Source organism: Hyperoodon ampullatus (assembly GCF_949752795.1).
Source record: "Hyperoodon ampullatus genome assembly, chromosome: X".
In the NCBI taxonomy this organism is placed as follows: domain Eukaryota; kingdom Metazoa; phylum Chordata; class Mammalia; order Artiodactyla; family Ziphiidae; genus Hyperoodon; species Hyperoodon ampullatus.
Window position 1 is genome coordinate 87,152,222 of NC_136913.1, and position 123,210 is coordinate 87,275,431.

Genomic DNA, 123,210 nt, shown 5'->3' on the forward strand with positions numbered 1-123,210 from the left:
ATTGCTCTTTCAAGACTGCATCCTTGAAAATGGCTCCTAGTGTTGGAACAGTGAATAGAATGTACATTCCAAGGACAGGGGAAGAGGTGAGTAGCCTCTGATTGCCCAGGTCCAGCCATGGGTCAACCAGTGGTCACGTCCTCTCAATGACCTCCATCAACAATAATTCTAGTTATTTTAAAAATGATGTTACAGAAATAACCAAATTCCCTTGTCAATTGCACTACAATGAACTCTCATCAGATCTTTAACCATGGCCATTTTAAAGTCTTTTGTCATTTACAGACAGTTATTTTTTTACTCTGATGCTTTTGCAAAAGTATTCCTGCAAAAGTGCTTCATATTCAAGGAGATTCACGGAAAAGACTGACATATACAGGCTTCTGATAAAGAAGATTATACCACTGAACTGAGTAAGAATTCACAGAACTCTAAGGAAAAAAAGGATGAATTTATAAAACTGCTAACCAAAGATCAAGATCAACAAGAATTAATTATATTGGACTAAATGAACTGATGAGGATGATTATAATTTTTACGCGTTTTTGTTTGAAACATTGTTCGTTCTTTTATGCTTTGTTTTTCCGTATTTAAGACAATCTTTATCTCTTTTCTCAAGTTATTAGCAATTTGCTAACATATACCTTTGTAAACAAAGATGAAACGTTTATCTTTTTCTCCCTACCTGATCCCTCCAGGATTCAGAAACTCTTGGTGAGTAATCTTATTTTATGGCAACATACTTATTTGCATAAGTTCAATAAGAATCTGTTTTCAATGAAACAGGACACAATTGGAAACTTGGTTATATTACCAAGGCTTTGATTGGAATGTCATATTTTAAAATGTGCATAGAATCAGATATGACCAGACAGCTTTAATGAACAGCATATTATGGTAAGAACTTCCCTTCCCATGAAGAGTTGGGTTGAGAATATGTTCTATCGACTCACCTCTGTTATTGCTCAAACTCCTATTTTGACTAAGTTGCACGCCTGTATGCAGCAGAGGAGCACCCTGTCCATCAGCCCACTGTCTCTGGAAATGCAGGTGCTACTAGGCCTGTGGAACATGTAGATCCTTCAAATGCCTCTGCCCTTATTCCTTTGGCGGTCCCTGGGTCCTGTGGAGAGGTAATAGAAGAAATTCCCACTAATGCCTGGTGTACAGATGGATCTAGTCAGGGCAACCTGCCACATGCATTTCAGTGGCTATTCAGCCCAAACTGACACCATCTGGATGGAAACAAGAATGAACCATAGCAGCCTATGTGCTGAACTCAACAATGTGGCTGGTGATCACTCATGAGTCCTGGCTATTAGCCCTTTGTACTGACAGTTGGGCTGTTCCAAAGGGTTTAACCTTATGTCTTGGACAATGGGAAACCAAGGGATGAATAATCAAAAATAAGCCCTCATGGAGTCAGGATATGTAGAAAGACATTTAAGTTCATCTGCAAGAGACTGAAGCAGTACTCACTGTCTTCCACAGCAGACAGGGTGCCTAGAAAGAGTGGCCACTGTAGCACTCAGATGTGATGGCATATTACCAAGAATGCCAGATTGCCCTTGGAATACAGTGACTTGGCTAATGCAGCAACAACATGTCCTGTTTGTTCTAAACAACAGCCAGGGCAACTGCCAAAGGAGTCTGGGGCCATCCACAAGAGTTCCCAATCGGTGAGGCATTGGCACATTGATTATATTAGCTTCCTCTATCTCACTTAAGGTGCTAAATACACTTTGGTTTGTGTGGACACTGAAGCTGGCCTAACCCAAGCTTTCCATTGTTGCCATGCAAACTAGGCTGCCACCATTAGGAGACTAGAGAAGCTGAGTACCATGTAGATACCTTCATAGAATAGACAGTAACTGGGGGTTCACATTTCAAATGTCATGGTATGCAAGACTGGCAAAAGTACATGACATTCAGTGGAGGTTCCATCTTCCCTATAGCCCACAAGTAGCAGTGTTGGTAGAAAGGAAAAATGGAATATTAAACAGCAGATTAAATTACTAACAGGTAAAATGACCTTGGCTGAATGGACTAAAATATGGTCCCAGGTTTTTTTACATTTGAAAGATCAAACAGTAGGACCTGTTTCCCCATATGCCAGACTGGCTGATACATCCAACACCGTGAAGGTATAAAAAGGTATGGAAGTCATGGAAGACAACTATTGTTCGAATCTCATCATGGATCAACATGCTATGCTGCTGAGAACATCAAGCCCCATCACGCCTAGGGAAAGTGTTATCTACTGAAATTTGCAATGTTGCAAATCCCAGTCATCCCACCAGGATGGGTGAGTTACTTTGCACCTCTGGATGAAGGAGAACTACTCAATCTCCACTGGGATCCCACTGCCCTACTGCAAGTCAGACCTACTGAAGCACAACATACCTGGAATGGAACATGCACCATTGAAAGAGAGAAGGTAGAAGTCCTGGTCAGCATATCCCACCCCCTGTCTATCTCCTCATGCCTGACAGTGCTGCCTCCCCTGGCAACAAGTATGGTATGCACAACCAGGTCAGATTCCTAAAGCTGCAGTCATGTTAACATCTACATATCAGACAACAAGTGTTATTCTTATATGAGAAGACTTCCCCATACAAGTTCCTGCTAAATATCTGTCTTTCCAACCTTAGACTTCTGCTGTCCCTGTCCTGTGGTGTCCAGTCACTGGATGGGCACAGTTTCTACTGACAGGGTCATTTGGCCATTGTCTTTATTCCTAACATTAGCCTAGAGGACATTATAGCACACATAGAATCCCTTACTAGATTCACCAAACAAGACTTAAACGATAGCCAGCAAAGCCCTTCTTTACTGAACACTGACAAGTATCTAAAGAGAAAAACCATCCTCTAAAATAGGATGGCCTTGGACAGTATTACTGCCTCACAAGGAGGCACCTATGCCATTACCCAAACAGAATGTTCTATGTTCATACCTGATGAGTCTACTAATGTATCATCTTTATTAAATCACATGAGGACACAAGTGAATGCCCTGAGTGATCTCACTAGGGGATTTAGTAAATCAATGTTTTGGATAATGGGGTTCTTGGTGGGAAAAAAATTGTTACTTATATTGAGAATCATTATCTTTATCTGTGTTTTCTCTTGCATGTGCTTATACTGTTGCTGAGGCGTCTACTTCCAATGTAGCCAGAGAGCTACCAATCGAGCCACATCAATGGTATTAAAACTCTTTGCTGATTACTTAGAGACACTGCAGAAGAGGGGGATGTACAAGATTGTAAGAGCTGGTCACCAGGGATGGAGTATTAGAGGAGGTTATTGAGAGGACTTGACCTCCAGTTGACCTGCAAGCTGGACCTGGGCTATCGATGGCTGCTTACCCATTCCTGTCCTTGGAATGTACATTCTGCCCACCATTCCCACACTACGAGCTGTTTCAAGGATGCAGCCTTGAGAGAATAATGTATCGTTGAGACAATCTGGACTGTGCACGTGACTAAACTTTCAAGATGCTGGCTGGTGGGTGCAGAGATCCACTTGTCTTATGACTACCCAAGATAAACCTCATATGTAAGTTCCCTTGCTTATTAAAACTGCCACCTACCAATCTGGAGTGGTCCCTTTCTTGGGTCTCTCCTTGTACTCCAAGTATGGGGGCCAGTTTCAAATTTCACCCAGGGACTCCCAAGGTTGCAAACCAACATGAGCCCATATCAGTAAATTTGGCCTGATCCAACTTAATGTTCCTTCCACCATTATCCTACATTCTTAGTATACATTCGTACAATTTCCCCATATTTCTGCTTATATAAATTAGAAAACTCAATTAGTTCATTTGGAGTGCAGTGCACTCCCTCATGGATTACAATTTGTACCGCATCTTTAGAGGCCTGCTGGGACCTGAGTATAGTTATAGGTCTAGAAGCAGAGAATGGTGATGGGAGTGGACCCTGAGGGGTCTCACCATGATGTTGTATGGCAACTGCCTAAAGGGAGGCAATTACCATTTCCTCAAGCAATGCTATCTTAATCCCCATAGACAGGTGGAGAGGACCATACCACTGTGGGAGGGGAAACTGGGAGTGGAGATGCTGCTGCCGGTAGGGGTAAGGAGGTCACTTTTTCTATAGTTGGGAAAGACACTTTTCCTGGGGCTGAGGATATCAGCTCAGCTAGGGGTAAGGAGGTCAATTCCACTGAAGATGGGGAGGCCACTTCCACTGGGGGTGGGAAGACCTCTTCCACTGGCAAAGAAGATTTATCAGTATTTAAGGGCTCAATGTCTCCGGCTTCATCAGTGTCTTCCCACACATTTCCATCCCAATTTGCAGGATCCCATTATTTCCTAATCAATGCCTTCACTTTAACAGTAGGCACTCTGCAAGGCTGAGATAAATTTGTGTTGTAACTCAGCCAATTACAAGGTGAAGTGCTGTGTTTGATTTTCAGCAATTTTAGCTCTGCTTCTACAGGAGATAAGACTCTTCTTCAAGGCACACAGAGAAGCTCTTAGGTCATTTATGACACTCGAGCTAGGTATTCAAATCCCTGAGCTTATCCTTTTCTTACACCACTTTGTCCAGCAACATTAGAAGCAACCAACCACATCATTTAATTCATTAACCTTCAAAAAACGTTGAAAAGTATTATTCACTGAGTCACTTAGCCTCTTGCTTCTTATAAGTGGTTGGTTAGGAGTATATATTTTGTGTATCTCTATAAACAGTTCCCATCATGGACTATTAATGTTCTCTTTATTACTGGAAATAGAGTCATCAGTGTCTTTAAATCTGATCACATTAGAAAGCCAATTCCAGAAACAACAGAACCAAATTATTTAGTTCTATTATCCATTTTGAGTTAATTTTTGTGAAGGGTATAAGTTCTGTGTCTACATTCATTATTTTGATAATTCTCTTCAGTGGTATGTGTTCCTTTCTTTTTAGTTTTTGTGTATCTATTGTAGGTTTTTAATTTGTGGTTACCATGGGGTTCATATATATTGAATACTACTACATATACTTATTTAAAACTGGTAGTCATTTAAGTTCAAACACATTCTAAAAGATCTACATTTTTTACTCTCCTCCCCATTTTATTTTTGATGTCATATTTTATATCTTCATGCTTATCCCTTTACTGTTTATTGTAGTTATAGTTGCTTTTACAGCTTTTTGTCTTTTAATCTACATGCTGCCTTCTTTAAATGATCTTCAATTCTTACTATATATTTGCTTTCCCTAGTGGGATTTTCCTTTTCCTATAGATTCTTTTCCATTTAGAGAAGACCCTTCAACATTTCTTTTAGGGTATGCTTAGTATTGCTGAATTCTTTTAGCTTTTGCTTGTTTGAGAAGTTCTTCTATTCTAAACAATGAGCTTGCTGAGTAGAGTATCCTAGGTTGCAGGTTTTTTCCCTCAGTGCTTTGAATATATCATGCCACTTCCTTCTGGCCTGCAAAGTTTCTGCAGAGATATTAACTGATAGCTTTATGGGGATTCCCTTGTATATGACTCTTTTTCTCTTGCTGCCTTTAAAATTCTCTCTTTTGCCATTTAATTTATTTAATTTATTTATTTTTGGCTACATTGGGTCTTCATTTCTGTGCGAGGGCTTTCTCTAGTTGCAGCAAGTGGGGGCCACTCTTCATTGCGGTGCGTAGGCCTCTCACTGTCACGGCCTCTCTTGTTGCGGAGCACAAGCTCCAGACGCGCAGGCTCAGTAGTTGTGGCTCATGGGCCTAGTTGCTCCGCAGCATGTGGGATCTTCCCAGACCAGGGCTCAAACCCGTGTCCCCTGCATTGGCAGGCAGACTCTCAACCCGTGCCACCAGGGAAGCCCCTCTCTTGCCATTTTAATTGTGGTGTGTCTTAGTGTGGGATTTGTTTGGGTTCATCTTGTTTGGGACCCTCTGTGCTTGCTATACCTCAATATCTATTTCTGTCTTCAGGTTTGGGAAGTTTTTAGTGATAAATTTCCTCAAATATATTTTCGATCCCCTTCTTCCTCTCTCTTCTCCTTCCGGGACCCCAATAATGTGTTTGTATGCTTAATGTTATCTCAAAAGATCTCTTAAACTGTTCTCATTTTTTAACTTGTTTTTCTGTTTGACGTTCTTCTGGGATGATTTCCATTATTCTAACGTCCAGATCACTTATGTGCTCTTCTGCTTCATTTAGTCTGCTATTCATTCCTTCTAGGGTGTTTTTTGTTATTGAATTCCTCATTTCTGATTGTGTCTTTTTTATACATTCTAGTTCCTTGTTAAAATTCTGTGTTCATCTTTCTCCTAATTCAATTAACATTCTTACTACAATTGCTATAAATTCTTTACCTGGTAAATTGTTTTTCATTATTCGCTTTTTCAGAGTTTTCTCTTGCTTTTTCAGTTGAAACGAGTTCCTCTGCCTTTTCCTTTTGCTTAACTTTCTCTGCCTCTATGAGTTTAGGTGAAACAGTTACCTATTGTGGTCTTAAAGGGGTGTCCTTACGTGGGAGCATCCTTATGCAGGCTACGTGTGCCCAATGCCTTTGGTGGGAGAGCTGGATTTGACATGGATGCAAGTCACGTCTTTCCTCAGGGTGTGCTGGCATCTATCGCCTTGGTAGGAGGTGGGGCTGGAGATGGAGGTGCTAGTGCTGGAGCCAGGTGTGAGGTAGGGTTTCCCCTCTGCTCAGTGGCCATCACTGTCCTATCAGGGACAGGGTCTGCTCCCCAGTTGCTGGAGCAGATGTCCTGAGGGTCAGGCCCAAGCTGGCTCTGTTCCCCTAAGTGTGTGCTTTCCCCTCTCCCAGCATTGGGACCCTTGACCCAGAGGAGGAGGAGTGCTGAAGCAAGGGGGGCCCCCTAGTGCTTTCAGCGCACATCATCCACAAACAATGGTCCAAGCTATCTCTGATGCATCACCTGTGCAGGTATCCACATTGTTTCCCTCACTCTGCTCACATGGTGTATTGGGTCCAAGTCCCCTTTGTCTCTCACAGCCAATCACTCCCCCTAGCCTTTGCCACCCCTGCCCTATTGTGGAGCCACACCACAGGGTAGGGGGTCCCATTTGGACTCTCAGCATGTATCTGGGGGTGAGCTGTGGTGGACTGGTCACTGTCAGAATTCTGGGCTGCTTCTGATGTGCTGCTTGAGTAAGCACCAACAATGGCCACTGCCGTCCCACCCAAACATGGCCCTGGGACTGAGTCACTTCTGCATCCTTCTGAGCTTTCTCCCAGACCATGGCAGTCCTAAATCCAGTCCCGTTCTGCAATGTGGAGTAAGGGGGTCTGGAGCATTCACATGGCTCAGGCTGGGGCACTTGCTGAGGCAGTCGCAGGAAACTGGCAGCCACTTGAAGAGTCCTTACTCTGGCCTCTCCGCCCTGCCTCAGGGGCAAGCCAGCACATATGCATGCCTCAGGAGTGGAGTCCAGGCTTCCCTAGCCTTCTGGTTAGTTCCAATGGTCCCAATCAGTCAAGGGTGATCATCTCCCCTGCGTAGGACCCCAGGACTGGGGCATCCAATCTGTGACTTGACCCACTCACTTCCCAGGGTGAATCTCCACCCATGGAGTCTCCCTTTTCCTCTGAGTCCCCTCCCAGGGACACTGGTCCTGACCTGACCACTTCTCTTCCCTTCCTACCTGATTATGTGTGGATCTTTCTTACAGCCCTGGTTGTACATTAGTCTTTCTAGCAGTTTCTAGTTTTCAGTGAGAATTGTTCCACATGTAAATGTATTTTTGATGTGTTTGTGTGGGGAGGCGAGCTCCATGTTCTCCTGCTCTGTCATCTTGATCAATCCCTCAATGTTTTTTTTTTAATTTTATTTATTTACTTTTGGCTGTGTTGGGTCTTTGTTGCTGCGCACAGGCTTTCTTTAGTTGTGGCGAGCAGGGGCTACTCTTCCTTGCGGTGCGCAGGCTTCACATTGTGGTGGCTTCTCTTGTTGTGGAGCACGGGCTCTAGGCACGCAGGCTTCAGTAGTTGTGGTGACTGGGCCCAGTTGTTCCGCAGCATGTGGGATCTTCCCAGACCAGGGCTTGAACCTGAGTCCCCTTTGTTGACAGGCGGACTCCCAACCACTGTGCCACCAGGGAAGCCCTCTCAATGTGGTCTTGATTTGCATTTCTTTAGGGACTGTTTATATTGACCATCTTTCCATATCCTTATTGGTCATTTGCAAATCTCCTTTGGTGAATATTCAATCTTTGCCCATTTTCAAATGGACTGTCTTTTAATTATTGAGTTGCAAGAATCTTATTTATTTTTTATTTTATTTTTTCGCGGTACGCGGGCCTCTCACTGCTGTGGCCTCTCCCATTGCGGAGCACAGGCTCTGGATGCGCAGGCTCAGCGGCCATGGCTCACAGGCCCAGCCGCTCCATGGCATGTGGGATCTTCCCGGACCGGGGCACAAACCCATGTCCCCTGCATCGGCAGGCAGACTCTCAACCACTGTGCCACCAGGGAAGCCCAAGAATTTTATTTTTGATATAAAGCCCTCATCAGATATATGATTTAAATATATTTTCTCCTATTTTGTGGGTTGTCTTTTCACCTTATTCATAGTGTCCTTTGAATCCCAAAAGTTTTTAATTTTGAGAAGTCCAATTTATGTATTCTATTCTTTTGTCATTTATGCTTTTGGTGTCATGTGTAGGAAACCATTGCCTAATCCAGTCATGAAGACTTCTTTATACTTTTCATCCCTTATATTAAGGTCTATGATCCATTCTGAGTTAACATTTGTGCATTATCTGATGTAAGGATCCCAATTCATTCTTTTGTATGTGGATATACAGTAACTCCAGCACCATTAGTTGGAAAAACTGCTCCTTCCCCACTGAATTGTCTTGGCACTATTGATGAATTTCAATAGATCATAAATGTTAAGGGTTATTTTTCTGGACTCTCATTGAATTCCACTGATGTGTATGTCTATCCTTATATAAATACTGCAGTACCATACTCTCTTGATTACCGTAGTTTTACAGTAAATTTTGAAATTGGAAAGTGTGAATTCTCCAACTTTGTTCTTCTTCAAGATTGTTGGTTATTCTGGGTTCTTTGTATTTCCATATGAATTTTAACATTTGCTTTCCAGTTTATGCCATAAAACAGATGGGATTTTTATAGGAATTCCATTGAATCTATAGATGAATTTGGGGAGCACAGCCATTTAAAAATCTTAAATATTCCAATCTATGTACATGGGATGTCATTCATTGATGTAGATATTACCTAACTTCTTTCAAGTATGTCTTATACTTTTTAATAGACTTTATTTTTCAAATCAGTTTTAGGTTCAAGTAAAATTGAGTAGACGATACAGAGACTTCCTATATACCCCTTGCCCCCATGCATGAATAGCCTTCCCAAATAAAAACATCCTCCATGAGAGTGGTACATCTGTTACAACTGATGAACCTACATGGACAAATTATTATCAACCAGAGTCCATAGTTTACATTAGAGTTCAATTCTGATGTACGTTCCATGGGTTTAGACAAATGTATAATGTCATGTACCTACCATTATGGAATCATACAGAGTTGTTTCAATGCACTAAAAATCCTCTGTACTCTGCCCATTCAGCCCTCTTCCTCCCTAATCCCTGACAACAACTGATCTTTTTACTGTTTTCATAGTTTTGCCTTTTCCAGAATGTCACAAAGTTGGAATCATATAGTATGTAACCTTTTCAGATGGACTTCATTCACATAGTAATACACATTTAAGTTTCCTCCATGACTTTTCATGGCTTGATAGCTCTTCTTTTTTTTAGCACATTTCAGGAATATTTAGTGATATTCCATTGTCTGGAGGTACCACATTTTATTTATCCATTCTCCTACAGAAGGACATCTTTGTTGTTTCCAAGTTTGGGCAATTAAGAATAAACCTGATATACAGCCAAGACATGGAAGTGACCTAAATGTCCATCGACAGATGAATGGATAAAGAAGATATGGTGTGTATGTATGTGTGTGTGTATATATATATATATATATATATATACACACACACACACACAGAGACACACACACACACACACACACACGATAGTATATTACTCAGCCATAAAAGAGAATAAAATAATGCCATTTGCAGCAATATGGATGGACCTAGAGATTAACATTTTAAGTGAAGTCAGACAGAGAAAGGCAAATATCATATGATATCACTTATATGTGGAACCTTAAAAAAATATACAAATGAACTTATTTACAAAACAGAAATAGATTCTTGGACATAGAAACCAACTTATGGTTACCAAGGGGGAAAGGATGGGGGAGGGACAAATTAGGAGTTTGGGATTAACAGATTAACACTACTATACATAAAACAGATAAACAACAAGGATCTACTGTATGGCACAGGGAGCTAAAATGAGTATCTTTTAATAACCTATAATGGAAAGGAAACTGAAAAGAATACATATGTATGTGTGTATATATATATATATATGAATCACTTTGCTGAACACCTAATACTACATTTTAAATCAACTACCCTTCAATAAAAAGTTTTTGTTTTGAAAAAAAAGAATAAAGCTTATATAATCATCCAAGTGCAAGTTTTTGTGTGGACATAAGCTTTCAACTCCTTTAGATAAATACCAAGGAGCATGATTGCTGGATCATATGGTAAGAGTATGTTTACTTTTGTAAGAAACTGCCAAATTGTCTTCTAAAGTGGCTGTACCACTTTGCATTCCCACCAGCAATGAATGAGAGTTTTTGTTCCTCCACATCCCTGCTAGCATTTGGTGTTGTCAGTGTCCTGGATTTTGGTCATTCTAATAGGTGTATAGTGGTATCTCATTTTTGTTTCAGTTTTCATTTCCCTTATGATATACGATGTGGAATACTTTTTTATACGCTTAATTTCTACCTATATATCTTCTCTGGTAGGGGTCTGCTAAGGCCTCTTGGCCATGTTTTAATTGTCTTATTTTCTTATTGTTGAGTTTTAAGAGTTCTTTGCATATTTTGATAACAGTCCCTTTATTAGGCATGTCTTCTACAAATATTATCTCCCAGGCAGTGGTTTGTCTTTTCATTTTCTTGACAGTCTTTTGTAGAGCAGAAAATTTTAAGTTTAATTAAGTTCAGTTTATCAATCCATTTTTTCATAGACTGTGCCTTTGGTGTTGCATCTAAAAAACCACTGCCAAACCCAAAGTCATCTAGATTTTCTCCGATGTTATATTCTCAAAGTTTTACACTTTTTTACATTTAGGTCTCTAACCTATTTTGAGTTGTTTTTGTGAAGGGTATAAAGTCTGCATCTAGATTCTTTTTTTTTTTTTTTTTTTTGCATATGGATGCTCAGTGATTTCAACACCATTTGTTGAAAAAACTATTTTTGGTCCATTTGTGCTGTCTTTGCTCTTTTGTTAAACTGCATGGTACTGGCATAAAAATAGACACATAGACCAATGGAACAGAATAGAGAGCTCATAATTAAACCCTTGCATATACAGTCAATTAATATTTGATAAGGAAGCCAGAAACATTCAGTAGGGAAAGGATAGTCCCTTCAACAAATGCTGTCAGGAAAACTGGATAACCACATGAAGAAAAATGAAATTGGACCCCTATCTTACGCCACTTACAAAAATTAACTTGAAATGGATCAAAGACTTAAACGTAAGACCTAAAACCATAAGCGTCCTAGAAGAAAACACAGGGAAGAAGCTCCCTGACATTGGTCTTGGCAATGTTTTTTTTGATGTGGCACCAAAACCACAAGCAACAAAAGTGAAAATCAACAAGTGGGACTACGTTAAACTAAAAAGCTTCTGCACAGCAAAAGAAACGATCAACAAAATGAAAAGGCAACTTACAGAATGGGAAAAAATATTTGCAAACCATGTATCAGATAAGGGAGTAATATCAAAAAAATATAAAGAACTTATACAATACATACAACTCAATGATTAAAAAAATCCATAAATGGGCATGAGAACTAAATAGACATTTTTTCAAAAAAGAAACCCAAATGGCCAACAGGCACATGAAAAGGTGCTCAACATCACTAAGCATCAGAGAAAAGTAAGTCAAAGCTACAATGAGATATCACCTCACACCTGTAAGACTAGAAGTCATCAAGAAGACAAGATATAACAAGTGTTGGCAAGGATGTGGAGAAAAGGGAACCCTTGTGCAATGCTGGTGGGATGTGTAAGCTGGTTCAGCCACTATGGAGAAAAGTATGGAGATTCCTCAGAAAATTAAAAATAGAACTAACATATTATCCAGCAATTCCACTTCTCAGTATATATCCAAAGGAATGAAAGCAGGTTAACAAGAGATATATGAACTCCTATGTTTACTGCATCATTATTTACAACAGCCAAGATATGGAAACAAACTGACTGTCCATTAATGGATGAAAGGCTAAAGAAGATGTGATATGTATAGATGTAATGGAATACTACTCAGCCATGAAAAAAGGAAATTCTGCTCTTTGCAACAACATGGATGGACCTTAAGGACATCATGCTAAGTGAGATAAGTCAAACAGAGGAAGACAAATAATCTATGATATCTCTTATATGTGGAATCTAAAAAACCCAAACTCATAGTAGCAGAAAATAAAATGGTCTTTACCAGGTGTTGGGGGATGGGAGAATGGGACAGATGTCATTTAAGAGTAAATACTTTCAAATAGATAAATAATTCCTAGAGACCTATACACAGTACAGTGATTATAGACAACAAAACTGTATTAAACATTAAATTTGCTAGGGAACTAATCTTAATTGTTCCCAATATTAGAAGAAATGATAACTATGTGATGCAATAGAGGTGTTAATGGTACAATGGCAATCATACTGCAAAATAAATGTATCAAATCAATATAATGTACACCTTAAACTTACACAGTGTTATATGTCAAATACAACTCAATAAAAAAAATTAAAAATAGAAAGTCATCAAACCACAAAAGAAAAGATAAAGAGAGCAAGAAAGGAATAAATGAACTACAAATAGCCAGAAACCAATTAACAATGTGATAAGACCATACATATCAATAATTACTCTAAATGTAAACTAAACTCTCCAATCAGAAGACCATGAGTGGCTGCACAAATTTAAAAAACAAACAAACCAAGACCCAACTATATGATGCCTGCAAGAGACTGACTTCAACTTTAAGGACATATATCGATTAAAGAGAGGGCCTGGAATAAGATATTCCATTCAAATGGAAACCAAAAGCAAGCAAAGATAGCTATACAGTAGTCCCCCCTTACCCATGGAGGATATGTTCCAAGATCCCCAGTGGATGTCTGAAACTGCACAGTATAGAAGCATATATATATATACACTATGTTTTTTCCTATGTATACATACCTGTGATAAAATTTAATTCATAAATTAGACATAATAAGACATTAACAACAACTCATAATAAAATGGAACAATTCTAACAATATACTGTAATAAAAATTATATGAATGTGCTTTCTCTCTCTCTCAAAATATCTTACTGTACTGTGCTCACCCTTCTTCTTGTGATGATGTGAAGTAATATAATACCCACATGATGAGATGAAGAGAGGTCTGTGGTTTTGTGTCAGGAACAGACTATGTCAACGATTGGGGATTCCAGGTGGGACAGAGTGGAATGGTGTGAGATTTCATCATTCAATTTAAAATTTATGAAATAAAAAGGATCATAAAAGACAACTATGAACAACTATGCCAATAAATTGGACAACCCAGAAGAAATGGATAAATTCCTAGATACAACCTATGACAACTGAACCATGAAGAAACAGAAAATGTGAATAGACTGATTACAAGGTAAGGAGATTAAATCAGATTCAAAAACCTTCCAACAAACAAAAGTCCAGGACCAGATGGCTTCACTGGTGAATGGTACCAAACATTTAAAGTAAAATTAACACCAATCCTTCCAAACTCTTCCAAAGAAAAACAGAAAAGAAGGAAACACTTTCAAACTCATTTTACGAGGCCAGTATTATCCTCATAACAAAACCAGGCAAGGACACCACTAAAAGAAAATGACAGGTCAATATCCCTGATGAACACAGATGCAAAAATCCTCAACAAAATATTAGCAAAATGAAATCAACCCTATAAAAGAATCACAGACCATGATCAAGTGGAATTTATTCCAGGGAAACAAGGATGGTTCAACATCTGCAAATTAATCAATGTGATATACCACATTAACAAAATGAAGGGTAAAAATCATATGAACATCTCAACAGATGAAGAAAAAGCATATAACAAAATTCAACATCCATTTATGATTTTAAAAAATCTCAACAAAGTGTACATAGAGGGAACATACCTTAACATAATAGAGGCCATATATGAAAAGCCCAAGCTAACACCACATTCAATGGAGAAAAACTGAAACCTTCTTCTAAGACTAGGAACAAGACAAGGATGCCCACTCTCATCACTTTTATTCAACATAGTATTTGGAAGTCCTAGCCACAGCAATTAGGCAAGAAAAAGAAATAAAAGGCATTCCAATCAGAAATGAAATAGTAAAACTGTTGCTATTTGCAGATGACATATTATATATGGAAAACCCTAAAGACTCCATCAATAAATTCTTAGAACTAATGAACAAATTCAGTAAAGTTGCAGGATACAAAATCAGAAAATGTTGCATTTCTATACATTAATAATGAACTACCATAAAGAGAAAATAAGAAAACAATCCCTTTTATGACTGCATCAAAAAAAATTCTTAAGAATAAATTTAACCAAGAAGGTGAAAGACCTGTACACTGAAAATTAGAAGACATTTATGAAAGAAGAACAACTAAATGGAAAGACATTCCTTATTCATGGACTAGAAGAATTAATGTTGTTAAAACGTCCAAACCACCCAAAGCAATCTACAGATTCAGTGCAATCCCTATCAAAATTACAATGGTACTTTCCAAAGAAATACAAAAATAATCTTAAAATTTCTTTGGAACCACAAAATACCCCAAGTAGTCAAAGCAATCTTGAGAAAGAAGAACAAAGCTGGAGGCATCACACTTCCTGATTTCAAACTATATTACTAAGTCATAGTAATCAAAACAGTATGGTATTGGCATAAAAACAGACACATAGATCAATGGAACACAGTAGAGAGCCCAGAAACAAATCCATGCATATATGGTCAATTTATGACAAAGGAGCTAAGATACACAATTCGGAAAGGGCAGTCTCTTCAGTAAATGGTACTGGGAAAACTGGACAGTCACATGCAAAAGAATGAAACTTGACAACTACCTTACACCATACACAAAAATTAACTCAAAATGACTTAAAAACATGAACGTAAACCTGAAATCATTAAAAAGAACTCCTAGAAGAAAACACAGGCAGTAATCTCCTTGATATTGATACTGGTAAGAATTTTTTGGATTTGACACCAAAAGCAAAAGCAACAAAAGCAAAAATAACAAGTGGGACTACATCAAACCAAAAAGCTTCTGCACAGTAAAGGAAACCATCACCAAAATTAAAAGGCAACCTACCAAATGGGAGAAAATATTTACAAATCATATATCTGATAAGGGGCTAATATCCAAAATGTATAAAGATCTCATACAACTCAACAGCCAAAAAATCCAATTGAAAAATGGGCAGAGTATTGAAGTCCTAGCCACAACAATCAGATGAAAAAAAGGAATCCAAATTGGAAAAGAAGTAAAACTGTCACTGTTTGCAGATGGCACAATACTATATAGAAAAAAATCCTAAAGACATCACCAAAAAACTACTAGAGCTCATCAATGAATTCAGTAAAGGTGCAGGATACAAAATTAACATACAGAAATCTGTTGCATTTCTGTACACTAACAATGAAGTATCAGAAAGAGAAATTAAGGAAACAATCCCATTTACTATCGCATCAAAAAGAATAAAATACCTAGTAATAAACCTACCTAAGGAGGTAAAAGACCTGTACCCAGAAAACTGTAAGACACTGATGAAAGAAACTGAAGACAACACAAACAGATGGAAAGCTACACCGTGTTCATGGATTTGAAGAATCAGTATTGTTAAAATGACCATATTACCCAAGGCAATCTACAGATTCAATGCAATCCCTATCAAAATGCCAATAGCATTTTTCACAGAACTAGAACAAATAATTCTAAAATGTGTATGGATACACAAAAGACCTCGAATAGCCAAAACAATCTTGAGAAACAAAAACAGAGCTGGAGGTACCATGCTCTCTGGCTTCAGACTATAGTACAAAGATAAAGTAATCAAAACAGCATGGTATTGTCACAAAAACACATATAGATCAATGGAACAGGATAGAAAGCCCAGAAATAAACCCACACATCTATGGTCAATTAATCTATGACAAAGGAGGCAAGAATATACAATGGAGAAAAGACAGTCTCTTCAATAAGTAGTGTTGAGAAAACTGGACAGCTACATGTAAAAGAAGGAAATTAGAATATTTTCTTATACCATATACAAAAATAAACTCAAAATAGATTAAAGACCTAAATGTAAGACCAGAAACCATAAAACTCCTAAAAGAAAACATAGGCAGAACGCTGTGACATAAACTACAGCAATATTTTTTTGGATCTATCTCTTAAGGTAAAGGAAACAAAAGCAAAAATAAATAAATGGGACCTAATTAAATTTAAAAGCTTTTGCACAGCAAAGGAAACCATCAGCAAAACAAAAAGACAACCTACTGAATTAGACAAAATATTTGCAAATGATATGACCGATAAGGGATTAATATCCAAAATGTATGAACAGCTCATACAACTCAACATCAAAAAAACAAACACACTCAATTAAAAAGTGGGCAGAGGGCTTCCCTGGTGGCACAGTGGTTGAGAGTCCGCCTGCCAATGCAGGGGACACGGGTTCGTGCCCCGGTCCAGGAAGATCCCACGTGCCATGGAGCAGCTGGGCCCATGAGCCATGGCCACTGAGCCTGCGCGTCCGGAGCCTGTGCTCCGCAACGGGAGAGGCCACAACAGTGAGAGGCCCACGTACCGCAAAAGAAAAAAAAAAAAAGTGGGCAGAACACCTGAATAGACATTTTTCCAAAGAAGACATATAGATGGCCAACAGGCACAAGTAAAGATGCTCAACATTGTTAATCATCAGAGAAAGGCAAATCAAAACCATTAGATATCACCTCATGCCTGTCAGATGGCTATCATAAAAAAAAAAACCCACAAATAAGAAATGTTGGAGAAGATGTGGAGAAAAGGGAACCCTTTTGGTATACCGTTGGTGAGAATGTATACTGATGCAGCCACTGTGGAAAACAGTAGGGAGGTTCCTCAAAAAACTAAAAATAGAATACCATATGATCCAGCAATTCCACTCCTGGGCATATATCCAACAAAAACAAAAACATTAATTCGAAAAGATACATGCACCCCAATATTCATAGCAGCAGTATTTACAATAGCCAAGATGTGAAAGCAACCTAAATGTCTTTCAACAGACAAATGGAAAATGAAGATGTGGTATATATATACCATGGAATACAACTCAGCTATAAAAAAGAATGAAATTTTGCCAATTATAACCAAATGGATGGACTTGGAATACATTATTCTAAGTGAAATAAATCAGACAAAGACAAATACTGTATGATATCATTTGTATGTGGAATCTAAAACATAAAACAAACTAGTGAATATAACAAAAAAAAGGAGCAGACTCACAGATATAGAGAACAAACTAGTGGTTACCAGTGGAGAGAGGGAAGTGGGGAGGGGAAATATAGGGGTAGAGGATTAAGAGGTACAAACTACTATGTATGAAATAAATAAGCTACAAGGATATATTGCACAGCACAGGGAATATAGTCAATATTTTATAATAACTATAAATGAAGTATAACCTTTAAAAGTTGTGAATCACTATGTTGTACACCTGAAACTTATATATACTGTAAATCAACAATACCTTAATAAAAAATCATGTTAAAAGAGCCAATGCTTTTGTAACTGAGCTCTATCTAATTATTAAAGAATGAAGAATTAAAATAAAAACAATAAGAGAATAAGTACCTCGACTTAAAAATGGGCCTGGGCTTCCCTGGTGGCACAGTGGTTGAGAGTCCACCTGCTGATGCAGGGGACATGGGTTCATGCCCCGGTCCAGGAAGATCCCACGTGCCGTGGAGCGGCTGGGCCCGTGAGCCATGGCCGCTGAGCCTGCGCAGCCGGAGCCTGTGCTCTGCAACGGGAGAGGCCACAATAGTGAGAGGCCCGCGTACCGCAAAAATAAATAAATAAATAAATAAATAAATGGGCCTTACACCTTAACAGACACCTCACTGAAGAAGATATACAGATGGCAAATAAGCATATGAAAAGAAGCTCCACACCACATGTCATCAGGGAATTGAAAATTAAATAACAAGGAGATATCACTATACACCTACTAAAATGCCCTAAATCCAGAACACTGACAACACTAAATAGTGGCAAAGATGTTGAAGAGCAGAACTCTCATTCATTGCTAGTAGAAATATAAACTCGTACAGCCACTTTCAAAGACAGCTTGGTGGTTTCTTACAAAACTAAACATATTCTTCCAATATAATCCAGCAATCACATTCCTTGATATTTACCTACAGGAAGTGAAAACTTATGTCCACATGAAAATGTGCACACAAGTATGTATAGTAGCTTTATTCACAATTGCCAAAACTTTTGAAAGCAAACAAGATGTCCTTCAGTAGGTAAATGGATAAATAAACTGTGGTATATCTAGTCAGGGCTAAAAAGAAATGCGCTATCAAGCCATGAAAAGACACAGAAGAACCTTAAATGCTTATTACTCAAAGAACACAAACTGAAAAGGCTACATACTGTATCATTCCAACTATATAACATTCTGGAAAAGGCAAAACTGTAGAAACAGTAAAAAAGATCAGTGGTATCCAGGGGTTGTGGGGCAAGTGGTGATACTGAGTACACAGGATTTTTTAAGGCAGTGGAAATATTCTGTACATTACAATGACTGACATAAGTCATTATACATTTGCCCAAACCCACAGAATGTACAGCATCAAGAGTGAACACTAAGATAAACTATGAACTTTGGGTAATTATGATGTGTTGATACAGATTCATCAATTGTAATAAAAGTACCACTCTGGTGGGGTATGTTGAAAATGGGGGAGGCTATGTATGTATAGAGGCAGGAGGTACATGGGAAATCTCTGTACCTTTCTCTTGAATTTTCTATGAACCTATAAACTGCTCCACACACACAAAAAAATTAAGTCTTAAAAACACCCCCACAGAATGGAGGGAAATATATGCAAATCAGGCATCTAATAAGGTTCTAATATCTTGAATATATAAAGAGCTCTTACAATTCAACAACATATTGACAGCCCAATTAAAAAGTGGACAAAAGACTTGAATAGACATTTTCCAAGGAAGTTATACAAATGGCCAGCAAGCAAATGAAAAAATGTTCAACAGCATTATTAGAGAAATGCAAAACAAAACCACAAGGAGATACCACTTCACACCCACTAGGCTGGTCATAAGCAAAAAAAACAAAGTAACAAGTGTTGATAAGGATGTGGAGGAAATGGAAACTTTGTACATTGCTTGTGGGACTATAAAATGGTACAGCCACTCTGGAAAGCTTGGCACTTTCTCAAAAAGTTAAACACAGAATTACCATATGACCTAGCAGTTCCACTCCTAGGTACATGCCCCAAAAGAACTGAAAACAGGTGTTCTAAATTTATCTAAAATGACTGATATTTGCATACCTCTGTGATTATACTAAATACCACTGAATTGTTCACTTTAAATGTGTGAATTGTATGTTATATGAATAATGTCTCAATATAGCTGTTATGTGCGTGCATGCACGTGCACACACACACACTCTCTCACATACATATGGAATGAAGTACAAATATGTGCTACTACATGAACGAACCTTAAAACATTATGCTAAGTAAAAGGAGCCAGTCACAAAGGACCACATATTATATGATTCTATTCATATGAAATGTCCAGAATAGGCAAACAGAGACAAAATATACATTAGTGGTTGCCCAGGGCTTGAGGGAATAGGGGATTGGCGTGCTTATAGCTAAAGGTTATATGGTTTCTTTTGAGGTGACAAAAATATTCTAAAATTGACTGCGGTAATGGTTCCAGAACTCTGTGAGTATACTAAAAACCACTGAATTGTATACTTTAAGTGTGAATTATAGTTCAATAAAGCTTTTTCTTAAAAAAAAATTAAAACATATCACTATGAGACAAGGGGATTACAACTTGAGTTGAACTAATAAATTAAGGGAATCAACTATGAAAGCTTACTCACAGATGGAACCCTTGTGCCCCTGGATTCACCTCCTCTAGTCAATTAGAGGACAGAGGTGGCAGTTCATATCCAGAACTCTGTGATCCACATGGGCACCACAGGATTTTACTAGCTGAATATGCAAGATCTGTGTCTTCCACAGTTTACTGTGCTCTTGTTGGTAGAGAATGGCAACATGAGTTTCTACAGCTTGAGCCCACCTTTGCCACTGTGGTTCGGTGACTACCACCAGCATTTCCCTCACAGACACTCTAGTAGCTTTATATTTCCACTTGTCATTGATAATTTGCTGAGGATACTAACAGTGCTGCTTCTCTTCTATGTCCCTGCTTCCAGGAATCTAGATTCTTCTGCAGGAAAGGTTCCACATTTCGGTGGACAGGCAAAATGCCTCCAGTGTCCTAGTGTAACATTTGTCAGGCAATGGACCAGCCTTATTCAGAGCTAAGGACCAGCCCAAGAACTACTCTGTCAGCAACGTGCAACAGTTTCAGCTACAAGAGGTGTAAAGAAAATGAAATGAGGAACAGCAGTACTTTCAAATAGGACATAGCCATAGCACAGCAAGAGGGAAAATGACTATGAAGATTTTCCAAATTCTCTTTTCCACTTGTGTATTTTGAAAAGACGAAAAACAAAGAAACAAATGCTTCTCCACTTTATTTTGTAGGAAATAAGGAAGACTCATTTTTCATGAGTTTTCACTCCAACTTAACATTTCTCCCATCGTTTTCCTCTCCAATTTCTTTTAGAGCAGGCAATCCACATCTTTTAAACAGCATTAAAAATCTAAAGTCCCATAGTTTTACTTCAACCATTTTATTATCTTTCTGTACTAGTTCCAGACCCTGGATGCTTACCAATCTCCTCCTTTACCCAATTACATGCAACTAACTATCTACATGTATCACTCAAATTCTATGAGTGAATTCATTCAATATAGGAACAGTACTTTGTATAGTGAGATGATGAAGGTAAACAACACAGTTGGTCTTACTTTGGATATTTTCTGAAAGTCACTGCCTGGTAGTATATGTGGAAAGTCACTCAAAAGATATATTTCCCCTGCACTCACCTTTCCATTATCCTCAAAGTATATTTGGCACCGATATGCTACTCCATTTATCTCTAGATTTTTTTCTCAGAGCAGGTACAGCATGAGGATTCCAATCACAGGCATGGATGAAGGCAGCATCAGCATAAACTAGGAATGGTAATGTAAAATAGTCAATCACTACAGGAAGATTAGACACTGGTTGAGATTATGGGTCCCAAGTGGCCAACCATAAATATAGGTTCCAAGCTCTAAGACTCAGAAATAGCAATCTCCTTGAAGGAACTCCCAGCTGTGGACTGAGCTGGGAGTTAATTTCCTATAATCACAGCCAAGGGACTTAAGAAGGCAGAGACACTGACTACCTCAGATGTAAGAAGTCCCCTTATTCAAATTTGTCGATGACTATACTCTAGATCTATCTTTATCTTCCTCCTCATTATCAATAAGCAGATACTTAGTACTATATTGACTGGGGTACTTACATACGTGTTCTTTAGGGAGAAGACAACATCAATACAAATATTTAGAAGATACATAGAAACACAACCAAACGTTGAATACTTTCAGTATTTATACCATACACATACCAAAGGCCAGTGCATTCTAGGTAATAACTGAACAGTAGTGTTCAAAAGACAGTAGATACGGAGGTATTAGCACTCTTTACATTACTCTGGGCAGAGTTTAAAAAGTTATTTGAATGACAGTCTAGTGAAGGAAATTATGAGAAAACATGTCAGGTATGGGAGTCATGGGAGAAGGTTCACAGGTATAAAAAATGTGCCAATCTAATAGGGGGTGCTGACATCCAGGAGGAGAACTTTAGACTTCATCCACAGTGAAACAGGAAGAGCCTTTAGGAGGAGAATCGCATGATCAAAAGGAAGATAATTTCTTCTTACATTTTAAAGAGCTCACCTGACAAGGGGACATTAAATTTGCCGGGAAGGTGATAAAGAAATTTTATTCTATTAACAAAAACAGATTTGGAGTTCACTGCACTTTAATATGAATATACCATATTTGAACAATACAATTTTCTCATGGCCTTGAAGAAAAATACTGATTCAAGAGTTTCAAGAGTGGACTGGACCTGAATAGGGGCCTGGAGAATAGGCTGCTACTTCAAGCCCATGGTCCCTAGAATCACCACCTGCATAGAGACCCCCCCCACACCAGTGCTTCTCCAGTACAGGGCAATGACATCACTCACAGCTTCTCGGTGATATCTCAAATGAGAAGATGTACTGGGTCCCACCAAAATCATTCCTAGGGAAAGAAATATAACAAGAAGGAAGTTGAATAACAAAGACATCAAATTTAAAAAGTGAGAGCTCACAGTTGTTTGTGACATTACAGTAGCTAGTTCAGACAAGAACTGAAACTAAGAATAATAGCTAAGATGTGAATGCTTACCATGTGCAAGGCACTGTGCAAAAGCTTGTGTTCTAAATCATTTAATCATCAGGACTTCCCTGGCGGTCCAGTGGTTAAGATTCTGTGCTTCCACTGCAGGGGGCACAGGTTCGATCCCTGGTCAGGGAACTAAAATCCCACATGCCGCAGACTGTGGTAAGTACATAAATACATAAATAAATAAATCACTTCATCATCATCCCAACAACCTCATGAGGTTATTATATCCACATTACAGATGAGGAAACTGAGGTTCACAGACACACAGCTAGAAGGTGACAGAGCTGGCATCTGAACCCAAGGTATCTCTTAGTTTGTGCTCTTAAATTGCCTCCAAATGGATAGTAAACTATCATTCAAGAGAATTGGATTATGCCCCTTCCCAGATTTCCCTTTTTCTTCTGCTCCTGTTAACCACCTCCTACACACACATACCCCTCCAAATGGGTTTCCCTTGGTTCTATTACAGTCATCTAGATCTTTCATATTCTGGAAGACATTCTGATTTACTAAAAGGAACCAGGTCTCCTTGGAGAAATGGGTGGTTCTCCCATGGCTGTGGCAGGGAATATACAAAATGAGCAACCTGTAGTGCCAGAAAGTAAGGAAGTGCTCAAAGAATAAAACAAAGGGGACATGCCAAAGGGATATAGGGTCCAATGTGAAAGAGTTTCTAATGAACAAAGCTGGAACAATTTGAGAAACAAAATAAATAATTCTTCCTTATAGAAGAATGTTAAATAATTTATGTAGATTCTCACCCTCCAGGAAGTGGAGCTTAATCTTCCCCAACCCTTCTTGAAAGTGGGCTGGACTTAGTGACTAACTTCCAAAGAATAGAATATAGAAAGTGGGGAAAATAACTTTATGGAGGAAAAAGCTGGCAAAGGCTGGTCAGCTCATCAAAGCCTTGATATATGATGAGAATGGTATTTTACCTTTGTGGTCTTCCTCCCAAACACCCATAACCCCATTCTCAACATGAGGAAAATAATCAGACAAATCCCAATTGAGGCACAATCTACAAAATACCAGAATAGTACTCCTCAATACTGTCAAGGTCATCAAAACAAAGAAATACTGAGAAACTGTCACAATCAACAGGAACCAAAGGAGACATGAGAACAATCTAATGTGGTGTCCTGGATTGGATCCTAGAACAGAAAAAGACATTAAGTAAAAACTAAGGAGATCCAAAAAAAGTATGGACTTTAGTTCATCAGTATGGGTTCACCGATCGTAGCAAATGTACCATACTAATGTAACATGTTGATAAAAGGGGTAACTGTGTGCAGGGCAGGGAGTGGGTGGATATGGGAACTCTCTGTACTATTTTTGCAACTTTCTGGTAAATCTAAAACTATCCTAAAATACAGTTTATTTATTTATTTATTTTTAATCTTTATTGGAGTATAATTGCTTTACAATGATGTGTTAGTTTCTGCTTTATAACAAAGTGAATCAGTTATACATATACATATGTTCCCATATCTCTTTCCTCTTGTGTCTCCCTCCTTCCCACCCTCCCTATCCCACCCCTCCAGGCGGTCACAAAGCACCGAGCTGATCTCCCTGTGCTATGTGGCTGCTTCCCACTAGCTATCTATTTTACGTTTGGTAGTGTATATATGTCCATGCCACTCTCTCACTTTGTCACAGCTTACCCTTCCCCATCCCCATATCCTCAAGTCCATTCTCTAGTAGGTCTGTGTCTTTATTCCTGTCTTTCCCCTAGGTTCTTCATGACATTTTTTTTTCTTAGATTCCATATATATGTGTTAGCATACAGTATTTGTCTTTCTCTTTCTGACTTACTTCACTCTGTATGACAGACTCAAAGTTTATTTTTAAAAAAATCACAAAACTTGGAAAAAGAAATAGAATCAAAGCCCAGCTTTTGTCCTCATTAATTGTGAACCCTGTATAAGTCACTATCTAAACACTGGTATCTCTGTTTATAAAACAGACAGAATACTGTTTATTTCAGTGATATCTGTAAGTTGGTAAACTAGGAAACTCCAGGCTCTCCTTCCCCCACCCACATTAACATTTTTAAAAAACCAACTAGAAATTAGCAAAATATAACTTTACAGGAGATCTGGAAAACAGTCTATAGCAACCAAGCAAAAGCTTAATCAAGAAAAAGCCACATATGGGCTTCCCTGGTGGCAGAGTGGTTGAGAGTCCGCCTGCCGATGCAGGGGACACGGGTTCGTGCCCCGGTCCGGGAAGATTCCACATGCCACGGAGCGGCTAGGCCCGTGAGCCATGGCTGCTGAACCTGTGCATCCAGAGCCTGTGCTCCACAACGGGAGAGGCCACAGCAGTGAGAGGCCCGTGTACCGCAAAAAAAAAAAAAAAAAAAAAAAAAAAAAAGAAAAAGCCACACAGGAAATGGAAGGAAAAAGCCACATATGAAATGGAAGGAAATTCCATGGTATTTTTACTTACTTGTACCCCACCTCTCCTTCCCCTGTAGTGCACGGAAGCACAGTCTGGGAGATGCAGTGGCCTGGCTGTCAATTCCCTCCCTCTAACTGGAAAGAAGAGGAAGGCGGACCTTTTTCTGCAATGTTCTAATCTGTCTAGGGGCTGCCTGAGGTACTGGTGTCTTAGAGTTCAGAAAGAGAAAAGCGGTATAGCTCGGATCTCAGGCTAGGAAAAGACAGGAAATGGTGGACACCGCTCGAGAAAGCTGCAGAGGGACTATAGTCTCACAACATCTGGGGCAAGAGATTAGAGGTAGAGGAGCACAACAGAACATCAATGGCCCCCAGAAGAAGCAGTGGTGAGTCTTTTGGAAATTAAGACACTTAAAAACAGATGTGTGTTTAAGGGAATTGAAAAAGCACACACAGTAGCCCAGGCAAGATGTACACCTAGAAAAGGTCCAAGAAGACTTTAAGCCTTCACATGAGGCTGATTCCAAGGCCCAGAGCAAGCCTTGCTAATTAGTAAATGTCTTCCCCAGCACACAGCCTACCTGCAAGGCTGTTTTTTTCAAATACCCAATTTTCAATCTAAAAAATCACAAAGCATACAAAGAAATAGGAAAATATGCCACATTCAAAGGAAGAAAATAAAGTGGCAGAAACTGTCCCTGAAAAAGCACAGGCACCAGAAGTACCAGACAAAGACTAAAACAATTATCTTAAATATGCTCAGAGAACTAAAGGAAAACACAAAGAACCAAAGGAATGAGGAAAGGAATATATTTTTTAAATGAGAATACCAAAAAAGAAACAAAAATTATAAAAAGGAACAAAAAAGAAATTCTAGAGCTGAAAATATAGTACCTCAACTAAAATATTCACTAGAGGGGTTCAACAATAGACTGAAACAAGAAGAAACAATCAGTGAAGCTGAAGTTATCATTTGAAATTATCAAGTCTGAGGAGCAAAAAAGAATGAAGTGGACAGAGATTAAAAGACTAATGGGACATAATCAAGCAACATATGCATTATCAGAGTCCCAGAGGTTGAAAGAAAGAAAAGAAGAGCAGAGAGGTTATTTGAAGAAATAATGGCTGAAAACTTCTCAAATTTGAGGAAAAACATGGATTCACAAGTCCAAGAATCTCAATGAACTCTAAGTAAGATAAACTGAAAGAAGCCTATGCCAAGATACATTATAATCAAACTGTCAACAGCTACAGTGAGAATCTTGAAAGGAGAATGAGAAAGCTACTCGTACGTGCAAGGGATCCTCAATAAGATGATCAGCAAATTTCTCAGTGGAAACCTCAGAGACCAGAAGAAGTGAGATAATATATTTATAGGGCTGAAAGAATAAATGTCAACTGAGAATTCTGTATATGGAAAAACTGTCCTTCAGAAATGAGAGAGAAATTAAGACACTCTCAGATGAATAATATTCAACATCGAAAAGGAAGTTTTAGCCATAGAAATTAGGCAAGAAAATTAAATAAAAGGCATCCCAATTGGAAAGGAAGAACTAAAATTACCTGTTTGCAGATGACATGATCTCATATGGAGAAGAGCCTAAATATTCCTCCCCCTGAAAAAACTCATTAGAACTAATAAATGAACTCAGCAAACTTGCAGAGTACAAAATAACAAAAGTAAACAAATGGGACCTAATTAAACTTAAAAGTTTTTGCACACAAATGAAACCATAAACAAAACAAAAAGAAAACCCTCAGAATGGGAGAAAATATTTGCAAATGAAGCAACCGACAAGGTATTAGTCTCCAAAATATACAAACAACTCATGAAGCTCAATATCAAAAAAACAGACAATCCAATCAAAAAATGGGCAGAGGATCTAAACAGACATTTCCCCAAAGAAGACATACAGATGGTTAAAAAGCACATGAAAAGATGCTCAACTTCACTAATTATTAGAGAAATGTAAATCAAAACTACAATGAGGTATTACTTCACACCGGTCAGAATGGCCATCATCAAAAAACCTACAAACAATAAATGCTGGAGAGGGTGTGGAGAAAAGGGAACCCTCCTACACTGTTGGTGGGAATGCAAACTGGTACATCCACTATGGAGAACGGTATACGTTCCTTAAGAAACTAAAAACAGAGCTATCATTTGATCCAGCAATCCCACTCCTGGGCATATATCCAGAGAAAACCATAATATGAAAAGTTACTTGCACCACAATATTCATTGCAGCACTACTCACAATAGCCAGGACATGGAAGCAACCTAAATGTCCATCAAAAGAGAAATGGGTAAAGAAGATATGGTATATATATACAGTAGAATATTACTCAGCCATAAAAAAGAACAAAATAATGCCACTTGCAGCAACATGGATGGACCTAGAGATTCTCATACTGAGTGAAGTAACTCAGACAGAGAGAGACAAATATCATATGATATTGCTTATATGTGGAATCTAAAAAAAGGCTACACAATTATACTCCAATAAAAACGTTAAAAAATAAATTAATTAAAATTAAAATTTAAAAAGCCTACAAATTAACTTATATACAAAACCAAAATAGAGTTACAGATGTAGAAAATAAACTTATGGTTACCGGGGGGTATGGGGGGAGAAGAGAGAAATTGTAAGATTGGGATTGACACATACACACTATATATATATATATATATATATATATATATATATAAAAGGTAACTAATGAGCATCTACTGTACAGCACAGGGATCTCTACTCAACACTCTGTAATGGCCTGTATGGGAAAAGAATCTTAAAAAGCGTGGATATATGTATTTGTATAACAGATTCATTTTGCTATACACCTGAAACTAACACAACATTGTAAATCAATTATACCCCAATAAAAATTAAAAACAAAAACAAAAAAAACCCAAAAACACCCCAAAATACTGGAATTCTAAATTTCATCAGAATCACTAAAATATATTTATACTTTCCCAAATATTAAAATCATATTGAAGGACCCACTTACAAACAATAACTCAATTCATTTCTGAACTTAGGTAATGTTTCTGTAGTAATGTTTTTACATATTTTTAATTAAAAATATATATATATTTAAGGTGTAAAAAATAACATACAGGGCTTCCCTGGTGGCTCAGTGGTTGAGAGTCTGCCTGCCGATGCAGGGGACACGGGTTCGTGCCCCGGTGAGGGAAGATCCCACATGCCGCTGAGCAGCTGGGCCCGTGAGCCATGGCCACTGAGCCTGCGCGTCTGGAGCCTGTGCTCCGTGGTGGGAGAGGCCACAGCAGTGAGAGGCCCGCGTACTGCAAAAAAAAATAAAATAAAATAACATACAAAAGCCAGTTGCATTTCTATACACTAAGAATGAACAATCTGTATAGGAAATTAAGAAAAGAATTCCATTTATAATAGCATCAAAAAGAGTAAGTAAAGGAACAAAACCAAAAATAAACAAGTGGGACTACATCAAACCAAAAAGCTTCTGTACAGCAAAGGAAATCGTCAACAAAATGAAAAGGTAACCTACCACATGGGAGAAAACATTTGCAGATCATATACCTGATAAGGGGTTAATATCCAAAATATATAAAGAACTCATAACACTCAAAAGGGAAAAAAGCAAACAATCCGATTAAAAATGGGCAGAGGATCTGAACGGACTTTTTTCCAAAGAAGACATACACATGGTCAACATACATGAAAAGGTGCTCAACACAACTAGTCTTCTGGGAAATGCAAATCAAAAACCACAATGAGATATCACCTCACATCTGTCGGAATGGCTATTATCAAAAAGACAAGAGATAACATTTTTTTTTTTTTTTTTAGTTTCTGCTTTATAACAAGTGTCGGTGAGGGTGTGGAGAAAAGGGAACTGCTGTGCACTGTTGAAGGAAATGCAAATTGGTACAGCCACTATGGAAAACAGTATGGAGTTTCCTCAAAAAATTAAAAATAGAACTACTACATGATCTAGCAATTCCACTTTTGGGTATTTATCTGAAGAAAACAAAAACACTAACTTGAAAAAATATATGCACCCCAATATTCACTGCAGCATTATTTACAATAGCCAAGAAATGGAAGCAACCTAAGTGTCCATGGATGGATGAATGGATAAAGAAAATGTAGTATACATATACAATGGAACATTATACAGCCATAAAAAGAAGTAAATCTTGCCATCTGTGACAACACGGATGGACCTTGAGGGCACTACGCTAAGTGACACGAGAAATACCATATGAGCTCTCTTACATGTGGAGTCCTAAAAGAAAATAATAAAAAAACACCTCATAGTTAGAACAGACTGGTGGTTGCCAGAGGGTGAAGGTGGTCAAAAGATACAAACTTCCAGTTATAAAATAAATATGACCTGGGATGTAATGTAAAGTATGGTGAATATAGTTAGTAATACTGCATTGTGTACCTGAAAGTTGTTAAGAGAGCAGATATTAAAAGTTCTCGGGCTTCCCTGGTGGCGCAGTGGTTGAGAGTCCGCCTGCCGATGCAGGGGACGCGGGTTTGTGCCCTGGTCTGGGAGGATCCCACGTGCCGCGGAGCGGCTGGGCCCGTGAGCCATGGCCGCTGGGCCTGCACGTCCGGAGCCTGTGCTCCGCAACGGGAGAGGCCACAACAGTGAGAGGCCCACATATTGCAAGAAAAAAAAAAAAAAAAAAGTTCTCATCACAAGACAAGAAAGTTGTAATTATGTGTGGTGATGACTGTTAACTAGACTTACTGTGGTGATCATTTTGCAATATATACAAATATTGAATCATTATGTTGTACACCTGAAAATAATATGTTATATGTCAAATATATATACATATATGTATATATCAAACAATAAAATACTCAGGATTAAACTTAACCAAGAAGGTGAAAGACTTTTATGCTGAAAATTACAAAACGTTACTGAAAGAAATTAAGGAATACACAAATAAATAGAAAGACATCCATGTTCATGAGTTGGAAGATTCAATATTGTTATGATGTCAATACCACCAAAAGGAATCTACAAATTCAAAGCAATCCCTATTAAAATCCCCATGACATTTTGGAAGAATTTTTTTTTAAATCTATCCTAGAATTCACATGGAATCCCAAGGGATTGTGAAGTTACAACAATCTTGAAAAAGAACAAAGTTGGAGGTCTCACACTTCCTGATTTCAAAACTTACTACAAATCTATTGTACGATAATCAAAACAGTGTGGCACTGGCATAAGACAGACATATAGATCAATGGAATAGAATAGGGACTCCAGAAATAAATGCTCACATATATGGTCAATGGTCAAATGATTTTCAACAAGGGTGTCAAGACCATTCAATGGGGAAAGGGCAGTCTTTTGAACAAATGGCACTGGGAATACTGGATATCCACATGCTAAAGGATGAAGTTGGACCTTTACCTTAAACCATATACAAAAATTAACTCAAACTGGACCAAAGATCTAAATGTAAGAGTTAAACCTATAAAACTCTCAGAAGAAAACATAGGAGAAAAGTTTCATGACACTGGTTTTGGCAAAGATTTCTTGGAAATGATACCAAATGCACAGGCAACAAATAAAAAAATAGGTAAGTTGAACTCCATCAAAATTTAAAACCTTTGTGTATCCAAAGGACACTACCAACAGAGTAAAAAGACAATCCACAGAATGGGAAAAATATTTGGAAATCATATATCTGATATGGGATTAGGATCCAGAATATATTTTTAAAAACTCCTACAACTCAACAACAACAACAAAACCAAACAACCAGATTAAAAAATGGGGAAAGGACTTAAATAGATATTTCTCCAAAGAAGATCTACAAATGGCCAATAAGCACATGAAAAGACATTCAACCTCATTAATCCTTAGGTGTCAGATAACAGAAAATATATATATTTGGTTATGTCCCCGGTTCCTGGCACAGAGCTCCTAAAACCTTTTCCTAAGAGCACTAGGAGCATCTCTTGTTCTAATATTTGACCTTTGACCCCATCCCTTACACAGGACTCCTAAAAGCCTCATAAATTCCTAAATGATAAGAGCACTAGCGGCATCTTTTGTTCTAATGAGGCAACTCTGGGTGAGCTCCTGGATGGGGGCTGGTCACCAGAATAACCAAGCCATGATCAGAAGCTTGGAATTTTTGGCTCTGCCCCTCCCCCCTCCTCCAGAGAGGGGGGAGAAGCTGGAAATGGAGTAATAATTGATCATGCCTATGTGACAAAGCCTTCATAAAAATCCCCAAAGTAGGGGGTTCAAAGAGCTTCCAGGTGGATGAACACATCCACATACCAGGAGAATGATGCACCCACAACTCTTCAGAGACAGAAGCTCCTGCACTTGGGACCCTTGAAGAACTCCCCCTATCTATCTCTTCAAATGGCTGTTCAGCTGTATCCTTTGTCATATCCTTTAGTAAACTGATAAAAGTAACTGTTCTCCCGAGTTCTATGAGCCACTCTAGCAAATTAACGGAACTCGAGGAGGGAGTCGTTGGAACCTCTGATTTATAGCCAATTGGTCAAAAACACAGGTGATAACCTGGGCTTGCGACTGGCATAAGTGGGGGTGGAGAGCAGTCTTGTGGGACTGAGCCCTTAACCTGTGAATTTGATGCTATCTCCAGGTAGATAGTGTCAGAATTGAGTTAAACTGTACGACACCCAGCTGGTGTTGCAGAGAATTGCTTGTTGTGGGGAAAATCCCCCACCACACATTTGGTGACCAGAAGTGTCAAAAGTAAAGTGTTCTATGTGAAAGTAAAGGAGACACACAGGAGAGGAGAACAGTAGGTTTTTCCAATATAGTACAGAAATGCAAATCAAAACCACAATGTAATACCACTTCATACTTTTTAGGGTGGTTATTATCAAAAAAACAAACAAACCAGAAAATAACAAATGTTCGTGAGGATGAAATGGGAACCCCTGTGCATTCCTGGTGGGAATGTAAAATGGTGCAGCCACTGTGGAAAACAGTATGATGGTTTCTCAAAAAATTAAACATAGAATTACCACACGATCTAGCAATTCCACTTGAGTATATATCCAAAAGAATTAAAAGCAGGGACTCAAACAGATATTTGTACACCCATGTTCATAGCAGCATTATTCACAACAGTCAAAAGGTGGAAGCAACCCAAGTGTTCATCAATGCATGAATGGATAAACAAAATGTGGTATATACACACAATGGAATATTATTCAGCCTTAAAAAGGAAGGAAATTCTGATACATGCTACAACATAAATGAACCTTGAAGGCATCATGCTAAGTGAAATAAACAAATCACAAAAAGAAAAACAGTGTTACGATTCCACTTATATGAGGTATGTAGCATAGTCAAATTCATAGAGACAAAGTAGAATGGTGATTGCCAGGGGCTGGGGGGGAGGAGAGAATGGGGAATTAGTGTTTGATGGGTATGGAGTTTCAGTTTGTGAAAATACGAAAGTTCTGGAGATGGAGAGTGATGATAGTTGCACAATGTGAATATTCTTAATGCCACCGAACTATGCACTTAAATATGGTTAAAACTGTAAATTTTGTTATGTTTATTTTACCACAATAAAAAAGATAACATACTAAAACCATCTCCCAGGTTTTGTGAGAATCAAGTGAGATCTATGTAAAAAAGCTTTGTAATCTATATGGCCCTTCACAAATATTAGCTCTTTTTAATCACCACCCTGTTTACCCCAGCCTGATGCCATTATCCACATGCTCAACTGAGCCATGCTCACCTAGCAGCATACTGTTGGAGTTTAAGTGCTACCCAGTGATATCCACCTTCATCTTGCTAGGCCCTGAATTCCACGTGCCAAGGCAATGGTCTCCCAGAGTTCTGGTTCTGGAACAGAACAAGCCCCCAAACAGACAAAAGTTTCAGACCAGCCTGGTGGTTCCTAGAGAAAAAAACTCAAAAGACTTCTTCCCCTCTTACTCAGTTTTCCCCAATGCTTGGTTTGGAAACAGTCCTCATTCAGCAACAAGAGGTCAGCATGCCACTGCCAAGAACAAAGGAAATCCTCCAATTCAACTGACCACCCAACTCCCCGGCCTGCTACCAAGCAACATATTTAATGAGGCAGCCTTTGAGCAGGTGAACAATCCTGAACCTCCTTTGAAGCAACAGGATTCTGGGAAAGGAATACAGAAAATATATTCACTGAGCATGAATTGAGAACAGAAGTAGTTACATAAGAAATAAAAAATGAAAATGCTAAAGCTGAAAGACCAGAATAACCAGCTTTGATGGGTTAGACAATTATCTGTAGAGTAGCCTCAAAGCTGAACCCTCAAACATTCTCAGAAAGTATAAACATTGGTGCAGAACCAGTGTGATAATGCAGTAGTGCAAAACCTAGGAATGATGTTTCTTTCTAGAAAGCTAGCCAATTGGTACCTATAGTCAGATACTGACCAGGATCTGTGTCAACATTCACGTGCTCTCTGAGGGCCCCAAGTTACCTTATGTCTTGCAGGCACCACTGAGGATTCCTCCTAACTCGGGTAATGCTACAGTTCTATTTGGAATCTTTTTTGTGAAATGTTGTCTATCCATAGGTTTCTGCCTTCCAGAGGGAGATTTCATTCCATGACTGTCTGAGGAAATTTAAATGTGGACCAAACATAAGCAGCACTTACTCCAGCCTTGGAAGTATGACCTTTCATGGCCAGGAGAAATAACCCAAGTCTCTGTGCCCTCACAATCTTGAATGTCTTTGCTTGCTTCACTGGTACCTTATCCAATATTCTTAGTGCCATTAACAAAATTGGATAAGAACTCAGGACTTTACCACAAAACTTTCTGCCAATGCCCCACAAATCTTGCCTGTGGTTTCCCAAATTCTTTGGTTCTCCACTACATACCCTTTCTCTTCTGCTCAAAGCCCCCAAATAACACTTAGTCCCATTTGTGTAGAAATGCATCTTTCCTAGTTTTTCCCCTACCTCTTCATACAGCACCTATTTCCTTGTGTTAACTGAGGTTCAGTCATAATACCTACAACAGCATCAGACAACACATTCTGTCTTCATTTTGCTACAACCTGGAGGCAAAAGAAATGTGTCACTCTGGGAGCGTAGCAATGAAGGGAAAAGGCCCTCATGGACAACAGCAATGAGGCATGGGGTCACAGGCACATGGTCTATAACTGAAACACAAATATAAAAACAAAAGCTTAGGAAATACCCCTTGTACACATGTCTTCTTTTTTTTTTTTTTTTTTTTTTTTTTTTGTGGTACGCGGGCCTCTCACTGTTGTGGCCTCTCCCGTTGCGGAGCACAGGCTCTGGATGCACAGGCTCAGCAGCCATGGCTCACGGGCCCAGCCGCTCCGCGGCATATGGGATCCTCCCAGACCGGGGCACGAACCCGTATCCCCTGCATCGGCAGGCGGACTCTCAACCACTGCGCCACCAGGGAGGCCCCACATGTCTTCTTTTATAACCAGTAGGGGTGGTTGATGAAGTGATAGAACCAACAGTCCATTCTCCACAAATGGCTGATGGCAGAACAAGCCCTGGCTAAGCGCCTCAACCTATTCTCCAGTGGTTCATTATTATGAGACAGTGATCCACCATCACCAGGCCCTACGCTCTAAGTTCTTTTCCAAAAACGGTTTTAAAAAAAAAGTTACGCCATTAAAAATTCTGAGTTATACTGGTAGGCAATAGATACAGCACTTAAACATGCAGCCTCTAGAGCCAAAGTAACCCGAGTTAAAATCATGTCTTAGCTGCTTCCCGCGTACAACCAGTCAAAGATATTTTCCTTTCCGAAGTTTTCTGATAGCCTGCCTGCCAACATCCTCCGCCGCCCCGCCCCCTCACCACCACGAAACACTTGGAGCCCATAGGCTGCACGAGAGCAGGTAGGGGTCTCTTCTGCGTTTACCTCCCCATCTCCTCAGCTATGTAGGCGCCTTGACGTTGAGCGCCCCCATTCTCTAGGCTGCCGCGACTGTCTTTCCTCATGTCGCCCCGAAAGTTCACAGCTTTTGCAAAAAAATAAAACGCACGCCGCTGGGGCGGGGCCAAGCGTTTCCCTCCCGCAACAGGGCGGAACTAAAATGAAAATGCCACGGTTGTTTATATATGACTTCCCTGTTACCATGGTAAAGCCGCCGCCGCCTCATTATTGTGGTCGACAATTACTTGCGTTAGCCTAAGAATAAAATGAGTAATACGGAATTCTACATACTAAAAGCCTTCAAATCAGCCGAGCTCCAGCTCAGAACCAAGTTATTCTCAGGCGGGAGCCCAGCGCGGAGGAAGCGGGGAGAGCAGCACTCTCATGGATGTAACAAGTGCCGGCTGTGACGGAATAACGCCGGGGGAGGGACCCTGCGTCCTTCTGGCCCAGGAGTTTCCGGCTCACGCGCCGTACGGAAGCTTGTTCGGCGCTGGGCTCACGCGCCGTACGGAAGTGTGCTCTGGCGCACCGGAAGCCGCTGGAAGAGAGCGATGGCGGGTTTGACTGTGAGAGACCCTGCGGTGGATCGTTCTCTACGTTCGGTGTTCGGTGAGAGGAATTCGGTGGAGCCAAGCATCGGGGAGGGACAGAAAAAGACAGGGATCGGCGAGGAATGCCCCCCTGCACCTCACAGATCGCCGCGGGAGCTGGTTATGGGTCGGGCTTGCAGCTCGACCTGCCTATCCCATAGGGCGGCCAGCCTGGTGGACTCGTGGGCAAAGTGATGCTCCCCTTCCCCCGAGGTTTCGCAGCCTTTTCACGATGTGGCTGATGAAGTTAAACCAGCGTTCAGCTTATATGCGTTTCTCGTTTCATGAGCTTCAATTATTATCCAGAAGCAAGGGCTCATGACAACTGTCCCATACTACTTCTCACCCCCTGTCCCAGAATACAGGTTGTGTGCTGAGGGTATAGATCCTTGTGTCCACTTCCCGCCCTCTCATAAGGGCTTTCATCCTCTGCTTTTTACCCGTTACATTTTAGTTCGTCGTTAGTGGTAGCGACTACCCGGCGTCTTAAGGTGGATTGTAAACGAATGAATGAACGACTAAGACCTCATAGAAGAAATTTTAAAGAGGGTGGAGTCTATTCTGAGTAATCTTTAAAGCCAAAATAAGTTGTTTATTTTAAAGTATGTGTGGTGATTTTAAAGCATCTTTTGGAAGGAACATGACAAAACAGTTCAGAATAATTTTTTTTTATGGAAGTATAGTTGATTGACAACAATTTTTAAACATCCTCCAGTACATTCATGGTCATTCTCCTTTGAGTGCGTGTATATGTAGAAATACGGACATATGAGCCAGCTTTAAAAATTATAATATTGACATTTTTAGTAGTTATTGATAAGACTTAAACACCTTCAGGTAAATACTAATGCCTAAGTATTTATTTTCACCATAGTTAAGGAAAATCTAACACATGTCAGTTAAGTCTGAAAACTGATACTTAGGAGTGCCTACACCTTTTGTGTTTAGTCTAAGTGGTTTATTTCTCTTGTAAATAAAGTCAGCAGACAGGATTGAAATCTTGTCTAAGGGAGTACGGTGGAACCAGGATTGGAGAAACAGTGTATTTGAACCAGTTGTTACATTTTATTTTTTTTAAACATCTTTATTGCTTTACAATGGCGTGTTAGTTTCTGCTTTATAACAAAGTGAATCAGTTATACATATACATATGTTCCCATATCTCTTCCCTCTCGTGTCTCCCTCCCTCCCATCCTCCCTATCCCACCCCTCTAGGCGGTCACAAACCACCTAGCTGATCTCCCTGTGCTAAGTTGTTACATTTTCAGTGATATATGTAGATACTTTCTCACTAAAGATCTAGGTTACAAACTCAGAATTTTGATATGTTATCTATTTTCTTCCTTAGTGGGGAACATTCCATATGAGGCTACTGAAGAGCAATTAAAGGACATCTTTTCTGAGGTTGGACCTGTTGTTAGTTTCAGGTGAGATCCCCTTTTACCACTTGGTGGAAGTTTCTTTAAAATCACCACAAATTTGGCCCTTAGTAATAATGACAAGCCTTTTACAGGTGAGTTTTCACATGCATTCTTCTTGTTTGTTTGTAACAGCTTTATTGAGATGTAATTCACATACCATACAATTCACATTCATTTTTACTAAAAGATACATTTTTTGACTTAAAAAGATGTGTAAAAAGTATTTCAGTGAGACAGAGTGGTAAGGTTATTTGTCTTATGGTAGATCAAATTAGAACTTGGCAATGTTAGTGGGAACCCTGTGTGTATGTAACATTTGTGCCTGACACTTGGTTCTGCTCTTCAGGTTGGTATATGATAGGGAGACAGGAAAGCCAAAAGGTTATGGCTTCTGCGAATACCAAGACCAGGAGACAGCACTTAGTGCCATGCGAAACCTAAATGGGCGCGAATTCAGTGGGAGAGCACTTCGAGTGGACAATGCTGCCAGTGAAAAGAACAAAGAAGAGCTGAAGAGTGAGTATAAACCCAAGCTGTGTGCAACGTGAGTTAGTAAAGATGTAACAATGAAGATTTTCCACTTAATGATATGTTTTAGCATCTGCTGAAATGGTTATCAGCCACACAGCTTCTTTACCTGACCCACCTGAGGTGCCTGTATTAGGGAAGTGGGTATCTTTGAGAAATAAGGTAAAGTTGACTTAAGTCCTTCGATTGCCAAGGAGTTGATTTACAGTTGAAGATGAATTACAGGTTTACCACGCCATTAGTTATGTTAACTATGTTAGTGTTTGCCACTCCTGTAATTATGTTGCCAGATGTGTAACTGATGGGGATACCGAGGCATTCTCATGGCTTTTTTCATGAGGTAATAAATCCAGAAATTCCATTTTGAAATTAGAATTTTTTTCTATTTGAAACTTTTGCTTCTGAAATGACTTGTGAAAGGAAATGGATATCCCTAGTCCCTAATTTATGTTAACATTGTTTACCTATACAATCCTGGTCTCAGCTTTCCTTTGAGAGTAGAAAATATACTTTGTCACTTTCCTCCACAGAAATAAAAGACTTGCAAGTCACTTATTTCTTTTCTTTTCTTTTTTAAAATATTTATTTATCTTTAGTTGCTTTGGGTCTTCATTGCTGCGCATGGGCTTTCTCCAGTTGCATTGAGTGGGGGCTACTCTTTGTTGCAGTGCACAGGCTCCTCATTGTGGTGGCTTCTCTCATTGTGGAGCACAGGCTCTAGGCACATGGGCTTCAGTAGTTGTGGCACGTGGGCTCAGTAGTTGTGGCACACGGGCTTAGCTGCTCTGTGGCATGTGGGATCTTCCCAGACCAGGGATTGAACCCATGTCTCCTGCACTGGCAGGCAGATTCTTAACCACTGCGCCACCAGGGAAGTCCTGCAAGTCACTTATTTCTAAGCTCCAGAAAATTTAAAGTTATCAACAGGTCCTTACAGCAACCCTGGAAAGTAGATACTTGAAATGATTTAGCTCTTTAATTTGCCTCCTTAATGTTTTTGTACTTTCTTCCCAATCAGGCCTTGGCACTGGTGCCCCTGTCATTGAGTCACCTTATGGAGAGACGATCAGTCCTGAGGATGCCCCTGAGTCCATTAGCAAAGCAGTTGCCAGTCTTCCACCAGAGCAGATGTTTGAGCTGATGAAACAAATGAAAGTAAGAGGAGGCATTAGGTTATGGAAAATCATAGCATATCAACTCTTCAAGGAGTCATTGATGTTAATGGAAATTAACATTGAGTTAATGGAAATGATTTCCTGAGCTCCAATAGAAAGTGTGCCTGTTGACCAACATTTCTTGCACCTTCAGTATTCCATATGTGCACAGTGTATTCTATATTTTGTACAAAGAGCTTTCCATTTTTTGTACACAAACACACCTACACAATCTGGCAGGGTTTTTGTGGCCCATAGATATCAAATGTAGATGTTAAAATGTGGCGTTTTTCCTAAATGGTGGTATTATGGTATTTGAAATGCCTCTTCCTTCTCTTGCCTGCCATGACCAAGATTTTGTGTGCTATGTAAAAACTGATAATAGCTTTAAAAGCCTCTTGAATATTACATTTCTCAGATGGGAATAGCTCTAAATCACTGTCAATTTCTGAGTAATAAGTTTTGAACCTGATGATGAATCTGTTTATCTTCACAGCTCTGTGTCCAGAATAGTCCTCAGGAAGCACGGAACATGTTGCTTCAGAACCCTCAACTGGCTTATGCTTTGCTACAAGCCCAGGTAGTGATGAGAATTGTGGATCCAGAAATTGCCTTGGTGAGTGCTTCTGGTTCTTTTATGGAAATGCTAGGGTAAACCTTGAGTGGGGTAGAAACAGACAGCTCATAGACTTGTCTTTTCACTTTTCAGAAAATTCTGCATCGCCAGACAAATATCCCAACACTGATTGCGGGCAACCCTCAGGCAGTCCACAGCGCCGGACCTGGCTCAGGATCCAATGTGTCGATGAACCAGCAGAATCCTCAGGCCCCTCAGGCCCAGTCTTTGGTAGGACTTTATCCCTTAACATTTTTTAACTGCCTTGAAAATGTCATTTTCAGTTTAGGAGGATATAGTGGAAGAAGAATGGTGAGCAGCCAGAGATGATAATTTCAGTTTCCAGGCATAAAAGCAGTTAACAGGGTTGCAGAGTACATGACATCTGAATGAATACAGATTTAGTGCCAAGTTTGTAAAACAGAGATCCTTCCTTTATGCCCTTTTTTTTAAAGCTGATTTTGTGTGTATGTGCATGTGTGGCACTGTGATTGGCACTTTGTTATTCCATATGCATTATCTCATTTAATACTTAGAGCGGTTGTATGAGGTCAGTGCTCTTCTTATCTCCATTCTTACTGATAAAAAAAGTAAAGCTTATTTTCCAAGTGTGACACAAAACCCTGAAGCCATGAAAAATTGGTATATTTGAAAACTGAAAAATTTCTGAACAGAGAAAAAGAAATAAACACCAAAGACAAATGACAAGTTGGGAAAAAATATTTGCCACACACGTGATGGACAGCAGGCTGATTACCTAAGGGCCGTTAGTCATATTCAAGAATGTTTATTGCCACATTTTAATAGTGAAAAATTGGAAACATCCTAAATGTACAGCAATGGAAGAATGGAGAAAATGTGGTATATTTATCCAATGAAATACTCTACAACAGTTAAACTACATGTGTCACCGTGAATGACTTTCAAAAATGTAGTTTCATATAGCAGTTAAGATGAACTAGGATACATGGTGTCAACACAGGTAACTCAAAAGCACAATGCCATACAGAAGTGAAAATAAGTGAATGTGGAAATATTTCCAAAATACAGGATGTATGTGTCTGTATATATCCCAAGAACATGTTGAGTGAGTTGCAAAGAATACGTTTAGTATGTAATGGTTTACATAAAATTTCGAAACATCTATAAGAATTCTTAAGTGGTTGTCTAAGAAGGGGATACAGGATGCAATGGGGAAGACCATACAGGAGATTTCAATTATATATGTGATTTGTTTCCTAAGCTGTGTGGTTATTTTATTCTCTATACAACTTATATGTCTGAAATTTTTTATATTAAAAAACACCTCCTATAAATTAGTAAGAAAATTACCAATAACCCAGTAGAAAACTATGCAATGGACATGAACAGTTCATAAGAATGGAAATACAAATATATATTAAATGTATGAAAAGTATTCAACCTCAAAATAAGATAAATGTGAATGAAGTACAATAAGCTATCATTTTTCACCTGTTAGATGGGCAGAGGTAAGCAATTTGGACGGCTCATACAAAAGTTATGGTGAGGGTCAGCAAACATCTTCTAAATGGCCAAATAGTAAATATTTTTTGGCTTTGCAGGCCGTGGAATTTGTCTTAACTACTCAACTCTGCCATTGGAGTGTGAAATGAACCACAGACAGTACATAAACAAATGTGCATGATTGTGTTCCACTGAAACTATTTATGAAACCAAGCAGTGAGCCAGATTTGGCCCATGGGTCATAGTTTACCATCCCCTGCTCTGATTCAATAAATACTTTTTCAGAAATAGAAAGGAAATAAATAAACGTCCAGAGAGGTTAACTGCTCCAAAAATAACAATCTAAGTGGCAAATCCAGGATCTGAACCTGGTTCTGTCTGACATCATAACCTGTTTTCTCTTAACCACTTCGCTATACAGTTTCCTATTTTCTATTCTAGAGTTTTGTTTGTGTTCTCTGAGAAGATATGTGATTTTTTAAATATTTATATATATCTTAGTTTTTAGTTTTCTATTCCAAGGGACTGCTCAGTTCTTTTGGGAATACACAAATGAAAACATAACATTCCCTTTTCCTCCAGGAGCTTTAATGTAGCATTAGAAAAATTTTACATCCCCCTCCCAACTAGAATTATTTCTGAGGACAGTGATGAGAAAAGATTGGTCAAAGAAAAAATGTAGACTACCAGCAGTTCTGGGTTCTTTTTTTTTTTTTTTAGAGTCCTCATTTCTTCTTGCGTTCAAGACACTTTTTTAAAAAACTTTTACTGCCAGGCCCTCGTCTCTAAGTCAACAAATAGGTGCTATATATGGCCTCACCACACAGATAAGACTTGTCAATCTCTGCTTTTATAATATGGTCTGTCGTAATCGTGTTCTGTGTAACCAGGCTCATTGCATGTATTGCAGCTTCTGTTCAAAGTGTGTTATAAATCTAATGCTGCATGAGACGTGCTGTCAGAAAAGGGTATTTGGTAGAATATTTGGGGGTGTTAATTTGAAGAGTTCTTTTAGGTCATAGACTTTGTGTGTTGAGTCTTCACAGAGGTATATACATACTCTGGTTTTTCTCTTGGTCAGAGTGGAATGCATGTCAATGGCGCACCTCCTCTGATGCAAGCTTCTCTGCAGGCTGGAGTTGCAGCACCAGGGCAGATACCAGCCACTGTAACAGGACCTGGGCCTGGTTCCTTAGCTCCTGGAGGTACGTTTTTGTTTAGAATTTTCACCATTTTGGTACTTTGCTAGAGTTTTGTTATAGCAAATGGCATAGTGTAACCAAATTATTATGTGGCAACGAGATCTTGATATTAAACTAATGTATAGCTAGGCAGTATACATCCTAGGTGGAAGAAGTAGTTGATTTCTTATATACACATCCTATATGTCTGATTATGAGAGCAGAGGAAAGAACAGTAAATTGAAAAAGTACAGTAAAATTCCAAGTTAACAAGGGGAAAAATAGAATGAATGGAAACTAGACCAAGCCAGCAAATATAGAGAAAAGGAAATGACATTGTGAAGTAAGTAATAATAAACATAGAGTTAAGATAGAAGGAATAAAATCTCATATAGTCATTATTCTGCTAAATGTGAATGGACTGAATTCTCCCACTAAAAGCCAGACTGTCAGATTAGGTTAAAAAGTACATGCAGAAAAAAAACCAGAAGCAAAATGCCTGGTTACATTTGTTATTATATGTAACAAACATAACATTGGATTTCATGAAATATAATTAGACCAAACAACAAAAGGAAAAAAGAATTCTAAAAACTAATATGTTCACTAAAATTGTGTATATAGGAATTAATATTACGCTTGTAGCTTTTCGTCATTTAACAATCATAACTTTAAAAGTTATGGGTGAAATAGGTGATTCCCCATATAAAACACCAGTATGAACATATGATGTGTATCAGTATTTAAAGTTTTTTACACAACAAACTCACTTCTTGTTAATTTATCTAATCTGGGTTAGATTGACTACAACACAACTAATAGGCAATAATTTGGCCTTAAATTGTTCTGGTTTATAGAGAAATAGGTTTAAAGAGCTAAGTTGACAGGGAATGGGAGAAGGGATTTTCAAATAAATTTCAGCAAACTCACGATTTTCACTTATCCTATAGAGTTACCATTAAACTTAAATTATCTTTCATTGAAAGAAATAGATTCTGTGTTTTATACATTTTTTTTGTGTTATAGGTACCTAGCTTACCTTAAAATATCACAAGTTGTAATGTGGTCCTACTACACATGACAAGTGTGCAACCCATGACATATGTAGCTCATTACATGAGTTGAAAAACACCCAAACTGGTCTATACCCTGTTCAGTGAGACAAGTACATGTCATGCACTTGGATGTCACAGCAATGTCAAGTTGCTATAAAAGTGTCTACTCTCCATTTCTGTAGTTAACAGTCACGAACTGTTAACATACAGTGTGGATCACTGTCATCTGTAGACAAAAAATAAGTAAGGATGTTGAGAAATAAAATAATGGAATCAATAAGTTTGATTTAATATGGAAAGGGAGTCTTATATCTTTTGATTGGAGAATATACCTCCCCCCATTAAAAAAATGACCATGTACTTAGCCATAAAATAAAAACAAATTTTAAAATGTAGAGATTTTGGGCTTCCATGGTGGCGCAGTGGTTAAGAGTGTGCCTGCCAATGCAGGGGACACGGGTTCGTGCTCCAGTCTGGGAAGATCCCACATGCCGCGGAGTGGCTAGGCCCGTGAGCCATGGCCGCTGAGCCTGTGCGTCCAGAGCCTGCGCTCCGCAACGGGAGAGGCCACAACAGAGGCCCGCGTACAGAAAAAAAAAAAAAAAAAAGAGAGAGATTTTACAGGCTGCATTCTCTGATTATAAGCCAATAAAGTTAGAAGTAAATAATTAAAAGGTGACTGGAAAAAACCTTTACTTGTAAAGTTAAGGAACATATTCTTGGTAATCCTTGAATTAAAGAGGAAATAAAAAGAAATTTATAAATTACCTAAAAGACAACAAAAAGTAGTACACTTCATACAAAAATGTGCAGGAAATAGTGAAAGCAGTACTTAAACGAAAATGAATACTCTTAAGTGCCTTATTAAAGAATAAAGGAACTCTGCTAGTTCTAAAGTATTAGAAAAATAATTTTTTAAAAAACCGAGGTACCAAGAAGAGAGAATTAATAAATATAAAAGTTGAAAGTAAGTGTAAAAGGAATTTAAATAATTGAATTTTCAAGTGATATTTTTTATTCATTTATAGCGTTTGTAGTTCTGAAGTTATTGAAACTTAAAACTTCACTACAATTTTTGAGATACCCTGTATGAAGCTCTTTGGCAGTTGATGAGAAGGGGGAACAAACTAGTATAAAAGTAGGCAAAGAAAATGAGTAGTCACTTCATAGAAGAGCACATCATAGAAGAGCAAATCCAAGTGGCAACAAAAACATTCATTTATATTCAGGGGATTTCAAATTAAATAACAAGATTTCACTTTACTTAAACCCATCATACTAGCAAAAGTTTCAGAGATGACACTTAATTTTGGTGGGGAGAGTGGTAGTATACATTGCTGGTGGAAATGTGAACTTTTTAAGCCTTTTAAGAAAGTAGTCTCACATTAAAAATTCATATACACTTTGACCCACCAATTCCACTTCTGGGAAGCTAGTCCATATAGATAAAAGTGCCATTATATGATAGTGTAGTATGATAAATTACCCATATTGCCTTCTGCCATTGCTTTCCTCAGATTCTAAATTTTTGTATTGTTTTGATGAGTGGTCTGAATAAATCATAGAATGTTATGGCTAGAAGAGAGCTTTGAAATCATTTAGACCTCAAATGTTAGTGTGCATTAGCATCACCTGAAGGGCTTATTAAAACACAAATTGCTGGTCTCCACACCCAGACTTTCCATTTCAGCAGGTCTGAGGTAGGGCTCTGAGCTTTGCAGTTCTGACAGGTCTCTGGTGATGCTGACGCTGCTGGTCTGGAGAACCACATTCTGAGAAAACAATGTTCAGATAAACTCGTTCACTTTACAGATGAGGAAGCCTGAGGGTATGTTAATTTTATCAAATCAGTTGTTCAAAATGACAATTACTTAGTAGCATTGGTAGGGCTAGCACAGACTCAGGTTCTTAATTCATGGCTCTTTGGTGCCTGGCATGTTAAATGGGATATGAGAATGTGACATGTATTGTACTTGGATATTTTAGGTGAGTATTAATGAACTGCAAACAGTTCAGTTTGTCTTTTCTCCCTACTCGCAGCATGTATTGTTCCTTTGAGGAAAACAGAATTATTGCTACGTGGGAAGGACCAGACAAGGACATATGGTACATGTTTAGTCTTTGTATAGCAATCATAGCCCTGCTGGTTAGAGTAGACCTGTCATTCTCAACACTATTAGACCCAGTGGCTCCTTTTTGTAACATATCTTGCAGTGACCCTTTACTATCCCGAAATGAAATGCACAGGTGACATAGCATACTTAACATGGCTTCCAAAAAAAATCAGTATAGTTACCCTAACTATAATATAAAGGAGAAGTAAAAGGAAATTAATTTATAGTAAAAGAATATTATAAATACGCAAGTATTCAAGCACAACTACACTAGAAAACAATAAATAGCAGTTAGATGCTTGCACCAATACTATAAAAGTAAAAGACAGACCCAGGTATGTTGTTTTGGCAATTCAGATACCACAAGGACTGTTGACATTGATGATGTGATTTTCTGAATGGTGAAAATGAAAACTCTTGGTAAAGTTCTTAACAAAACTGTAGCAGGGTAACTGAGGACATGGGAAAAGACGTGACCCAAGAGTCTGCTCACCTAACAAGCTGGGTGCGTGAGAATGTTTCAGGACTGCAAGCAGTACTGATTGCTCTGGGCACTGATCCACGCATGTCCTTGGTATAATCGGGAGCATAAGAAAGTAAGGAGATGCATTGCTTAGATGTTCAAGGACGACACAGCCTGTGCTAAAAAGAACCTTTTTGTTTTGGATAAAACTTAAATAAATACGCTATAGTGGACTGAGGGCTTTGCTGTTTTGCCTGAGCGAGCAGCAGCCCTCTACCACTGTGCTTTAATGCATACATCTCGTGTGTTGGACTCATTTTCGTCCCTGCCTGAACAACTACAACACAAAACAAGATACAATACCCATAATTTACTCAGTAATTGCATTCTTGGAAAATTCAATGTGTGTGTGTGTGTGTGTGTGTGTGTGTGTGTGTAAAAACTGGGCAAAGAAGTGCTTTGTTTACAAATAAAACAGACAAGATTTAAGTTCAGATGACTATAAAAAGGTTTTCATTTGTGTGAATGTTTAGCAAGACGTTTGAAAGTTTTGCAAGACAGGGTAATCCTTGATTTTGCGGAACTGTCTCATACGTTGCAGGACATCTAGTATCCTGTTGGCTTCTCATAAAATGACAGGCGTGCCCCCACAAATCTTTGTCACAACTGCAACAGTATACCCACCCATTTACAAAGTACGCTGGGAACAGTAGTGCCTCCTGTGGGAGGAGGTACGTGGGTAAGTGCCGTTGTTCTGTATTACAGAACTCCCTGCCAAGGTTTTGGTAACCAGTGAGGTTATGAATTCTTCTTTAACTCACTTTTCTGTCACCAAAGGCTAAAGTACAGTAACAAACTCCATCTTCTGTATAACTGCATTGTTTAGTGGTAGTTATGATCTTCCTTTATAGGTTTCTGCTTGTGGAGCAGAAAGGAAATTTGTTAACTCAGCCACTGTCCAGATTTTTCCCTACTGTCCTATTCTGTTTTTTTTTTCTGCCCTTTATCTTCTAGGAGGAATACAGGCCCAGGTTGGAATGCCAGGAAGTGGACCAGTGTCCATGGAGCGGGGACAAGGTAAATAAATATTAATGTCCGATTAATGTGGACTAGACATGGAAATGTTCTATATCTGCACTATCTGATATGGCAGCCACTAACCACATGTGGCTATTCAAATATTAAATTAATTAAATTGAATTAAATTGAAATTAGGTAAAATGTAAAACTCAGTTTCTTATTCACAGTAGCCACATTCTGAGTGCTCAGTAGCCGCATGTGGCTAGTGGATATACCATACTGGATATTGCAGATATAGAACACTTCCATCATTGCAGAAAATTCTGTTGGGCAGCACTGTCTCGACTTCTATCTAGTGATTCAGAGCCCAGCTCTACAAGAATTGATGATGAAGCAAATGGATCCTTTGTTTCTATTTAATTTATGTTGCCTTTTCCTGATAGTTTAATGCCTCTACTTACATGTTCTCACTCCCTCTATGGGGATCTGAGTAAGGAATTTTAATTATGACCATGTAATATGTGACTGGGTATGTGGAAGACTAAATTTAAACCCCAGAGAAAACTGGGAGGGGGTCAAAGGTCTGTGAAGCCTGCTTGGTAAGTGTATGTTATACTGTAGCAGTAACACTGGATACCACAGTGGCAGCCGCTCCAAAATGTCCACGTTATTTCTCTATGTTACTGGAGTTTGAAGAAAAGAAAATGCAGTGATTCGGTTGAAACCAACATCAGGAAGAGAGAGAGTGAGAAAACTGAAGGAACTAACAATAAACCTGAGCGCATCCTATAGGCCATGCACTTTAATTTTCATAAACAACCTTGTGAGTTAGGTGGCAGCACCTCAGTTTTCAGGTGAAGAGCTGGAAGCTCAGAGTTCTGAGTTACTTCCTCAAGGGGACATGGTAAGTAAATACTGGTATCTGAGTAATGTGGCCTGGGCTTGGTGCATCCGTCTTCTTTTCCAGCTAATAAGTGGCAGAGCTAAGATTCCAAAGTCTCTGACTCTGAAATCTATCCTCTTTCTGTCAATCACACTGCTTCTGTTTCCTTCCAATGTCTTCTGTTCTTATTCATTGTGTCCTTGTGATGAGAAAGAACTGCTTTGGACAAGTGTAGGGAAGCTTAAGTTACTTCTTATTAGCATATGATCTATAAGTAAAACCCATTAAAAAATTTTTTTAATTTATTTTTTTTGGCCACACCATGTGGCTTGCAGGATCTTAGTTCCCCAACCAGGGATTGAACCTGGGCCACGGCAGTGAAAGTGCTGAGTCCTAACCACTGGACCGCCAGGGAATTCCCCAAAACTCATTTTTTTTAAAGCAAAATACTAAGATATAGGCCTATGCACTGTACTCCTTGTCTATGGTTTGTATACTGATATTGGTTGCTAAAGTGACAGAGCTAATAATATTGTCAGGCAATTAACAGTGGAACAAGCTCTTTGTCCAGACACTTCATCTGAGCAGACCGTGCTGTTATGCTGTTGTGCCCCACCCCCCTCGGCTGCTATCAGTAGATCTTGTATGTGCCCCAGAGTATTTCTGCAGTAGTGTGAAGGAATTAGAAGTTTCAGTCATACCTCTACCTCTCCCCCAGCCATCAATAAATCAAACTTTGTTTAATACACACTTCCACAAGACATCTTCCTTGATACAGTTATCTTCACCTTTCTGGTCAAAAGTTAACAAAGGGAAATGACTTGAGTTTTGAAGGTATTTCAAGGATGTCTTCATGAAGAGACAAAATGAGACTTTTCTTTTATACTTTTCCTTTAGTACCCAGCAGAGGAAGCAAGAATCTTTCATTTGTACCCAGTTTGTCATTCTTTTCCTGCAATCCATGCTTCTTTTACACATTTGTAATGTTGAAAAGAGACAATGAGATGTTTAAGAAGAGACTTCTTCTTGCCTTCTGCCACCTTTGTTTAGTGTTGACGCCCTTGTCATCTTATTAGTCTTTATTTGCTGATGTCATGATGTTTGTTTATCAAAAACTTACAGTGGCAGAGTACTTCTTGAGGAGTAATATTCTCTTTCTTTGTCTAAAGTTCATTCACTGCATTTCCCCATTTGATAGCAGAAATTTTTGTGCTTTAAATTATGACAAAAATAATACTGTGCCACTTCTGTTAATGGGCTTTTCCAGAATAAATCTTGCCTTCCAGATTCAGTACAGTTTCTTTCATTTTTTGCTTATGAAAATATGTTTACCTTCTTTGCCTAACTGGAGTTTCAGAAGCATCCTTTTTATATTTTGTTTCTCTTTTTCATACTATTATAAGATTTAAGGGGAATCCCAGTAGGAGAGGTGTAAATTGAAAGTGGCTGGTTATTCCTGCCCAAATAAAATCAGTGGCCCACAGGTTTTACCTTAGGAAGCAATCTCATCAAAGCAGAACAGTTTCAGATCCCAAAGAAGCTCATAGTTTAGGAAGATTTTGTAGCCCAGGGCAAGCTAATGAACTCTTGGCTCTTTAACTTATATGTGTAAATCTCCAGTGTCTGTGTGCCTCTGCGTGTGTGTGCAAGCTATTTTAAGTGTCTGTTCTTTCTCCTTTTGAACTTACTGCTCACCTAGGAACCCTACAGCACTCGCCTGTGGGACCCACCGGGCCTGCATCAATTGAGCGAGTTCAAGGTACCCATTGTATCTGCGGGTTTCCTTTTGCTTGTGGTGTTCAGGGTGGGACGTTGAGAGGTCAAGGGCTGCTTGGCAGTCATCCTCACATTCGGAACGCAAAAGGGTAGTGTTTTGGGTTTTTGTTTTTTCATTTTTTCCTTTTGGGGCCACAAGCCTAAGATTGACCTCTTCACACAGGGCAGAGAACATGGATGATATGGGCATCTGTCTGAGGTTGTACTCCCTCCCTACTGGTGTCAGGAGGCTTGGATGGAATAGCAGTCTGTAAGGAAACAGCAGGTTCTTGCAGAGCAATGGCAGTGTTCACATATGCCAAGGCCCTTCCTCTCTTTTGTGACTCTGGTCCTTGAACTAAGACTGATCATAAGCAAAACCAGGAGCCTAAGTTTCTTCAGGTTGCAGTGCTAGGCCTTGGCAGGTTGCTCTCCAGTTTGTTCTTTACATAATTCCATCCATACCTCTGACATGGAACAGATTCTGCCTACACCCTGCTTCTGTTCTTGAGCTGCAAGAGAAGTCTGTTGTGGTGAGGTTTCACCCACTCTAAGGGGTCTGAACTATGTTGTCAGTGGTATATAGAGTCATTTCTTCTTGCCTTACATGTCCTTCACAGCAGTATCTCCCCGTTTGTTTGCTTGTCAGTGCCGATGCAAGACCCCAGAGCAGCTATGCAGCGTGGGCCCTTGCCTGCCAACGTCCCAACTCCTCGAGGTCTGTTGGGAGATGCTCCAAATGACCCACGCGGAGGCACTTTACTTTCTGTAACTGGAGAGGTAGAGCCTAGGTAAGCACTGACACAGAAAGAAAAGATTGAAGGAATCAGAATTTCCCCTTGCTTTGAGAACAAAGTCTTTTCATACCAGTTGTGCCTGTTTGCTTACTTCAAAAGATAAATAAATATTCATGGCCACTGTCCAAGATGAAGCACTTCCTGGGCAGAACTATGTAGTTGAGTATGTCATTTTGAACTAACCATTGCTACTCCATCCTCAGAAATTGGAAATTCTAGCACACATATCTAAACAGGAAAAACTTATATTGCTTATTGTTAGTAGTAATACTAATAATAGCAATGATAATAATAATTGGTATTAGTGGGGATTATGCCTCTCAATCCGTTCTGAGTACTTTACTGAGATCATCTCACTAAATTCACACAACAGCCCTGTGAGATTGATACTAATATCAGTCCCATGTTACAGATGAAGAAACTGAGGCTTAGAGAAGTTAAGCAAATGTGCCCAAGATCACACAGCTAATAAATGATAGAGCCTAGATTTGAACCAATGCAGTAACCCATGTTCTTAAGCACCCTACTGCATATTCATTATATATAATGCATATCCATTCATTCCTCCTTAGTTTGAGCGCCCTGACCAAATATGAAATTCTAGAATACATGGATTTACATCTCGATAGCTTTCCTTTGACCTGTTCTGTGTTATTCTCTTAGCATTTGTAGACTGATGTTTACATCAGCTCTTTATCTAATTTTACTGATCTTCGGGTTGACACTTTTTTCTTATTGTTTTGTTCTGTTTTAAAATATAACATTTTTTTCTCCATCTCTAGAGGTTACCTGGGACCACCCCATCAGGGTCCGCCCATGCACCATGTCCCTGGCCATGACAGCCGTGGCCCACCCCCACATGAGATACGAGGAGGGCCATTAGCTGAGCCCAGACCTCTAATGGCAGAGCCAAGAGGACCCATGCTAGATCAGAGGGGTCCACCACTGGATGGCAGAGGTGAGGGGAAACCACGTCACAAGGCTGACCGGTAGTTGTGGGCTCATGTTGAACGTGCTGTCTTAGGCTCCAATCTGGGATACAGAATGTTTATTTGATTGTTGGTTATTATTGCAGTAAAGGTGGGTAGCTACCCAATGGTTTTCTTGCAACTTTTTATAGGTGGAAGAGATCCCCGAGGCATAGATGCACGAGGGATGGAGGCACGAGCCATGGAGGCAAGAGGATTAGATGCTAGAGGATTGGAAGCCCGTGCGATGGAGGCCCGTGCAATGGAGGCTCGTGCGATGGAGGCCCGTGCAATGGAGGCCCGTGCAATGGAAGTCAGAGGAATGGATGCCAGAAGCATGGATACAAGGGGCCCAGTCCCAGGCCCTAGAGGCCCTATACCTAGTGGCATCCAGGGTCCCAGTCCAATTAACATGGGGACAGTTGGCCCCCAGGGATCCAGACAGGTATATGTAACACTCACTTCTCACTTGTATGTGAAATCTTTATCTATTCAGGAATTGATTATTGAGGCTGATTATTACTGCTTTCTGATTTGGGTTGTTTTCTCAGCTTTTTGGGGAAGATTAGAATCTCCCTTCCTTTAGTTTCTGTGTTCCTTAGTGTGGTGGTTTTCTGACTACCAGGATTATAGTCCAAAAGTGTAACCTTGTCCCACAATTTCAAATTCCATTCAGAGCAGAATCCCTGATTGGAATCTAGGCATGGATAATTTGAAAAATCTCCCCCAAATGATTCTAATGTATAACCCTAAGAACCATTGCATTAGAGCATATGAAGAGCTATTAGTGGTCATTTAGCTGATCTTAGGTTTGCAGAAATCTATTTTAATTTACTTTCATCACATAGCCTAAAGTGAACAGTGGAGTTGAAAGGCAATCTACTAATGCTTGTCTTAAAAGCTGTGCAACTAAATTCTTATCTTTTCTTTCTCTTTATTTGGCTTTCTCCAGCTATGTGTAATGGTGGTCTATGATTGTCTATGTGTTCTTATCTCCATCCTTTTTACCCTCCAGTTGGTTGTGGGGAGGTAGTACATGTGTATCTTCCCTCTGAGTTTGGTCTGTTTTGTTTTGTTTTTCCGCTAACACCTTCGTTTCACTCTAGCCCTTCCACCCTCATTTTTCCTCAATGTGACTTCCTCCTTCCTCTATGTACTTCTTTATCTCTTCTCTCTTCCATATGCTTCTGTGCCTTACTTCCCCTTGTGTGTGTGTGTATGCACAAGAGAGAGAACTGTATTGTCAGAGCTGGAATGGAACATGTCAGTCACCCAGTTCTCTCATTTTATAGGTTTGGAAACTGAGACCCAAGAATTCAGGTGACTTATCCAAATTCACACAACTAAAAAGTGGCAGAGCAAGGAATAGAACCCACTCTTTTTTCCGCTATGCTACTCTGTCTTGTTATCTGCACATTGTATATGTATGTCTATCCCTCCTCTCTAATATGAAATATGAATATGTTGCTTTCTGGTATGTGTAGAAAAAAACTGTTTTCTATTGTTTTTCAAGTTTCACTTTTAAAAAATGTGTTTGTGGGCTTTGATTTTTATCATACCCTCTATGGTCAGTAGCCTCATAATAAAAATGGGTTTTATGCTTTCAGTCAGTCATTCAACAAATATTTATTGAGCACCTACTATGTACCAGACAGAGCTATAGGTACTGGGGATATAGCAGTGTGAACAAAACGAAGTCCTGCCTCCATGGAGCTTATATGCTAGTGGGGAGATAAATAACAAATAACTACGTGATGTCCTTATATAGTTCTGTCAATAATTCTTTGGAGAAAGATGTCGAAAATAATGGTTGGAAGACCATTTATCAATAATTTCTTGCTGGGCTTCCCTGGTGGCGCAGTGGTTGAGAGTCCGCCTGCCGATGCAGGGGAAACGGGTTCGTGCCCCGGTCTGGGAAGATCCCACATGCCGCGGAGCGGCTGGGCCCGTGAGCCATGGCCGCTGGGCCTGTGCGTCCGGAGCCTGTGCTCCGCAACGGGAGAGGCCACAACAGTGAGAGGCCCACATACCACAAAAAAAAAAAAAAAAAAAAAAAAAAAAAAAAAAATAATTTCTTGCTCCTTTATCTGCTAGTACTCGAACTCATTACTCTAATATTACGTCTATTATAGTTTTCATTAGTAGATTCTATAAAGCCAATTAGATCTGAGGTAGAGAAAATAAAAACTTTATATTCAAACTTTTAAAAAATTGTTTAATATGTTTACGTATGAATAAATATATAAAATACATTCACTCGTACAAAAGATATACAGTAAGAACCTCACTTCCTCCTCGTACCTGTCTCCCTTGTGACCCCCATCTCCTATAGATAATCACTTTTATTTTAATGTATCTTTCTAGCAAATAAGAATATATATTCTTATTTTTGAAAATATGAATATACACGTATTCTTACTTTTTCCTCCTTTCACTGTTCTGCACCTTGTTTTTTAACCGAACAATATGTCCTTAACTCATAATTTTAAATCAAATTTTAAAATTAACTTCAGTCCACCTAGTTGGAAACTTGTTGGTAAAAGGCTTATTACTAGGGTGATTATATAACTTACTATCCAAACAGGGACACATTTGAGAGTGCTGTTAGTAATTACTGTGGGGCAGAAGCTTAAACCGGGACTGTCTTAGCAAACCTGGTTATGTGGTCAGCTGTATTATTACTTGAGAGCCTAGAACAGGCTCTTCTGGAAACTTTAAATGGCCATTATTAAATGGTTAGATCACATTATAGTACCTCAAATTAGTATTTACTGAAGCTTCAAAAAGTTTGTTCTCATAGAGTTTTCAGGTCTGTGACAGCTCATTAAGGTTCAGAATGGTCTCCGGATTCAGTATTGATAAAGAACAGAAAGTGATAATATTCTAGCAATCTGTACAAAGCTGTACTAATGCTTCATGTCTCTGGTGTCTTTGGGAAATTAGTTAATGCATCCAAATGAATGTTCCAGATAATAGAATTATTCAACCAAGTTTTTAAACTATTTTAATGAAAAATCATTTATAAAGTATACTATGCTTCCTTCTCTTCTTAAACAGGATACAAAAAATTATTTTGATCATTTTTGATTACTCAAGGTCATCATTAAATGTACCCATTATTGTATAGGCTATAATAGAAAACATAGCATCTCCTGTTTTGCTTTCTGGTATCCTTCACTGTCAGGTTGTCACCTGGCTCTTCACATTGCTGTCATGATATCTGCTCCTAATGGTTCATCCACATTTCTTTCATGCTTTGCTGCTTCTCATCTGCTGGGGAAGCAGGTAACATGTTTGTTAACAATTTGTATTTAATAAGAGTACCACCTAAGCTCTGGGTGAATGCCTGAGTGTGAACATAAATCCAGCATAGGGACCTTTTAACAGTTATTCTAGGTGCTCTGAGGCCTTTTCCTTGTGTTCTGGTTGTCTTCCAAAACATTGAACCCATCAAAGATCTTAAGTACCAGTAAGCATGATATAACTGCACTTTGTTAACTCAGGTCAGTCGTGTTTCTTGGTCTGTATTTAACAGAAAGCAACTGCTGCATATTCTCTGAGGAAAGTTATAAAAAGCAAATGTTGGGCTAATAGTAGTCCTTTCCCTGGAGGCCTTCCCATCTCCTTTCTGCCTCTGCCATTATGATCATCTCTGCCTTACTTGTGGGATAGGGCCTGTGTCTGATTGAACTAGAGGTAGGCGGTATCCCTGTGAATGTAGCTTCCCCAGTGGACCAATATACGTTATTCTAGAATCTGTCGGCTTTCGTTTCTGTTTCCACTGAGTGCTAGTTTCTAGAATGCTCCCAGTTTCCCCTGTGCTTATGTGGCTGAATTTTGCTTGATTCGATGGTATCCACTTGTGCCGTGTGATACTTGTTGATGATGCTGGAGCTATTGTAAGAAATTTGTCAACTTGCTAGTTGATCTCTGGCTAAACCCTGCCTTCTGCTGATGTTAAGAGTAGGAAATGATCTTCAGAGTCATTAATTTGCTTTTTTAACTCATATCCACAATCAGATATTTTTTCACATTGCTGTTATTACTGGCTTCTGGTTACCTAAATGAGAAGTACCGAAAATCTCTCCTCATCTCTCTCTGTGCACATAGGTCCCAGTCATGCAGGGAGCGGGCATGCAAGGAGCGAGCATTCAGGGTGGAGGCCAGCCTGGTGGCTTTAGTCCTGGCCAGAACCAAGTCACTCCGCAGGACCATGAGAAGGTAAGTAATGCTGTCCAGCTGCCTCCATATGCACGAGTCTTTTGGAGTCCTCTTTTCACAGTCACCATGTGGAGGTCCTGGGTCTTCAGAGTCCCTTTGGAAGTGGTGTTTTTACTCTTAGAACTCTTCATGATCTTGTCACCTGAAAATCTGTGGGCTTGGTCCTAAAATTCTTAAATGGATGTATGTGAATGGCAGCTTATCTTACATTTCACCTCATCTGCCAGTAGATTTTTTGTGTGCAGCCCTGATTGACCTAGAAATCCAAATCCCTTTCTTCCTCCCTTTTTTACCTTATCCCTAAAAACAATAGTAGATTCCCCATGAGCATATCTTTCTGTTTCTATATTTGACCATTGTAGGGAACTCATATCTGATGGAAAGGCTAAAACTTGTGAAAAGGAGGAACTTTTTTTAAAATTTATTTTATTTTTGGCTGCATTGGGACTTCGTTGCTGTGCGCAGGCTTTCTCTAGTTGCGCGAGCGAGGGCTACTCTTCATTGCAGTGTGCGGGCTTCTCATAGCAGTGGCTTCTCTTGTTGTGGAGCACGGGCTCTAGGTGCGTGGGCTTCAGTAGTTGTGGCACGCAGGCTCAGTAGTTGTGGCTCACGGGCTCTAGAGCACAGACTCAGTAGTTGTGGCGCATGGGCTTAGTTGCTCTGCAGCATGTGGGATCTTCCTGGACCAGGGCTCAAACCCATGGTCCCTGCATTGGCAGGCGGATTCTTAACCACTGTGCCACCAGGGAAGTCCCAGGAGAAGCTTTTAAAGCAGGATTAAAAACTGTAGACTTCCCAGGGCTCACAGGTGTCACCTTAGTCTGTAAGAATTTGGGGTTCATGAAGGTGTCTGTTTTGAGTCTTCTGATCTTAGGCATTGTACTTGTGTTTTTCTTTTTTTTTTTTTTCTTTTTTTTTTTTTTGCGGTACGCGGGCCTCCCACTGCCGCGGCCTCTCCCGTCACGGAGCACAGGCCCCGGACGCGCAGGCCCAGGGGCCACGGCTCACGGGCCCAGCTGCTCCGCGGCGTGAGGGATGCCCCCGGACCGGGCCACCAACCCACGTCCCCTGCATCGGCAGGCGGACTCCCAGCCACTGCGCCACCAGGGAAGCCCCTGTGCTTGTGTTTTTCATTGTGCCTTTTCTCACCAGGTGGTTTTGGTTTTTTCTTTGGTTTGATTTGGTTTTTATTTTTCTTGGCCTGCTGTTTTTTGTGTGTGAACTATCCTTCCTCTATCCTTCCTTTTTGCACAGAAGCTGGTGGTGTTTTTTTAGCTGCCATCATTAAAACTCACTACCTTTGTTTCCTCTGCACAGGCTGCTTTGATCATGCAGGTTCTTCAACTAACTGCAGACCAGATCGCCATGCTGCCTCCTGAGCAGAGGCAGAGTATCCTGATCTTAAAGGAACAAATACAGAAATCTACTGGAGCACCTTAAAAGGTGAGCAGACTTACCCTGCCTGAGTCAGACAAGCTTCTCGTGCATTTGGGATATATACTTTCAAGCTTAACCAACAAGACTCTCCAAGGCCTTCACTCCTCTTGGCTAGACCCTTCACCCTTCAGTAGCTCAGTCCCTATCATGACAGGGGAAGGCAATAGGCATTTGTTCAGTTATTGAATGGATTGTAATCTAATTTAACCTTTCTTTCCTAATGACAAAAGTGACATATGATCAATTTAACCAAATTAATCAAATACAGAAATGTAGAAAGTTCAGGGTAAAATCTCTGCCCTCTCAATCTCATTCCCTAGATATAACCCCTAAATATAGTTTGATCGTATATTCCTCCAGAATCAGTTGTTATTTTATTCCAAAATAAAACAGCATAAATAAAATAAAATATTTCCCCATCAAAATGAAGAAAATACAAACCATTTCAATAAAACGTATAAGCATTCAGTTTCCAGTATTTACTTTACATTGAATACTTTGAGGTTAAACTATTACAGCACATAATTTAAGGTAGTGAATGTCCACCATCGCCATCAGTCCCTGTACATTTTAGAGGTTGCTGTACACTGCTGCCCTTATTTTTCTTGCTCATCAGTCAGGTAAAAAGGAACATAGTCATGTGACCTAACTTGATTACATGTATTGGTGTTTCTTTTTAAAGAATTTTTCCCCAACATCTTGTATTTCATAAACAATTCTGCTTTCTAAGAACAGTTTAAAATGTACATTGTCCCAATATCAGTTGGAATATCACATTTTGAATTTCTGCTTTTTATTCCATCTTTATTATAATTCCCATCCATGTATTATCATATGACAGTGAACTCATTTACACTAACTAGCAGTCTTTACTAAATATATTGTATTTTAATCCATATTTGTAATGTTGTTAAAACATCCAAACTGGAAATACGCATTATATCTGTATCTAGACTTTAAATGACTGAACTTTAATGGGAAGCTGTCGTAGATGGATGGAGTAGACTTTCAGTATGACCAGCACTTTTAGTCCAGATACCCAAGGCATTCTATTTTCTTCAGTAAAAGTATAGACTATTATAGACCTATAAAACTATAGACCTGTTATATTCAGAGGAATAGATATATAAAAAAATTATTCCTCTCTTTTACTTTTTCTAATTTATTTATGCCAGAGAAGGCATCCCCTACAATGTGAGGAAATTATGTTTTGGGATAGTAGAGGTAAAAATGTTTCTGAAAGTTCTTTCATTGTGTATTCTTGCTTGTAAGATATCTCATTTTAAAGCCTTGCACATAAACCACAGGGCAAGGTTTTTTGTTTTATCTTTTATTTTGAAATAATTAAAAATTCACAGGAAGTTGGGAAAGTACGACAAAGAGCCTCGTGTACCCTTCCCCTAGCTTCCCGCAATGATAACATCTTGGGAAGCTGTTGTACACATACCTTTTTGGTTTATAGTGCAAAAGGAAGAAATTGACTTTGGTACCTTACCGTTAACTAGACTACAGACCTTATTCACCTTTTACCATTTTTACTAAACCTGCATTAATGTGTGTGTGTGTGTGTGTGTGTGTGTGTGTGTACGCACACGTAGTTCTGTGCAGTTCTGTGTATGTAGTTCTATGCAGGGAAGGTTTTAATGTGTATTTGCTGGTATTTGTGCATACTGTAGCTGAGATGTTGGCTCTCCCTCCGTCCTATACCTTGCTCATTGTGACCCAGCTCTGCTGTCACTGACAGGCTTATGTACCATTACCATCAGGTCAGTGGTTCTCAACCAGAGGCAGTTTTGCCCCCTACACGACATTTGGAAATGTCTGGAGACATTTTTGGTTATCACAGCTTTAGGGGGTATGGTGTGCTACTGGCTTTCAGTGGGTGGAGACCCGAGATACTGCTAAACATCCTGTAATGCACAGGATATCCCCCAATAACAAAGAGTTCTCTGGCCCTAAATGTCAGTAGTGTTGAGGTTGAGAAACTCCACTGTAAGGGATGATTACTTTGCAGAAGCAAGAGGCAGACACCTTAGGGATCTGTCCCTGGTGATTTGCTCATATGTGTAGCCTCCCTCCCCCACCTTTAAATTTTTTTTCCTGATGTTTGGGGAAGAGAACTTTGTCTCCACTTCTGATGGCTTTCTCCCTACTTTTCCTTACAGGTTTTCAAAACTACCTGGCAACAAATCTGGAAGTTAATTCCATAACTTTGTTGAAATGTTGCAAAAAGATGGATACTGCATCCTAACCCTTGAATGACTCAAATTGGTGCCAGGTGGAGGACTCCCATCACCTTCTCTCAGAACAAAATCAGTTCATTCTGTTGTCTTAGTTTGTATGTTTTCTGTGACTTGAAATAAACTTTGAACACAATTTTAGTATACTGCAAATCGATATACATGACCTTTTTGCTTTTAAAAGGCTGAACACCAAGGGTGAAACCTTACATGTGTTTTCTACCCTTACTGCAGTATTGTACTTTAATATTATGTTGCCATAGCTCTGTTTTTCCTTTTAAGTTAACCATTTATTCTTCTTAATGATATTTGAGAATTTCTCAGAAACAGTGTTTTCTGGAACTTAGTTTTTGCTTAGTTTGCTTCCAACAGGAATAATATTTGCCCTTTGAGAGCTTGCTAGAACTTCTGAGTCTACTGGGAGACAATAGCATGTGCTTAGAGCTGTAAAATGGTCAGAAGGCCAACAATGCAAAGAGCCTACCTAGGAGAGCAGTGTATTTAGTTTAGAAAAATCCAAATATCAAAATGTATTTTTTGGTCAGTACCAAGTCTCTTCACATGCATAGTTTAGAGTTGAGACAAAAATGATGTATGATCACTGGTTTGAGTGTGTCAACAACACAAGAGACTGTTGACATTTTCTTGTCTGTTTTAAAACTCTTCAGTCTGGGTAGTCAACCTTAAAAGTTAAGAAAGCCACTAATTTTTGACATGTTCAAGGTGAAATAAACGCTGAACAGAAATCAAACAAACAAAATACATTTCATCCTGCCTTCTAAATAATTACTAACCTACAGCCCTACCCAGTAACCAAATTTATTCTGGGAAACTAAAACATAGAAACTCTAAAACTTTTACATTTTTCTCATTTATTTTAAGAGGACCAAATGTAGAGCATAAGCTGTCAGATTGCCCATTAGGCCTGCGCCTGCCTGCTTCCTTTCAAATAGGTGTGAACATAATCAGTGCCACTGGCTCTAACCTATTGCTCTTCCAGCCTAGTATTCTCTCTCTCATAGTGGCATTAAGGAGAAACATGATTTCTCTCCATCAGGCCAACCTCAAGAGGTTAAGAGGTGCCTTAATAATTAGTAAAGTTCCACTGGAACTACTCCTGAGCCTATTTATGTTCTCAGAGTCCTAGCCTCTGGGTTAGGATTATGGTCAAGTGAATTAAAAGCCTGCCATAGGCTTAGAGAATGTAATAGCATATTGCTTACCTGTGAAGCAAAAGAATGCAAAGATAATCAACTTTATGAGAGACATTAAAATTGAGGGATTTTCTACTCTGATATGTAAACATTTACTGCAACAAAAATTTGCTGAATAAGATACTTGATATTACAACCTAGGGAGAAAAACTTGCTCAAAACAGCTGAGGAGCTTTCTGGGTATCTTGCTCATCCCCAGTTCAGGCTTAGATGTTGATTATGTGTAGGACTTATTATCATTACCTTTTCTGCCTACTTCCATGAACATTCTAGGCCTTGATATGTTGATTTTAGCAGCAGTCATATCTTGAAGTGTCAGTACATTTAGACATTAAGACCAATAGTACAGCCTTTCTCCTTAGGAACTCATTATAAGTTTCAAGAACACTAAGATTCCAAATCAACCTCACTGAAGATCAAATTATAATTTGGTCAGCAGTTGTCTAGTAGGAACCATATCATCAAGGTTCCATTGTGCATGTTCCTAAAGCCTTATTAAATTTAAATTAGCTGAAATCCGGGAAATTGGTAACAGCAGGGGTATCCCAATCTATTCCCATGGAAACATCCATTAGTATTTTTTCCTGATGTCCAGTTAATAAACACAATTAGCTACCATGAGTTCATGACCTATGTTTATTTTGTTCAAACTAGTGACTGAAAAAATTGGTTTTACTAATCTTTCAAGTCATGTAGGTTTCTGGATAATTAGAAACAATCATTTATTCATTTTTGCTCACTTAATGGTAGAGAAATAGGTGCTATAATGTTGATTCAGTAAAAACATTCTTGTAAATCCAGTGATTTGAATTGTCTTTGGGCACAACGAAATGTGGATTACTTTTCCTCTTTTAAGGGCCCCGATCTTCTTTCCTTCTACTGTTTCAGTGTGACTGCTGACATCCCAGAGCCAGGAGGATGGAAGAAATAAAAAGCATTTCTATAGGAGAAAGAAAAGGCATTTTGCTGATGTCATTAGGTGAATGATTCCTTAATGAATAGGTACGTACGAGCCAAAAAATGTGTTGTCAAAATTTCAAATTATCTTTAAGACTAGACATTAATAAACCCCCTTGATAAAAATGGCAATAAAGAGTCCTTGTTGACTAAATAATCATCCTAAGATGGAGTTCAAGTTTTCACAATTATTTCCAACAGAACAATGCAAGCTAATGACAACATAACTGACTTTCAATTATAATACAATTTCAATTATGATTAGCATACTTCCAAGATTTTCTTTCCCAAATGGAGAGCCTAGGTAAAGTAACAAAAGATTTATTCATTAAGCAAAGAAGAAAATCCTTCATTTTTTGACAAGCAAAAATAAGTAAAGCATAAATTGCTGTTCACACTGGATAAGACCATGTTTAACAGTAAGAATGTACATAGTGTTATATAGGGATTGGGTTCTTGGTTATTCTATGTTCGTTGTTTTACTATTTATGCTTATTATTATGTTTTGTCATTCTTTAATAAATTTTTATTTTAAAAAATCACCCTACTTAGAAATCTTCTTTGCAGGTGGGAGGGAGAGGAAAATGTGGCCCACAGTCCAGGAGACAGTAACACTTGGAATCAACAAAATCACCTGGGGTTAAATTGTGTAACTGTCAACCACGTCTCCTATCAAGGCTTGCTTCAATCGTGGCATTCCAGAAGGATTTACAGTTGTTTTTCCAAGAAAGGATCCATGGGCTTTGCAATTATTGTGACTCCGGAAGTTCTTAGGTCCATGAAGCTCAGTGATGACGAAGTTGAGTCCAATCAAAAAAGAATACCAGGGAGTCAAGGCTTGAAAGAAACATGTTATTGTCCTTAAGTGGCTGCCCAAACCTGACCAGACCAAGTAAATTGTTGAAGATACAGAGGCTAAATGCAGATTACCATCCTTATTCTTATATTTCAGAAATTTTCATTGTTGAAGTAGAATTGAACCTTCCTAGGATCCAGGCTGGAGTACTGATGACAGCATTTGCGCAGGCTCTTTGCCAAAGTCTGAGGACCACATAGGAAGGCTCCCACCGCCGACCTGCAAGAATAGAATGGTAGCCAGAGTTAGAATGCAGCAAAGGCTGCTGACAGTGTTTGTGGGAATGGTTTCTGCCTCTGCTAGGCCTCTACTACTCCCAACAACCTTACATAAAAATTCAGTTATTGACTTTTTCATGTTCTTCATGTTCGTCTTCTCACCTTTTCTGCTTGCAAGCCCCAAATATGCTCCCAACCCTTAACCCTCTCAGCACTCAGCCTTGCCTATTCTATTGAGCACAGACACTCAGGAGATGGAGTGCAGTGCACTGATGAAGTACTAGACTCGAGCCAGGCTGTCTAGGTTCCAATCCCTGTTCTGACATTTGTCCCAGCTGTGTGACTTTAGGCAAGTTTCTTAACTTCTCTGTGTTTCAATATTCCCCCCTGTAAAATGGGATAAAAATAGTATCCACCTCACAGGGTTGTTTGAAGGTTTAAACAAAAATAACATATGTAAAGCAATTAGAAAAATGCCTGGCACATAGCAAGTGCATATGTTAGCTGCCATTAAATCCATCCAGTGTTTTCTCACACTGAAGAGGTGGTGATTCTTATTGCCAAGGATAATCTTTCTAACTAGGCTCTCTGGGTCTCACCCTGTCCTTCCTTCCTCATACCTTCCTCTCCCCTCTTTTTTACTTGAGACATAATTCACATGACTTAACATTCACGTTTTTAGAGTGTGCAAGTAGTGCTTTTTAGTATAACCGCAAAGTTGTACAACCATCACCACTATCTAATCCGAGAACATTTCCATCTTCCCAAAAAGAAAGCCCATACACATTAGCAGTCACTCCCCATTTCCTCCCAACTGCCCCCACTCCCTGGCCTAGACAATCAAGTATACCTTCTGTCTCCAGATTTGCCTATTCTGAACATTTCATATAAATGGAATCATACAATATGTGGCCTTTTGTGTCTGGTTTCTTGCACTTAGCATACTGTTTTCAAGGTTCCTCCATGTTGTAGCATGTAATATACTTCATTCCTTTTTACGGCTGAATAATATTCCTTTGTGTGAATATACCACGTTTTGTTTATCCATTCATCTGTTGATGGACACTTGGGTTGTTACCACTTTTTGGCTATTTTACATACATTCACATACAAGTTTTTGTGTGGACATATGTTTTCATTTCTCTTGGGTATGTACTTAGGAGTGAAATTGCTGGGTCATGTGGTGACTCTATGTTTAACATTTTGAGGAAATGCCAGAGTTTTCCTAAAGTGCTGCACTTTTTCACATTCCCATAAGCAACGTGGGAGGAACTTGCCTACAATTTCCCCATTTCCTCACCAACCCTTGTTATTGCCCTTTTATTATGGGCATCCTAGCCCTGTCTCCCCTTTTGTATGTTTATTTTATTCCTATCTACTGGCTCCTGATCTGTCTATAAATATGCTTAGATCATCCTTAAACTAAATAAGCATTTCCTGGACCCTGCCACTCCTCCAACCCTGTTGACAATACTCCTCTAATATTTCCTCCCTTGGCTTCTGTGATACTGCTTCTACACATTCTCCTACTTCTTCCCTGGCTCATCTTTCCCCCTTCCCACATATTGTATGCATTCCTTAATACAACTTCAACTATGATCAACCCGACACAATAATTAACATAATCTCTTTTGTTTATATGCTGTTTTACAGTTTACAGAACATTTTTTATATATTGTCTTGCTTATTATTCACGACAGTCCTGCAAGTGAGTAGAGCAGGCGCTTACTAATATAAACCCACATTTTACATGTGAGGAATCTGAAGATCGGAGGGCTTTGTAGCTCAAGGTCCCAGAACTAGAAAGTGTCAGAACTAGCAGTAGGACCCAGGATCATCTGAATCTGAGTCACTAAGTGTTCTCTCCACTGCCTTCCTGAAGCCTTTCCTGATCACCCCATATGGGCATAGGCTTTTCCTCCATGTCCATGTACCTGCTTCATGGAGTGCATCATTCTGCTTGAGTTGATTATATGCATCTCTTGTTAAAATGTGTGCTCCTTGAAGGCAAGAACCATATCCTATTTTTCTTTCAACCTCCAAATCTTTTAGAATAGTGTGTGCTGTACCCTATAGAAGGTAACCAATAATGTTTGTGGAATTGAACTGATCTTCACCTGCCAACTTGTTCCCAGGATTTATCTAATATGATCAGCTTAATCTTCCCATTGGAATGGCTGATTTTATGGCTGATTTTCATGCTCTAGCATGTCTCAGAACCCCTCAGAAAACTGAGGTCAGGTCATCAGTTAACTAGTTAATACACTCCAAACCCTTGTTACTTTAAGTAGAGGTCATTAAGGCCCCAAACAATGCATTTTTTAAAATGTAATTGTAGTTGACTTTTATAATACTGTGTTAGTTTCAGGTGTACAGCTTCAGATTCTTTTCCATTATAGGTTATTACTTCCCTGTGGTATATGGTACAATCCTTGTTATCTGTTTTATATATAGTGGTGTGTATCTGTTAATTCAATACTCCCAATTTATCCCTCCTCCTCCCCTTCCCCCTTTGGTAACCATAAGTTTGTTTTCTATGTCTGTGACTCCGTTTCTGTTTTGTAAATAAGTTCATTTGTACCATTTTTTTAGATTCCACATATAAGTGATATTATATAATATTTGTCTTTGTCTGACTTACTTCACTTAGTACGATAATCTCTAGGTCCATCCATGTTGCTGCAAATGACATTATCTGAGTAGTATTCCCTTTTTTTTGAAAGAAATTTATTATTTTTTACTTATTTATTTTATTATTTATTTTTTGGCTGTGTCAGGTCTTGGTTGCGGCATGCGGGATCTTCGTTGTGGCTTGCGGGATCCTCCACTGCGGCGCGTGGGGGCTCCTCATTGCCATGCTCAGGTTGTGGCCCACGTGCTCAGTAGTTTCAGCACGCGGGCTTAGTTGCCCCGCGGCATGTGGGATCCCAGTTCCGCAACCAGGGATTGAACCCACGTCCCCTGCATTGGAAGGTGGATTCCTAACCACTGGACCACCAGGGAAGTCCCTGAGTAGTATTCCATTTGTGTGTGTGTGTGTGTGTGTGTGTCACATCCTCTTTATCTGTTCATCTGTCAATGGACATTTAGGTTGCTTCCATGTAAATAATGCTGCTATGAACATTGGGGTGCATGTATATTTTCGAATTAGAGTTTTCTCTGGATATGTACCCAGGAGTGGGATTGCTGGATCATATGGTAACTCTATTTTTAGTTTTTTAAAGAAACCTCCATACTGTTTTCCATAGTGGCTGCACCAATTTACATTCCCACCAACACTGTAGGAGGGGTCCCTTTTCTCCACACCCTCTCCAGCATGTACTACTTGTAGACTTTTTGATGATGGCCATTCTGACTGGTGTGAGGTGAAACTTCATTGTAGTTTTGATATGCATTTCTCTAACAATTAGTGATGTTGAGCATCTTTTCATGTGCCTGGTGGCCATCTGTATGTCTTCTCTGGAGAAATGTCTGTTTAGGTCTTCTGCCCATTTTTTGATAGGGTTTTTTTTTTTATATTGAGTGGTATGAGTTCGCTGTATATTTTGAAAAGTAAGCCCTCGTCAGCTGCATTGCTTGCAAATATTTTCTCCCAGTCTGTAGGTTGTCTTTTCATTTTGTTTATGGTTTCCTTTACTGTGCAAAAGCTTTTAAGTTTGATTAGGTCCCATTTGTTTATTTTTGCTTTTATTTCTTTTGCCTTGGGAGACTGATCTAAGAAAATATTACTACAGTTTATGTCTGAGAATGTTTTGCCTAGGTTCTCTTCTAGTTTTATGGTGTCATGTCTTATATTTAAGTCTTTAAGCCATTTTGAGTTTATTTTTGTGTATAGTGTGAGGGGGTGTTCTGACTTTATTGATTTACATGAGGCTGTCCAGCTTTCCCAACACCACTTGCTGAAAAGACTGTCTTATCTCCATTGTATATTCTTGCTTACTTTATTGAAGATTAATTGGCTGTAAGTGTGTGGGTTTATTTCTGGGCTCTCTATTCTGTTCCATTGATCTATATATCTGCTTTTGTGCCAGTACCAAGCTGTTTTGATTACCGCAGCTTTGTAAAGTCTGGGAGGGTTATGCCTCCAGCTTTGTTCTTTTTCCTTAGAATTGCTTTAGCCCAAAACAGTGCATTTGAATTGTTCCTGTTCTCTATTTTGTTTGGTAATACAACCAGAACTGAGTCTCTTTGCCTCACTATTTGAATGCATGCGGGGACAACAATGTCTTCTCATCAATTACAAGATCAAGACCCTTATTTCGCTGAAACGCCACAGGAAATTTCCTCACTTTTAAGCAAGAATCTAAGATTGATGCAAATAGTTTTGGCCCCAGAGATCTTTCCCAAGAGTGTTCAACATGCTGTAATACTTTTCCTAAACCTAAATCTGCAAAATCAATCAGTTCTGCAAAATCAATTCGTAACTAGAGGAGAATACACTTACTTGGGGTGGGTGGTAGCTATTGTAGAAAACTCATTGTCCCAAAGGAGGTTTTCTGTTTCAGACCTGTCAGGTTATCAGTGGCCTTGTCAAAGCTTAATGCCGCATGACCAGCCTGGAGTCAGAGAAATAGGAAGTTAGAAAAAGCAGGTCCTGATAGCTGCCTCTTCCTTCAGCCACTTTTAAACTTGGCTGTGAAGGTGAGAACAGGTAGGAAATCATAAGAAATGATTACTTCTAATCAGCATGCATTATATTTTGTCTGACATTCATCTTGCATCTTGGGAATTAGTCTGTTTGAACTCACAAAGTTGCAGTCACATCCGGTGAGGAAGAGACGGTAGTTTAGGAAACCCACTTTGCCTAATTCCTCCATCTCCTGTTCCAGGGAAACCAATAGGTCATTGAACCAAGCAAACGCACCTGTCTCCCTGTAGATCCAGTAGAAATAGATCTGGAATCAGCAAAAGAGAATATAGCCTTATTAAGTGCCCTTTACAATGTGCACTATGGTGACATGATTATGTACGTATACACTATATTTGTTGATCCAGTCTAAGAGTGACCTGAAAAAATCACCTCTACAGACCTCAGGTGGCATTAACATCCAGAGTCCTAACAACTTCCATTATGGAAAGAGAACTCTAACGTCAGCTTTAGTTCAAAGTGATTGTAAACGCCAATTGAAAATGAAGACCCAGTTCTTATGGTAAGTCTGTAGAAGCGGATGCCTTAGCAGGGAGAAGTGATCACTCACTCTCATAACTCCAGGGAGGGGTTACTCTCTTACCAGTTGTAAAGAGCTTAGCCCATGAAAGCAATGGACCTATCAGGCCCAGACCAGATGAAAAGTGGTATTCGGGAGCATACCGTTTGTGTTTTGAGGTTGTGATCTGCATTCCAGAATTTGTACGAGATGGATTTCAAGATGGAAGCAAAGGGGGTGACCCCAATTCCTGCTCCGACCAACACAGCCACTTCATACTGGAAGACATCCTCACTGACAGTGCCAAAGGGACCATCCACCTTGATCCTGGCAGAAGGCAAAAAAAAAAGGGCAAGTGAAGTCTCACCTCCACCCACAACCTCAAAAATACCCCCAGAGGCAGAGCTGTTCCACAGCTGATTGCTACCTGTTTATTTTAATCATACTCCATTGTACCAGACTTAAGTTTCGGTGAGGAATTGCTTTCTCTTTTCTGCTTGTCTGCTTTCTGGTCTGGGTCTTTGCTGCTCTTAAGGACCTACCTGGGAACTGGTGAATTCTGTTGTTCAAAAGCCCTTATGAGATTTTCTGTCCAGTCCCCCACTGCTCAGATATGAATGGAAAAGAAGTCTTCCTCTGGAGCAGAGGTCAGGGTAAAGGGATGCCACTCCAGGTAAGAGATTCAGGGGCAATTAACAAAAATATACTGTCCCACTTCCATGCTGAAGCCATGCTTGTGCATCTGCAATTCCAAAACTTTGGATGGGTACATGACCCATCCTATGAATAAAGCACAGAGGCCAAAGGAGGCAAATTCAAATGGCGACAGGAGCAGGCAGATAAGGTAAATAAGTAAAGCTGGAGAGCTGGTGATGGCCGTAAATTGCGAACACAAGTCTTTTCTAAAGGGGGCAGCAGTTACCAAGTCCAGACAATGGTCGCACTACGTAGCCCAGACTCAGCATTATCAGGTTGCCTGATTCTTCAAGAGAAGCCAGAAATGCCACTTTTAAAAATTGAAGCATGGTTGATTTACAATATTGTGTTAGTTTCAGGTGTACAGCATAGTGATTCAGTTATTATTTTCAGATTATATTCCATTATAGGTTATTGCAAGATACTGAATATAAATTCCCTGTGCTGTAACTGGGTAGGCTGGAAAAGCAACAAGAAATGCCATTTTTTTAAATGTGAAAGCCTCCATCCAGATTTCTAAATGTTAGCAACCAATTTGACTTTCTGAACAATCAGGGTGTGTGACAAACAAAATATGTCCGTGGGCTAGATATGGCGCAGACTGCCTGTTTGCAGCTTCTGACATAGACCCATGCTGATGATTTCTGCCAAACCTCTCTTTCCAGCTCTATCCAGCTCTGGAGGAACTCAAATATATTGCCCTCAAATTCTCTTTTATTCCTGTCAAGGTGACAATGTGGCAATCTATTTCTATAATCAGGAAGAACACAACTCTTAGCAGAGCAAGAAGAAAGTGCATATTCTTTACCTTGGTCATCACAACCTTCTGCTGGGAGTGATAAAATCAGAGGATCCTTTCAAAGATGTAAATAATGACTGGTGTAAGGATCCACTTCCAAGACTGCACACAGAGACAATAAAAGGTGTGGTTACACATTAATCTCTTCTCTACGATTTGTTTGTGTAGCAGTTCATTCCTTCATTCAATAAATATTTACTGAGTTCTCTGACGTGTATCATTATTAAGCCGCTAATTTCACCAAAGCTTGAAGACGGAAATGGAAAGGAGTAATCCACAATGGTTTTGTTTGCTAATCTGTTACTCATAAAACAGATCATTTCCTGAAATTTTACAGGTCTCACCAGGAAGCAAGAGAAAAGCACAGAAATAAAATACATGGTAATTATATATATTCTTAAATTATATTTAAAGTTTAATTTTAAGAATCTAAGACTATCTTCCAGGACAACTTGTCCAATCTGAAAAACCAACAGAGAAAGTAGATGTGAAATAGCAGCAGATGATTCAAAACAAAACAAAACAAAAAAAGGGAAAGTGTGTGGCTGACACTATTGGTAACAGTAATATATAAAACTTGGTATTTATCCATCACCTCTTTTTTCAGGTGCTCAAAACATCTAACATAGTAAAACACTTTATCTTGTCTACTTTTTTTTAAAGCAGTCTCTCTATCCCTGAGATCTTCTCAAAGGCAGCAGTTTGCTTCTATATGCACGGGAGCTACTAAAAATGTATTTCCTAGCAGTGCTAAGTCATGTTCTTTTTTGCCCAACTGCTCAATCACAATACATTGGAACTGTGTGGAATGAGCTTTCTTATGCTGTTTCAGGCAAGATACTTTCTTGGGTATCTCTGGGGAGGAAAGGGGCAGAGACGGGGCCAGTAAATCGGAGAGTGGGTATAATACAATTTGATGCTACTTCTTATTTGGAAAAAAATCCCCAGCTAAATTCAGAAGACATGAAAAAAATATATTTAAGAAGTGGCTAGGACTTCCCTGGTGGTCCAGTGGTTTGGACTCCATGCTTCCAGTGCAGGGGGCACGGGTTTGATCCCTGTCGGGGAAGTTCCGCATGCTGTGGGGTGTGGCCAAAAATAAACTAAAAAAAATAAAGTGGCTCATCACCAACGTGGGAAAAAAATGTTAGCTTTGAAAGTAATCAGAGAAAATGAATATTAAAACAAAATAGCATTTTAGCGTCTCAAATTGGAAAGCAGTTTCAAACAATAATGCCCACCATTAAGTGGGATGCAGGGAAATAGACACATTCACATGTGCACCTGGGAGAAGTACAAATAAGTAGCATCTTCCCAGAGAGCAATTTGGCAAAACATCTCAACAGCCTTGAAAGCATTCCTTCTCTTTGACACAGGAATTTTACTTCTAGGAAATGGAGCATAAAATAATAATTAAGGTGTGCACAAAGTATATGAGTATAGTCATGACCCCTTATTTACTAAGAAGAAAATTACAAAAATGGCATATCGGACTCCTCTGGTGGCACAGTGGCTAAGAATCCACCTGCCAATGCAGGGGACACGGGTTCGAGCCCTGGTCTGGGACGATCCCACATGCCATGGAGCAACTAAGCCCATGCACCACAACTACTCAGCCTGCGCTCTAGAGCCCGCGAGCCACAACTACTGACCCCATGTGCCACAACTACTGAAGGCCACGCGCCTAGAGCCTGTGCTCTGCAGCAAGAGAAGCCACAGCAGTGAGAAGCCCGTGCACCGCAACGAGAAGTAGCTGCTGCTCGACACCACTAGAGAAAGCCCACGTGCAGCAACAAAGACCCAACGCAGCCATAAATAAATAATTTTATTAAAAAAGAAAAAGTGGCATATCATACAGACTTTTTTTGGCTAATACCAAAATGTCTTTTCTTAATTTTTATAAATTTTTTTGTATTGAGATATAATTGACATATAACATATTATTTTCAGGTGTACAACGTAATGATTCAGTATTTGTATATATTGCAAAATGATCACCACAATAATTCTAGTTAACTTTTCTCACCATGCATGGTTACAAAAAATTTTTTTTCTTGTGATGAGAAATTTTAAGATCTACTTTGTTGGCACCTTTCAAATATGCAGTAGAGTATTATTAATTATAGTCCCCATGCTGTACATTAGATCCTCAGGACATTTTATAACTGGAAGTTTGTACCTTTTCACTACCTTCACCCATTTCACCTACACCCCAACCCCTGCTTCTGGTAACCACCAATCTGTTCTCTGTATCTATGAGCTTTTTTTTTTTTAGAGTCCATATATAAGTGAGATCATACAGTAGTTGTCTTTTTCTGTCTGACTTATTTCACTTAGCATAATACCTTCAAGGTCATTAAAAATGATCATGTAGAAAAAAAATGACAAAATGGTATAACATATGGCATTTTTAAAACAAATTCTTCAGGGACTTCCATGGTTGTCCAGTGGTTAGGACTCCACATGCCCAATGCAGGGGCCATGGGTTCAATCACTGGTCAGGATTGAAGATCCCTCATGCTGTGTGGTGCAGCAAAAAAAAAAAAAAAAAGTTTCAGTAGAATACTTGACAATATAGGAAAGGATCCATGATATAGACTAAAGGAAAAAAGTTATTACTTCTAGGTGATAAAATTCTGTGAAATTTTAATTTTCTTCTAAATATTTTTCTGTGTTTTCCAAACTTTCTACAATAAGCATGTATTATTTTTATAATTTTTAAATGGGGAGAATGTGGAGAGAGTATTTTTGTGTGTGTTTCTGGAAGAAACAAACCAATACATTCAAACAAATGGCAAAACCGGTATTCTCTCCCTTGTGGTATTACATGACTATCCAAAGCAACCCCTGAGTTCTAGGTATACCTCCGAATAGGCCAACTATACCTTTATCTCAGGTAATAGATGGGAAAGGGATAGAAGCTGATGTGCAAGGTAAGACAGGGGATTAACTGCCTTAGCTAGTAAGGGACTAGTCAAGCGTTATAACTTCTTGTCTTTAAGGACCTCTTACTGGTCAAATAATATAAAAGGTGTCTGGTCATAGCCTACAAGTTCCACTGACTTTAGAAATGAAATGCGCTATTAACATATATCAGGTATGTCCTTTAAAAATTATTTTTAAAATAGGTAATACACGTACATGTCACAAAATTCAAAAGTACAAAAGGGTATACAATAAAAAGTAAATCTCCCTTCCACTGCTCCCCTCAGCTCCCCAAGGCAGTCAATATTATTATTTTGTGAATCCTTTTGGAGAATATGCATTTAAATGATAATATTACATTAAGTACAAATGGTAGCAGAGCATACATACTGCCCTGACTTTTTTTCATTTAACATCTTAGAGACTGGCCCATATTCATATCTAGAAAGCTACCTTTTTATTTTCAATGGTTACAGAGTATGCCATTGTAGGAAAGTCCCGTAATTTAACTAGTCCCCTATTGATGGGCACTTATTTCCAATCTTTTGTTCTACCAAGCAATGCTACAATGAATAACCTAATACATGTAATTTAACACATTTGCAAGCATATTTTAGATGCTCACCAGCAATGCTTGAGAGCATTACCAACACAGCACATGAGCAAACTCTTTGATCTTTGCTAATCTGTTAGGTTTATTACTGTGATCACTGTGTTCATATCTTCTACATCTTTTTTTTAAATCAGGTTGTTAGGCTTTTTCTTATTGATTTCTATATTTGTATATTAGGAAATTAATTCATGGTCTGTGAACTGTAAATACTTTTCCTACTCAGTAATTTGTTACCTGTCTTTATTTATGATGGATTTTTTTGCCATAAAAATATATATATGTATGGATGAATGGAGAGAGAGAGGGAGAGAATAAATAAATTTTAATAAAAATATTTTCTTTCCTTTTCTGGCTTCGAGCTTTTTTTTTTTTTTTTTTTCGGGTATGCGGGCCTCTCACTGACGTGGCCTCTCCCATTGCGGAGCACGGGCTCCGGACGCACATGCTCAGCGGCCATGGCTCATGGGCCCAGCCGCTCCGCGGCATGTGGGATCTTCCCGGACTGGGGCACAAACCCGTGTCCCCTGCATCAGCAGGCGGACTCTTAACCACTGCGCCACCAGGGAAGCCCGAGGCTTTGAGCTTTTTAAAAATATTATTTAGAATATTTTTACTAACACTCTAGTATTAGAAAAAAAATTCCCATGTGGTCTTAGGGTGCTTTTATGATTTCTTTCATTTTTTTCAACATTTAAATCCTTGATCCATGCATCCTTGACCATATTTTACTGTAAAGTGTGGAATAAAGAGACAGCTTTTTTTCCTAGATGTCTATCCTATTATTGTAAAGAAAAGTATTGAATAATGTATCTTTTTTCCCCAACTGATTTGAAATGTCAACTTTAGGGGATTTTTTCTTTCTTTCTTTCTTTCTTTCTTTCTTTCTTTCTTTCTTTCTTTCTTTCTTTTTTAAAAAATTAATTAATCTTTGGCTGTGTTGGGTCTTCATTGCTGTGCGTGGGCTTTCTCTAGTTGCAGCAAGCGGGGGCTACTCTTAGTTGTGGTGTGTGGGCTTTTCATTGTGGTGGCTTCTCGTTGCAGAACACGGGCTCTAGGCACGCGGGCATCAGTAGTTGTGGCACGTGGGCTCAGTAGTTGTGGTGCATGGGCTTAGTTGCTCTGCGGCATGTGGGATCTTCCCGGACCAGGGCTTGAACCCGTGTCCCCTGCACTGGCAGGCGGATTCTTAACCACTGTGCCACCAAAGAAGTCACAGGGGGTTTTCAAAAAACATTTTTCTCTTTCTACATGAGGACAGAGCTATTGCTCTTAATTCTGCATATGATTTAAAGACTTTAATCATCCTCAGAGCACTTTAAGACACCACAAATCAACCTTTCCCTTCCATTTCTTCCTCAATCTAACATATTTTATGAACAAGCAAAGGTAAAGCGTAATATCCATGGTACTTACCTTGAGGCACACCTTAAGTTCCCTGGAATCCAGTTTATTGATCATCCACTATCTAACAATAATTTCCAGGCATGTTCTTACAATACCAAAGAAAGCCAACTTCAAGAATGGTTTAAAAAATAAATTGAGGGGGTTTCCCGTGTGGCCTCTGCCAATGACATATGGCAAAATAGGGTACTAAGCTCCCCAAGCCTCAGATTCCCCATCCAGGAGCTGAGGAGAGGACCTTCCTTCAGAGGCTTCTTGTTGGTATTTTATGAAATCACAAGGCAGCAGGCTGTGGCCAAGATGGTGGAGTAGGAAAACCCTGAGCTTGCCTCCTCCCACATGCACACAAACATTACAAATATTTACAGAGCAACTATCTATGAGAATGACCTGAAGACCAGCAGAAAACATTTTCCACAACTAAAAATATAAAGAAATAACCAAAACGAGATGGCTAAGAGGGGTGGAGTTGTGTTATAGTCAAGACCCATACGCCCAGGTGGGTGACCCACAAACGGGAGGATGATTACAATTGCAGAGGTTCTCCTCAAGAAGGGAGGGATCTGAGGCCCACATTGGGCTCCCCAGCCTGGGGTTTTGCACGAGCCCCTGAAATTTTGACTTTGAAGGCCACTGGGGCTTACTTTTGGGAGGCCCAGAGGGCTGTGAGAAATAGTCTCCACTCTTAAAGGGTGTATACAAAATCTCACATGCTCTAGGACCCAGGGCAGAAACAGTCGTTTGAAAGGAGCCTGGGTCAGACCACCTGCTGATCTTGGACAGCCTCCTGGAGAGGCAGGAGGTCATTGGAGCCCAACCTGTGGGATATAGATACGGGTGGCAACCATTTGGGGGAGCTCGTTCTACCACTAGAACACTGGTGTTGGCAAGTGCCATTTTGGAGTCCTCCCTCTAGCCTATTAGTGCTGGGAGCTTACCCACCCACCAGTGGGCTGGCATTGGAGTCCCCCCAGCTGCAAAGACAGTCACACTGGGACATGGTCCCACCCAACAGCAAGCTGGCACCAGCCCTAGGACCCCCAGACTATGAAGGCAGCCACACAGGGACCCAGCCACCCAGCAGGTTGGCAGCCACTACAAGAGGCAGGGCCTGGCAGCCAATGTGGCCAGAGGCCAGTCATGCTTACCAGTATGGCCATAGTAGTCAGCCTCATCACAACAGAAGAGCCCATGCAGCTCACATTGGTGGCGGCCATAATAGTCGGCCTCATCACAACAGAAGAGCCCATGCAGCTCACATTGGTGGCACCCATACAGCATATAGCTCTGGTGATCAGAGGGGAGTGTGCTACTGGGCCCCATAGGATGTCTCCTACATAAGGCCACTTCTCCAAGATCGGGAAATGTAACTGACCTATCTAATAGATAGAAATAAACAGACAATTAGGCAAAATGGGGAGACAGAGGAATATCTTCCAGACAAATGAACAAGACAAAACCCCAGAAGAACTAGGCAAAGTGGAGATAAGTAATCTACCTGATAAAGAGTTCAAGGTAATGATCACAAAGATGCTCAACACACTCAGGAAAATAAAAAATGAACACTGAGAAGTTTTAACAAAGAGTTAGAAAATATAAAGTAGAACCAAAGAGAGCTGAAATAAAATAATTGAAATAAAAAATACACCAGAAGGAATCAACAGTAGATTAGATGATACAGAGGAACAGATCAGCACACTGGAAGACAGAGTAATGGAAATCACTGAAGCTAAACAGAAAAAAGAATTTTAAAAAATGAGGAGAAAAAAATGATATAAGTCTATATTGACCTGAAAAGATGCTCAAGATATATGGTTTTCTTGAAAATCAGGAATCAAACAAGTACTACAGAATTGTTCCATTATTAAAAACAACAAAAAACTAGATACATATGTCTGAATATGTATGTATATTAAAAAGCCTATAAGAATAAAAAAATGAGGAGAGCTTAAGAGACTTCTGGGGCCACATCAAGCATGCTAACATTTGCAATATAGGGGTCTCAGAGAAGGAGAGAGAGAGAAAGGGGCAGAGAAGTTATCTGAAGAAATAATAGCTGAAAACTTCCCTAACCTGGGGAAGGAAGCAGACATCCAGGTCCAGGAGGCACAGAGAGTCCCAAACAACATGAACTCAAAGACGTCCACACCAAGACACATTATAATTAACATGACAAAATTAAAGATAAAGAGAGAATCTTAAAAGCAGCAAGAGGAAAGGAACTAGTTATGTACAAGGGAACTTCCATAAGACTAGCAGCTAACTTTTCAGCAAAAACTTTGCAGGCCAGAAGGAAGTGGCACTATATATTCAAAGTGATGAAATGAAAAAACCTACAACCAAGAATACTCTACCTGACAAGGCTATCATTCAGATTTGAAGAAGAGATAAAGAGTTTTACAGTCATGCAAAAGCTAAAAGAGCTTAGCACCAGTAAAGATCAGAGTGGAAACAAATGAAATAGAGACTGAAGAAAAACCAATGAAACTGAGAGCTGGTTCTTTGAACAGATAAACAAAACTGATAAACCTTTAACCACACTCATCAAGAAAAAAAGAGTGGGCCTAAGTAAATGAAATCAGAAATGAAAGAAGAAAAGTTACAACTGACACCATAGAAATATAAAAGATCATAAGAGATTACTACAAAAAATTATTATATGCTAATAAAATGGACAATCTAGAAGAAATGGATAAATTCCTAGAAACATACAATCTCCCAGGACTGAATGAGGAAGAAATAGAAAATATGAACAGACTGATTACCAGTAATGAAATTGAATCAGTAATAAAAAAGAAACCTCAAAACAAACAAAAGTCTAGGACCAGATGGCTTCATAGGTGAATTCTACTAAACACCTGAAGAAGAGTTAGCACCTACCCTTCTCAAATTATTCCAAAAAATCACAGAAGAAGGAACAATTCTGAATGCATTCTGTAAGGCCAGCATCACCCTAATACCAAAACAAGGCACCACAAAAACAGAAAGCTACAGGCCAATATCACTGATAAACATAGATGCAAAAATCTTCAACAAAATACTAGCAAACAGAATCCAACAACACATTAAAAGGATCATACACCATGGTCAAGTGGGACTCATCCCAGGGATGCAAGAATGGTTCAATATCTGCAAATCAATCAATGTGATACACCACATTAACAAATTGAAGAATAAAAATTATATGATTATCTCAATAGATGCAAAAAAGCTTTTGATAAAATTCAACATCCATTTATGATAAAAACTCTTAACAAAATGTGTATAGAGGGAACATGCCTCAACAAAATAAATGCCATATATGACAAATCTACAGCCAGCATCATACTCACTGGTGAAAGCCTTAAAGTATTTTCTCTAAGATCAGGAACAAGATGAGGATGCCCACTCTCACCACTTTTATTCAACATAGTATTGGAATTGTTAGCCACAGCAGACAAGAGAAATAAATAAAAGGTATCCAAATTGAAAAGAAAGAAGTAAAGCTGTCACTGTTTGTAGATGACATAATAATATACATAGAAAACTCTAAAGACACCACCAAAAAACTATTAGAGCTAATAAATTAATTGAGTAAAGTTTCAGGGTATGAAATTAATATACAGAAATCTGTTGTGTTTCCATACACTAAAAATGAACTATCAGAGAGAGAAATGAAGAAACAATCCCATTTACAATGGCATCAAAAAGAATAAAACACCTAGGAATAAATCTAAACAAAGAGGTATAAAAACCTATACTTAGAAAACTATAAGACATTGATGAAAGAAATTCAAGAGGACATGATACATGGGAAGATATACTGTGCTTATGGATTGGAAGAATTATTATTGTTAAAAAGACCATTCTACCCAAGGCAATCTACAGATTCAATGCAATCCCTACCAAAATACTAATGGCATTTTTTGCAGAACTAGAACAAATAATTCTAAAATATGTATGGAAACACAAAAGACCCTGGATAACCAAAACAGTCTTGAAAAAGAAGAACAAAGCTAGAGCTCCCAGGTTTCAAACTACACTACAAAGCTACAGTAATCAAAATCCCTACCAAAATACTAACGGTATTTTTTGCAGAACTAGAAAAAGTAATTCTAAAATATGTATGGAAACACAAAAGACCCTGGACAACCAAAACAGTCTTGAGAAAGAAGAACAAAGTTAGAGCTCCCAGGTTTCAAACTACACTATAAAGCTACAGTAATCAAAAAAGTATGATACTGGCATGAAAACAGACACATAGGTCAATGGAGCATAATAGAGAGCCCAGAAATATACCCACACTTAGATGGTCAATTAATCTATGACAGAGGAGGCAAGGTCATACAATGGGGAAAAGATAGCCTCTCCAATAAATGGTGTTGGGAAAACCAGACAGCTACAGGGAAAAGAATCAAATTGGACTACTCTCTTACACTATAAATAAAAATAAACTCGAAATGAATTAAGGACTTCAATGTAAGACCTGAAACCATAAAATTCCTAGTAGAAAACAGGCAGTATGCTCTTTGACATCAGTCTTAGCAATATTTTTTTGATATGTCTCCTCAGGCAAGGGAAACAAAAGCAAAAATAAACTAATAGGACTATATCAAATAAGAAGCTTTTGCACAATGAAGGGAACTATCAACAAAACGAAAAGACAGCCTACTGAATGGGAGAAGATATTTGCAAATGATATATCCAATAAAGGGTTAATATCCAAACTATACAAAGAACTCATATAACTCAACATCAAACAAAAAACCCAATTAAAAAATGGACAGAGGACCTGAATAGACATTTTTCAAAAAAAGACATACAGATGGCCAACAGACACATGAAATGATGCACAATATCACTAAATCATCAGAGAAATGCAAATCAAAACCAAAATGAGATATCACCTTACACTTTTCAGAATGGCTATTATAAAAAAGACAACAAATAAGTGTTGGTGAGAATGTGGAGAAAAGGGAATCCTGTGCACTGTTGGAGGGAGTGTAAATTGGTGCAGCCATTATGTAAAACAGTATGGGAGTTCCTCAAAAAATTAAAAATAGAACTATCATAGGAGCTAGCAATTCCACTTCTGGGTACAGCTGACCCTTGAACAACACGAGTTTGAACTGCACATGTCCATTTATATGCAGAGTTTTTCAATAAATACATACTATAATACTACAAGATCTGTGGTTCGTTGAGTCTGCTGATGCCAAAACGTGGATACAAAGGCCAGCTGTAAAGTTATACACAGATGTTTGTCTTCCCAGGATTGTCACTCTTAACCCCTGAGTTGTTCAAGGGTCAACTGTATTTTTCCAAAGTAAACAAAAACACTAATTTGAAAAGATATATGCATCCCTATGTCCATTGCATCATTATTTACAATAACCAAGATATGGAAGCAACCAAGTGTCCATTGATAAATGAATGGATAAAGAAAATGTGACATATATATATATATATAATGGAATATTATATATGTACATACATAATAGAATATTACTCAGCCATAAAATAGAATGAAATCTTGCCATTTGCAACAACATGGACAGATCCTGAGGGTATTATGCGAAGTGCAATAAGTCAGAGAAAGACAAATACCTTACGATTTCACTTACATGTGGAATCTAAAAAACAAAACAATGAATAAACATAACAAAACAGAAAGAGACTCGTAGATACAGAGAAGAGACTGGTGGTGTCAGAGGGGAGATGGAGGGGGGCAATGAGTGAAATAGGTGAGAGAGATTAAAAGGTACAAACTTTCAGTTATAAAAGTCAAAGGGTTGTAATGTACAGCATGGGGAATATAGTCAATAATATTTGAATAACTTTGTATGGTGACAGATGGTAATGTATTATGGTGATCATTTTGTAATATATAAAAATACCAAATCACTCTGTTGTACACTTGAAACCAATATAATATTGTAAGTCAATTATACTTCAATTTTTAAAAAAAGAAAAAAAGTTGAACTCAGAAACAGAAAGTAGTAAGGGGCTGGAAGGTGGGGGAAATGGGGAGATGCTGGTCAAAGGGTACAAGCCTTCAGTCAGAAGATGAATAACGTATAGCATATGTCCTCCATAGAAGCCAGCACCAGGCTGAGCTAATAATGGTTATCATAAGAAGAGTAATAATAAGAATAATACCAATAACAGCTCCTAACAAGAATCTACTATCCTTGTCCTGGTCTTACCTCAGCGGGGAGCCCTTCAAATTGGGGAGGCTTGCAGTGGGAGTCAGGATCGTTCCACTTCTCAGAAAACTCTGCACACTTGTGAGGATGATTCTTATCCATGTTCTTTTCTGTTTGATCCTGGACAAGTCCACTGAGACAGACAAAAAGACAATATGTGGCAAAGAATTACACAAGGTCAGGAACTGGGGCATGAAAATGGGAGTTTGAGGACCTTACCCAAGGCCATGAATCCCTAAGCCAATGAAGTACATGATAAAAATATGGTGTGTATACCAGAAGACCTCAGAATAACTCCTCCAGATAAATTCCATAGCTAAAGTCACCATGAGAACCAGAACTATTGTGATAATCACTCCAGTGACACCAGCAATGTGGGTGAATGTCACATACTCCATTGTCTATGAAAGTAGAAATTTCAGTCTGACACAATGTCCACCAGGGACACCATGCCTTTCCTGCTCATGACCAGATTCCAGATGCTTTGCCCTTGAGTCAACTCACCGTGTTTGAGGACTGGATGGGATTTAGCCAAGAATCTTTCTCCTGATGAGATAGGTTGGAGAGAATGGAAGCAAGGGATCCATCTGTGGCCTGTCGGCTTCTGCTATATCGTTCAAAGTTAAACAGGTGTGTGGTGATGTGAATAGCTAAATGAAAAGATGGAAAGGAATGTGAGAGTTGTCTCAGAAACATCATGGCAGGCATGCCCCACTAGAAGAGGAGGATCCTATATATAGTGCCAAGCAGAATGGTGAGTCCACAGAAGGTGCCCAATAATGATTACAGAGAGAATCAAGATCTTTTTTATACTCACTCTGTCCCCAAAGGAATACAATGTAAATTCCATTGAAAGCAGGTTTAGAATAGTGCCTGGCAAATAGTACCAGGTGTTCAATAAATATATTTTGAATGTTTATATGCGTGGATGTATGAAACTAGATTCTGAATGTCCAGGAGCCTGCAGTTTCATCGTTTGCCCCAGTTACCTGTGTGTAGGCAGATTATATATGCCACCAGCTTGTGGAAGGTGAGGTTGTGATCCAGTTGCTTTCCCAGGGTGCACCTACAAAGCGACAAATGTAAAATAATCAAGATCGGGTGTATCCAGGCAGCTTTATGAAATTCGCTAACCCATAACCAACATGTCTTACATAGAGTGTGCCAATACACACCCACTCTTGCTCACCCCCTTGGTTACCAAAGGAGACCTCTGGCTTCCATTCCTAGGGGCTTGGTGTTGAGCTGTCCTACTGAGATGTCAAGAGTCTCTTGTCTTTAATGTGAAAGTTGACCTACAACTGGCTGGGACTCAGTGAGCAGGTGCCTCTCAGGAAGGACAGCAAATTTCTACACACAGGAAGCAGGATCAGCATGCTGTTAAAATGCTAGCTGCAAGCAGAGGCTTGGGCCCAGGCAAATGCGGACTAGAACAGAGGAGAGAAGAAACCATTAGCTGCTTCATCTCCTCATCTTGCAGGTGAGCATGGGCCCAGTCCACTTGCCTGAGACCTGGACAATCAGTCCAAAATCTCTGTTCACAAATGACAGAAAATTTGCTGAACTTAACATTGAATTGAGAAATCCTCATGACAGTGGTTTGGAAATGTTTGACTATATATTTATCAATATGAAAGAGAACAAGACTTAATGTTAACAAATAAATTCTATGAATGTAATACTTTACAAGGATTTTTGCTTAATACACTCAATTATGATTTTAGTTTGTCACTCGTAAAACAATCTTGAAGATCATACATATTTTATTTGCACTTTAAATAAAGCTTAGATATTTTGAGTTATAATTACAGACGGTAACTATTTTTCTTCTTTTGTATATTTTCTAATGTTGCAATTATAAGCATGTAATAATCATGTAATAAAAACAATAAAAAATTAACCATTTATATTTAAGATCTCTTTAATAATTAAATAAAACGGGCAAAACGAATGAACTCCTCAGAGCAAAAATTTTAAACTTAGGTAGAGATTTGAGAAGGGAGAACTTCTAAGAACAAAATTTCAAACTGATTTCCTTGGGTGGCCAGGCAGCATACATCAAGATCAATCTGATCCAACAGTAGAAGCTGCTAGAAAAGGAGACAAGGAATCAGTGCTTCAGAGAAGTATTGAGCCCAGAAATAGGCTTGATTAGGTATAGGCTAGACAGTATATGTTCAACTCTGTGGTAGCTAATTCCGACTTCTCTCCTCAGCTGTACAACTGGTCTCTGAGTCAGCTCCTTGGGATTGCAGACAATGGAGTGTGACAATTTCACAGCAGCAGTGAAGGTGGTGGCAGCAGCCAGGCAATTTTTGTTCACTTCAGCTGACTGGTCAGCCTTACATATGTGCCTGTCAGTGACTTGCTAAAAGAATATGAAATAGAGTTAACAATTTCTCGGCCTTTTTCTAATTATCTTTTCGGCACAAAAATTATTTTTCCATACAACCTAAACCCGGGACAACGTGACATTGGTTTAATAAGCCAGGTCAAGATGTGCCTACCATCCATAATGGCTTACAATGTCAGGCAGTGCAATGAACATGAGCTGCCCTACTGTTTTCCATTTCTGACTCTTCCACATGACCTGTGTTTTCTCCCTCTGCTGAGTCACACTCCAACTGTTTTGGTAGAGACGGCCTGTTCTATTTCTGAGTAAATTTTCTCTGCTCATCTCAAAGATCCTGCATTTCCACATTGGTTCCCACTGCTTGCTTATTTGAGTCACAGAGGTTCCTTAAAACTAAAATTGACAAGTGAATTGAAGAACATAGGACTACAATTTCACAGCTCCATATTCTGTGGAGGCTATCTGTATGGGACGAATCCTTTTTTTTTTAACACATCTTTATTGGAGTATAATTGCTTTACAATATTGTGTTAGTTTCTGCTTTATAACAAAGGGAATCAGCTATACGTATATATATACCCCATATCTACTCCCTCTTGTGTCTCCCTCCCACATTCCCTAACCCACCCCTCTAGGTGGTCACAAAGCACCCAGCTGATCTCCCTGTGCTATGCGGCTGCTTCCCACTAGCTATCTATTTTACATTTGGTAGTGTATATATGTCCGTGCCACTCTCTCACTTTGTTCCAGCTTACCCTTCCCCCTCCCCATGTCCTCAAGTCAATTCTCTACATCTGTGTCTTTATTCCTATCCTGCCCCTAGGTTCTTCAGAACCCTTTTCTTTTAGATTCCATATATATGTGTTAGCATGCAGTATTTGCCTTTCTTTTTATGACTTACTTCACTTAGTATGATAATCTGTAGGTCCATCCATGTTGCTGCAAATGGCATTATTTCATTCTTTTTTTATGGCTGAGTAATATTCCATTGTATATGTGCCACATCTTCTTTATCCATTCATCTGTTGATGGACACCTAGGTTGCTTCCATGTCCTGGCTATTGTAAACAGAGCTGCAATGAACATTGTGGTACATGTCTTTTTGAATTATGGTTTTCTCAGGGTATATGCCCAGTAGTGGGATTGCTGGGTCGTATGGTAGCTCTATTTTTAGCTTTTAAGGAACCTCCATACACCAACGTGCCATACCCACCCCCATCCTTCCTCTTCTGTCCTTGATCTGCTCCTTCCCCAGCCTTCTCCAACCTGTTACTCTGACCTGACCCCACCTTTTATACAGGCCTTGAATTTGGCAACACCACCCACTTCACAAAACCCCCCACCCCAAGTATCCTTCTTGTTTGATAGGTATTTTTCTGTGAGATCAGTCCACAGTGGTGGTTTTTAACTTGTTCGTTTATTTGTTTTCAACCAAACTTTCTTAAAATCATAAGCAGGAATCCATAAGACAGATAAAGGCTGCTTTGGTTGAAGTAGAGACACTGCCCAGTTAGCCTTCCCCTCGCACCCTGTAGGGATACCTGAATTTCTGTGGAAACCAGTTTGAAAATTGCTCAATATTTCTTTACTGTGTATTTTCATTATTGGGTCTGGGGAGTGTGCCCTGGATAGGGCTGTCAGATTTAATGAACAAAAATACAGATGCCCAGCCAAATTTGAACTTCAGATTTTTAAAAAATGAATAATTTTCTAATATGCCCCTGTCTCATGCAATATGTAGAATAACTTATACCCCCCAAAATATTTGTTATTTTTCTGGAATTCAAATTTACCTGGGCATCTTGTACTTTTTTCTGGCAACTCTAACTCTAGGAGAAATGAGGGCATTGGGTCTCAAAGAAGCCAGCATCAGAGATAAGAAAAAACAGAGATTCCCCACATCACAACTGTGATACTCACCCCCAGGATTTGTCTTGTGTAGTAGTACTTGTTGCCTTCTCAAATGACAGGAAGGCATGCACAAACAGGAAAACATTCAGCCCCAACCAAGCAGCCTAGAGGAAGAAAAATTAAGCAAGGGATAAAGTGAAATTGGGGTAAGGGAAAGAGTAGATAAGGGGTAGAAAATAGTGTTACCATTTGGTTATTTTGTGTTTATCTGTTTTCATTTTGGCGGTGGTGGGTGTGCCACGCAGCATGTGGGATCTTAGTTCCCCGACCAGGGATAGAACCCTTGTCCCCTGCAGTGGAAGGGCAGAGTCCTAATCACTGGACCACCAGGGAATTCCCATATCTGTTTTCGTTTTAAATGAGTCAACTTACTCTCAGAGTCAGTTAGGACTTCAAGACATGCATTAGATGCTAATGACCAGGGTCAGCAAATCAAGGCTCATAGACCAAATGTATCTCACCACCCGTTTTGTACAGCCTACAAGCTAAGAATGGTTTTTATATTTTGTTGTTTTCACATTTTTAAATGGCTGGAAAAAATCAAAAGAAGAATATATTTCATGACACGTGAAAATTATATGAAATTCAAATTTCAGTATCTATAAATACAGTGGTATTGGAACTTAGCCACACCTACTTATTTCTGTATTGTTTATAAATGCTTTTGTGATTCAATGGAAGTGTTGAGTAGTTGTGACATAGAACATATGGACTGCAAAGCCTAAAATATGTACTACCTAGCTCTTTACAGAAAACATTTGCCAACTTCTGGATTGGAGCGTTCAAACTATTGCACCTAAAAGGTGGCAATACGTGAATAAATGGATTTCTAAAGAAATAGCAAATAAATTTAACATCTGTGACAATACCCATCTGAAGGGACTAAACCATTCCAGATGGGCCTGCCTCTTTAATACACTTTCCTGACATACACTTCCCTGTTTTTAGATTGTGATTCTTTTTTCAAACTAACCTATCATTGCTTTGGACTCATTTGAGCTCTTAAGACTTCTTTTGTCTGTCCCAAGATCTGTCTCTACATTGGCAAAGAGGGAAATTTGGAACCTACCATTCATTGCCTTGGAGAACAACCAGGTGGGCTTTAGCCCAAGCTTGAAGTTGCTAGTCTGTAATTGATCAGGACTCTAGGGCACTGGGATGCCTCTGATATATATCCATGGCCCCAGGATGGTCCAGAACCATCTCAGCCCCACAGGTAGAGGGCCTTTAGCCTAGAACATGGCCCATTCAGATTCCCTAGATCTGGACCACTCACACAACTCTGGCATCATAACATAGTGATTCGAAGTGTGATATTGGAGTCAAACTCCTTGGGCTCAAATTCTAGCTCCAACACTTTCTAGCTCTGTAATCTTAGATCTGTGATTTAACTTTTCTGAACCTTAATTTCTTCACCTATAAAATGAGGACAATAACTATATCTACCCCACAGAAATGCTGTGAGGCTTACATGAAATAATGTATGTGAAGTGATTAATACAGTGCTTGGTGCATAGTAGAAGCTCAATAAATTCTGCCTGTGTCATCACCAGACTGGCTTTACCAATCAATTTCTTCCTGCATTCTTTGCCCACACACCCTTTCCAGAGTTGTGTGTCTTCCAGAGATCATTTGACCTTAATGGAAAAAAAAGAGGTGAAAGCCACAGATACTTCAAGAGTTCAGAAGACAAAGGAGAGAAGCTTATTTAGAGAGAGTAGAAATATTTCAGAATCTGAGAGGGACATAGACAAAGACCTCTGTGTCAGCTCATCATCAACTCTAGGTAAGATGAATGATGAAATACAGTGACATCTGAGAGTAAGGAATTCCATTCCCCACCTTGACTATAATTTCCTCCACTATGAATGGAAAAGAAAGAATAGAAGACCTGGCAGGAAGAGTAAAAATATTTTGGGGGTAATTTATTTTTCATTAAAAAAATAGTTCAAAGGAGTGTATGTCAGAGATAACAAGAAGTCTGAGCCTGCCAGTGGGATTGGTGCAAGGTGAAAAATCAAAGCTAGTTACATCATCATCACCACCAGGGGTGATGAACTCTCCAAGCAAAACCTAAGAGAGGGATAAAAAATGCAGAGGATTTTAGAGCTAGAAACACACTTATATCTAATCTAGTTTTCATTAATCCCTTCCCCACACACATACACACACAGGTGACCTGAAGGCTAGAGAGGATAAATAATTTGATCAAGTTCACTCAATTAATAGCATAACTGAAACTAGAGTTCAGTTAGAGAGTGCATTAGAAGGGGATTGTGCATATGTGGTGTGGTAAAGGCATTCTGGCTTGAACCCTGGGGAGCTAGATTTGAGTGATGGCTCTGCAATCAATTCACTGTGTGACGTCTAGGTCTTATTTTCCCTTATAAAATCAAAGAGTTGGCTTGGTTCTGCACTACACAAAGCTGTAGCCACTAAGCACATGTGGCTACTAAGCACATGAAATATACCTAGTTTTAATTGAGATGTTCTGTAAGTATAAAATACACATCGGATTTCAAAGACTTAGTAAAAATAAAAGAATATAAATTATCTCATTAATATTTTCATATTGATTACAGGTTGAAAGGATAACTTTTTGATATATTGGGTTAAATAAGATATATTACTGGACATTAATTTCACCTATTTCTTACCTTTTTCAATTGTCTAGGTATTAGACAATTTTAAAATTACATATGTGATGTTACATTATATTTCTAGTGGACAGCACTGGACCATAATCTCTAAGATCACTTCTATCTCAAATATTCAATTTTATTATTTCTTGATGTGAGCAATATAAGAAGAATGGAGAGAAATGAATGCTCCATGGCACCAGTTAGAAGTGAAATGGAAGAGAAAAAGAGAAGACAAAAAATGAAAACAGACTGAAATTCCAAATATTTGTGGTTTATATTTTTGTCTCTTTACCAATCAATTTCTGGAGTTGGACTTTTTTCCTTTTCTAAAATGCTGAAATATATCATACACAGAAAAGTATATAAAACATATATATGTAATCCTAGAGTTGGACCTTTCAGCTGATAACTGGCCTTGATGAGCTCAATAGTGGCATGGGATCTTTCCCTTTCAAGTAACGTCACAAATATTAACAAACATAATGTCTCCTTACTCTAAGAGTAATTATTAGAAAGTGAAACATCACTTACCAGTAACAAAACTGAGAACCAATGGTTAACCACCCAGTTTCCCATTGTCAAGTGGTGGTTTGTAGCCTCTGTAGGCAGCAGGGAAGATTCAGCAACTTGGATTCTGGAGAGATTCTTCAGGGTTGGCACCTCTGTCCAGCTCAGGGACTGTGAATCTTTAAGATGTGAAAGATGCACACCTACTCACAAAGCTTTCAGGAATGAATAAATGCACTCTGCCTTCCTCCTCTGGTCAGAACTATGTTATCAGCTTTGGTAGACCAGCCCTACCTATAAGTACCACAGGTGTTTTCCCTGGTGGGGTTTTATCCCTTCAGGAAATAACAATCTTCTTGGGTGAGAATGTTCTCTCCCGTCAACTTATCAACATGATTTAATGTGAGGCATTGTCTTCCTTGATAAGACATTCGCTAACGTTTCTCATAAGGAAGATTTTAGGCTGAGGCTATAAACAGATGATCTCAGGAAAAGCAGGGCAGAACGCATGCAGGTTAAGAAAGCTGCTTTAAGGTGGGCTTTCAGAAGAGCTGCTGTAGCTGCCTGCTGCAATTTGGACCTCAGCCTGGCTAGCTCAGAAACTTTGTTTACCAGTTCTCCTGGAAGATGATCTGGCTCTGGGGAGCGCTTGACTGGTTGGAAGGACAAGTGAAAAGAATGGCCACATAGAATAAAAGAAAATTTAGCAGGTACAAATGAACATCTCGGTTCAAAAAAAACAGAGGCAAAGTATTTCAAACGAGAGAGGTGACTGTCTTCTAGTATGATGGGTTAGCTAGAATTGTGTGTTCAGTTCTGGGCACTGATATTTTTCCTTTTCTAAAATGGTGAAATATACACAGAAGAATGTATAAAACATATATACGTAATTTAAAAAATAATTTTAAGGAATGAATATCTATGTATTCAGTACCCAGGTTTAAAAAATTGAATATTTACTTCCAGTATCTTAAAGTCCTCTGTGTGTCTCTCTGTGATCACGATTTCCCTTCTTCCCCAGTCTCTCCCCCATCAGATGTAACTACTATCCTGAAATTTGGAGTAATCATTGCCCTGTTTTTCTCTACAGTTTTACTAACTAAATGCATTCCTAAACAACATATTGTTTAGTTTTTCCTGTTTTTGAACCTCTAAATAAATGGAATCTAACTGTTTGTCTGTATATAAGCTCCTGTGATTTGCTTCTTTCACTCAACATTGTGTCTCTGAGATTCATACATGCTGGCACATGTAGTTCCCACAGTTTGTGGGATCTCAGTTCCCAGAGCAGGGATTGAACCCGGGCCATGGCATTGAAAGCCTGAAATCCTAACCACTAGGCCACCAGGGAACTCCCAGTTGAGCATCTTTTAATTCAACCGTTGGCCAGCTGAGTGAGTTTTCTTCTTTGAGAAGTGCCTAGTCTAGTTTCTGGCCTTCCTTCCTTCCTTTCTTTTTCCTTTCTTTCTGGTGTGATTTCCCAAGTCTTTATTGTGTGGTTACAGAGGATGTGGAGATTGGTTTCAGGAGTTTTGACATGGTGGGAAAGATGTCATATTCCCTGAGCTCTTCAATGTGTCTGTAGGTCTCATAGTGCTTGGCTCTGCATCCTTGTTTGACCACCTTACACAAAAAGACTAAGTTTTGGAAATCAAAAGTTCAACCTGGCTTCAGCCCCCTTGGAAAGGTTATAGTATGAACTTGTTTTTTTCTTCTCTTTCTTTTTCTTGATGTTTCATCTTTTGTCCCGTCTCATTATGGTTCTTTCTCTATATCTTTAATTGTAGAAGATCTTTTCTGCTAGTCTTTTGTTTTTCTAATCAATAGTTTCTCTGTAAATAATTGTAATTTTGGTGTGCCCATGGGAGAAGGCAACATATGTATATGTATAACTGATTCACTTTGTTATAAAGCAGAAACTAACATACCGTTGTAAAGCAATTATACTCCAATAAAGACGTTAAAAAAATGAGCATGAGAATAGGCTGCCCTATAAAGTATTTTGTGCTGTGGGTTGAAAGCTTAAATAAGTAGTTTTAGCTAACTAGTTTCAATTCTATCTAAATGAGGAAATTATAGAAAAATTATTGGGTGAAATATTGGTCAAATAGTATCAGGATCCTTTTACCTCCTGTAAACACCAAATAATGTACTGTCATCAACAGGGAAACCTTCACTCTGATCTCTGTTGCTTGTCTTGCTATGGAATTGCAACTCTTTGTACATAAATATGAAATGGATGGTAATATGACAGATTCATGGTTCTACTTCTAAAATAAGAAAATGTTGCCTTTAATGAGACCAAAGCAGATGAGAGGTAGAGGAAAAAGTATAAGTAAGTCAGGCAGGCGGTCTCCTATGTTGTATAAGTTTTTGAGAAATTCAAAATGACATTCCTCTTTCCCACCCCACTAAAAAAGAACCTTTTCATTAGTCTGTCATAGGGTAGGAAATTCTTACTATTGGAATTAAAAAGCTATACTCCCAGAGGCTATGATTAAATTCCATTGTTATCTTGTATTGATGGAGGGTTGGTGGTGGGGGATGAGGCCTCTGCTCTAAGGAGAGGGAAGTAACGAATCAACCCACTATCACCTGTAACTCATATTTTCACAGAAGGCAGGATCCAGAGAGAAGGGGACCTATAACAGATTCCTGGGGCATCTGGCAATAAGGAGTAGCTAGAATGGGGTACTGTAGCAGAGAACTTTGGAAAACAGGGGTGCATTGGGTGTTTGGAGGTGGACTGAAGCCAAAGTGAATGCCTGAAGACCCACTTGATCCACCTATAATGCCCTCTCCATACCTACTGAATCAGAATTTTCATTTTAACAGGATCACCAGGTGATTCATGTGCACATTAAATTTGAGAAGTGTTGCTCTTACAGAGTCTGCAACTCACAAGGGCTCAAACACTTAAGCAGGCTGGGAAAAAGATTAAATGGAAAAAAAGTTGGGAATTGATCTCACAAAATGGTTTAATTAGATTCCTTTATTTAACAAAGGTTTGTCCTTTAAGAAATGGTTTAGAAACAAAACTTCCTTCCCCCCTTGCTTGAATCTTCCCAGATTGCAAACCACACACAATCCCCCTTTTTTATTACAGGAAAAGCCTCAGTTTAAGGTGAAATAAACATCAAGATTCCGGGTTGGAGCCCTTCTTTCAATTGTTAAGGAAATATGAAAACAAACAATAATCAAAAACCCCTAGAGACTTTGTTTAAATACCACTTTATCTTAGCACCTGTCAGAGGTCATACAGCTCAGAGCTGGGAGGTAGGTGGCAGGTCAGATCTCAAAGTGGACTGCTCTTAAAAAAAAAATTAAGGAACAAAATATAGTCATTGCTCCAACTTAAGGCTCTTACATTTAGAAATCTCAATTGGAACTCAGCTTAGTTCCTTGGCCTTTTCTGAGCAAGCTGATTCAATGAAAAGGGATCCCCTATTTTTCCTAATAGGTAGTCCAGCTAGGCCCGTTAACGTGTGCCTACTTGAAGGGAAAAAAACTAGCCAGGCTGGAGACAGAGCAGGTGGCAGACAATCTTTGAGGAAAGATTGAAAATGTGCCTCTGCCTTGGAACTGACCGCTCTTCACTCTGATTTTTTGCTACCCTCAGGTGGCTTCCTGGTAGTATAAAGAGAGGAAAAACAGGTAACTTTGGGGGAGATGAGGAATATTATTTTACTGTTTTATAATTGGATTATAAATTAGTTCATTTCCAAGGGGGAAAATGAATATCTCGAGGAGTTTGGGGTAAGTTCCATTTTCTCAAGGAAAACTTGATTCTACTGGGCTTTCCAGAGACTAAATCAGATAATCAACAAAGTGAGCATTTGCTCATTCAATGTTCACTCAACAAACATTTATTAAATACTTACTCTCTAACAGGCACTGTGTTAGGAGCTGATGATACAGCAGTAAATAAGATATACAAGCTCCCTGTCCTTATGGAACTTATATTTTGGTGGGAGAGACAGATTAAAAACAAAAAGAAATATACTTCAGGTAATGAGGAGTGCTATGAAGAAAATTGAAACAGGGAAAGGAGTAGACAATGATGTGTGTGGTGGAGGGGCTATTTTAGATAGGATGATCAGGGAAGACTTCTTTGAGTAGTTGACATGTGACACTTGTATGCTGAGAAGGGAACAGTCATGCTTCTTTGGCGTTCTAGAGGGAGAACTAATACATATAAAGGACCTGAGGTGGAAATGAGCTTGGTGAGCTAGAGGAACAGCAAGAAGGCCAGTGTTATGGGTTGAACTGTGTCTCCTCTAAAATTCATATGCAGGGGAATTCCCTGGCAGTCCAATGGTTAGGACGCAGCACTTTCACTGACGAGGGCCCAGGTTCAATCCCTGGTCAGGAAACTAAGATCCCGCAAGCCCTGTGGCATGGCCAAAAAAAAAATTTGTATGCAGAACCCCCAGTACCCTAGAAAGCAACCTTATTTGGATGTAATTCATTAAGATGAAGTCATACTGGAGTAGGGTGGGCTTTTAATATGACTAGTGTCATTATATTATAAAGGGAGGAAATTTGAACACATACATGTACACTGGGAGAACACCATGTGAAGATGAAAGCAGAGATCAGGATGATGGTTCTATAAGCCAAGGAATACCCAAGATTGCCAGCAAACCATCAGAAGCTAAGGGACAGGCATGGAACAGATTCTTCTTCACAGCTCTGAGAAGGAAAAATCCCTGTCAACATCTTGAACTGGGACTTCTAGCCTCCAGAAGTGTGAGACAACTTTCTGTTGAAGCCACTCAGAGTGAGGTACTTTGTTATGGCAGCCCTAACAAATGAATACAGCCAGTGTTGCTAGAGACAAGTGAGAGAATGGGGTAAGAAATGAGTTCAGAGAGGTAGGTAAAAGTCAGATTATCTAGGGTCTTGCAGGCCTTTTCAAATGTGATGCAAATAGACCTAAACCCATTGTTTTTGGTAGACTTAGGGAGCCTCTAAAGATTAGAGGTAAGTGAGGGCTATAGGTCACCTCTCCCACAACCTCCTTACTAGGTAGAACATTACAGTGAAGGTAACTGTCAGACTAAATTCTGACACATGCAGTTATTAGCAATCAGGGGTCAAAACAGTCACATAGCCTCTTCTTGTAAATTGGGTGAAGTATCAATACATACTCTCTGTCTGACCTTTAGGAACTCCAGCAAGTTGCTTGCATGAAAGATTTACCTGAAACAGATGGCCTAATAATATGGTAACGGGATCAACCTATCTTCTGGGTGGAGCAGGAAAATCTTCCATTAAGTGATATATATTAGTTATCTATTGCTGTGCTACAAATTACCCCCAAATTTTGTGCCTTAACAACAAACATTGATTATATCACATAGTTTTTGTGTGTCAGGAATCCAGGATCAGCTTTGTTGGCTGCTTCTGGCTGAGAGTCTCTCGTGAGGTTGCAGTCAAGATGTTGGCTAGGGCTGCAGTCATCTAAAGGCTTGAATGGGCCCGGGGATCTTCTTCCAAGGTGGTTCACTCATATGCCTAGCAAGTTAGTGTTAGTTGTTGGCAGATCTCAGTTCCTCAACACATGGCCCTCCATTTCTCATAACGTGCAAGCTCAGAGCAATGATCCAAGACAGAGCAAGACAGAAGCTGTAATGACTTTTCTGACCCAGCCTTGGGAGTCACATTTGGTCATTTCCATAATATTCTACTGGTTACATTACAGTGGTTACATTCTTCCCTATTCAGTGTGGGAAGGGAGTAACTATACAAGGAAAGAATCACTGGGGACCATCTGGCAGGCTGGCTATCATGTAGTGGGATAGAGGACCACACAGAGTCTGAGGCCTAGAATGCCACTCCAAAGAGTACTGAGCTGTTGGGTTTGCTTGCCAGATTTTTATATTCTGATCATGCAAGGATGGAAGCACCTGGACAATATTTCTAGCCACTTCACATATTTTGAAAGCAATTCATTTCACCAATGAAATATATTTCTTACATCTTTTATGCTGATAAGTGGAGTCTGTGGTGCAAGGTTTCCTAACCTTGGGTCCTGAGGATAGAATCCAGGGGGCTCTGGGACCTTGATGGGAAAAAATTATGCCTTTATTTTTTTTCTTACTGAATGTAGTCAACAAACCACAGTCTTACTAGTAGTACCTGTGACTTTGTCACCAGCACATATCAAAGATATTTTCATATCACATTATAGCTATTGCCAATATCTTAAAATATCATTAAATTCATTACTATTTCAAAATTATGGTGATTATTAGACCTGCTGCTAGATCTTGTTATTTGCAGGGCTAATAAAGAAATACATATATTAATATGTCAAAATTGTATCTTTAATATTTTTTTCCTATTTCTTTTTTTATTATTATTAATTTTCATTGGAGTATGGTTGCTTTACAATGTTGTGTTAGCCTCCACTGCACAACAAAATGAATCAGCCATACACGTACAGATATCCCCTCCCTTTTGGACTTCCCTCCCATTTAGGTTACCACAGGGCAGGGCATTAGGTAGAGTTCCCTGTGCTATACAGTATGTTCCCATCAGTTGCCTATTTTATACATAGTATCAGTAATGTATATGTGTCAATCCCAGTTTCCCAATTCCTCTTACCCCACCCCACTCTGTATCTTTAATATTTTGATAATTGCATTTCAACACAATTGGTTTTAATTGTAATCTTATGTGTTTTATCTTGTTGTGCATTAAAAACATGACTGAATCTGGTTCATCAGTTGGCCAAAGGGGCCCATGGAACAAAAAAAGTGTAAGAACTCCTGCTTTAGCACAGGTTCAGATAGGAAAATGTGAACATGGGGGTGGGGGGGCGTGTAACTACCTTTGGGGTAAGGACACCTGAGGAGGATCTTTCAAATGCTAACCAACCACTCCTGAGTCTATATTCCTGATTAGGATAATTCAAATGTTAACTAACCACCCCCAGAGTGTGGATTAAAACTAATTTACAATGAGTTGAATAAATTGTTTATCAATATGAATAATCATTGCCTGTTCTTTCTCCACTTCAAAATATATACTAAACCCACCCCTCCCTTCTTCCTACCTCCACTGCCCCCACCCTAGACCAATATTTCAAAAGATTATTTTTTAGACCAATACACCGTTTCATTAAATCATTGATTCTATGAATCCAAAATGTCCATAGGTTGTAAGACCCATCATTCTCTTACGCACAAAGAAAGAAAAATTGCTCTTAATTAAACTATGCTGTACCATTAATGGTAAAATTCATCCCAATTTCAGAGGTGATGAAAAGTGGGAAAATATGCATCTTAGAATAAACAAGGTATATTACACAGCTGATACTGAAGTGTTTTGAAGTAAATTATAGGCAATATAAAACATTACACACATACAATATAACATGGCAAGGAGTTTGGATTTTATTTTAAATGTGATAGAAAGCTGTTTTGAGCAGGGAAGAGATGTGATCTGGTTTTCATTTTTTATACGTATACTCTGGTAGTTGTGCAAAGAACAGATCAGGGGAGAGGTGGATGTGACCAGAGAGGCTTGGTCTAGGGTTGGAGCAGTGGAGGTAGGAAGAAAGGGTGGATTTAGTAAATACTTTGAAGAGGAAAAAGACCAGTAATGTTCGTTCGTACTGATAAACAATGTATACAACTCATTAAGCAAAAAGAAAACATTGCTACAAATCTAAATAATTCTTAACTCTTGTTTTGACATTCATTAAGTCAGTACTACTGAATCTCTTTGACTTTCAGAAGCTCTGCCAATCTTTCATTAGCTGCAGCTAAGTCCCACCTCCAGGTGCCAGTATTTCACTTCATTGTAAAGGAGAAAACAGCATGAATGACTAGTACAAGGGCTGGAGGGAATGACTGACAACAGCCCCTTGTGTGAGCCTTCCCCAGGGACATTGATATTTTCATATGGGTGCTTTAAAATACAAAGTAAGTGGGCTTCCCTGGTGGCGCAGTGGTTGAGGGTCCGCCTGCTGATGCAGAGGACGCGGGTTCGTGCCCCGGTTCGGGAGGATCCCACGTACCGCGGAGCGGCTGGGCCCCTGAGCCGTGGCCGCTGAGCCTGCGTGTCGGGAGCCTGTGCTCCGCAGCGGGAGAGGCCGCAGCGGTGGGAGGCCCGTGTACCGCAATTAAAAAAAAACAAAAAACAAAGTAAGTATGTGTATTAGTTTGTTCATGCTGCCTTAGCAAAATAGCACAGAGCGGGTGGCTTAAACAACAGAAATTTATTTTCTCACAGTCCTGGAGGCTGGAATTCCAAGATCAAGTCACCATCAGGTTGGTTTCTGGTGAGAGCTCTCTTCCTGGCTTGTAGATAGCTATCTTCTCGCTGTGTCCTCACATGGCATTTCCTCTGTGTACATGGAGAGAGGGAAAGAGGGAGAGAGGAAGATAAGGAGAATCTGAGGGAGACCAGGACACTAGCCTTATCATATTAAGGCCCCTTCCTTATGACCTCAACCTTGATCACCTACTTATATGCCTTATCTCCAATACAGTCTTATTAGGGGTTAGGGCTTCAACATATGAATTTTGGGGACACGCAATTTAGTCCATAAGATTACCATTCTTCAAAATATATTAGGGACATAACTTGAAGTATGGAAAAAATTATGAATAAAGATGTTCATTGCAGCATTATCTGTAGTTGTCAACAAAAAGGAAATAATCTAAATGCTCAATAACAGAATAGTCAAATCAATTATAGCATATATACACAGTGGAACACTACACAACTATTTAAAAGAATGTAACAGGAAAAAGTGTATGATTTGAAGTTAATGGAGAGAAAAACCAAGATATCAGAATAATCACAACAATGTATAATTTGGCACGTAAAAAGCCTGAAAGGAAATATAGCAAAATATTAAATGTGGCAATTGATAAGTAATGAGTTTCTTTGTGATTTTGTTTTGATTTTCTGAATTTTCTACATTTTTATAATGTGCATCATTGCTTTTATATTTTAATTTTTAAAATTTTTATCAAAGTTATGCATTATCATAGTTTACAGAGTTTAAAAGTTCTACAAGTTTTGTTATGAAAAACAGTGCCCTTTTTCCTTCCCCATAATTTCCCACTCCCCAGAGGCAAGAGTTTTCAACTCTTTTAGCTGATTCTTTGGGTATTTACCTTGGTTCTCTAAATAACATTATTTTATTGCTACTTCTTGAATTTTAAGTTTTTGACATTGTCTATTGGCATTACCTACACTCACCCTGCCCTCCCAATTCACCCAAAGACCCTTTTTATCCCTACATTCTTCCAATATAGGCATATCATAATTTTGGTTAGACCACTATTCAATGTTTACAGTATGGTGACCAAGGAAACTTTATTCACAGCCACAAAGTCACAAATACTTTTCCTTACTTGCACAACTTTTTGTGTTTCCTGGAGCTCATAATTATTTTGTTTTTTCTTTAAATAATTTTCTATGTACTTAGCAAGAATTCAACTTTAAACTCTTGATCAGTTACCTCCAGCTCCTCTCCATGTGTTTTGGTGTATCAGGTATCTTGAAGATATCTCTCCTGAAGTCTTCTGACCTGTATGAGCTAGTTGACCTCTAATTCCCTCTTTGTGTGCGGCTGTCATCCTGGAACCTACCTTCACCCTCTTCTGGAGCTTCCCATTTGCCTCTTTCTTACGCTGGATCATCTCCCCACTAACCCAAGTCCTTCTGCTTTCTTGGTTTAAAGAGGTTTCAAACAGGGAACTATACTGAATATCCTGTGATAAACCATAATGGAAAAGAATATAAAAATGTATACATGTGTATAACTGAGTCACTTTTCTGTACAGCAGAGATTGGCACAACATTGTAAATCAACTCTACTTCAATAAAAAAAAATTTAAAGAAAGAGGTTTAAAGAGATGTCTTTCTTGGTTTCAAGAGGTGTATGAGGGGTAAATTTTTGAGACCTTGCTTATCCGAAATTGTATTTGTTCTATCCTCACACTTGATTGACAGCTTGGCTGGGTACAGAACTCTATGTTAAAAATAATTATTCTTCAGAATTTTGAAGGCATTTTTGCTCATCTCCTAGTTTCCAATGTTGATATTGAAAAATTCAAAGCCACTGTGATTCCTGATCCATTATATGTGACCTGTTTTTATCTCTGGGAGCTTGTAAAGCCTTCTTTTTAAACCAACGTTGAGAAATTTTATGAAGCTGTGTTTTGGTGTGGGTCCATTTTCATCAGTCAAGGATATTTCAACCTGGAAACTCATGACCTTCAGTTTGGGGGAAGTTTCTTGACTATATTAAACATTTTATTCCCTTCATTTTCTCTTCTCTCTAAATAGAATGCCTCCTCTTCCAATATTGGACCTGCTGGACAGGTCCTCTAATTTTCAAATATTCTTTCTTCTATTTCAGTCTTTGTCTTTTTGCTCTCCTTTCTGGGAGATTCCTTCAACTTTCTCTTCAACTTTCCTATTGAATTTTTCCTACTGTCATATTTTTATTTCCAAAGAGCTCTTTGTTATTCTGATTTTTCCTTTTAAAAAAGTGCAACTCATTCTTACTAATGGTTTCTCTTAACTCTAGGGATACTAACAATCGTTCTTTTTTTTTTTAATCTTTTATTCTCCCTATGTAGCAGACACCTGGTGTACATTGCTTCACATTCTTTCAGCCCACAGTTTAGCCCAGCCATTGCTGTGGCAACCAGTCTTTTGCAGGAGTAATCTGACAGTGCCTCACTTTAGCGGCACCAAGAATTGCTTCACGCCCTAGAGCTCTTCTGACATACAAAGTTATGCTTGGGGAAATCAGCTCTGCACTCTAGTCTACATAACCCAGAAGTGCACGGTAGTTGACATCCTTGACCAATGAAGGATGGGAGCCAGTGGTTTAATGCTCTCCTTTTTCATAACTCAGGAGGATAATTCTGAGATAGGTTCAACATAGCTCCTCAGAAGGTACTAGCAAGATAGAACCACAGTTGCCAACAGCAGTGACTACTTGATAATGCATTCTTTCCTTCCTTCCCTTTTTTACTATCCCAGGTCTCTCATTCTTGTTTCCTGGGATTACTTCCCAAAATAAATCACCTGCAGGCAAGCCTTTACCTCAAGCTCTGCTTTGGGGTAGAGAAAGAGACTGTAAAACTTTACATTATCCACTTTTGCTATGTTTACGTGGGCTACTATCTTTCTTTTTTTTTTTTTTTCTTTTGCGGCACGTGGGCCTCTCATTGTTGTGGCCTCTCCCGTTGCGGAGCACAGGCTCCAGGACGCACAGGCTCAGCGGCCATGGCTCACGGCCCAGCCGCTCCACGGCATATGGGATCTTCCCGGACCGGGACACAAACCCGTGTCCCGTGCATCGGCAGGCGGACTCGCAACCACTGTGCCACCAGGGAAGCCCAGCTACTATCTTTCATATTAGAGACTTTGTTCAGATGTATACTGACCTTTGGCCATCTGATTATAATTAACAATTGGAAGCTAAAAAGCTAATTGGAAGTTCAAAGCCTGTAGTTGGTGTTTGTCAATTGTGACACTGTAGGATAAGGTAGTTAGGCGATTTTATTGGGGAATACTTGGTATCAATATATTTAGGTCTTTATTTATGGGCTCTTCTGATTCTCCAGAGAAGAGTCTTCCAGTCTCCTATCTGGAGGATACATAACTGGCCACCGGTTTTCTGGAAACTGAGTGGGGAAGAGGGCTAAAGTATCAGCGTTCAGTATGTAAACATTCACTTAATCTCTCTGTTTCTGGTTGGATACCTTTGTCCTCAATTGTATCTAGTATCCCTCCTGTTCAGACATTCTCTGTTTTATATTTTCCAGAAAATAAATCTTCAATCCTTTGTCAGGAAAAAGGACAGTTGCTATATGCATGGAATGAAGGAAGGAATGATTCCGGGGATTTGTTTTCAACCAATCCCCCTGTTTTTAGCCCATCTTCATTCCCACTTTTGAAGGTGCTGTCAATTCCTGATCCCTTTTGGGGGGCAGAGCAAATTGGTTTTTTTTCTTGCTATTGTTATAAGGTTCAGCTTTGTCAGATCTGCTGAGTAAATTACACACTTCACCATTGTTTCCCAGCTTTCAAAATACTATCTATAGGGCTTCCCTGGTGGTGCAGTAGTTGAGAGTCCGCCTGCCAATGCAGGGGACACGGGTTCGTGCCCCGGTGCGGGAAGATCCCACATGCCACGGAGTGGCTGGGCCCGTGAGCCATGGTCGCTGAGCCTGCACTCCACAATGGGAGAGGCCACAACAGTGAGAGGCCCGCATACCGCAAAAAAAAAAAAAAAAAAGCTATCTATACTATCTTCTTTCCTATTCCCTTCAGTCTTGTGGGTTATGCCTTTTTAAAAAATCCCTTCGTTGTCATTTTTTTACATATTAAACACATATTCTGGATACTAATCCTTTTGTTATTATTTTGCAAGTCTTGGAGGTTTTCTTTCACTGTCATTTAAATGGGGCTTGGTGAAGGAGCAAAACCAAATTCATATGTTCAATCTGCCATATTTAAGTGGAACCATGTTTTGCTTTTATAATTTAAAATACATATTTTCACATACAAGTGAAAATTTCCGGAAGAGTAAAAGTCTAGTGGAAAACATCTTTTTGGCCCCAGAGTCTTCCCAGAACCCTTCGGATCACAACGTTTAGACTACAACTGAAACATCAAGTCAGCTCTGGGGAAAACCTTTAATGAGCTGCAGTACCCAGCATGTACCATGGATAGAAATAACTGATAGGATACTGTGAAAATTTGCCGTTATATCAGAAAGTGCTTTCGGTTCCTCTCTCAGCTTGCTAATTCAGGGTCCCTGAAGCAGCTGAATAGACGATGTTTGCATGACATGATTTCAGGAAAAGGTCTCACTCTCAAGTTTGTATCCTCCCTTCATTCTGCCACTGCCACCCTCCCTGGTGCTTGAACTTCTTTTAGCCAAAGACAGAGCCTTTCTTTTCACAGTCAGAGGACAAGCTCTCCAGGAGAGGAATATGATGACATACGGTCACAAGAGGCTATTGATAGGTGCACAGACCACCAGGGCTCTGAGTATTTGAGGTCAGAGAGAGGGCACCTTGAAGAAGGGCTGGAAACACAAGAATAAGGGGAGGTCTAGAAAAGAAAATCTTGGAACATTGGTAATGAACATTTTCTACCTCACAGTATTGCCAAAGCTGGTGGGGGGGTGGAGCCTCAGCCTGTTATAGTTTAGAAAACACTTTCTTCACACTTCTGAAAAGTCAATATTTCAGTTCTTAAGCCTGCTGACCTGCCATAAGATGGCAAGAGCTCCAAGGAGACACTTGGAGAAGCAGTGAATGGAAGTGAAGACAGTGCCTCAGATGAAAGAAATATCAACAACAATAACAACAATGTGTTTGTCTTTTGGATGCCTCCAATGGGTTTATTTCAAAGTTGACAATAGTGAACAGAAAACAAGTACTTCGGGGAAGTATAAAGATGCACATCTAATGTCCCATTCTGCCTTGTGCGTACTGGTCTATGCCCTTCAGTCACAGGGTCATAGGCAAGATCATCTGATTGGTATAGACGGCGGACAATGAGGACTATTTGCAATCAGGCTGTCAGGGCTGTTTAACATGTTTCGGAACCTACTTCAGCCTCAGGCAGCTTGTGACCTGGCGCATAACAAGCCAAGGCTCGCAACGTTACTTTGTTCCTCATTACTGTCAGGCACCCATTTGTTTTTAGCACAGGGTATGTAATAGAGAAAATAATAGGATGCAAGCTCTCTTATGTATCTGTGGGATGAGTGGTGAGGGAGGTGAAGCCTCTCCTGTGCCATGAAGGCCAGAGTTACCAATTTGATCCACACTGGCCCTGTGGAGAGATATAAAGAGGCCTGAACTCTCACACACTGATGATGGGAATAGAAAATGGTATAGCCCCTATGGAGAGGAATTTGTCTCAATCTAGTAAAATTAGATGTGCATACATAAAGCAATCTCACTTTCCAGAAACTATTCCAAAGGCATATTGGAAAAAAATTCAAAAATAGCATATGTCCAATGTATTCATTGTGACATTATTTGTAATATCAAAAGACTGAAAGAAACCCAGTACATCCACGAAACGGAATAATATACAGTTACAAAAAGGGATGAAGATAATCTTCATGTATTGACATAGAATGATCTCCAGAACATACTAAGTGGTAAAAAGCAAGGTAGAGGATAATTTCTATAGTATGCCATCTTTTGTGTACAAAAAGGGTAGAAATACCTATACATATTTGCTTATATTTTTCAACAAGAAACATCAATAGTATAAACCAAACTGGGAGAAGGAGGGAAGAGTGCAGTGACAGGAATAGAAGCTAAACTTTTCTGAATGTACCTTGTTATCTAGTTTTGATGTTGGAAGCATAATTAAAAAATAAAATTAAATCAAAAGGAAAATAAAAATCAATCCTTAAAAACTGAAAACAAACTGAAACAAATGAACCTCACTGTCTATCAAGTTGGTGACATAATCACACAAAGAAGAGAATAACGTCAAGTGACTTTAAAAGACAGTATTTTGGCTGTACATCCCTAGCTATATATGGTCTAAGAACAAAATGAACTGCAAAGATGGGAATTCTCCAGCTCCCATTGCAGGAGGCACGGGTTCGATCCCTGGTGGGGAGCTAAGATCCTACAAGCCACATGGTGTGGCAAAAAAAAAAGAAAAAGAAATATTAAACTGCTTTCAGTAGTCTTATTGTTAATCATAATATTGGCATTGTTATTTTAAATTATTATTGACTTATTTAGAATAAAGTAAATAATTATGATGTTAATGTAGTTATAAACCAAGATTACCAGGGTAAGAGAAAAAAGATATAAGTACAAAATAAAGAAATTAGGTAAAACCCTGTACTATTAAATTTGAATTGGAAATATCATTACAAACTCATATTTTTTGTTTTTTTAAACATCTTTATTGGGGTATAATTGCTTTACAGTGGTGTGTTAGTTTCTGCTGTATAACAAAGTGCATCAGCTATATATATACTTATGTCCCCATATCTCCTCCCTCTTGCATCTCCCTCCCACCCTCCTTATCCCACCCCTCTAGGTGGTCACAAAGCACCCAGCTGATCTCCCTGTGCTATGTGGCTGCTTCCCACTAGCTATCTATGTTACATTTGGTAGTGTATATACGTCCATGCCACTCTGTCACTTCATCCCAGCTTACCCTTCCCCCTCCCCATGTCCTCAAGTCCATTCTCTATGTCTGTGTCTTTATTCCTGTCCTGCCCCTAGGTTCTTCAAAACCATTTTTTTTCAGATTCCATATAATATGTGTTAGCATACGGTATGTGTTTTTCCCTTTCTGACTTACTTCACTCTGTATGTTTTTTCCTAACTCTAACCAGTGAAAAGCCTAGAAGCAATGACAACTCAATAGCAACAAATATCCAGGTCTGAGTCAGTAAATGTACAAGATGAGCCTGAGATATCTTGTAGCAAAAAGCGAGGAAGCTATCAAAAATTACTGGGAGTCTGTCAAAAGGAAAACAAGCCACTTTGAAGGGGATTCCACTGGCCAATGATGAGAAAATTTGTGCATTAAAGGTAATGAATGGACATCTGTTTTTAGCTCAGGCATATTAAGAGCTTGGAAGTGGAATTGCCATCCTTACAAATTTTTTTTTTTTAAAAATGGAGGTCACCGAAAATGGTGGAGTAGGTAATTCCAGGGTTCCGTCCCTCCACGAAAGCAACTAATAAGCTATCAAACTTTCAGAATCAACTTTCTGGGATCTCTGGAATCTAGTAAAAAACTCATACCAACGAAGGGAAAGCTTGATGTAGAAGGTGCTGCATTACAGTGAGAGGACTGTGGCATTTTAAATTGTATGCTTGCCATCCCTCACTCCAGATTGGCAGCAGCTGTGAAGATAACAACCTATACTCCTGGTGCGGGTTGTTGTGCCAGAGGAAACAACGATACAGACCTTATCCTCAAGGAACTGTGAATGTGTATTTTGACCTGTCAAATCTGCTGCTTCCTTATTGTTTGTCTGGATGATCTATCCATTGTTGAGAGTGGGGTATTAAAGTCCCCAACTATCATTATATTACTTTTTATTTCTCCTTTTAGCTCTGTTAGTTTTTGCTTTATATATTTATGTACTGTGATGTTGGGCATGTAAATATTTACAATTGTTATACCTTTTTGATGGACTGACCCAGAATATTATTCACTAGATAGATAGATAAAAAGAAATTAACTATCAAGCCATGGAAAAACACGTAGGAAAATTAAGAACATGTTACTAAGTGTAGGAATACAATTTGAAAAGGCTACATACTCTATGATTCCAACTATATGGCATTCTGAGCAAGACAAAACTGTGAAAACATTCAAAATATTAGTGGGTGCCAGGGGTTAAGGGGGAGAGAGGGATGAATAGGCAGAGCACAGAAGATTTTTAAGGCAGTGAAATTATTCTTTATGATACTACAATGGTGGACACATGTCATTATACATTTGTCAAAACCCACAGAAGGTTCAATACCAAGGGTGAACCCTAATGTAAACTGTGGACTTTGGGTGATAAAGATGTGTCAAGGTAGGTTCATAGATTGTAACAAGTGTACCATTCTGGGGCAAGATGTTGATAATGGCGCAAGATGTTGTACATGTGTTGGGACAGGGATATATGGGAACTCTGTACCTTTCACTCAGTTTTGCTGTGAACCTAAAGCTGCTCTAAAAATAAAGTTTAGCGGTAAAAGAAAAAATTCAACATTTTACTTATAGCAAAGGACATCTTAGGCAAAATTAAAAGGACAAATAAATGAAAGGGAAGAAACTGCCTATGTTCTTCTCTTTTTAGTTTTTGTGTATATATTGCAGGGTTTTGATTTGTGGCTACCACAGGTTTCATATACGTTGACCTATATCTGCTTGTTTTAAACTGGTAGTCATTTAAGTTCAAACACATTCTAAAATATCTACATTTTTACACCCATCCCACACATTCTGTGTTTTTTCATGTCATATTTTACATCTTCATGCTCATCTTTTAACTGTTTATTCTGGTCATAGTTGCTTTTACAATTTTTTCTTTTAATCTTCATACTGGATTATTTAAGTGGTTGATCTTTAGCCTTTACTTTTATTTGTTTTTCCTAGTGGCATTTTCCCTTTCCTATAGATTTTGACTTCTTTTCCACTTAGAGAAGATCCTTCAACTTTTCTTTTAGAGTGAGTTTAGTATTGATGAACTATCTTTTAGTTTTTGCTGGTCTGAGAAGTCCTTTATCTCTCCTTCTATTTTAAAGGATAATCTTGCTAGGTAGAGTATCCTAGGCTGCAGGTTTTTCCCTTTCAGTGCTTTAAATATGTCATGCCACTCCCTTCTGGCCTGCAAAGATTCTGTAGAGAAATCAGCTGCTAGCCTTATCAGGGTTCCCTTTTACATGACTCTTTGTTTTTCTCTTGTTGCCTTTAAAATTCTCTCTTTATCTTTAACTTTTGCCATTTTAATTATGATATGTGTTGTGTGGGTCTGTTCGGGTTCATCTTGTTTGGGACCATCTTGCTTCCTGTACCTCAATATCTGTTTCCTTCTTCAGGTTTGGGAAGTTTCCAGCCATAATTTCGTCAAATAGATTTTAGATCACTTTCTCTCTCTCTTCTCCTTCTGGAACCCCTATAATGTGAATGTTGATATGCTTAATGTTATCCTAGAGACCTCTTAAATTGCTTTCATTTTTTAAATTTGTTTTTATTTTTGTTGTTCTGATTGGGTGATTTCCATTATTCTATCTTCCAGATGACTTATGCATTCTTCTGTATCAGTCTGCTATTCATTTCTTCTGGTATGGTATTTATTTCAGATATTAAATTCTTCATTTCTTTTTTGTGCGTGTGCTTTGTGATTTTTATTTTGTCTTTGCTTTCTTTTTTTTATTATTAGTTTCTGCTTTATAACAAAGTGAATCAGTCATACATATACATCTGTTCCCACATCCCTTCCCTCATGCAACTCCCTCCCTCCCACCCTCCCCATCCCACCCCTCCAGGCGGTCACAAAGCACCGAGCTGATCTCCCTGTGCTCTGCGGCTGCTTCCCACTATCTATCTACCTTACGTTTTGTAGTGTATACATGTCCATGCCTCTCTTTTGCTTTGTCACAGCTTACCCTTCCCCCTCCCCATATCCTCAAGTCCATTCTCAAGTAGGTCTGTGTCTTTATTCCCGTTTTACCCCTAGGTTCTTCATGACATTTTTTTTTTAATTCCATATATATGTGTTAGCATACGGTATTTGTCTTTCTCTTTCTGACTTACTTCACTCTGTATGACAGACTCTAGGTCTATCCACCTCATTACAAATAGCTCAGTTTCGTTTCTTTTTATGGCTGAGTAATATTCTATTGTATATATGTGCCACATCTTCTTTATCCATTCATCCGATGATGGACACTTAGGTTGTTTCCAGCTCCGGGCTATTGTGAATAGAGCTGCAATGAACATTTTGGTACATGTCTCTTTTTGAATTATGGTTTTCTCAGGGTATATGCCTAGAAGTGGGATTGCTGGGTCATATGGTAGTTCTATTTTTAGTTTTTTAAGGAACCTCCATACTGTTCTCCATAGTGGCTGTACCAATTCACATTCCCACCAGCAGTGCAAGAGTGTTCCCTTTTCTCCACAGCCTCTCCAGCATTTATTGTTTCTAGATTTCTTGATGATGGCCATTCTGACTGGTGTGAGATGATATCTCATTGTAGTTTTGATTTGCATTTCTCTAGTGATTAATGATGTTGAGCATTCTTTCATGTCTTTGTTGGCAGTCTGTATATCTTCTTTGGAGAAATGCCTATTTAAGTCTTCTGCCCATTTTTGGATTGGGTTGTTTGGTTTTTGCTATTGAGCTGCATGAGCTGTTTATAAATTTTGGAGATTAATCCTTTGTCAGTTGCTTCATTTGCAAATATTTTCTCCCATTCTGAGGGTTGTCTTTTGGTCTTGTTTATGGTTTCCTTTGCTGTGCAAAAGCTTTGAAGTTTCATTAGGTCCCATTTGTTTATCTTTATTTTTAGTTCCATTTCTCTAAGAGGTGGGTTCAAAAGGATCTTGCTGCGATTTATGTCATAGAGTGTTCTGCCTAGGTTTTCCTCTAAGAGTTTGATAGTTTCTGGCCTTACATTTAGGTCTTTAATCCATTTTGAGCTTATTTTTGTGTATGGTGTTAGGGAATGATCTAATCTCATACTTTTACATGTCCCTGTCCAGTTTTCCCAGCACCAGTTACTGAAGAGGCTGTCCTTTCTCCACTGTACATTCCTGCCTCCTTTATCAAAGATAAGTTGGCCATATGTGCGTGGGTTTATCTCTGGGCTTTCTATCCTGATCCAATGATCTATCTTTCTGTTTTTATGCCAGTACCACACTATCTTAATTACTGTAGCTTTGTAGTATAGTCTGAAGTCAGGGAGCCTGATTCCTCCAGCTCCGTTTTTCGTTCTCAAGATTGCTTTGGCTATTCGGGGTCTTTTGTTTTTCCAAACAAATTTTGAAATTTTTTGTTCTAGTTCTGTGAAAAATGCCAGTGGTAGTTTGATAGGGATTGCATTGAATCTGTAGATTGCTTTGGGTAGTAGAGTCATTTTCACAATATTGATTCTTCCAATCCAGGAGCATGGTATATCTCTCCATCTATTTGTATCATCTTTAATTTCTTTCATCAGTGTCTTATAATTTTCTGCATACAGGTCTTTTGTCTCCTTAGGTAGGTTTATTCCTAGATATTGTATTCATTTTGTTGCAATGGTAAATGGGAGTGTTTTCTTGATTTCATTTTCAGATTTTTCATCATTAGTGTACAGGAATGCCAGAGATTTCTGTGCATTCATTTTGTATCCTGCTACTTTACCAAATTCATTGATTAGCTCTAGTAGTTTTCTGGTAGCATCTTTAGGATTCTCTATGTATAGTATCATGTCATCTGCAAACAGTGACAGCTTTACTTCTTCTTTTCCAATTTGGATTCCTTTTATTTCCTTTTCTTCTCTGATTGCTGTGGCTAAAACTTCCAAAACTAAGTTGAATAAGAGTGGTGAGAGTGGGCAGCCTTGTCTTGTTCCTGATCTTAGTGGAAATGGTTTCAGTTTTTCACCATTGAGGACAATGTTGGCTGTGGGTTTGTCATATATGGCCTTTATTATGTTGAGGAAAGTTCCCTCTATGCCTACTTTCTGCAGGGTTTTTATCATAAATGGGTGTTGAATTTTGTCGAAAGCTTTCTCTGCATCTATTGAGATGATCATATAGTTTTTCTCCTTCAACTTGTTAATATGGTGTATCACATTGATTGATTTGCGTATATTGAAGAATCCTTGCATTCCTGGAATAAACCCCACTTGATCATGGTGTATGATCCTTTTAATGTGTTGTTGGATTCTGTTTGCTAGTATTTTGTTGAGGATTTTTGCATCTATGTTCATCAGTGATATTGGCCTGTAGTTTTCTTTCTTTGTGACATCCTTGCCTGGTTTTGGTATCAAGGTGATGGTGGCCTCGTAGAATGAGTTTGGGAGTGTTCCTTCCTCTGATATTGTTTGGAAGAGTTTGAGAAGGATGGGTGTTAGCTCTTCTCTAAATGTTTGATAGAATTCGCCTGTGAAGCCATCTGGTCCTGGGCTTTTGTTTGATGGAAGATTTTTAATCACAGTTTCAATTTCAGTGCTTGTGATTGGTCTATTCATATTTTCTATTTCTTTCTGATTCAGTCTTGGCAGGTTGTGCATTTCTAAGAATTTGTCCATTTCTTCCAGGTTGTCCATTTTATTGGCATAGAGTTGCTTGTAGTAATCTCTCATGATCTTTTGTATTTCTGCAGTGTCAGTTGTTACTTCTCCTTTTTCATTTCTAATTCTATTGATTTGAGTCTTCTCCCTTCTTTTCTTGATGAGTCTGGCTAATGGTTTGTCAATTTTGTTTATCTTCTCAAAGAACCAGCTTTTAGTTTGGTTGATCTTTGCTATCATTTCCTTCATTTCTTTTTCATTTATTTCTGATCTGATCTTTATGATTTCTTTCCTTCTGCTAACTTTGGGGGTTTTTTGTTCTTCTTTCTCTAATTGCTTTAGGTGCAGGGTCAGGTTGTTTACTCGAAATGTTTCCTGTTTCTTAAGGTGGGATTGTATTGCTATAAACTTCCCCCTTAGAACTGCTTTTGCTGTGTCCCATAGGTTTTGGGTCGTCGTGTCTCCATTGTCATTTGTTTCTAGGTATTTTTTAATTTCCTCTTTGATTTCTTCAGTGATCACTTCGTTATTGAGTAGTGTATTGTTTAGCCTCCATGTGTTTGTATTTTTTACAGATCTTTTCCTGTAATTGATGTCTAGTCTCATAGCATTGTGGTCGGAAAAGATACTTGATACAATTTCAATTTTCTTAAATTTACCAAGGCTTGATTTGTGACCCAAGATATGATCTATCCTGGAGAATGTTCCATGAGCACTTGAGAAAAATGTGTATTCTGTTGCTTTTGGATGGAATGTCATATAAATATCAACTAAGTCCATCTTGTTTAATGTATCATTTAAAGCTTGTGTTTCCTTGTTTATTTTCATTTTGGATGATCTGTCCATTGGTGAAAGTGGGGTGTTAAAGTCCCCTACTATGATTGTGTTACTGTCGATTTCCCCTTTTATGGCTGTTAGTATTTGCCTTATGTATTGAGGTGCTCCTATGTTGGGTGCATAAATATTTACAATTGTTATATCTTCTTCTTGGATCGATCCCTTTATCGTTATGTAGTGTCCTTCTTTGTCTCTTCTAATAGTCTTTATTTTAAAGTCTATTTTGTCTGATATAAGAATTGCTACTCCAGCTTTCTTTTGATTTCCATTTGCATGGAATATCTTTTTCCATCCCCTTACTTTCAATCTGTATTTGTCTCTAGGTCTGAAGTGGGTCTCTTGTAGACAGCATATATATGGGTCTTGTTTTTGTATCCATTCAGCCAATCTGTGTCTTTTGGTGGGAGCATTTAGTCCATTTATATTTAAGGTAATTATTGATATGTATGTTTCTATTCCCATTTCCTTAATTGCTTTGGGTTCGTTATTGTAGGTATATTCCTTCTGTTGTGTTTCTTGCCTAGAGAAGTTCCTTTAGCATTTGTTGTAAAGCTGGTTTGGTGGTGCTGAACTCTCTCAGCTTTTGCTTGTCTGTAAACGTTTTCATTTCTCCATCAAATCTGAATGAGATCCTTGCTGGGTAGAGTAATCTTGGTTGCAGGTTTCTCTCCTTCATCACTTTAATTATGTCCTGCCACTCCCTTCTGGCTTGTAGAGTTTCTGCTGAGAGATCAGCTGTTAACCTGATGGGGATTCCCTGGTGTGTTATTTGTTGTTTTTCCCTTGCTGCTTTTAATATGATTTCTTTGTGTTTAATTTTTGACAGTTTGATTAATATGTGTCTTGGCGTATTTCTCCTTGGATTTATTCTGTATGGGACTCTCTGTGCCTCCTGGACTTGATTAACTATTTCCTTTCCCATATTAGGGAAGTTTTCAACTATAATCTCTTCAAATATTTTCTCAGTCCCTTTCTTTTTCTCTTCTTCTTCTGGAACCCCTAAAATTCGAATGTTGGTGCGTTTAATGTTGTCCCAGAGGTCTCTGAGACTGTCCTCTATTCTTTTCATTCTTTTTTCTTTATTTTGCTCTGCATCAGTTATTTCCACTATTTTATCTTCCACCTCACTTATCCGTTCTTCTGCCTCAGTTATTCTGCTATTGATCCCATCTACAGTATTTTTCATTTCATTTATTGTGTTTTTAATCGATGCTTGATTCATCTTTAGTTCTTCTAGGTCCTTGTTAACTGTTTCTTGCATATTGTCTATTCTATTTCCAAGATTTTGGATCTTGGAAATAGAATCTTGGATCAGCTTTACTATCATTATTCTGAATTCTTTTTCAGGTAGACTGCCTATTACCTCTTCATTTGTTAGGTCTGGTAGGTTTTTATCTTGCTCCTTCACCTGCTGTGTGTTTTTCTGCTTTCTCATTTTGCTTATATTACTGTGTTTGGTGTCTCCTTTTTGCAGGCTGCAGATTCGTAGTTCCCGTTGTTTTTGGTGTCTGTCCCCCGTGGCTAAGGTTGTTTCAGTAGGTTGTGTAGGCTTCCTGGTGGGGGGGACTAATGCCTGTGTTCTGGTGGTTGAGGCTCGATCTTGTCTTTCTGGTGGACAGGTCCACGTCTGGTGGTGTGTTTTGGGGTGCCTGTGGCCTTATCATGTTTTTAGGTAGCCTCTCTGCTAATGGGTGGGGTTGTGTTCCTGCCTTGCTAGTTGCTTGGCATAGGGTGACCAGCACTGTAGCTTGCTGGTCGTTGACTGAAGCTGGGTGCTGGTGTTGAGATGGAGATCCCTGGGAGATTTTCGCTGCTTGATATTATGTGGAGCTGGGAGGTCTCTTGTGGACCCGTGTCCTGAGGTTGGCTCTCCCACTTCAGAGGCACAGCACTGACTCCTGGCTGCAGCACCAGGAGCCTTGCATCCACCCGGCTCAGAATAACAGTGAGAAAAAGTAGAAAGAAAGAATTAGTAGAAGAAAGAAAGAGAGAGGGAAAGAAAGGAAGAAGGGAAGAAAGGAAGGAAGGAAGGAAGAAAGAAAGAAAGAAAGGAGGGAGGGAGGGAGGAAGGATGGAAAGAAAGAAGGAAAGAAAGGAGGGAGGGAGGGAGGAATGAAAGCAAAAGGAAGAGTGAATGGAAGAAGGGACGGAGGGAGGGAGGAAGGAAAGAAAGAAAGAAAGACAGGAGGGAGGGAGGGAGGGAGGGAGGAAGGAAAGAAAAAGAAAGTGGAAAGAAGAAGGGTGGGAGGGAGGGAGGGAGGAAAGAAAAAGAAAGAAGGAAAGGAGGAACGGAGCGAGGGAGGGAGGAAGGGAAGGTAGGAAAAAAAGAAAGAGCAGGTAAAGTAAAATAGAATAAAGTATGAAATATAGTAGCGTTATTAAAACTAAAAAGTAATTATTGAAAAAAAACACGGACCGATAGAACCCTGGGACATATGGTGGAAGCAAAGCTATACAGAGAGAATCTTACACAGAAGATTACACATACACATTCACAAAAAGAGAGCAGGGGGAAAAATCAAAAATCTTGCTCTCCAAGTCCACCTCCTCGATTTGGGATAATTCGTTGTAAAAAGAGGAAAAGGGCGAGAACTCTGAAATCTTGCTAAGTCCACCTCCTTAATTTAGGATAATTCGTTGTAAAAAGAGGAAAAAGGGGGGAAAGTCTTAAATCTTGTCCTTAAAGTCCACTTCCTCAATTTGGGATGATTCGCTGTCCATTCATGCACTCCACAGACGCAGGGCACATCAAATGGACCGTGGAGCTTTAATCCGCTGCCTCCGAGGCTGCACAGAGAGATTTCCCTGTCTCTGCTCTCACAACTCCCGGGTCTCAGCCTTGGACCTGGCCCCACCTCTGCGCGTAGGTCGCCGGAGGGCGTCCGTTCTTCGCTCAGACAGGACGGGTTTAAAGGAGCCGCTGATTCGGGGGCTCTGGCTCACTCAGGCAGAGGGGAGGGAGGGGAATGCCCTCTCCTCGCGCACCAGGCAACAAAAGGGAAAAAAGTCTCTTGCCTCTCCGGTAGCTCCAGACCCTTTCCCCGGACTCCCTCCGGGCTAGCACTAACCCCTTCAGGCTCTCTTCCTGCCGCCAGCCCCAGTCCTCTCCCTGCGCTCCGACTGAAAGCCGATACCCGAGCCTCAGCTCCCAGCCCCGCCCGCCCTGGCGGCCGAGCAGACAAGTCTCTCGGGCTGGTGTGTGCCTGAGGGCACCGATCCTCTGTGCCAAAATCTCTCTGCTTTGCCCTCCACACCCCTGTTGCTGTGCTCTCCTCCGCTACTCCGAAGCTTTCCCCCTCCGCCACCTGCAGTCTCCGCCCGTGAAGGGGCTTGTAGTGTGTAGAAACCTTCCCTCCTTCACGGCTCCCTCCCACTGGTGCAGGTCCCGTCCATATCCTATTGTCTCTGTTTATTCTTTTTTTCTTTTGACCTACCCAGGTATGTGGGGAGTTTCTTGCCTTTTGGGGGGTCTGAGGTCTTCTGTCAGCGTTCAGTAGGTGTTCTGTTGGAGTTGTTCCACGTGTAGATGAATTTCTGATGTATCTGTGGGGAGGAAGGTGATCTCCGCGTCTTACTCTTCCGCCATCTTCCTCCTGTCCTAAATTCTTCATTTCTGATTGGGTTTCTTTTATATTTACTAGTTCCTTGTTGAAGTGGTCATTGTTTACATCAACTCTTTTCCCTAATTCAGTTAAAATTTTTATTACAAATGTTTTGAATTCTTTATCTCGTAAATTATTTCTGTTTCATTGTTTATTTTTCCAGAGTTTTCTCTTTCAGTTGTGACGAGCTCCTTTGCTTTTTCATTTTGCTTAACTTTCTCAGTCTCTATGAATTTAGATGAAACCCTTACCAATTGTGGTCTTAAAGGGGTGTTCTTATGTGGGAGCATCCCTATACAGACTCCTTGTGCTCAGTGTCTTTGGTGGGAGGGCTGGATTTGCTATGGACCAAAGTCCTGTCTTTCCTTAGGCTGTGCTGGTGGCTATCGCCTTGTTATGGAGTGGGGTTGGAGAAGGAAGGGCTAGAGCTGGCACTGGGTATGAGGTGGAACTTCCCTTCTGCTCAATGACTGTCACTGCCCTATCAAGGACAGGGTTTGATCCCAAGTTGCTTGAGCAGAAGCCCTGAAGGTCAAGCCTGAGCTAGAAATATATAAGCTGCCAAGACTGAATGAAGAAGAAACAGACAATTTGAACAGACCCATCATTAGTAGTGAAACTGAATTTGTAATTAAAAAAAATACTCCCAGCAAACAAAACTCCAGGACCAATGACTTCACAGGGGAATTCTACAAAACACATAAAGAAGAACTAATACCTATCATTCTCAAATTATTCCAAAAAATTCAAGAGGAGGGAATACTCCCAAATTCATTCTACAAGCTCACAATTACCATAATACCAAAACCAGACAAAGACACTACCAAAAAAGAAAATTACAGGCCATTACAGGGCAATATCTTTGATGAATATAGATATAAATATGCCCCACAGAATATTAGCAAACTGAATCCAACAATACATTAAAAAGGATCATACACCATGATTAAGTGGGACTTATTCTAGCGACACAAGAATGGTTCAATATTCACAAATCAATCAATGTGACACACCACATTAGCAAAAGGAAACAGAAAAATCACGTGATCATGTCCATAGACACAGAAAAAGCATTTGACAAAATTCAACATCTGATCATGAAAAAAACTCTCATCAAAGTAGGTATAGAAGGAACATGTCTCAACATAATAAAGACCATTTATGACAAACCCACAGCTAATATCATACTCAACATAATAAAGACCAGTTATGACAAACCCATAGCTAATATCATAATATCAAACCCACAGCTAATATCACACCAAGATCAATGGTGAAAAGCTGAAATCCTTTCATCTAAATTCAGGAACAACACAAGGATGCCCACTCTTGCCACATTTACTCAACATAGTTTTGGAAGTCCTAGCCACAGCAATCAGAGAAGAAAAAGAAATAAAAGGAATCCAAATTGGAAGGGAAGAGGTAAAACTATCACTGTTTTCAGATGACATGATACTATACACAGGAAATCCTAAAGATGCCACCAGAAAATTACTAGAGCTCATCAATGAATTCAGTAAAGTTGCAGGTTACAAAATTAATACACAGAAACCTGTTGCACTTCTATACACTAACAACCAAGTATGAAAAAGCAAAATTAAGAAAACAATCCCATTTACCATAACATCAATAAGAATAAAATACCTAGGAATAAACCTACCTAACGAGGCAAAGACCTGTACTTGGAAAACTGTAAGACACTGATGGAAGAAACTGAAGACAACACAAACAGATGGAAAGATATACTGTGTTCTTGGATTGGAAGAATCAGAGTTGTTAAAATGACCACACCACCCAGGCAATCTACAGATTCAATACAACCCTATCAAAATACCAATGCCATTTTTCACAAAACTAGAACAAAAAAATTTTAAATTTGTATGGAAACACAAAAGACCTCGAATAGCCAAAACAATCTTGAGAAACAAGAACAGAGCTGGGGCTTCCCTGGTGGCGCAGTGGTTAAGAATCTGCCTGCCAGTGCAGGGGACACAGGTTCGAGCCCTGGTCTGGGAAGATCCCACATGCCGCGGAGCAACTAAGCCCGTGAGCCACAACTACTGAGCCTGTGCATCTGGAGCCTGTGCTCCGCAATAGGAGAGGCTGTGACAGTGAGAGGCCCGCGCACCATGATGAAGAGTGGCCCCCACTCGTCGCAACTAGAGAAAGCCCTTGTACAGAAATGAAGACCCAACACAGCCAAAAAAAATATATATATATATATATATATATATATATATATATATATATAAAAGAACAGAGCTGGAGGTATTATGTTCTCAGACTTCAGACTATACTACAAAGCTACAGTAATCAAAAGAGTATGGTACTGGCACAAAAACAGACACATAGATCAATGGAACAAGATAGAGAGCCCAGAAATAAATCCATGCACTTATAGTCAGCTAGTCTATGGCAAAGGAAACAAGAATATACACTGGAGAAAGACAGTCTCTTCAATAAGTGGTGTTGGAAAACCTGGACAGCTATCAATACATGTAAAAGAATGAGGTTAGATCATTTTCTCACACCATATACAAAAGTAAACTCAAAATAGACTAAAGACCTAAATGTAATATCTGAAGCCATAAAACTCCTATAAGAGAACATAGGCAGAAGCCCCTCTGACATAAATCATAGCAATATTTTTTTGGATCTGTCTACTGAGGCAAAAGAAAAAAAAAGCAAAAATAAACAAATGGGACTTAATTAACTTAAGGAAACCATCAAAAAATGAAAAGACAACTTACGGAATGAGAAAATACCTTCAAATGATATGACCAACAAGGGATTAACATCCAAATTATATAAGCAGCTCATACAATACAATATCAAAAAAAAAACCCACCCAATTAAAAAAATGAGCAGAAGACCTGAATAGACATTTTCCCATAGAAGACATACAGATGGCTAACAGGCACATGAAAAGATGCCAAACATCACTAATTATTAGAGAAGTGCAAATCAAAGCAACAATGCGATATCACCTCACACCTGTCAACATGGCTGTCAACAAAATATCTACAATAAGAAATGTTGGCAAGGACGCGGAGTAAAGGAAACCCTTGTACACTTTTGGTGGGAATGTAAATTGGTGCAGCCATTATGGAAAGCAGTATGAAGGTTCCTCAAAAACCTAAAAATAGAACTACCACATGATCCAGCAAGTCCACTCCTGGGTATATATCCCGAAAAAACAAAAGCCCTAATTTGAAAAGATACATGCAACCCAATGTTCATAGCAGCAATATTTACAATAGCTAAGACATGGAAGCAACCTAAGTGTCCATCAACAGACAAATGGATAAAGAATATGTGGTACAAATATACAATGGAATATTACTCAGCCATAAAAAAGAATGAAATTTTGCCATTTACAACAACATGGATGGACTTGGAGAGTATTATGCTCAGTGAAATAAGTCAGACAGAGAAAGAGAAATACTGTGTGATATCACTTATACATGGAATCTAAAAAGTAATACAAACGAATGTTTATAGCAAAACAAAAACAGACTCACAGATATAGGAAACAAACTAGTGGTTACCAGTGAGGAGGGGAAGAGGGGAGGGACACATTAGGGGTATGGCATTAAGAGATACAAATTACTATATGTAAAATAGATAAGCAGCAATGCTATATTGTATAGTACAGGGAATTATAGCCATTATCCTGTAATAATTTTTAATGGAGTATAATCTGTAAAAATACTGAATCACCGAAATTAATGTAATATTGCAAATCAAATATACTTCAATAAAAAATGAACTTGATATAAAAACAAAAAAAGAAACTTGCAATGATATGGCATTTAAAGAATTAAAAGATATAAAGATTTTAAAAATTTTCTAAAAGCATGCTAGTTGGAATGGAGGAAATAAAACTATGTAGAAAACCCCAAAGAATTTACAAAAAACTCCAGGGACTAATAAGTGACTTTAGTGAGATAGCAGGGTATAAGGTCAACGTCCAAAAGTTCATTGCTGGAATTCTGTTTCTGGGAAGATGAAGTAGACATACTTTTTCCTGTTACTCTCACTAAGTACAACTAAATATCTGGACATAAGCAAACATAAGAAGCCTCTGAAAGATGGAGATAAGAAGGCAGACAGGCTAGAGATCTCAGAACCCACGGTAGTACATGGTGGTGAGTTCTCTGGGTTTTCTTTTTTGCATCACATATCATAGACTTGGATCTGAAGAAGCCAGCAAGTTGAAAATGCCAATGAGTGTAGACCAAAATAAAACAAAACAAAAAAACTCCAACAAAAGTCTGCTATCTTTAGCCAATGGACTAGGCAAGGGGCAGCCTAGCAAGACAGAAAACTTTTAGACAACAACTGCTCTATTCCAGCCAAACATCACAGAAAAAAATGGGGTCCCACCCCACCCATGCCAGCAAAGGCTAAGCGGAAACCTAGACTTTCACCATCACCAGATTGTAGCAAGGCACCATGAATGAATGAGAGAGAGAGAGAGAGAAAGAGAGAAAAGGAGGGAGGGAGGAAGGAAGGAAGGAAGGAAGGAAGGAAGGAAGGAAGAAAGGGTTGGATTATAGCCCAAAGAAAAAAATAAATATCCATGATGCAAATAAATGGTTGAACAAATAAATAAATTGGGGAGAATAGACAAATCTCCCATACAGATGAATTCCAAATAATTTATGTAGATAATGCCTCCTCGAGGAGATGGAACTTAACTCCTCACCCCTAGAATGTGGGCTGTTCTTAGTGACTTGCTTCCAAAGACTAGAGTACGGAGTGAGTGGTGGGGATACTATTACAGCAGAGAAACCTGGCAAACACTACCTCAGCCAGGTGATCAAGTTTAACATCACTAGTGATAAGTCATGTTGCTAGCATGTATCCTTGATATGATATGATGACAACACTTTATCTCTGTGGTCTTCCTCCCAAGAACACATAACTCCAGTCTAATCATGACAAAAATATATGCAAATTCTACAAATTACCTGACCAGTACTTTTCAGAAGTGTCTAGGTCATCAAAAATAAGGATAGTCTGGGAAACTGTCACAGACCAGATGAGGCTAAAGAGACATGACAGTTAAGTGTCATGTTGTATCCTGGGTGGGATCCTGGGACAGACAAGGGGCCCTAGGGAAAAACTAGTAAAATCTGAATAAACAATGGAGTTTAGTTAACAACAATGTATCAATAACGGTTTCTTAGTTGTGACAAATGTACCATAGTAATGTAAGATATTAAGAATAGGGGAAACTGTGTAAGGGATATATGAGAACTCTCTGTATTATCTTTGCAACTTTTCTGTAAATCTAAAACTAGTTTAAAATAAAAAGTTTATTAAACAAAGAATAATGACTGCATTGGATTGAAGCACATCAAACATAAAAATACATAAATTCATAATGATGCTAAAAGCAAAAAACCTTTGTTGAGCACCATTGGAGATTGCTAAGGCAACAACTTATTACTCAGAAAACCAATAAAGAGAAAAGAAATGAAGCATTTATTCTGCCTTTCCTTGTATAAATGGTTTCTCAGAGTAAGCAGATAGCTGATGAGGGAAAGTTTATTTATAGAATTCCAGCTAATAAAGGCCGAAGAAATGTTAGCACTAGAAAATCACCATCTTGAAATTCCATAATAATCTAGGCAAAGGTTGATGGAGAGCTTTATAATAGGGGAGATAAGCTGGCATCATCTAAACTCACTGATTGATCTTAGCATCAATCAAAATGAGATATGCAGACATAATGCACCTCACAAGCTGATGTGGTAGGAAGCACCTAGCACCATCTATCAGGTATCCTTGCCGAAAAATTGATGCTGAATCTCATCAAATCTCTAGACCTAACAGTTCATAGGAAATATAGGTGACGGGAGAGCAAGTTAAACAATATCATAAGGAAGCAATTGCCCAAATCCAGAGTGCATGACAGTCTACAGAAAAAGTGATCCCATTTCTTCAACAAATCAGTGACATAAAAAAGGGAGTATGGACTATTAGAAAATAAGAGAGACTTGAGACCTATTACCCAAGTGCAATGTGTAGATCTTGTTTGGATCCTGATCTGAACAAACCAACAGTACAAAGACATCTTGAAAACAATTGAGAATTTTGAATATGGACTGAAATTAAGGAATTATTGTTAATTTTGTTGGATGTGATGATGGCATAGTGCTACGTGTATTTCTTAATGTCTTTAACAGTTATAGATTGCACACCAAATTAATTATTGTAATTTTTAAAAAAAAAATCCTCCAGCCAGAAGAAAATAAACAATGATTGGAAGCTTGATGAAATAAGGATGGCAAAATGATAATTGTTGAAGCTGGTTGGTGGTACATGAAACTATATTATATTCTCTCTTTTATGTATGTTTGAACACTTTCATAATAAAAAGTTTTTTAAAAAAAGAAGTATAGACTAGGGGTATGAGCCCTAGATTCCATTCTGATTTAGCCTTAATTAGTTGTGTGATCCTGGCCAAGCCACTTCATTACAGTACCTTAACTCTTTCCTTAGTAACTTAGAAATTATAACTGATAAAATAATGATAAAATTTATTGTCTAATGTGTGCCTAGAATTATGCCAAGTAGTACAAAGGCACAAAGAACTGTATATATACTACCTATTCTCCTACCTATTCTCCAGGCATCCGGGTTGGGGTGGGGAAGTGGGAGGAGAGGAAATATGGCTTTTGGAAATGTAAACTATTATATAGAAGAAAACTATCACTTCTAATTCCATCACACAGCAATAACACATTAAGATCTTGGTGTACATTTACATACCTTCCAGACATTTTACTATCTATATATACATGTCTTTTTTAAAAAATAAGATTTGGACTATTCTGTATGTGTCCTTTCGTGGCTTGTTTTTTTTGTTTGTTTGTTTGTTTGTTTTGTTTTGTTTTTTCTATAGTGTGTACTATTATACCCTTTAAGTAATCAATGGAAACTAAAATATATCAAAACATTATAGATATGTAAACATGACCTAGTTTAGTTTCTTTTTCTCCCCTACAGTTCTTTGATTAATTACAATCGGCCCTTTAATGAATATGTACCACATATGGTCATCTCTAGTTCAAACTCTTGCAGCTGGTCTCTCGACATCTAGTTTTACCCTCATGTAATCCATCCTTCACACACCACCAAAGAGAACTTCTTGAAAGAGCCCTAACTACATCACTCCTCTGCTCAAAAACCCTCAGTGCAAGAGGCTGTGTACTGAATAATTCCATATGTATGACATTCTCAAAAAGACAACACTATAGGGAAAGAGAACAGATCAGTGGTTGCCAGGGGTTTGGGGGTGGGGAGGGTGTGACTGTAAAGGGGTAGTATAAGGAAATTCTTTTGGGTATTGAAATTATTTTGTGTCCTGATTGCAGTAAGCCAATCCAATGGGAAAGAGCAAATTGAAGAGTCAAGTAAGGCAGGCAGAGGTTGGTAAACCAGAGAAGCAGAGTAAAATGGGTCTGGAAAGCAAGAAGGGACTGGAGTCCAAAGCCAAGAATATGAGCGCATGGAGGTCAGGAAACTATACAGAGCAGGGCTAAGCCATAGGTTAGTTTGGGTATATATCAGAGATAAGCATCCTTTGTTCCCTTCTGTGAATGCACCTGCCCCATTTAAAGAGCCAAAGCTGAGTATAAAATACCCACTGACTTCAGTCCTACCCAGTCCAGATCATTGGACCAAACATCTATGGGAGGCAGTGTAGTAGCATGGGAAGGATATGAGCTTTGGAATAAAAAAGACCAGGATCCAAATTCTGCCTCTTTCCCTGAGTAGTTGTGTGACCTTAGGCAAGTCACTGTCAGTTTCAGCTTCTTTGTCTGAAAAATGTAGATTGATAGCATCTACCTCAGAGGAGTGTTGTGATGAAATAAAATTATGTAAATGATCCGACATGAACCTTGGTATCTAATAAGCACTCAACAGATGATAACCCACATCCTTCATGGGCACCAATCTTAATTTGTCTTATATTTCTACTTAGTTGTATGCAGTACATCTCTCCCTCTTCAACCAGATCTTAAACTTGTTGGGGGCAGACACTGTGTGTGAATGATGTTTTTACATATATTTACTTTTTAAAGTAATATATTTTTCAGATTACAAACATCATGTAAAATTATACAAAATTCAAAGATTACAAACTACTTAACACAAAAGAAATCCTCAATCATGGCCCCCACTTCCCCAACCAGAGAACTGCTGTGAAGAGTTTGGAGCATTTTCTTCCAGCTCCTCCCACCACCATATTGTTGTTTTTGTTTTGTTTTTACAAAAATGGGATCATTGTTAAAGTATGATTTTCAAAATGTTCAATAAAAGTTTTATACAAAGATTGTGAGCATGTGTCAAAGTTTAAGTTTAACTCATGAAGGAGGAAACCAGCAGGATGGCAAAGTTAACTCAAAAGAGGATGTGAGAACTGGTATTTTATTTTATTTTATTATTTATTTATTTATTTATTTTTTGCGGTACGCGGGCCTCTCACTCTTGTGGCCTCTCCCATTGCGGAGCACAGGCTCCGGACGTGCAGTCTCAGCGGCCATGGCTCACGGGCCTAGCCACTCCACGGTATGTGGGATCTTCCCGGACTGGGGCACGAACCTGTGTCCCCTGCATCGGCAGGCGGACTCTCAACCACTGCGCCACCAGAGAAGCCCGAGAACTGGTATTTTATATATAGTCAGTTAAAAAACAAAGGAATGTTAAAATAATATTGCTAAGTTAGACTCAAAACTGATAAATGTCCAACAGGGCAATAAGAACCATAATCATGGTGTCTTATTTAGGCGGACAGAAAATGTCACTGCATCAGTTTTACAGAATTGTAAAATGACTAAACCCTAATCAGTTGTGCTAAATTACACTTCTCTTAGACCTAGAGAGTCAGATGACACTTAAACAAGCCTGTTAGAAAATGCTCTCAACGTGAAATTAAAGCATCAAGTAATCATCTTTTCCCTTTGTATTAGTTTCCTAGTGCCACTTTAATAAAGTACCACAAACTAGGTACTTTTATTTTTTTTTTTAAAAAAGAACATTTCCTTATAGTCCTGACAGTAAGAAATCCAAAACCAGTTTCTTGGGGCCGAAATCAAAGCATCAGCAGGGCCCTGCTCCTTCTGGAGGCTCTATGGGAGAATCTATTTCCTTGCTTTTTACAGATTCTAGTGCTGCATTTCTAAGTTTGTGGCCCCTTCCTCCATCTTAAAGCCAACAGTGTAACATCTTCAAATATCTCTGCCTCCATCTTCACATCACCTTCTCTCTTATAAGGACCCTTATGATTACATTTAGCACACCCGGATAATCCGGGGTAACTTCCTATTTCAAGGCCAACTGATTAGCAACCTCAATTCCTCCTTAATTCTCCCTTGTCATGTAACATGACATATTCACAGGTTCTGAGAATTAGGACAAGGGAGATCTTTGGGGTGGAGTGGGAGGGAGTGGGTATCATTCTTCCTATCACACCCCTGTTTCCAAATTTTGAGTAATTCTTCATAACTTTATGCTATATATTTTGCTCTTCAACTTGCCTTTTTTCACCTGTCTTTTCACTCAGCACATGCTGTATACACCTACCCCATTCTTCTTCTTCTTTTTTAAAAATAAATTTATGTATGTATTTATTTTTGGCTGCATTGGGTCTCCGTTGCTGCACGCGGGCTTTCTCTAGTTGCGGAGAGTGGGGGCTACACTTCGTTGAGGTGCATGGGCTTCTCATTGCAGTGGCTTCTCTTGGTGTGGAGCACAGGCTCTGGGCATGTGGGCTTCAGTAGCTGTGGCACATGCGCTCAGTAGTTGTGCCTTGTGGGCTCTAGAGCACAGGCTCAGTAGTTGTGGCGCACAGGCTTAGTTGCTCCGTGGTATGTGGGATTTTCCTGGAAAAGGGCTCAAACCCTTGTCCCCTGCAATGGCAGGCAGATTCTTAACCACTGCACAACCAGGGAAGTCCCCCTGCCATTCTTCTTAATGACTGGACAGTAATCCAGTTATGGAATTGCCAGAATTTAGTCATTTCCCTGGAGATGGAAATTTAAGTTACCAGTTTTTCATGGTTATGAACAGTGCCTCAATGAACATTCTTGTACATATCTCTCTGCACAATTGTGGCTATGTTTCCATAGGAAAAATTCCTAGAGGTTAAAATTCTGAGACAAAAAGTATGCCCATTTAATTTTGACTAATACTGACAAGCTGCCTTCTGAAAATTTGTGTGAATATTTTACTCTCATACTAGTAATATATGAGAGTGCCTATTTACCTCCAACATCACTTACACTTGATATATTTTTTTAACATCTTTATTGGAGTATAATTGCTTTACAATGGTGTGTTAGTTTCTCCTTTATAACAAATTGAATCAGCTATACACATACATATATCCCCATATCCCTTCCCTCTTGCGTCTCCCTCCCTCCCACCCTCCCTATCCCACCCCTCAAGTGGTCACAAAACACCCAGCTTATCTCCCTGTGCTATGTGGCTGCTTCCCACTAGCTATCGAGTTTACATTTGGTAGT

At 39.1% G+C, this 123,210-nt stretch overlaps 2 protein-coding genes across 2 annotated transcripts; one reads left to right on the plus strand and one right to left on the minus strand.

Moving 5' to 3' along the window:
* Window positions 1-35,676: 35,676 nt before the first annotated feature.
* On the plus strand, window positions 35,677-59,183 carry CSTF2 (cleavage stimulation factor subunit 2; the record flags this gene model as incomplete). The annotated part of the gene is made up of 15 exons (XM_079727519.1): window positions 35,677-35,734; window positions 37,064-37,142; window positions 37,483-37,652; window positions 38,683-38,819; window positions 39,315-39,434; window positions 39,528-39,665; window positions 42,001-42,124; window positions 46,747-46,809; window positions 49,335-49,394; window positions 50,040-50,181; window positions 50,970-51,145; window positions 51,308-51,600; window positions 55,266-55,376; window positions 56,694-56,819; window positions 58,979-59,183. The coding sequence occupies 14 exons, from the start codon at window positions 35,677-35,679 to the stop codon at window positions 56,814-56,816; spliced, it is 1,794 nt and encodes a 597-aa protein (XP_079583645.1). The 3' UTR covers window positions 56,817-56,819; window positions 58,979-59,183.
* A 2,989-nt stretch (window positions 59,184-62,172) lies between these two features.
* On the minus strand, window positions 62,173-87,546 carry NOX1 (NADPH oxidase 1; the record flags this gene model as incomplete). The annotated part of the gene is given in 19 exon segments (XM_079727491.1): window positions 62,173-62,299; window positions 66,743-66,785; window positions 66,788-66,854; window positions 67,047-67,193; window positions 67,610-67,772; window positions 67,988-68,052; window positions 68,056-68,127; window positions 68,131-68,223; window positions 68,950-68,985; window positions 68,989-69,042; window positions 80,065-80,197; window positions 80,284-80,465; window positions 80,569-80,714; window positions 81,054-81,130; window positions 81,364-81,452; window positions 81,456-81,491; window positions 84,338-84,369; window positions 84,372-84,432; window positions 87,502-87,546. Coding segments are annotated over 19 exon segments (1,668 nt in total).
* Between the last annotated feature and the right edge of the window lie 35,664 nt (window positions 87,547-123,210).